Below are 144,179 nucleotides of genomic sequence, written 5' to 3'. Positions count from 1 at the left end.
GCCTCAAAACTTATCGTGACCCAATAGAAAATACAATTGCACCGCTGATGCCAATAGGCTTTTTGTAACACTTCAGTTTGCAGGATCGGACATCCAATAGAACCAAGCATTCCACTGAATTCATTTTGAATAAACAGCTGCTTTTTCCTTTGTATTTACTTCTTGATGAGAGACTGTCTTGATAAAGATATTAACTGACGATAAGTATAATTCTAATACTTGTCGTCAGTTAATACTTATCTTCCAGTTAAAGATGTTAACTGACGCTAAGTATTAGAATTATACCTATTTTTGTTCTTTTTCATGGTAAGAAGAATTTGGTTTGTCTTTTATTTAAACAGTATACACAATGCAGTCCAATGTAATCTATTTTTACTATTTATTTTAAATTTTGATATGTTTATGTTTAATAAGTTGGCTTTTCTTGTGCCTACTTTTCCTTTAACAGTATACTTTTCATTTACCTCTTATTCGTGATTAGAACCATACTCTGCCACGTAAGGAATAATTCATCAGACAGCTCATTTTTATTAGTGTGAGAAGTGTATTGCGCTAATTAATAATTATAAATAAAAAAATCAGCTAACGCCTTTTTATTCCCTTATAGGGAGTAGGCGAGGCCGTTTTAGCCATGTCTAACTTTTGGAGACTGAGTGGCCAGTTCAATCTCCACTAGTAGACAATCAGAGATAGCTGGCCAAAGGCTATTACTAATCAATCAGCGCAGTGAAGAAGGCGGCTAGCAAGTACCGCCATCTCGTGGTCCCTAACCCTAACACAATATTTTTCATGTCTGAAAGTGTGGGTTCGACGCCCGATTTTCTCGAGTTTACGGGACGAAAAACCCGAGTTTCCAGGAGAAAAAACCCGCTTGCCCGTGCCAGAGATCAACTAACTCGGGAACCAGTCGAAAAAAGGCTTAGGAAAATTTCCACTTGTCAGTGACTAGATTTGAACCACCAGGTCTTCCTTCATGCAGTCAATCACCATAGAGTGCAAACGCCACTTCTACTGTGCTACACCGGCTCTTTAATCGTGAGGATGCTTCATCTTTCGAAATATACATACATTCTATAAGAACAGTGTATACGTGTTTGGATAAAATATCAAAATTATGGTAAAAATGAAAAAATAAAAATAAATAAACATGAAAAAATATTGTTTATTATCAATAAAATTATACAGTTTAGTATAATTCAAAATTACCTAAAAATAAAATCCATTCCTTTAATTGTAATTAAAGGAATGGATTTACAATTTTTGGACATTACGATCAAATCCTTTAATTGTAATGTCTAAATATTTAAAGAGACCGAGTAAACACGATGCATATAAACAAAAGTGGAACTGCACGACGGACAGTGCAGCATTACGCTAATAGCCCGCATCTCACTATGACGTCCATATGCTTGCGCGCGTAGTAATATGACACTGTGGTAAACACAGTGCTGCTAGCTTCCTTTGACCTCCTAAGTGCTACAAGATGGATTTTTATTATTATTTTTTTGTAAAATAAGAGAATTGTACAGGATTGTTGATGATAAAATTAAATATTACAAGCAAATATAAATAAATTAATAAATATATTTATATATTTATATATAGAGCCTGTGTAACTCAGTAGAAGTGGCGTTTGTACTCTACAGCGCTTGACCGCACGAAGAAAGGGTTTGGTGGTTCAAATCTAGTCGCCGCCTAGAGGAAATTTTTCTAAGCCTTTTTTCGACCGGTTCCCGAGTTAGTGGATCTCTGGCACGGGCAAGCGGGTTTTTCCTCCCGGAAACTCGGGTTTTTCGTCCCGTAAACTCAAGAAAATCGACCGCAGAACAGACATTAAATATATTGTGTTAGGGTTAGGGACCACGAGATGGCGGAACATTTGAGCCATCTCTCTTCACTGTGTACCGCTTAATTAGTGATAGCCTTGGGCCATCTATCTCCGATTGGTACCAGTGGAGATTGAACTGCCCACTCAGTCTCCAAAAGTTAGATAGGGCTAAATGGCCTCGCCTACTCCCGTATACGGGAATAAAAAGGCGTTAGCTGATTTAAAAAAAAAAAAATCGAGAAAAACTAGGGGTGCTGCAGTTCCGCAGTGCCTATGCACGAGTCTTCCCTGCTTATACAACAACATTAAACTCACACCGGAGGAAATATATAAGAAAGCTGCACAGAAAGTCAGAATTCGTTCAAAAATAAGCCAAAATCCTTGTATAACGCAAAACTTAATCCTAGATATATATACACAGAAAGTACATTCTATGGAAACAATTAAAGCGATATCTAAATAACGCAGCTTTAAAAACCGAATATAGGATAGCAAAGAATCACCTTACAACGCAAATAAGAAATGCAAAAAGAAACTACTATAGAGATAAATTAACCTCTGCACAAAACAGCATGAAACAAACCTGGCATCTGATCAACGAGATGCTAGATTGTGCTCCCAATACCACCGCTTCTGAAACCATAAAACACAGCTTCATGAAAGAAAATATCTATCCAACAACTAGCAAATGACTTTAACCAATAGTTTGTAGACTCCTTCCAAGAACTACACAGAAATATTTCTCCAATCACAAAATATGACCCTCCACTTGGACCACAATCAAAACATACATTATGATTCCTAACCATAAAAGAAGCAGAACTTCTCTCTGCAATACATCCCATCAAACCAAACAAAGGCCCAGGAATTGATGGTATAAGACCTAAAGATATCATACAACACGCAACTAGATTAGGCCCTATTCTACTAAAATTAATAAATAAAATATTTAAAACAGGACAGACACCAATTATGTTAAAGACTGCCATAATCACACCCATATACAAACATAGATCAAGAAATTTAATCCGTAATTAGAATCAATAGCAACGCTACCAATTATCAATCGAATTATGGAGCGGATCGTACTAAAGAAACTCACTGCATATACAGAGAAGTTTCATATCTTCCCCAAAACACAATACGGTGTTCAGAAAAATAGGGAACAACATCTCTCTTGTAAGACTTTACTGACGTAAATAATACCACCTTAGATAAAAACAAATTTGCCATGGTAGTCTTTATCGATTTGACTAAAGCATTTGACACACTCACACATAAGACTTATTAGAAAAGCTGAGACATGGTGGAATAGATACCTCTGCACATCAAAATAGAAAACATATCACACGTGTCGGGTCAAACCGAAGTAGAGAGTTACCAGTAACCTGTGGAGTGCCACAGGGAGCTGTTCTCTTCCCAATTCTAATCAACATTTATACGCACGATATTAATCACCTACCTCTCAAAGGCAAGATCTTCCATTACGCAGACGATACAGCTATGATATCCATCCATAATAAAGCAAGCATAGTTCAAACAGATATGCAACATGACATACATCTACTCATAGACTGGCTCACCAAAAATTCCATACACCTAAACTCTGACAAGACAAAATTAATCATTTTCAGAAATCCACTGACTCAACCAGTTGAAAAAAAATATATCACCATCCAACATCCACTCCCCAACATAAAAAAAAACACATACACAGAACAGTAAAACACTACCATCACTCAAGTTGAAACAATACGATACCTTGGAATTTACTTCGATGCAGAAATGAACTGGAATAGCGACATAAACCGTCTACAAAACAAACTCTGAATAATAACTGGCAAACTCTACAGGTTAAAAGACATAGTTCCCACGCGCTAAAAACACTAATATACAAAGCGCCATGCCAAAATATACTAAGATACGCTATAACAACAAACGCTTTATGTGCAGCCTACAAACTGAATAGATTGATCTCGTTACAGTACAAAATGATAAAACTGATCTTTTGGGAACAAAGAGAAAATAACGACTTTATATTCACTGGAATGTCAGAACACAAAATACTAACAGCAAAACACTCATGTCACTATGCAGCTTATCAAAATAATGCTAAAACATTATTTTGATGCCAATTACAGGACAGTTAGAAATACATACCGTATTAGAAGACCTCAGAGAACTAATTATATCACATATAAATGCGATAATCACTACGGAAAGACCACTTGAAGCTTCTACATCACAGAAATGCTAAATAAATTATCTTTTGAATACAGGAACCTTACATTTTTTTAAAAATGTAAGTTAAAAATGTAATTTAAAATTTTTTAAAATTTTTTCATGTAGTACTGTCATATCCTGTGCACCCCTTGAGGGTACATGGCAGGAATTTGATGATGAGGAGGAGGAGGAGGAACCTTACAAACTACAATAGCCTGAAAAGAGCCCTAAGGACATGCTATGAACAAGAAATACGCACCTACACACCTAACAAACTTAATGAAAACACAATATATTAGTTCAGGCTTTCCAGTTCAGACATTCCAAATTAACGTGTGCGTGCGTACGTGCGTCCCTGCGTGTGCGTGCGAATGAATTTCTCAACCTACGGGCTGTAGTGAATATCAAACCTATCAAACATCAGCCTACTTCCCAACACAGCAAACAAACCAATAAATAATAACTAACCGGTGTCATCTTCAGATAAGCTTACTAAAAAAGCTTCGAGGATGCAAGCTGGGAAATTACATCTCAACCGAGATCGACAAAAAGGAAGAAAAATCCATATATTACATTTAAGTGCAGTAGTTGCAGCGCTTAAATACATTAAATCAAAAATTGTAAATATATTAACTCATTGTAAATGTATAAATGCTGTACAAATGCAAATGTTATTCAACTGCAACTATAAAATACCAACTACAGTAACTATTATTAATACATTATACAGAAAAAAAAGGAAAATTTGTATGAATTTCTTTGTAAAAAAAAATAAAATAAAAATTGAACTATATGTGTTGTAAATATGTAATCACAATACGTAATCATAATTTTAATAATAAAAAAAGGATTGAATTTAAAAATATTATTATTATTATTATTATTATTATTATTATTATTATTATTATTATTATTATTATTATTATTATTATTATTATTAGAGTAAGGTATACGCGTGCAGATTAACTCCAATGATGTGATGCTGTCTCTTTTTATGGATCCGGTTTTTATTGGAAATCATTTAACTATATACATTGGTTGAAATACACAATAAATACTCTTATACTCTTGTAGTGGAAAACCTTGAATCCAGAAGCTGACACCAAACCACTCATTCGGTGAAATAAGAACAAGCGGCAAACCACCAGATTAGTCTGTTAGTTTTGTGCTCGAGCAGCAAGTCTGCGCCTTTCTGCATTTCGAAAGACAGATATCAACCTGTATCGATTTTCTTTATAGCATCACCAGGCTAATTCTTCTGTTTTCTTTTTTTTTTCTGCAAAGCATTTATTGAAAGAAGAAGAGTACATCAAAGAGAGTAACAGAATGGCAATAACTTACCAGGTTAAGCTTCTACAATACCACATACAACTCAGTGTCTTTTACTCTCACCTTAATGTTTTATTTCCTCTCTAATCCTATCAAACAGCCTTGAGATTCTAATATGATTTCTTGTTTCCGTACAGGATGCAAACTGCCTAGTGATGTTGTCGTACAAAAAGCAGACCCATCAGGTTCTATTTTTATTTATTTTTTAATCCAAACTGAAACTTCTTTCAATTTTCGAAGTACTTTCCGAACAACGAGCTTCAATCACACTTCCTTTTCCCTTTCCATTTAGAAAAGTGGATTGACAGAAATTATGTCATTTTACTACTACTACTACTAATAATAATAATAATAATAATAATGATGATAATAATAATAATAATCCTTGGTACGTGTGCTTTTAAGGCTGCTCAGATTGGCTTTCGTGATCTTGATTTTAGTACAAGATGGTTACTTTTATGCCAATATATATTTGTGTACAAATTGCTTGTGGAATAATAAAACCTGAGTTTCCGCCAGAGAAAACCCTTTCATCTTTCATCTCCGTATGAGGTCGGGGCTAACTCACCGTCGATTAAAAAAGCCCTGACAAAGTATTCGTGTTTTAGACAGGATTCGAATCAAGGCCTTTCCAATCAGAGGGCTTCGTCGAAACCAGTTGAACTACCGACGCTCTCAGTTTGATAATATTATATCTGCAGGCAATCACAGACAAGTGTTTTCCGCTTATATTTTAATAATAATCACCCCCCCCCCCGCCAAACACACACACACACCGGAAAGGTTGTGCCACACCAGCGTCATGTATGGGTAAGTGGTAAACAAGAAAGGATGAACCTGTTAATATGTTTTTTACAACTAAATATTGCAGTTCTTATGAGAACGCTAATAACTACTAACGGCAATGGATTCTTCAGGTACAGCACGAATAAAAATTAACATTTCTGGAGGCAGTAATATCACTGGATTCATGTGCTATGGAGTAATAAATATCTTCATTTTGATAGATTTTTTGAAGTTCATCAACACTGACAGCTAGCAATTCATGCTGTCCATCAGCTACAGGCAAAGTGCAAGAAGTAGTTGCCTGTACTAAATTAGTCTTATTTCGATTCGGATATGCTAGAACTTCTACAAGACACTTCTTAAGGATTTATCCATCGCTGTATAACTTACAGCGATGGGGTCAACCATAAAGTATATATGCTGCTTTTATAGGTTGCTTCAGGAATATGATTACTTTGTCCACAGAGAATAATTTAAAAATACTTCCTGCATTTTTATTTATTTATTTCGCTTTCAGTCACTTTCAGAAGGTGCAGGTGTCGCTTCTATTCTTTCCAATAATGGATATTTGTAGCCTGTGAGTCTAAAGTGTAATGTTGGTTTGTAACGCAGCTCTTCGCTTTTACAACCACAGCATCACAAGGTAAACACATCACTTTGTCTTCCACAGAAATTACGTAATGAAATAACTCCATTTTTTCCTTAATAAGTTTGGATTTTTCTGTGTTTGACTTTTTGACAGCCAGTACACAACTTAAATAAAGATTTGTACAAATAATTTTAAAGTTTAACTTAAAAAAATTTAATTAATTATTAACTTACTTAGCTCAAATAATAATGTCTCCCTGTGCAGGCTTAAAACACTTTTAAATCCCATTTAAATTGCCAGTTAAGTAATTGAGTATCCGCTCTAAGCCATGCACATCGCTAATAATAATAATAATTGAGAGAAAACACAAATTTGATCCGTTCAGATCGATTTAAGATAAATGAAGTTTATGAGAAAAACTACAAAGTATACCCTATTTGATCACAAAAGAAACGAAAATATTATGAAAGAATTAAACCAAGAACCAGTAATAGAAAAAAATAAAAAATATAAACATAAATGGATGGAACACGTACAAAGAATGAAAACAGAAAGATTACCAAAACAAGCCTTAAAGTACAAGCCATTAGGAAAAAGAAAACCAGGACGTCCTCTTAAACGATTCAACGATGACTTCTAAGGCCTGTTCCGGCCTTAGAAGTCATCGTTGAATCGTTTAAGAGGACGTCCTGGTTTTCTTTTTCCTAATGGCTTGTACTTTAAGGCTTGTTTTGGTAATCTTCCTTGATACGCATGATGATGATGATGATGATGAGATCGATTTAACTATGCTAAATGTAATAGTATCTGCGAAGAAAGAAGGAAAGAAAAAAAGATGTTTTTTTCGGTGTTTTTTTAGCCTTCCAAATCAGGTAGCCTATATCCTTTTCAATACCTCTGTCGAATAATGGGGGTAGACTGATAATATTCAGCTTAAGGCTCTGAGACGAGTGTATTTATAACTGTTGAGAGTATTTCTGAAACGAAACATCGACTAACTGTAGAATCGGATGAAAAAATACCCACAAAAGTTCATCTAATCGATGAGTGCAAGCGAACTTACAATAGTCTTGCAACAGTCTTCTGCAAATGATCTGTTTAAGAATGAAAATTACCCCGAGCTACGCGACACTATTTTGTCATCACAGGCTTTTTTAAGTAATATGATAATTGAAGGTTAATTATCACATTACTCTTGTTATCCATAATCTTCTAAACAGCTACGAATCAGCTTGTTATGATTATGAGACATTTTACATTAGTTGGCTTGTAGTGAGCAAGCGATGCACAATATGCAGCCTCACGCTGTCAAATCGAACTCTCCTCCCCCTTCCAGCGGCGTGGCCTGTTTCAAGAAAAGGGATTCTGGCGAACTCAGCGAGTATTCTTATTCTCGATACAAATGGATCCTTTCCTAGTTGCAGGAAATGCCAACTACACCCACTCCGCATAGGTCGTAACGATCTTCTTCGCCCGGCGAAATACTATCACCTAGCCTCAATTAACGAATTCCATGTTTGGTTTCCAGAACAGAAGCATCGGTTTCTGCTCTCCTCATTCTTCTCCGTGTATTGTGAGTCTGTGTAGACAGACATTTACCTTTAACCGCTCATGTCACATCAATAACCTCTTCGGCGTCCAAAAAAAAAAACAAAAAAAAACATATTATACTGACATCGGAGGTCGCGGTATCTCTCAGATAAAATTTACTATCAAACATCACAAACCTTTACATAAGATGTGTTAAACCAAACTGACAGCAAAAAAAATGCGGAATATCACTCGTAACATATGAAAGCACAGTTACGCATGACCTCCAAGCTATGCACTGAATTGTGTAAGAATATTTATATTAAACATTTTGCATGTATCTGTCAGATCAGCTGCGAGCTCCGCAAGGTTAAATGCGCGTTAATCAAAACTCTTGCCGCGTATATCAAGGGATTGCCGCAATTAATTTCTCAGCGTTAATCAAATCCAGCGTTAAGCAAAACCGCGTTAAGCAAGGGTTACCTGTATATAATTTCTTGGTGTCTTTGATGTATAGTAGAACCGAGGTAAAAAACTTTCAACATTTTCCTCTCATCGAGCGATTTTTATTAATAATATCTAGCACATTTTGGCTACTTGTATATGAGATATACATGACTTCAACCTTGGTATCTCTCCCCGGCTGGCTCCCATGAGACCTGAATAAAGGGCGAAATCGACCTGGGGTAGTAATCCCCCCCCCCATTATGCATAGTGTTCTGAAGTGTCTGCTTTGCATTATGGGATACATACTAAGGCAAGTGATGTGAAGTCATTAGGCTCTATATAACAAGTAGCTCAAACCTGAATATATTTCATGCGCAAAACATTGTTTGGCTTCGTTGGGAAAAGGATTAAAACCAAGTATATAATTTATTGCTATCTTTAATATATAATAGAACTAAGGTAAACACTTGCAGCTTGTGATCAATATTATTATTATTATTATTTTTTTTTTAATTATTGAAGTTGATTATTTCCCATCTTAGACACCAGATGGCAGCAACATTCAGTGATTTACAAAAATGGAACAAACAAAATCAAATAGTTACGACCCCTCCTCACCCCAAAAAATAATAACGAAAAATAAAATAAAAAATAAAGTAAAACAAGACGATTTTATAGTAATTACAATGTTGATTATAATAGTGTGTATTATGAATTAAAAATAATGAAAACCCGAGAGAGAGAGAGAGAGAGAGAGAGTAGTAGTAGTAGTCTTCTTCTTCTTCTTATTATTATTATTTAAATATAAGGCACCAGATGGCATGAATAGTCCCTAAAGGTGTCGCACGGAACATAAGCAAATGAAAATTATTGTCAGTATCCATATAGTACTTATTTTGTACAATATACTTATTTAATAATTAATTAAAAAAACAGCATATTTTCTAATCCAATTAAAGATAAAAAGTGTATTTTCTTATATAATTCATATGAGAATATGATGAAGAAAATTGTTCATTATTATATTCGGTAGATTTTTTAAAAATAAGTCTTAGTGCACGTACAAGTATATCTCGAAGTTTTCATTCGTAAATCCCTTCTGCGAGTAACCGAAAAGCACACAAAGAACAGCCAGCCAGGCAGGATAGGACTAACATAACACAAATCTTCACGGCCTTGGCTACATCAGCGTTATGTTAAAAGAGTGCAATTCTCTTCAGCATTGATAATTCCTTATTAACAATGGGGGACTAATGAAATTAGAGAGAAATTAAACTGATGCATTAATAAATCCTAATGAGATGCTATACCAATGGCAGTTATACATTTTAAGTGAGATGTTCCTGACACGATTTATTTTCACAACAACCATTTATGTTTATTGTTTTACCGATACTGACTGAAATTACCCTCACGGATACTAGGAACATTTTCAATATGGTTTACGACGGCTTATCTTTCTCTTTCAGGGATACAACGAGTTTTCTTTTGTGGATATATATATATATATATATATATATATATATATAATAAAATTATAAAAACAGAAAAAAATATTACATTTACTGTGTAGTTCTCTGCTTAAACAAGAAAACATTTTCAATATTTTTGTTTGTGTATATGTTACCAAAATGTTACCAACATTTTCAATATTTTTGTTTGTGTATTTGTGTATACGTTACCAAGTGCGCACGCGCGCTTGGTAACGTCCAGCACTAAACTGGCAAAATAAAAATAAAAGAAAAAAAGGAAGGTCGAATTCTGGGACACTGAATACAGAAACTTTTAAACTTTTTCTAGGCCTTTCTTCAGCCGGTCTCAACTTAGCGTGGACAGGTACGGTTTCCCTACGGGAACTTGTGTTTTTAAACGCACTCAGTATACCGTCGACAGGGTGTAGCATAGAGGCAGCCTGCCTCACGGTGCGGCTTAATAAAGGTGCTCGTTCAGCCATATTGCGGTAGGCGCCGTCGCTAAGCTGACAATTCCTGTTAGCGTAGCAAGTGCGGAAAGAAGTTTTTCCAAGCTTAAACTGATTAAAAATTATTTGCAAACATCGATTTCCGAAGAAAGATTGGTTGGTCTAACAATTATATAGATAGAGGCGGACATAGCGTATAATTTAAATTTAGAAGAGCTTATAAACATTTTTATTGCGCGATATCACCATAGAGCAAACATTCAATTAATATTATGTAATTGTTTTGTATTAATATTTCTCTTTATATAAGCAAAATAGCAATTGGAGATTTTCTTATATTTTTGTCTTATAATCCATCAGGGGTGATATTTAATTGTTTGCCTCAAGGCGCGATCTAATCTGGCGACGGCCCTGAGCGCGCTACGTATGTTCCCACGATTTCACAAAATATTATAGTCAGAAATACAAACTGAAGGTAGAGACCGACTGTCGACTGATTTCTTAAAATGTTAGGACTAAAGCGTGCCAAATAGTCCCTTTCCACTTAAAAGGAGTCCAAATTAAACAAAATAATAACTGAAGCGACATACACAGGCGTTGAACTTTACCTAATGTTGTTGTCATTCTGGTGAGAGAGAGCGCAGAAGGGCAAAAATTACGCCCAACAACTTTTGCATGGGATTAGAAGCACCATTAATGGCAGTTGTCAATGGCTGAGGGAGAAGAGTTCCACTAGGAATCTTGATTTTACTAAGAGAAGAGGTTACCTGTAAAATTTAATTGGAAAGAAAAATAGTTAAGAAGAGAGCTAGTGTTATAAGAGTAAACAGAATTGTTGGTTATTCTGGTTGATAGCCGAGCAATTTTCTTTACGTCATTATTGCTTAAATCAGAGAGCTCAGCATTTTAGCCGTTTGAGTTTACTGAAGCTTCTCCCACAAGTGAATGTAGTAACTGGCATGGAACGTGAAATCCATAAAGTTACTCCACTGTCTGGAATCGACTTGCTTTTTTTTGCAATAGGGTTGAGTCGATATTAGAAAGCAATAAAAATTGCGATAAAAATTCAAAATCTGTGGAAATATCCTTTATCTTTTCTATTTCCATTAAATTATCATTTGAGTAAATCAATCGAGAAAATCTACATATTTCTATTTTGGTGTCTTCTTTGTCTGAAGCAAGCGCTCCACTCGCCACGTCCTCTGTCTGGTTCTAGGTTTGGGGATTATCCATCCCATCTGATAAATGCTGTGGGAATGATGCTAAATTGATGCTAAATTGCATTTATTTCAGTGTACAGTACATAAATAAATGAACTATTCTCTCAAAAGAGAAGAGACTGGTGTAATTTCAGTTTTATGACTCTTACAATTTTAGTAAGAATATTTCCTGCTCTAGAGAATTCGTCTTTGTCAACGTTTGATAGTAAGCAAAATCTTATTTAGCGGAATCATATTCAGTGTTCCTTTGTCAATTGTTCTAAAGAAACTGGAATTCCTTTCGAAGAGAGTCATGAAGATCATTCTTTAGAAGACACTTTTTTCATATTTAAAAAACATGATTTGGGTATAAATTTAATTTTATTTCCTCTTTCGTGCAGTTGAGGATAACTTGTTGAATCAGTTATTCGAAAAAAACCATTCATCACATTTTTTGTGCATTTTTTTTTCTGAAAAAATAGTCATTTCTAGGATTTAATGGTTTACTTGATTACTGCGTTTTGCAAATACTTCACGAGACAAACTAGATGCTTGTTTCTGCATGTTCTCATCATTTATAAAGGCATAATATACATATTACGCTAACACTATTCCATTTCTTCAAGCTTTTTTTTAAGGAAAGAAAATTTGATGAGTATTTTAGGGGTCAAGATAGTGGCAATATGACTGAATGCTGCAATGGAAGATGCCACGAGACTATTTCTTTCAAGACAGAAATATTTGATGCGTGCTTTTTTTGATCCGTAATTTTTTTATGTTTTAGTAACTTTTTGATCACGACACTGAGTGAAATTCAACTTATTTTGACGTTTAAAATTAAATTCTGCTCAATCTCAAAATCGTTTTTACACATTTGCAGGTCAATTTTTGTAAAAAAAAAATCTCTGAATATTTTAAGAAATTCTGCAAGTCTCGTGATGGCATCTTTTAAACTGAACCTGATATCAGAAAATGGATGTTCTTTTTTTGGCGTAAAATTGTCACAATCACAGAATTTCGTTCTTTATACGATTCTCTCCTGCAGATATTTTCGGTAGAAAGCATAAATAGAAAGCCAGATTTGTACCATGCTTCATACAGAATTCGTGTTTTGTTGGACTGTCAGACCAAATTCCTAAATATTGTCTTAAAGACGATCTTAATTTGAGCTAGCTATTTAAATCTGTCTCTATATCTCTTAGTATTTCTGAAATACAACTTTCAAGCGTTTACGAAAACAACATGAACTAATGATGCTCATTTGTGGTTCGATGGTTATTTTACCAGCACTCAATTGTAGGCTAAGTACTTATTGAATATGCGGTGCATCACGCCACATCTTTTATGCCTTCTGGAATTCAACGAATTTTCAGTTCAGTCGTGATACAATAAGTGTTACCACAGTTCATTAAACTCCTTTTAGCTTCCGTATAGTAGACACTCAAAATAATAATTGTTATTAGCTTCACGTCTGGAGAGAAGATTTGTTTTTCACAATTATGTATCCACGGAGGCAAGAATAATTTCAAATCTTCCCTAAACAATTAGAAGCAGGTTATATATTATGATTCAAAATTCCTAGTATTCAGTTGGTATTCTCAGCTGGCGAAAAGCTACTCAGTTAATAAGAGTAATGTGTAATTGACCTCATTTATTCAAATAAAGCAGTCATTTGAACATGGACTGGTTTGCTTTAGATTATCGCAAAGAAGCTAAGGCTAAGAGTTTGAATGATATTTATTAATTTGGTATTCTTCTGGCCAGTTTGCTTGTTTTGCACGATAAAAAACCCGAGTTTCGGGAGGGGAGAACTTGCAGTTTGGAAACCATTAATTTCAGATCGAAATATGAAAACGAACTACAGTGACCTTAGCAATGATGTAATCAAACTGAAAAAAATACTGTGATCAGATGAGAGTCATGTTATTTTACACTGACAGCAGATCTACAGAGTAGAGATGATTACTTCAAGGAATGGATTATTCATGTCTCATCTGCACTCTCTATGTTAAAGAATATTTATTGTATTTCTCGAACTTTGATGGCCTTTCATGATGATCGAGCAACATTTATCATTCAGTAATTTCAGAAATTTAATGAGTAGTTAAATCGCAACCTTTCTTGGACGCTCCAGTCTTCAAAATCTCAGTTCAGTTTTAAGAATCTAGAGTATGCTTCATATATCGTATTACGCTTCGTTGTGTATTGTCCACATCACAAAAAAAAAAAAAAAAACCCTAGTAGGGTTGCCAAAATTGATTTTTAACGCATTTTTAGTTGAAAAATAAATTTCTATGTAGGATAAAAGGAACACTACCTATTAACCATGCATGTATTCCTTGATTAAAATTAAATAATAGTATTTGCTTTAATAATAAATTTACTCATAATGTTAAATTGTGTTATATTGCAAAATTTTAGAAATTCGGTTTAAATTATGCTTGATAAAATTATATGTTTTATTTTTATTCACGTTTTATCTTCATACAAACAAATCATAAACGTTTTTACGAGAAATAACTTCACGGCTCGATGTTTTTGTATACTCAGCGAGCAACAAAATTTATCACAAGCATCCTCGGAATATGAGTTTCCTTAAGTTGCTTACTTCATGTATAAACTTTTATTTGCTTAAGCTATGAAAAATTATGAATGAAAACAAACAAACAAAAAAGACATTTTCCTTGGCAAGTTCATTATAATATAATACTCAACCTAGAAAAACTTTCCACAATTATTTCGTAAATTCTAGTTCTAAATGCATTTTAATAAAATTTATGAAACAATTATAAAAAATATATTTATATACTTTTTATTTGTTTATTTTTAAATTTATTAAAAAGACTTCAGTTTTCTGCACACATTTTCTCCTTATTAGTCAGCTCTGACAACCCTCATTGATTCACAAGTGCTCCGAACTTTCAGACACTCACAACCGATGATTCGAATAAATCGTTGAAAACACATGAAGGTTCTCAAGATAAGAGAATGCCAAAATTTGGCCAGCAAGCTATGTACTGTATATCATATACTTAAAATTTTATTTAACTTTTCCCCTTTAAATTAAAGTAATATGATGATAAACTATGAGAAGTGAGTGGGTAATGTATGAAAAAATGCATTCTGCTTAAAATTGCCCAAACTTTCATATGATTATCAGTCTTCTCACTAGATGGCAGCACCAATAGTTCATATAGTCAAGAGAGTAAGTACTTGATCTTTAACATTTCATTTCATTTCAACATTTTATAACAAAACACTAATTGATACTTGGAAAAAAAAACACTGATGTTATTAGACTAAGATCTCTAAATTAATTCACTGCTGATAATGCCAGCTTGGTTGGCCGAGTGGTCAGCGTATCCACTCTCCAGCCAAAAGGCTGCGGGTTCAAATCGCAGGCATGGATGTTTGTAACCTTTGCAACGAGCTGCCCAGTATTGTACTACGTACTAGGATCACGTGCATTTGCTAACGCTAGTGTCGCCGATACTTTATAGTTTACTATATTCGGCAAGAAACTCTCTGATTCCAATCTTTGAGTTTCTTATTCGGTTTTAAAACTATGTGGGATTTAATATCCCCTTATTTTAAGTAATGGATGTTTGTGATTGTGAAAATACTAGTGATGATGGGCGGTAGATGGCGCTGGTGTAGATGCTGGTAGTTGGTGGATTGAGCAGTGGAAACAGAGTTGTAGAGTGCCCTCCCTCGATGAGTCATTGGACTCCCTGGGAGTGTTACATAATAACAATAATACATTATTATTAATTCTGTTTTGCCAAATGTTTTTTTTTTTTTTTTAAGGAAACATGAACGTGATAATGGAAAATCTTCAACCTGGTGTAAGAACACAGAAATCACAGACCGATATTGCACTGGTATTTGGAACGTGTGTGGACAAAAAAAAAAAAAAAAAAAAAAAACCTCTTTTAATTTTCCCGTTTGGTTTATTAGCATATTCGCCCTCCGATTAAACTGTTACAGGTTCGAACCCTTCATTGGTAATGAATGTTGAAGTGGACCACCGCCCCTTACTGGAGATCTGAAGTAGCTTGAAAAATTCCATGTTTGATCTCATCTCCAGTGCTAGATTTCTGGATTATGTCATATATAGTAACATAATCCGGATTTAAGCCTGTATGAATATATGCATACAGGTTACAACCTACTGTCCCAAAGAAGCTCTTTCATTATTTATTTCATTTCAGTAACCAAGTTCAAAAGTTCCATTGACAAAGAGTTATGGTCATGTCAGAAAAGCAAAGTGAATGACCAAGTTTTGTCGTAATTACAGTACTGCAGCCCTATATATAAGTTTATAAAATTTACAATATAGAATAAATCGAGAATCTGCACACCTTTTCCCGGAGTGATCTACTTACAGTTCATTTTTACTACTTTGAATCTACAATAAAAATTGTTTTCACATACCACTTAAAATTAAAGAACAAATAATAAATAGAATGATGGTGCCCTCTATTTTCAGACAATTCGATTAAAAAAGCACTCTTGTAGTTGGAATAAAAATTAGTATTAAAATTATTTTTTATATTTTATTTTTTGAGTCCTATTTCCTATACCCTCAGCCTTGCTACCCCACCAGAGTCTATGAATTTTATAGAATCAAAATATACTTGTAGTTAATGATATTATTTTTTATTACTGTAGTTAATTATATTTTTCTAAATGAATTATTATTATTATTTGCTCAAGGGAAGAAAGATGAGTCATGAAGTGTATCAATTTCCTGGAGGATTTATCGTCCCACGGAAATAATATAACCTGTACGAAATGCAGTAGAATTCTACACTTAAAATGTGCCGGCTTTTCAGAAACAACCTGTCAACGTAAATCCAATGCAACACGCGAGGAATGGAAATGCTTACTCTGCAGGAAGAATAAAGAAACTCACCTAAGGCAGCCACCTACGACGCAGCCGGTTATACTGGACGCAAAATCAGATGACGAACTGAACAGACAAAAAAAAAAAAAAAAAAAAAAAACGCAGGTGAGTCCTATAATTTCAACTCTATAAATATACTAATAGAAAAAGGGAAAAGGTCTAGAGACTATAAAAGACAGCTTAGTAGATCTTGTGCAAGAACTCTTTGACAAACAGAAAGAATAAATAGCAAAAAAATCTAGCGATATGAAGATTTGGTCAAAGATAATAATTTAGCATATAATATGAACGTTTAAATCAGCAACAACATAAAGATCTTGTCATAAACGGTCTTTCTGAAACTACACCTACAGAAAACGTCAGAGACGTAGTTTTAAAATTAGGCCATGCAGTTGATATCCCCTACATTTTAACGACATTCAGACCGTAAATCGTATTCCTAGGAAGAGCAAAAAACAAGGCTTGCCACGACCTGCACTAGTCATAGTTCGTCTTATAAACAAGTCCACAAGAGACAATCTCATAAAAGCCAACAGACAGAAAAAACCAGTTGCCAAGGACTTGAACGCATCGCAAGACAATACATCAATCTTCCTATCCGAATATTTAACACCATTCAACCAGAATCTGTTGTACCAAGCAAGAAAAGCAAAAACAGAAAAGATTACCAATTTTTATCGATCAGAGATGCCAAGATATTCTTGAGAAAGTCACAAACTTAAAAGCTCAGAAGACATAGAAAGGCTGCCAGAGTGAAAACAAAACAAAGTCTCCTAATTAGTTCAAAAAGAAGACCACTATAAAAATGAATGTGAACCATCAAGACAGATGCAATAACACCAGAATATATATCAGAAATATCACCAGAATAATAATAATAATATATATATATATAGATTTTGCGTCCGGTATAATCAGCTGAGTCGTAGGTGGCTGCCTTGGGTGCGTTTCTTTGTTCTTTCTGCAGAGTAGGCATTTCCAAACATCAGCCTACTTTCCACAGCAATCAAATCAATATATACAGGGTGTTCGGGATAAATTTGACATATTTATAATTAATTATATTTTTCCGTAAGTTACATGTATTAACACACACTTCTCTTCATTTAAAAGTTTGGACCCTTCTTCATTCATATACAAGATGTCAGAAAGGATGGATAGCTGGAACCCACCTGAATCATGGAAGAGAATAACTTGTATCATGATGATTCGTGCCCGCCATCAAAATAAGGATATTACGACTGCTGCCCAATGCTCCCTGAATACAGTAAAAACAATCAGGCATGAACTAGAGACTTGCAATGGTGACTACGAGGATGTAGCAAGAAGAAAGATCCCTAGCAGACGATCTGATTGCGTTCGTACAGCAGAATTCCTCGCAAATCTGCAGGAACAGGTGTTGAAGAACCCTGGCATTGGAATTCGGGCTTTGTTCGTGGAGTTGCTAACTGTAGTCAAGCCCTGGATAACAAGGGTAGCCAATGGTAGGCCGTATGTATGGCAGCAGGATTCGGCCCCTTGCCACACCTCTGGGAAAAGTCAAAAATGGTTGTCTGAAAATTTCTACGACTTCACCAGTCCAAATGTTTGGCCTCCAAACTCCCCAGACCTTAACCCCATGGATTATTTTGTATGGGGCGCAGTTGAAAAAGACACCAATCGCACTTCCAGTAATACAAAAGCCCAGTTAATGGATAAAATTAAAACAGTTTTTGCGGCCCTTCCCAGGGAGACTGTAGCATCAGCTTGTTCGAGGTTCCGAAGCAGAATTGAAGCTGTGATCGATGCTAATGGTGGTTATTTTGAGTAAATCTTGTTGATAGTATTGTAATTAACTCTGCCTGTAATGTTTTTTTGTCAATTCATTAAATTTAATAGATACAAAGAAGATTTTCTTTTTCCTTACGAAACTGTCAAATTTATCCCGAACACCCTGTATATATATTTTTATTTATTTATTTTTATATATATATATATATATATATATATATATATAAATCATTATAAACTAAACTAACCGATAAAGGTTAGGTTAGTAGCCTAACCTAACCTCTATCGGTTAGTTTAGGTTAGGTTAGTTTAATTTAGGTTAGGTTAGTTTATAATGAAAAATGTAAGGAAAGTACTTCTTTTACACTCAGTGAAATCAGAAATCATTATTAACTAACCTAACCTACTTATATATAAAACCAATAAACATTACTTAAATATAAAGAGCGAGTTTCCCCGTATTGTACTACGTACTAGGACTACTTGCATTAGCTCACGCTAGTAATCGCCGATATTTTTATAGTTTACTATATTCGGCATGAAACTCTCTGATTCCAATCTCTGAGTTTCTTATTCGGTTTTAAAACAATGTGGGAGTTAATATCCCCTTAATTTAAATAAAACCAATAAACATGTTTTATTACATTTACCGGACTTCTCTAGAAATTATTCACTTTAACGGGTAATTATTAATAATAACCGGCTTTATCACTTTATCACTTTATCACCGGTTATATATATATATATATATATATATATATATATATATATATATATATATATATATATATAACCGGGGTCATCCTCAGATAAACTTATTAGAAAGCTTCGAGGATGCAACCCGAGACATTGCATCTCAACCGAGATCAACAGAGAAAAAAAATTATTTATTATATTGAAGTGCTGTAGTTACAGCGCTTAAATACATTAAAAGCAAAATTTGTATATATACAGGGTGTTCGGGATAAATTTGACAATTTCGTAAGGAAAAAGAAAATCTTCTTTGTATCTATTAAATTTAATGAATTGACAAAAAAACATTACAGGCAGAGTTAATTACAATACTATCAACAAGATTTACTCAAAATAACCACCATTAGCATCGATCACAGCTTCAATTCTGCTTCGGAACCTCGAACAAGCTGATGCTACAGTCTCCCTGGGAAGGGCCGCAAAAACTGTTTTAATTTTATCCATTAACTGGGCTTTTGTATTACTGGAAGTGCGATTGGTGTCTTTTTCAACTGCGCCCCATACAAAATAATCCATGGGGTTAAGGTCTGGGGAGTTTGGAGGCCAAACATTTGGACTGGTGAAGTCGTAGAAATTTTCAGACAACCATTTTTGACTTTTCCCAGAGGTGTGGCAAGGGGCCGAATCCTGCTGCCATACATACAGCCTACCATTGGCTACCCTTGTTATCCAGGGCTTGACTACAGTTAGCAACTCCACGAACAAAGCCCGAATTCCAATGCCAGGGTTCTTCAACACCTGTTCCTGCAGATTTGCGAGGAATTCTGCTGTACGAACGCAATCAGATCGTCTGCTAGGGATCTTTCTTCTTGCTACATCCTCGTAGTCACCATTGCAAGTCTCTAGTTCATGCCTGATTGTTTTTACTGTATTCAGGGAGCATTGGGCAGCAGTCGTAATATCCTTATTTTGATGGCGGACACGAATCATCATGATACAAGTTATTCTCTTCCATGATTCAGGTGGGTTCCAGCTATCCATCCTTTCTGACATCTTGTATATGAATGAAGAAGTGTCCAAACTTTTAAATGAAGAGAAGTGTGTGTTAATACATGTAACTTACGGAAAAATATAATTAATTATAAATATGTCAAATTTATCCCGAACACCCTGTATATATATATATATATATATATATATATATATATATATATATATATATATACTGTTGAAAATATTATTATTATTTAATTAATTCTTTGATGTAAAGGTTTCTTAGAATAATAATAATATAATAATAAAATATATAGGAATTAAAGTGTAAAAAAATTATAAAATTATATTAAAAGAAAAAAATGTAAAATATAACTTATTGTTATATTATAAATGCTGTTAAAAATGTAATCTTATTCAATTGCAAACTATAAATTACCATCTATAGTAACTATTATTAACAAATTATATAAAAAAAATGAAAATTTGTATGAAATTCATTGTTAAAAAAAACCTAGAACAACATGTTTTGTAAATGCAGTCATAATTTTAATAATAAAAATCATTGAATTTAATAACAATACTATTATTATTATATGTATGTAATTTTTAGAATTTTAAATTTTGTAACTTAATTTTTTAATGTAATTATTATATGTATGCAAGACATAATAAAGTGTTTAAAATTATTATTATTATTATTATTATTATTTAAAATCTCTACAACCCCAATAGCCTTCCAGGTATGATATTTACAATGTGGAACATGGTGATGACTTATTTTTCATGCCACGCCCTGATGTTTCGCGCCTTGAATCTCAGGCCGGCGTGCAATTGTTTGTTGTGGTGTTATTACACGATGTTACATGAGTATAAGTAAAAAATTACTTCAAATCATAAATATATCATGTTTGGTATTGATTTGCGTAGAACTACAAATGCTGTCTTCTAATTAAGTAGGTAAGGCAAAATATTGAAGCTATCTCTCAGATAGCTTTTGAATGTGCAAAAAATTGATTTTATTATGATGAGAGAAATACATTGTACTATATTTTTTTTTATTATTTTTTTCAGTGGGTACATATAGTAGTACCCACTGATATTTTTTTTATTTTTATTTTTTTTATTTAACTTGTTAAAATAAACATTACACGATAGGCAACAATGACTATTTACATATTATAAGTATATATTTACAGAGAAAGAAAAACATTTTCCTTTCAGGTGTACAATAGAAATATAAATGAATATTCAAAATTAACAGTTCAGTTTCAGTCTGAGTTATCATTCAGATGAAGCACATTGTCGTCGTCAATCCAGAAGAGGGTACCAGTTGGATTCCACTCCTCTAGGAATTTCGCGACAGTTCTTGTTTCTTTGAAGTGCTCAAGTTCCAATAGAAGCCTGCTTTTTAGTTTCCGACGGAGGATGTGCATGAGGGTTTGTGCAGTTTCAGTGATGGATGGGTGCTGGTTACTTCTTGTCTGTTTTAGGTAAAAGCTGTAGATGACGGCCTTAGCGCAGATGAAGATGAAATTGCATGTTCTGTGTCTGTTTTCTTCTGTGTGGACTAAATTCCAGTAGTCTTCTTGGCTGTGTGTGTAGTTACAGGTGCTAGAGGTGGTATTCAGGGCATAGGTGATTATCACTTTGTTTGCAGGGCAGGTCAGATATGTGTGTTCCAAGGTGCCTGAAACGTCACAGAATGGACACAGATCCGTTTCTCTTAGCTTAAATTTGTAGAGCTTTGAAGGAGTTGGCAAGATGTTATGCCATAGTCTCCACTGTATTTCGGAATCTGGTTTGGCACATTTTGATTTATATGGAAGATCCCACTGAAAACTGTGTGGTATATGCAGCCTTGTAGATGAGAGTGTTAAGGCTGAATATAAGAATCGTGAGGATGGGGACACTGACATGAGGAAGTGGTATATTTTCTTGTAGTTGGAGGGATGAATTGGAAGTGAGGCTTCAGATTGTACAAGATGAAATATTGGCCCCGAGCAGTTTCTAGAAGGAATACGGATTTCCTGAGGTGTAGCGATATCTGGATAGGCTTTTATAATGGAGGCTTGCAACTGTTGATATTGCTTTTCAGTTTTTGGGTTATTCATTGGTAGGCTTGTGAATGCTTTCCACTTTAGGGTGTGGGTTAGGAGGTCTCCTATGACTCTTATTCCTGCCCAGTTCCATGTAGGGAAAAGAAAAGGCTGGCCAGTTGTGAGACTTGTGATGTTTTTGTTTGAAAATAGTGGTTCTGTAAGTACAGCTGACTCTGTTGATCCTGTGAGTGTGTGATGGAGTCCTGTGTTTTTCCATCGCTGTAGAGCATCTTTGTAAAAAGGAAGTAGTTTAGGAGGAGATGGTGCAGGACTGGCTATTCGGAGGATTGTGGAAAGTGTAAGTCCTCTGGTGGATGCTTTCGTGATGTAATCGAAGGTGGTTACATAAGTGTGATTGCATTGAAGTGTCTTTAGGAGGAGGATTATCCTGAAGGATCGAATCTTGTTTTCAAAGGAAATCAGGCCTTGACCTCCCTTGCTGAGTGGCTTGCAGAGTTGAGGGTATGTTGTCCAGTGAGTTTTGTTCCAGAGGAAACGTTTGATTTCCTTTTGAATGTGGTAGAGAAATTCTTCAGGAGGTGTGAGTACTTTGAGGGTATGCCATAAGACACTCGCAGCCATCTGGTTAACTATTAGTACTCTTCCTCTAAGTGAAGACATGGAACGAACGCTGTTCCATTTACCTAGCACCTGTTTAAAACGATTGTGCAGCTGTGTCCAGTTCAGTGTGTTATATATTTTGGTGTTGCCAAGGTGCACACCTAAGTATCTTTGTCCTTCGCTTGACCAGGTACATTCGATCGGAGAATCATTTCTAGACTTCCATCTGCCTGACCACAAGCCCGTGGTTTTGGCAGAATTTAATTTGGCCCCTGAGGCTTGTGCATATAGTCTGTGTGCTTCCTCGGTTACTGTCATTTCTTCTTCATTTCGTACTATTACAGTGACGTCATCGGCATATGCTGATAAGGTAATTTTTTGATGTGGTTCTATTATTCTGGTTCGTTTGGAGATGATGGTGTCGTGTATTCTTTTTAAGAAGGGTTCTATGGCCAGTGTGTATAATTGACCAGAGAGGGGACATCCTTGCTTGATCCCTCGAGAGTATGACAAAGTGCGAGTGAGCCTATTGTTGATTTTTAAACAGAAGTGTGCATCTCTGTAAAGCAATTGCACTGTTTCAATGATGAGAGGACCATAGCCAAATGCCTTTAGAACTTCATAAAGGTATTCGTGCTCTATCCTGTCCAAAGCCTTCTCCTGATCAAGGCTGACGAGTGCAAGGTCTTCATGTTGGCTGTTTGCGATGTGGATGAGGTCTCTTATTAAATGGAGGTTATCATGTATTGATCTTCCTGGGACAGAGTACGTTTGATGTTGGCCAATAACTTCAGGCAGTGTTGGCTTTATTCGGTTTGCCATAACTTTGGAAATTATTTTGCAATCGGTATTAATTAGGGAGATTGGACGCCAGTTTCGGATATCCGTGTGGTCTCCCTTCTTTGGTATCAATCGTGCTACTGAGGTCGTGACGGATTGTGGGAGGCCATTGATGTAGGCTTCTTGCAGTGTTTCGAGGAGAAGTGGTCCGAGTTGATTCCAGAAGACTTGGAAAAACTCTGACGTGAGACCATCAAGGCCAGGAGATTTGTTCTTTGGCAAGGATGTGCATGCGGTTTTCAGTTCATGTAGCGTGATTTTCTTTTCTAAGTGGTTCCGATCTGTTACAGAGATTTTTTTGTTTCTTTCAGTATTTCGTGAATGGCATGATGGGATGTTCCTGCAGTGCTGTATGCATTCTTGTAGTATTGTAGGATTTCAGAGGTGATTTTTCTTGGATCTTCTGTGATGCTGTCATCTTGAAGTCTGATAGCAGAGATGGAATTTGCTGCCTGGCATTTTTTTTTCCCACTGATAGAAGTACCCACTGATAGATAGATAGATAGATAGATAGAGAGAGAGAGAGAGAGAGAGAAAGAGAGAGAGAGATTTAATTCTGTAAAGAAAGTTAGCTTATCAAATCGTGTCTAACTGTTGTGCCATTTTCTTCTGGCTGAGCAAAAATATTGCGCCATCAGAGGCTGCATTTCATAAATCTTAAATGATAACAGGTAGCTCCAGTGCCAGCTCGAATATGTGGCGCCCCCTAGGCCAGTTTTATCAACGCATTGTAAGACAAGAAAGGCATCATAAAATTCTTTATTGTTAAAAGCAATTTATAGTTATTGCCAAAAAGTGCGTATAGAGCATTTTGGGGGTTACTGCTTGTACCACCAACACTTCGACTATTACTATTACTATTACTTCGACTAATAATATTACTTTTTTCACGATGTTGGCGCCCCCAAAGCCATTGTTCCCCTAGGCGGGTGCCTCTTGTGCCTAAGCCTAGAGCCGGTCCTGGGTAGCTGTGTTCGTTCTCTTTTTATTATTTCGGTTGGAAACGAGATCTAAAATTGTTTCAATTAATACTACTTAATTAAGTATGATAACACTCCGAAAAATAATCTTCTAAAAATGTCAACATACAAAAATAAGCGTAATTTCATATATTTGCTGGTTATACATTCCACTTCAGAAATAGAATCCAAGATTGTAAGAAACATTTTTCAGATTAAGCTACTCATTTTGCAAAAAATTACATAGGCAATGAATATTGGAAAATGCAGGACTCTTAAGAATCGTGTCGTCACCAGTAGATGGCGACACCATTCTTAGATGTTCTATGCTGATCAAACGACACTGCTTTAGGCTACTTCAGTCAAGATCTTGTATTCCGAAGTATACATATGATCCACTGTCCACAGCAATGCCCATGATTTTAAGGTGAAATGTTAACTGCAGCTGTAGTAATACTAATAATACGAATTAATGGTGGCAGTCACTTGTTTACATGTAGAATTTTCGGCTATGTTTCAGTCATTTTCAATACAATACAGGAAGAAAACCACCAGAGAGAGAGAGAGAGAGAGAGAGAGAGAGAGGGGGGGAAACAACAGTTAAACTGAAAGCCCCTGATAGTATATGCGCTATAGACTGCAGGAGAACAACTCCATCTGCATTAATAGATATTAACAAATAAATTAAAAAGATAAAATTGTGAATAAAATAGTTTTAAATTTAAACAATTAATTAATTACAATTTGTGAAATGCATGAATGGTGAGTATTAGTCAATATAACTTCCTCAAGCTGGGTGCAGCTCAGACCAAAAACGCACTCGCATGAAAATCTCAGAACAGTACTTGAAGCGTTTTACCAAGAATAAAACTGATTTTTGCGTCGATTTATTACTATGGATGAGACTTGGATTCACCAGAATCCAAACAGCAGTCAAAACAGTGGACAGAAACCAGTTGTTCAGCGCCAAAGAAGACCAGGTTAATGACATCTGTATTTTGGGATTCTAAAGGCATTTTGTTTATTAATTACCTTGAAAAGGTTAAAACAATAACCGGGGAATATTATTCCGATCTTTTAACCAGAACAGAGGAAAGAATTCGTGAGAAAATTCCCGGTTTGCAGAAGAAAAATATCATCTTTCATCAGGACAATGCACCTGCCCACAAAGATGTTTTGGATGAGACAATTAAGGGATCTGCACTATGAATTGTTGGAATATCCACCCCTATTCCCCAGGTTTGTCTCCCTCTGACTTCTATCTCTTCCCAAAACTAAAACTCTTCCTCGCTGGTCAGCGTTTTTCTTCGAATCGAAGGGGTATTTTGCAGATCTTACTGAGAGCCACTACAGGGACGGGATAATGGCGCTGAAGCATCAGTAGAATAAATGTATTAGTCTTAAGGGAGATTATGTTGAAAAATAAAAATCAGTTTGAAATTATAAATTCGTTTTTTCATTGTTAGGCCGAGAACCTTTCAGACCGCCCTCGTATTAAGCGTATAAAATGACGTGTATCTACTATAAAACTATTAGTAATCTAATTAAACAATAAAGCCACCGTAGCTCAGTCGGCATACACGCAACCCTTCGGTCGGAAAGACCTGGGTTCGATTCCCGTGCAAGACGTGAAGAACCTTTATCTGGTCTCTTTCGACTAAAGATGAGTTAACCAATCTCATATGAAGATAGGGAATTTTTCACCTGGATACTAGAGTGTTTCGTCCCCAGAAGAAGCAAACTTCACCAGTAAACACACGCATCTTCAGTCATAAAAATTGTCCTCTCCCCTCTTCCAACGCCAGACTCTGCCACAAGCCGGTTGGAGTTTTCCACAGTCGTATAATCATAGCGGACCCTGCACCAAGCGGGATAAAAACGCTATAAAAGAGACAGTAATGTAATTATATGGTTACAAAATAAATAACGGAAAAAACTCACGTAGAAAGATTATTTATTAGTATAATTTTCACCTGTGTGTCACGGGCATCTTCAGTACATTAAACTCAAAATTAAACACTAACTGACAATTCCAAAAAGCGCCACCTAAGTAGCTGGTGTAAGATAACTAAAAAGGTCAATAACTTTCCTAAAAAAAAATAAAATAAATAAAATAAAATAAAAATTAATACAATAAAAAGTTAGGAAAGATTAGCTGATTTGTAAAGTACTATCTCCCATAAAGGGGATAGACGTAAGCCGTCGGATCTGTTTAAGTTAGGAGAATGAAGTAGAGTTTCACATGTTTCTTTATAAAGGCGTTCCATGAGAAACTGACTTTTGTGAAGAACTCTTGTCTTTCTCCAATGAACTCTGTGTCTAGTGAAGATGGCATGTTCAGAAAGTCCAGACTTTTCAGGTTTAAAGTATTCAATATCTTCCCGTTTGTCCGAAATAAGATAATCCACAAGAGCACGGAATCTGGTAGACACCTGGATGATTAAGATGTGGAAGCTTGTCCTTAGGAGAAGTGAGAAAGGTGGAGATTTTTCTAAACGGTCGAAAAGCAACAAAAATATTCAGTGGTTTTAAAACTTTTGCTATACGTTCACTGATGCCTTGTACATAAGGGATAGTAATGCGCGTTATTTCCTCTGTGTTTGAAGAGGAAGACATATTAAAACTACTCAAAGTTCTTTTAATGAAGCAATTCTTATAACCATTAGATAGAAAGGAAGAAGTTATATATTGTAGTTGTTTCTGTAAAAGATCGTCTGTAGAACAAAAGGAGTGGGCCCGATGAACCAGTGTTTTAATAGTTCCTGCCTTTTGACTGGGATGGTGATGAGATTCCGCATGGATATAATGGCCTGTATGAGTCTTCTTTCTATAAACTGAGAAATGTAGGTTACCATCTGGTTGGCGAAGAATTAGAAGATCTAAAAAGGACAACTGCTTATTTGATTCTACTTCTAGAGTAAACTTGATCCTAGGATGAAATGCTTTTAACTTAGTGAGAAATTGTTGAAGTTCATCAGAAGAGCCATTCTAATTCTTCGCCAACCAGATATTAACCTACATTTCTCAATTTATAGAAAGAAGACTCATACTCATAAGAAGACTCATATATCCATGCGGAATCTCATCACAATCCCAGTCAAAAGGCAGGAACTATTAAAACACTGGTTCATCGGGCCCACTCCTTTTGTTCTACAGACGATCTTTTACAGAAAGAACTACAATATATAACTTCTTCCTTTCTATCTAATGGTTATAAGAATTGCTTCATTAAAAGAACTTTGGGTAGTTTACAGAAGAAATAACGCGCATTACTATCCCTTATGTACAAGGCATCAATGAACGTATAGCAAAAGTTTTAAAACCACTGAATATTTTTGTTGCTTTTCGACCGTTTAGAAAAATCTCCACCTTTCTCACTTCTCCTAAGGACAAGCTTCCACATCTTAATCATCCAAGTGTCTACCAGATTCCGTGCTCTTGTGGATTATCTTATTTCGGACAAACGGGAAGATATTGAATACTTTAAACCTGAAAAGCCTGGACTTTCTGAACATGCCGTCTTCACTAGACACAGAGTTCATTGGAGAAAGACAAGAGTTCTTCACAAAAGTCAGTTTCTCATGGAACGCCTTTATAAAGAAACATGTGAAACTCTACTTCATTCTCCTAACTTAAACAGATCCGACGGCTTACGTCTATCCCCTTTATGGGAGTAGTACTTTACAAATCAGCTAATCTTTCCTAACTTTTTATTGTATTAATTTTTATTTTATTTTATTTTTTTTATTTTTATTTATTTTTTTTTAGGAAAGTTATTGACCTTTTTAGTTATCTTACACCAGCTACTTAGGTGGCGCTTTTTGGAATTGTCAGTTAGAGTGTTTAATTTTGAGCTTAATGTACTGAAGATGCCTGTGACACACAGGCGAAAATTATACTATTAAATAATCTTTCTACGTGAGTTTTTTCCGTTATTTATTTTGTATCGATATGTCTACTCACGGTTTACCTCTTTTAAAACTTATGTAATTATATGCTTTACCGGCAACTAAAACATCTTCATAAAAGCCAAACATTGGCTTTGAAAGATGTGAACAAAATGATAAATATACTGCTAAAATTATTGTGCTTACTATACTCGTATGTATGTTCGGACACTAACAATTTACAATTAATTCCAAAGATGGACATATCTGATATTAGAGTTCGCCTGATGGTATCGATTGTAAATTGTTAAAGTGTCTGGACAATTATTGGTAGAATATATATAATTTTCATACAAGTACATATATATCCATATATATACTTGTATGAAATCAAGTTATGTATATATGTTATGTATAAGTTATGTTATGTATATATGTTATGTATAAGTTATGTTATGTATATATTCTATATACATAACATATATATACATATAGTATATTTACTATTATATATTTTTATATTATAAATATATTATATATATTTACTATTATTATTATGGATTACAATTGACCGCGCGGTTAGCCTAGTGGCTTTGCGCTTCGCAACCATATGCTTGGGGAGGGAGTGTCCCAGGTTCGATTCCCGTTGTAGACGTGAGGAATTTGAGGATCTTCCTCAGGCATAGCCAAGTTAGCCGGTCTTGGGCGCGGTCAGTAGGGTTTTTCCCGCCAGTTTATCTGGCGTTTTTTCATCCCGCAAACAGGCAAACCATCCCAGGAACATACACCTCTACAGTCAAAAATATATCCCCTCCCCCAGGGGCAGACCAGGCAGCGGGTCGGTTGGGAGTAGTACTAACAAGAAGTCGCATCTAAAGTAACACGCGGACCCTGCATGGGAAGCGGGAATAACGCGTAGTAGTTTATGGTTATGGATTACAATTATATATTACTCTTATATATTTTTATATTATAAATATTTTATATATATTTGCTATTATTATGTATTACTATTATATATTACTATATACATATACGTTACATGTATAATATAATTACGAGTATAGCAAGCACAATAATCTTAGCAGTATATTTATCATTTTGTTCACATCTTTCGAAGCCAATGTTTGGCTTCTCTCTGGACAATCGCCGCTCTAATTCGTCGGTGTTCGATGGGATTGAGGTCAGGACCCTGCGCAGGCCAGGGAAATCTTTTAACACCCATCTCTTCATACCATTCCATAACAGCTGCAGCTTTGTGGCATGGGACATTGTAGTCTAGAGAGAAACACGAGTCCGTTCCATAAAAATTACGCATTGTAGGTAGCACCAGATTATCCAGAATATCAAAGTACTGAGCTGCCTTCATGGAATCACGTACAACGACCAATGGTCCCACTCCAAACTAGCCGAATGCACCCTACACCATTACTCCTCCACCACCTAACTTTACTGTGGGTAGGTAACACGCGTTCACTAGGCTGCCTCCACACCCTGCCATCAGACAGGAAACAGATGAACCCTGATTCATCGCTGCAGAGTACCGTTTTCCATTGGTCAGTTGTCCAGTTCACATGCTTTCTGCACCAGGCCAGACGAACCGTCTTGTGTTGTTGTGATGTTCGACTTGTGTGCCGCTGCTCTTCCGTGGAAAACCAGTAAATGGAGTAAATGGAGTTATTTTCGTACAGTGCTCACCATGGTGTTACTGGCAGTCTGGAACTCATCACGGATGGTGTGTGCCGATTGTAGCCGGTTTTTACGTACCGCCCGTTTTAACACCTTCCTGTCTCTGTCAGTCATTTTCGGCGGCAGCCCTGGGTGTTTTCCTGCACTAGTGATGCCAGAACATCTCCATTTGTTGATCTCATTGTTAACTGTTGATTTTTGGATGCTCCGGTTGAGCGGCAATGGTACGTATGGACATGCCACAATGTTACAGACCACGATCACACCTCTCTCGAAGTCACTGAGTTCACGTCGTGTTGCTAAACCACCTGTATTCATCTGATACGATGAAATACTGCTTTCTACTATCTGCAAACTGGTTTTTATGTTAATAACAAACCTAGAATGTTCCATAACTTCAAATAACAGGTGTGTCCTGTCAATTATTGGTAGATAGTGTATATATACATATACGCCTCAATATTTACAGTTTTTTTTTTATTGGAAGAAATTTTTTTCTCTCTCCATCACTCTTGATATAGGAGGTTTCAGCAATGTCCGAAAACCTGATGTTAAAGTGTTTAAATTCACATATAATAAGTCTATCTTAATGGAATCCAAAGATTCCATAAAACCCTTACAGTCCTTGACGATAAGATAATGCATTATATCAAACACAATAAGCGTTTGTTATAATGCATACATTAATTATTACGATTTTCCAAGGTTGAAAATCATTTAGCATTCTCTATTTGCTTCGTTTAGATGAGAGATGAAATTCATCATCCAGTGCCAGTTATTGGAGGCTTGGAGTGGTTTGAAAAAGTTCCACGTTTGGTCGCCAAGAGCTAGGTTTTTGGATTATGTAAAAACATAAAATAAAATAATTAAAAAATAGCCCTTACCACCCACTGACGGAACTAATGTACTTTGTTACGACCTTTCGTGAGTGAAAGTCACATAAAAAAGAATTAGCTTTGCTCAACGGAGAAGTCCTAGGTTCTCAGTAACTCAGTTTTAACACTATATAATCTAAAATAAAATGTTAAGCAGCAGAATATTCTGTTGAAGGTATATTAATACTGAATAGCAGTGTTGCAACACTAAAGTGTAGTGTCTTCTCGTTAAGGGAAAACGAATCATATGCTGCATCCATTTATGACGTTACAAGAACAGAATTTTAAGACATTCAGCCAACCAAGCAGAAAGAGTGCAACGCTCCTTTTAAAAATATATACTACATACTTTAAGATATTTATTAAGAGTTATTCAAAGCCTCATAAAACTCATTATATGGCGTCACCTTTTAATCTTACAATAGTCGAGTGATGTCTGTGAGTTTATTCATTGTGTGATGCTTTATTACGAAATGGAGCGGCTATAAAATTCACAGCCAGTATCATTTAAAGTTAAATTAACATATTGTTTTATTTTAGATCCCACTGACAACGTGTCAGTAACCTAAAAAAAGCAGCATCTCTTTTATTATTATTACAAAGGCTTCATATTTGCATAATACAAAGATTTCAGAGACCGATTTCTATTTTGAAAGAAATGTGAGACGTGAAATTTGCATTTTGTCTTCAGTAGCACCTTCTTTGTCACGCAACACTCCCATCATCGTTGTACTGAAAGTCCAGGCAATGTCGTTTCACCCTTCATACATTCCCATTATTCTCGAGACTTATACCTCTGTTCACACTCCCTTCCTTTCGTTGTATTCTTCAAGTGACATTTCTGGGTATCGCAAGCTGTTCCAATATTTACTCTCTAGTATTTTCTCGTTAACGGAACAAAAGTCTCAGAATTTTATGGGAGTAATAACGCATTTTATGAGATATAATGTTCGAAAGATGGGTGGATTTGGGCATACTGGAAATTAAACTTTTCCTTTATGGCCACATTGAAAGAACTATCTCGGTATGAAGAGAGGATCGCTGTAATGCGTCACAACTAAGTGTCTGAAAATGTTTTTGATGAAAATGAAAATATTCCAACTTCTCTGATTAATCATCTACAAATTAAAAACAAAATCACGAAAGCATTCACTTGTCCCCAGTTGTTCGAATTCTAAAAATATTCACTTCAGTAGCCTCTTATGCGAAGCATTGACCTCTCGATCTGTCTAAGATTTCAGATGTTTTTGTGTAGTACTTTGCATACCAACCAGTCTGCCTATAGCCAGTCACACCCCAGGCGTCATTTCAAGTAAAAAGAAAGATTAATTAACTACTGTATACGAATACGAATCACCAATCTAAGTTCTCAAGTTCTTTAATTAAAATACCTTCTCAATACTGGGTGGGCACCCGCAAGAAGGTCGACCGAGCTGGTCATGCCGGCTGCAGAAAGGAGTTGTGCATTAATTTCTTCCCCTCATAACCTTACAAAAACAATTACAACTTCTCCCCAAGCGACCAACCCACTTTCTGTAATAATTGTGTACTCATTCATATAGAAATCTTTTTATTGCACGCCAAAGAGTTACCTGCCCCTGACACACCTTTTACAGATTAAATTATTCAGAACAACACTGTCTGAATTTACATGCTTGCGAGTTGTAGAAAGTGGCACTAAAGATACAACCATTTTTAGCGATATGTCGATTTAGCTCACTTAAGGCAGGAAAATATGTTAACAGCTTTCTCATCAGATTCCTGATATGTACCATCAAGAAGCGGTGTGCAAGGTACTGTAATAGTACTACATGAAAACTTTACATTATCACTAACTGTTTATCAATTATTTAATTGCAGGTTAGTCTTTTATCTGTAAGGATCCTGATATAAAACTGTTAGCTCTTATATTTAGATATTTTCTAAAGTACATCCAACTGCATCGAATCCATCGAGAGCTTTTTCTCCTTCTGAATTTTTTCCCTACCATACTGGCATCAAACACCTGTTTTGCTAATCTTTCCTATCCCATGCCCTTTTAAATGACTTACCATCTGACATTACATATACTTACGCATTCCTGAATGCTAACAACGCCAAGTTCCATCCTAATATCTTCATTTTTAATATGAATCTGCCATTGATAATATAATTTCACTTATTGATAATATCTTTCCTCTAATTTTTCTCAGAACTCTCATATCTGCGATCTTCAGTCTTTGATGAAGTATTTTATTTTCCCCACTCTCAGATCCATAAATTAAAGTTGGTTTGAAAACTTCTACATTACTACTTTGGCCAATTTCGCTCTTATTCCATATACGTTTATTGACTCCCTCCCTACTATACTAGATTTACTTATTTTATTGCCTGATTCCATATTTAATTTGATACCTTCGTTAAAAATTGTGCCTAAACAGAAAAATGTTTTCGTTGTTCTAAAGGTTCTTCATTCAGGAAGATGTAGCTGATGCCTTCGATGTCCTTGTCTTTCATCGTCTTTTCATTACTGATTTTCATGAAATATCAGTTTCAGCAATTATTCAACTTAGTCAAGGAATCCTGCAGAATTGCACTGATTATGTTAAGTTTGCATTATCTGCATAGAGCTCGTATTAACATTTCCAATTTTGATATCGGGTTTAATGCCACTTTTCTTTATTATGTGATTCGTATAAATAATGAATTGTTCTATCACTGCTTGTTTCATTTAACAGTTTAAATGTAATTACTCCAGACATCAAGAAATCTTTATCATCAGTTTTCATGTCAGCTTTATCATCTCTAATTCCTTTAACATTCTTTCCCCATTTCTAAGCGTTTTCAATAGCCTTCAGAACACTTAGCCATCAACCTTTATTTATTTTCTTTGTTATCAAAGTCTTCCAAAGAGTTTTGCCTATCTTTTTAACATATTGCCATTTCCTTACATTATTTTCTCTGGATCATCGGTTAGAGTATGCTGACCCACTCACTTGTTTTTCCATGTCCTCCTCTTTAAATTCTAGAATCCACTATTTAGTTCTGATTTTCTCATCCTTGCAGACTTCACTACATGCCTCCCTTGCTGAATCAATCAATGTTCTCATCAGAGTTTGCCACTGAATCTCCAAGGTTTAGTTCTTGTTTTCCACCTTCAGTTTACAGCTAAACTCTTAGATCTGCTCGACTTTGATGCTTTTTAAAATGTTTGTGCATATTTCTATTTCCAATATGTAGTTCATTTTTATCCTGCTCAAAAATAAATGGTAATCACTTTGTATTTAAGTATCTTGCATATTGTTGTATCCTGAACCAGCATGAAGATATTGCTACGAACAATAACATAGTTTCAATGCATCTTCTTATTTCCTTGTCAGTGAGAGTTCAATGAGATCCTTCTTAAACAGAAATCCAGAAGGTGTTTACCATTATTTTTCGTTTTGCTCTTTTCTGCGAAATTTCCCAAAACATATCTACAGTAGCAAACAATTAATCCAAACACTCACATTTTAAAGAAAACGAAAATAAGTACAAAAATTAAACTCTAATAATTTACTCGTATATGTGCTCTCCTGTTCCTAATAGATCAATTAATTCGCTTAGGCATGTAGAACACATTTTTCTTATTTCAGCATCTCAAAATCATACTTTTATAATGGATTGTGCTAAGTTATCCTTTGTATCACAATTTAATTTTCCAAGTCTCTTTTTCACTATGGCCCACAAATTGGATTAATGTCAGGAGAGTTAACTAGCCAAGGAAGCAATTAGATGTGATTTTTGAGGAACTCTCTCACTTTTTTTAAAGTGTGGCAGGAGTGAGAGCCTGTTGGAAGATAAGTTCTTTGTCTTTCTGGATCTGTGGGACCACTCTTTTCTCCTATATTTTTATCTATTGGTCACTTTTCATCATACCATCAACAGGCACAAGTAATCCAGGACCGTCATGTGATAATCAACCCCAGAACATCTTTTTATCAGGGTGTTTAGGAGTTTGTTAAAGGTGGGCGGGAGAAGTCTTCTCAGTCTTTTTTTCTCATTTGCGAACATAGGGGACTCTCTCTCCTTGGACAAAGAAATGGCTCTCATCTGAGAATATGACCTTCTTCCACTTCTCAATAGTCTTCTGTGAAACCTTTGCCCACTGGGGCCTCATTTTCTGCATAACCTTTGGTCTGTGGGCGGTCTTCCCTGCTTCCAACAATCTGCGATAGATTGTCATGTCAAAAACATTAATCCCAGTAGCTGCCAAATCTCTACTTAAGTCTATAGCAGACAATCGTGGACTCATTTTGCTTTTCCTAACTAGCAAGTGTAGTTTTCTTTTTTCGCCCATGTACCTTTTCTGTCAGGAGAAAAGATTCCTGTATCCCTTAACCTCTTTAAAATCACATTAATTACTAGTACTCAAACCAAACCACATTCACTAGCAATGTTTTTGAGTCATGGATGTGTGCTGAGAAAGAGTACATACATATTTTTGAACGCTTTCTGGGAGATGTATCCATTTTATAAAAGCTACACAAAATGAATAAAACATTACGAATGTCAAATTGTTTACACTATTAATAAACATCGTAGAGACAGTTAAAATACTTAGCACTCAACCAAAATAGTGAGCTAAAACCGAACTGAAACAAAAACCAAAAACTTCACAAAAATTCGGCTTGTTCGGAATAATTTGTTCTCTGTTGTATATAATATCTGGTATTCAATAATGTCTACGTGGTTTTTCTCTAATTCTTCTGTCACTTCCACTTTTTGACATTAAAAATTATGTATTAAAATTTTTAAAATAACTAAAATTTCATCTCTTGTCGTGAGCTAAAACATGGAGTATTCTGAAAAGTACAGTATAACACATTATTTATTAATGATATTGTGTTGCTGACAGCAGAATCATACGTTGACAATTGTGCCGCCTGGTATACGCAAGCATGATCTATGGTTCTCATGGAAAAAAACACGGAACACAAAACCATAATTTGTTCCTTCAGAAATAAGTGTTCCTTCTACTTCCTTAAATGCGGGTATGCTAAATATAGGGACAATTTAGTTATTTTTTTTTCTTAAAATTCAGTTTTTTTCTTTCTTTTCTGAGGTTTTCATGGCATCAACGGCTTTGCGACTTTTGAAATGACTTATTCGTGGAATATTGAACAAAATGATGTGCCCTGTGATTAGAAAGACCAGGATTCGAATCCAGTCCAGTACGCGAGGAACTTTTAAATCGATTGTTTATTCTTTCTCATACAAAAGTGGTAGGAGTTGTTCACCAGGAAAACTTACAAAGCGCCTAATGAAGAACATGAATTGATTGGATTTTTTTGAATATGAATCCAACCATAAAATGGTTGCGAACCGCAGACTAAGTTAATAATCCGGAAACGCTGATTTAGAAAGAAAACATGGAAAATTTTCAAGCCACTTCATGTATGCAGTAAGCAGGGTAGCGGTGTTACACTAAGTAATGAAATTCATCTATCATCTGACATTTCCAATTATTCAGTATCACAATGGGACTCTATGATTTATTAAATAAAATATATGCTGTTCCTCTGCGAACAAGGAATTGGCATCTTTTTACCTCATCTCCTAAACTACCTCGAGTTATAATTCTTCTAAGGAAAGGACCGCAACGTTTTAAAATTAACTTTCCTGTTTTCCATCAAACAGAATCGTAGAAAACAACGGATCCCTTATTGTTTTCTTTTCAGGTGATTCGATATAAATGTTCTTCAGAATCAGTGAGGGGGCTGTACCATTTGCAAGGCCGCTTACAGATATTTGAGGTTGACTATGGAGGCCAGTCCCAAATTATTTTTTGAAATAGTCTGTAAAGTACCCGACATTACTTGGCTAGTAACACACTAGAACCATAAGTTTTTTAGAACTTATTCTGTAGAAACTTGATCAAGTTGTTCAGCGGTATGTTGACAGATAAGCTGACTACGTTGAAGCTTGCCCTGAATTCTTACTCTTCTGTTTGAATACGTTAACTACAATACAAAGTGTTCTGAATTTTTAATGAAAGAATATAAAAACATTTTCTTTCTAGAACTTTTATTAACTTGACCAAATTCTTGGACAGCTTATTACTGTAGAAATAGAAACCTTCGACGAGTGAAAGTAAAAATGAGTTTTCTTTTCGTATTTTAAGGATTCTACGTTGAAGAGACCGAAGTTATAATCTGAGTCTACATTGAATTCGTTTGTTATTTCTAGGAGAATACTAGTATTTTTAGAGTTCTTTGGTGGAGATTCCAATCCGATCGAAATAGGCGGAAGAATTTCTTGAATATTACAAACATATAATGTTCAACACTTCTTACTGAATAACTTTAATAACTGCGAAAAGTATCGTTATATTCCACTTAGCATGAGGAGGGGAAACATAGTAACTTATAGTTTTAAAAGCCAAACAGTCAGACTTCATCTTTCGGATCGTGTTAGACTTTTCGGAAATGATTTTGTCTTATTTAATAAGGATAAACCCGTATAAGAGCAGACCGAAAGCGTACAAGTTAATCTTCCTAAGCTGATTAGCTGCTTGTTTTAATGTTAGTCGAATGGCGTACTAGAGACTTTTACAATGGATATTGTTTCAGCTATTCTTTAAAATATAAAACTGGCTTTAAAAAAATTCAAATTATCACAGATCCATAATCATTCCGAATCAGTTTCATGATAATATGAAGGATTTTTTTTCACTCGAAAATACCTTAAAATACGAAAATTATGACCTCTATTCTGAATGCCGGTTGTTCAAATTTAAATGTTTCTTTTAAAAATTCAAATAGTCATAGTATGTAACTGTTCAATATCAGATACGTGTTTGCATGTACTTCAAAATGCTCCTCGAATATCTAAATTTTTTTTAGAGAATAAAATCTTTAAATGTTTTAACGATGGATGACCAGTTAACAGGTTGCAGAAGCATAATGAGACAGAGAATTGTTTAAAAGGTCAAAGAGACATTTTTAACCAAGAAATTGAGAAAGAAAATCGTAAGAAGTGAAAATACTGTTCTTTTGAAACTCGGCTGATACGTACGAAGTTCCCAAGCACCAGTGGTTCTCTAAAATAAACATAAAAAAAAAAAAAACTTGAAAGGAATTTGCACAATATTCCATGCAACACTGAGTTCGGTGCGATTCGTGAACAGCAAGAACTTTCAATGGTACAGCGAAACGAAGCGGAGATGTTTAAGCGAACTTAAGGGTTAGCATTTCCCTCTCTGTGTACAATGGGACTGCAGGAAATGCTCAAGTCAATACTGAAAAGGTCTCTGGACACTTGCCACACAGCCTTTCATGTGAAAAGTCGCCATGGTATTTTCTCTGCACGTGTACTCCGTTGCTAAGAGACGTAATGTTATGGCAAGGTCGGTGTTGCTTTGCGGAGTTCTCGAGAATCAATAGTCTACGGCGCTGGTGACCAGCACGGTGCGGCTCGAGATGTGATGGGACAGAGCGAAGCCGAAAGGACAAAACGAACCGCGATGGGTCAGTAAACCATCCACGGACTGCAGGAGATACCACAGGGGTGTTAGTGATTGTGTTTCGAAGACCATCGCGAAAGACCCACCGACGAGATGGATGTGGCAGAGGAGAGAAACGTATCTTCGGCTTCCTCGACGCTGACCTGTCCATCTTGTCGTATCACTATTATTCCGTCCAGGACTCGGACCATGTGCCCATTTTGTGGAAGTTTCTACAACCATGCCGCCAACAATGACATCTCCTTGAGAAGAAATACCACCGATGAACCGGTTCGCCTTCCGCAGATTGTAAGTATCCTGTTCCGCCATCTTGTTTCATAAACACCTGTTGACCTGTTTGACGGATAATGCGTGCAAAGTGTCCCATAAAAGCGACTAGTTGCTTCCCAATTAGGGAAATGCCATAAGTAGCAAATGTTGCATGGAAGGAGGTTCTAATGTGCTTTAAAAATATTTATTTCTCACTGCGGTTTCATAAAACTCGTTAGATTAGGTTTTCTCAACTCTCTATATAAATGCGTACAGGGATAATAATCCTCCCAGCTTCTTTTTCCAATACTGGCAGAAGATTAGTCTTAAATAGTTCTTCTTCTTCTCTCTCTTTTGACTTCTATTCCTGGTAAAGTATTACAGCAGTATCTCTCTCTCTCTCTCTCTCTCTCTCTCTCTCATTCATGACGTGTCACAAGCTTATGTATATATAGAAAGAGAACAGAAATAATCTGCTTGAGAGGCTACGAGAGTGCTAATGTCTAATAATTATTATCAGCACGTGATTCCAAATAAAAAACTGAAATATAAATATCAGAATTTCACAAATATACTATCGTATGGACCTGGCTTTTAATGGGAAAGAAAATTTAACAGAAAAAAATAAGCCCATAGGGAATTTTACATAGTAAAATAGATAATTCATACAATAATTGTCGAAATATTCAACGATGCAATATTTGGCGAACAAATAAATAGATATTCCTCTTTGTATATTTAGATTACAGTCTTAAATTCATTATTTTTTCTTTTTTCATTTTTTTTTTTTTAATTGGGATGTTTTATACAGTAGTTTAGTTACGAAGGAGTAAAATGAGAATGAAAATTTTTATTTCTAATCAGGAAAAAGGACAAATATTAATTTTATGAATCAGTTTTCATCGATCTAACTCCACCACTATAATGAAAAAATAAAATAAAATACCTCCCCCCCCCACAAAATCTTATGCTTTTTTTTTCTTACTTCAATTATATGATTGTATATGCACTAATATGTTTATTTAAATTTCAAAATTTGAAAATATTTTCAACCTAGTTACCGGATTGGTTGGTTGAGTGGTAAATGTATCCGCTCTCTAACTAACATAATGTGGGTTCGAATCCCGATGTGGGAACATATCTTTTTTTGTAGATGGTTTTGTTTGTTGGACGAATTTCATCGGCCAATGTGAGACCACCACTCTCTTTACCGGAGGCCTAAAGTAGCTTGAAAAAATTCCAGGTTAGGACTATAGGGCAGGAAACTGCTGAATTGTCTAACCCGTTAACTCACCCATGGTGCTAATACAGATGTATTGTAGACCACCAGACTTGTGGATGGGATTCACATGAAACAACTTAATATTATATAGCCGAAATAGCCGAAAACTTGTAGAATTAGTCTAGGTGACAATTTATGAACTCTGCTTTTCACAGTGCAAAAAGTTTGCCTTTGTTAAAGTGTTTTATCCAAATTAGTTAAACATATATTTCCGTGACATTCGGCATAAAAGGGACTAGTTGCTTCCATAAAATTCCGCACGAAATTTGATTCCGCAGTGATGACATTCTGAAGCCTTCCAAAACAGTTTGTTACTTTTTGAATGAACAAAATGTTTTGAAATATTTCATATATACATAAATATACGTTCTTAAAAGTTTTATATTTAAAATAAACACATTATTCCACTGGGACATCGATATTTCTTTCATGTAATTATATATATATTTTATCATTTCATCTTATCTTCCTCCTAACGTGTTAGATTCAATGGTCTGTCACGACAAAGTACATTGGCCTCGTATAAACCTAATTATGATAGGGATGAATCCTATCTGCATAGCCTGTCAGCTGGCACGAGTTTCCCGATACATTTGCCTGTTTTGTGGAGGTAAAAATTGGAGATCTCATTTTCTGTAGGGGAAAATCCTGCGTACAACGAATGAAGTGTTCTAACAGAATTGGCCTGTTAATGCTCTTTTCGTATTGTTGAATTGAAATATGATTCAAAATAGAAAAAAAATATTTTCCCCTATACTGAAATAACAATTACTATAACTATTAAGTATATCCTTGAAGGAAGGTTCTCAAAGAGTAGGCATGGCTATCTACTGGTACACACACGTCTTAAGAATTACTTAAAGCGAAACATTTCGATTAAGGCTTGAATAAGTCAATTTTTGAAGGGAAAAAAAACCTGAATCCAAATTATTTTGGGATTACTTAGCTAAATGATTTATGTATGCATTTATTTGATTGATTTTTATTTAAAAAATCAAATTAGAAACGAATGATTTGAAAATAGATTGCATAGATTTCTGTATATTTTGAGGGGACGAATATCACAAAACCTGAAAGATCCTGCCTTGGAGAATTGCATGAATGAAGGAAGATAATTTTTAAATTATTCTAGTAAATGGAATGAGGTCAAAAAAGACGTGTAACTAGGAAAAAGAGAAAGAAGTTCCATAAGCATCAACAGCAGAACTCAGTTTTGATTAGCAACTCAAATATCATGTTATGCATATCAATATGACCATGTGACCACAGTCGTGAATATTAAGTATACGACTCACTCTAATTTCTTGCTTTCAGTTCCGACTAGTCAGTCATCTCTGGCCACTAATGGTTTTCTTCAAGTCACTCTGGATTCTTATTCCCAAACCTAAAATTCGCAGAACACATTTGATAATAGTGCTACATGTAAGTTACAAAGAAAGTAGAAGCTGGTTAAATTGTCATACAAGAAAATAAATAGTCAAATATTCAAGACTATTTATAAGTATTTATAAGTAGATCGCATTAGCTCTTCTAAAACAGGTTAACAGAACCTGTGGTAAGGAGATTCGCCACCGTCACAGCGACCTCTACAGGTCACATCATTCAATCGATTTCAAAATTAACTGCTTCTCATATTGCTTATGGCCCATCCGAAAAATTCTGCCCAGTCAAACCAAGAGTATTGTAAGAGTTGACTGTAAGGGGGTGGGAGAATCGCTTCCTGTGCAGACACCTTTACAGACAGCGTTTAATCGATTTCTACATCAGTTCTATATCAGTTCAATCAGAATAAAATGCGAACTTCTTAAATTTTTGGACTTAAAATCCTATGAAATGTCTTGAATTTTTTTAAATAACAATTTTTATAGTTATTTCACTGCGTATTTTTTATTAGTTGGTGAAATTTAAAGTAGTTTATTTCGTAAGATCTAGGAAAAACGTCTCTGATATGAGAAAAAATATATAGATAGATATTGAAAATTAATACAAATAGGAAAAAAAATCCTTAGCCCACGGTACAAATGCACTATAAGATAATACAAATAAACCTCTCGTGAGTGGAAGCCACATAAAAATTTCTGTTTTTTTTTATTTATTTATTAATATGTGAATATGAGTTATTTAGTCTGAAACGGATGCTGCACAATTTCTTTCTGCTAGAAATTCGTGTCTCTTCTACCTGCAGAAATATCCGAGTTTTTCATCTAGTAAATCAGGCACAACTAGCCACTGAACACGTTCTCCTGTCGAACCACATATTGTATCATTTCCCTTATGACGTTAAATGATGTAGCCATTCTGTTATATATAGTTATGCAAACTCGTTTTACACGAAAATTATCAGTAAATCCATGCCGATTTATTTTTCTCAATGCAATATAACTTCGATATAATGATCTTAAAGAACCTGCGTTATAACAGGAAATTTACATTTTATACTGAAAGTCAATACATAAATATTGTATTTACTACACACTGGAATTTTTTTGGCTGGTAATGTTCATTTATTTATGGGAATCATTAAAAATTTATTACGATATTCAAATTTATGTCTTAAAATGTGCTTAAATATTATAATATTCAGTATTAACAGAGATTACGTAGAACACTGTGTTTCATTTATTACTTTAGAAATAATGATTAGTAAAGTTAACAATGTCGAGGAAAAACTCTTTTTCTTTTTTTTGAAATTGGCAATAGTTAGGTCATATTCTTATTAACATTTAAAAAATTCGCGATATACTACTGGCAGTTAAAATACAGCATTAAAATACCGTTTTTTATTCAACTGCTTAAAGCGATCAAGCCATCCATTATTCTCGAATGGAAATTTATTTCCTAGAGTAGAGAATTTTCGAGATTTCAGCAACAAAGCGCCATCCCTTCGCATTACACTACTGAAATTTAAGATGCGTATTTTCTTTTGTTCGAATAAAAAAGAAAACGCACTTACAGTAACTATAAATTACTACGAGGCAAAGAATGGAAAAGCCATTTTTTTACTTGCTTTCTATCAAATTGCAGGAAAATAATAACAAGATTATTGATATAGAGCGTGTAGTTTTTTTTAATCAGTTAAGGACAGAAAAACTCCTGAAAAATTTACGGGCTTTTACTTCACTTGTAGTTTGGCTAAAAGTATGCACAATTTTTCTACAATCAGATATTCTATGGAAATAAGATATTGAAACGCTATTATTTAAACCCTTTGATTACGATAAAGAGGATGATTATTAAAGCTCACTACGTAAATTTCACGTCATTATAAAATTTGTGCTTTCCTTCTCTCTCTCTCTCTCTCTGCATTTTAGTTGGAATTACGACCGAAGCAACTAAAATTATGAGGTTGTTAATTGACCTTAGCTTCTCTGCCATTCTAGCAGAGAAGCCCAAGGTCAGAATTGATACTATATCCGAAGGTGTTTTAATAAACTTATTCTGTATTATTTGCAACTTCATGAATAGAGTATTAATCTTACTGCAAATCACTATGTCATCCACTGTATGTACTCTTGCGTGCCCGATTCTTTTTTGTCGGAATACGAAACGTTGATCATGAAGGTGTCACAGTCATCGGTCATCAACTTTTAAGTTTCCGTCAATTTTTATGGCTTGTATTGAGGCATGGAAGGCTGTCTTATCCTAAAACTATTTCCAAGAATTCGTCGGTTTCTTTAAAACGCATAAATCACGTGTAAAGGGTTGTAATCTAGACTGACAAACGTGGGATGTCTTTTTCATAACTCCTTCACATGCAGCTAGTAGTCCCCTAATATTTACGATTTTATGCAATTGAATCTGCAACTGCAGCAAAACTACAAAACAATATATCGATAGTACAATAAAACATAAAGCGAGGTCTGATAATCGGGCATTATTTACATAACTTTATTAAATATTCCCATAACATGGAAAAATCAACCGGAAACCTTTTAGACTGGCAATCTTATAGCAGTCATACATAGATGCAGTTATAGAACCTTCAACAACAGAAGTGTAGATAGACAGTGAAAAAACCACAGAAGTGTAGATAGACAGTAAAAAAAAACAAAAAAACAGTGTCATTTCCATTATTTGAACCTGTACATACATATATGTGTAGTTGTATACGTCTGTGACCAAAGCTATTTTGAGAGATAACACATTTCTCAAAATAGTTAGCGCCAAATGTCCTTTACAGTTATCAGAGAAAAATCAGTCGGAAAAGGTCAGAAAGTAACATCCAATCCCTCTCTTTACCAGCTCTGTTAGCAACCATAGGTGCGTAGTTTATTACAAGTAGTCTGGCTAAGTATAGTTGGTTACCAAATATAAACAAACATAATTTTTGAAATCCTAAGCAGTTGTTAGCATTATATTTCTCTGGAGAAAAAGGTGAAACAGCAGTGTTTTAAAAAAAGGGATATAATGTTATGGCACTCACGTATCTCATTACCTACTTTTTTACTTGACTTCTCCCGTGTGTGGCGATGTGAAGATATTTTCCACCACTACGGACCCCATAATAGTGTTATTAGCAATCTGGAGTTATGCATGGTAGACCGCGCAATAGAGGACAAAGAAAGTACAGGCAGGACGGTGGGATATCTTACTGCATAAATATCACCAAAATTTCACGGCCATCGCACAGAAAGGTGACACACACTGGTTTCGGTAGATTTGAGTAGACAGGTGAACTATCTGAAACAGAAGTAGATCGATCTATTATTAAAAAGTATTGTACGCCATTGCGTGTATGGTAAAATTTGTTATACTCACAAAAGTTTTTAACTTATCAATAGTATTCTCAAGGGTATAACTTACACAGATTTTTGAAAATATTAGATAATGGAAAAACAAGAGGAGAATTTGAATAGCGGTGTTCGAAAGATAACAGAAAACGAGAACGGGCCATACAATAAAAAACAACGGAAATATATGGTCGTTTCATCTATCCTTTCACTATCTATATACGTGTTATTAATTGGTCATTTGCATGGATGGACTAAAATAAGTTGACGACCTACAGAATTTCGAACATGCTGCATACTATCATGTGACTTACAAAACCATAAAAAAACGAACAATACCCATTAAATATGCACAAATTGAGTGTTTGTCGAAGCGTTAGCGACAGACCCTTCGGATGGAAATATATAGATTCAAATCTCATTTAGCAAGAGAAAAACATTTATAAGAAGGACTGTCGTAATCCACTAAAAAACTAAGGCAATGCCTAGGAGAGGCAAGTTTCGAAGATGGTAAAAAAAATCCAGCAAAAATTGTATCTTAACCATAAAAATATCGTTTTTTAATTTTACATATTTTCTTGCATTGGGTCCCTAGAGAAGGGACCAATATACCATACTGGTCCCATTTATAAAGAGTTTACAACTGAAGGTGAGTCAGTCGATCTCACAAGGAGTTGAAAGAATTGTTGATAGGCAAACTACTCTAAGAATAAACCGTTGTTAGCATAGAAGCAATGATATGCGGATAGGTTTATCCATCCAAATTAAGTTTATAAATCGTGAAAGCCCGCCGGGTCTATGCGCAAAGGTAGATCGAGTTTTTTTAAGGATCTTTCAATTAAAAACATTGAAACAGTCACCTTAATTACAAGCGAACTATTCATATGCGTTGTTCGATGCAATTTAGGAAAGTTGATCTTCCCTGCATTCAGTTAATTTTGTTAATGTCCGTTTGAAACACGCCATTGGAAATAAAGGTCTGAGATTGAATAAAAAAAAAATTAATCATTGAAAAGTACTTATAAGAATATTCTTAAAATTTCTCATTCGGTTTCTATTTCAGTAACCGAATGAGAAATGGAATGTTTTGCTTAAATGCTCATTTATGAGTAATACCTAATCGGAAGATAGAGGGCAGGAGATACACACTGAACGTGCGACAGAAATAGAAGGTCAGTTCGAGAAGTTAATGAAGGGAAAGTTAAAAATAAAACGCACTTCACCAAATATTGCGAACACACAGCACTTCGTAATGAAAATTTTTGAAGGCCACCGATTAGATATTCTGATCACGTGATCTTTATTACTGTAGAAGTGAGCACAGTGTTGCTTCTCACATTGTGGAAACCAAAACTAATTAGTTTCGAAGTGATTATCTTTTTACTAATCGAAGGTATGAATTAACAAAAATTAATACAAAATACATTAGCACTTAATAGCTCTCTATTAAGTGATAATGTATTTTTATAGCAATTTGGGTTTAATTATTAAGATTTCTCAAATCTCTTAAGGAAAATATTTTAAAGCGGTCACTGAACAGCATTCTCGTAAATAAATCGGTTACGAGTCTTCAATAGTTTATAGCCAAAACAAATATCGCATTATATTACTACAAATATTACTAGTCTCGGCATTCAAAAGTTTGGATTCTCATTAGCTCAAGGTACTACTTTGCCTTGGACAGATTATTAATTCATACAAATCGCAAACCCCTCTAGCCACAGAACGTTCTTGTATCTGGAATGCCCTAAGAGCATCCTAAAATATTTGAACAGTACTTAAAGGGAGCAGTTAAGTTGATTGATGAACCATCTCTCACCAGTTCACTCAACTCTCTTTTATACAATCAGAGTTCCCGCTGCTTACATTTCCTAAATATTTCAATGGTCGCGACTGTTCAAGAATTGGCATCGGTCATTCCTCCTACTCTCCTCTAAATATGTCAAAACTACTACGTCATCATCAATTCAAGTTCACCTCTAAACGCACAGAAGAAATATTTCTTCGTCCATTTCTGCTACATTTTCAAGCAATCTCTCTTTTATGTCTTTATTTCCTAAAATGTATAATCGCAATCCTTCAAATCCGGTGTTAACAAGCATCTTTTTTTGTCCATCCATTGTACTAATCTACTATAGGTTTAACGACCTCTCCTGAATAGGATTACCATAAAAATAAATGAAAAATCATTGTTATGACAAATTTAGTAGGCAAATCAATATAAAATGATCTCTTTTTCTTCTTCTTTCTTTTCCGACAGACTGTGGGTCCGAATCTAGGGATGTTTTGCGAATGCTTCTAGGTAGTAGATGAATTTAATCACGCAGTGTGAGACCATCACTCTGCTTATTAGATGAAGTGCCGAGTTTGAAAAAGGTAAAGTTGTATGTTTGATCTCTATAGAGAGGCTTCCAGATTATCCAATTCTTAGTCCACAGTACTAATACCTAGGTATTATTAACTAATTGTCTTTCGTGAGTGAGATTCACATTTAAAAAATATCATTCTGTAAATAATAGTTTGTAATGTTCTTCTTTCTTTTGCTTATTCTTCTATCTAATGGTAGCATGTGAAATTCTTTCCTGTCTTCAGGATCGGAAACAAGGTCAATCTTAACCATAAGGAGATAAAACTATGAAAACAAGCAGAGAGAGAAACAGAAAACATTAACAGCACTCGATATAATGAATAGGTTATATTTTAGGTGTTTGCTTAAACAAACAAATTTGTTGTCTTTAAGTGAAGACAACAAATTAAATATTGGAATGCATAACAGAATATGTCAGCCTGGCGAAGAGCCAGTTGAATAAATGCATATTGAATAAGAGGAGAAATCAGCCACAAGGCTATGGTAGCAGCAAACAAGCATGCTGGCCTGTGAGACTTCCAATGAACAGTGGTTGTCTCACATGCAAGTGATATCAATAATTTCCAGGTTCTTTAGAATTCTCTAGAGATGGGTTTCCACAGAATTTCTAGCCTCTTTACTTTAATTTGAAAGCTGATAGGTCTACTACTACTACTACTGCTACTTTTTTATGGGACTCATAAAAAAAAAGAATAATTTAAAAAAAGAGTATTCAAACTAATTTTAACACATGGATATGGGAGTTGGGTTAGAAACAAAACAGGTTGATCAAGGACTGAAGACTAGAGATATGAAAGTTATGAAAATAAGAGGTAACAAATGATATCAATATCCGAAGCATATTAAAAATCAATACATTAGGGATGGACATTATTAACATTTAAGAATGTGTAAACACAATTTAAAGCAAACAAGTGTAAACAAGTATTTGAAGCAAAAATAGCAGGAAAAAGACCAGAAGTTTACTTGCTATAGACATGTTGACTGTAGTTAGGAATGCTTAAAAAGAATGAACTGCTGGGTTCTATTTGATTGAGTTAGTCGGCAAAAGCAGCCAAGGCTAGTGTATTATGTCTGCTAACCGAGTCCATTCGCAGGCTAGCTTTCCTGCTTTGCAGTACGAAAATCAGGACTTAACAGAGGGGAGGAAAAGACTTCATACCACAGAACTGATCGGAAGGTTAGTTAGCCGGACTCATAAGTTGGAAGGGTTTTCCACTAGGAAACTTGGGTTTATCATCTCGAAAAATAGCCAAAACAGCCAGAAGAAAACGCGCAGCGAACAGCTGTAATGCGCTGGCCTCATAGCCTTAGCTACCTTTGCCATGATTCTAAACACCCACAGTCAATCCTCAGAAATGTCGAAACATTGCAGTGTCAAAATGAAAGTGATGATTGGAGATTTAAAAACAAAAAGTAAGAAAAAGCAATTCGGAAGAAAGTTATTGATGGGAACCGTCATAATCTCACAATAAAACGACGATGATCTGAAAATTAAAAATTTTTAGTAACTGTCTGGTCTTTTGTCTAATAAATATTCAGAAATAGTCTATTAGTATATTCGTCTTCTATTTCCCTCGAACATGGGAACCTTCCCTATGCTTACTACTTATACCTCTGAGAGCACAGAGGAAAAAGTATAGAATGATAAATATCCTGAGCTGAAATTTTGATATCTGTATTAAATCGACAATCAATATTTTACAATAAGTAGTTTTTGCTTCTTAACACACTTTCTGAAATGCTCTTGAATGTTGTGTAGTGTTCGAATTTCTACGAGTTCCAGTTACGTTCATAGCATTCATCTTTTATCAGTTGTCTTGTCTTGTCTTGTTTGTGGATCTGCCTGGAATGTTTTTTTATTAATGCGCTCCTTCGAATAAATTTAAATTGAAATAGTGAAAATCATTTTCATTATCTATTGCATAGGTGGTCAACAGCAGGCCCGCGGGCCGCATACAGCCCGTAACGTGATTTTGTGCGGCCCACGGCAGGATAAAACCTATATTAAATTATATGTATTATCAATTTAACCATTAGTTTCGACGGAAGATTTTCTGATTGATATACTAGTTATATTCATTATTTCTGATGACGGAAACAATTTATATATATTCTCAACACGGAATCAAAATTACTTTAAAAAGATTACTCAATTCATAAAATCTACTGCTTCTCTACGTAAGTTATAGTAGTCGGAGTGGTAGATTTCTATGCGCTCCAGAGTAACGCATCATTGAAAGTCACTTGCTCTGCTCTGGTTACAGTGATCAGTTTCAGAGACTCAGTTTCACAGTTAACAGTGCTATTGTTGCAGTTTGTGTCCCCTGGGTCAGTTACTTCAGCCTTTGTGTACTATGAGTAAGAAACGTAAGATATGTGAAGAAAACAGGTCATTTCAGGAGAAATGGGAAAATGAATTTCTGTTTATAAACAATAATGACAACAAACCACAGTGCCTAGTGTGTTTGCAAGTATTGTCTGTGCACAAGGAATATCACCTCAAAACGCCACTACGTACAGCACCATGTCGTTAAATATCAAGAATAAGTTGGACAAGTACAATTACGTAAAATTGTACGTAATTTGAAGAGAAAGGTTAGTGCTCAGAAATCTATTTTTCCTAAACCAACACAATACAAAAAAAGCTCACTCTTGGCATCGTTTGTTGTAGGCGCAGAGATAGCAAAAGCAAAAAAATCATTATGTGATGGTGAATTTGTAAACACTGTTTTCTGTGAAAATGGCATTTGGGGTAGATAAAATTGCCTGTGAGTTTGAAAGCGTCCCACTATCAAAACAAACTGTAACAAAAAGAGTCGAAGAAATAGGTTCTCACATATTAAATAAATTAAAAAGTGTTACTACAGATTCAGCTTACTTCTCATTGGCTCTGGATGAATCAACTGACATAACAGATACAGCTCAACTTCTAATTTTCATTCGAATTGTTTCGAAAACATTTATGATGCAGTTATGAAGGTCGTAAATGGTACTGGTGACATCAACAATCTCACAGCTATTGTGACAGATGGCGCCAAATCAATGCGTGGTACTCAAACCGGCTTAGGCTTTCTAAGGAAGGCTGGAATCGGTTGCCCTGTATTGCACTGCATTATACATCAGGAGGCTTTGTGTGGTAAAATTCTGGAGATAGAGGATGTTATGAAACCTGTAATGAAGTGTGTGAATCTGATTAAGGGCGGAAATCGGTCCTTGACACACCAAGTTTGTCCCTTTTCTAAAAGAAATGGAGTGTTGTGCACAGAAGTACGTTCTACAACACTAACTATTTAGTGTTGCACACAGAAGTACGTTGACTAAGCAGAGTGAACTGTTTGAAACGGTTTTTTGCTTTGAGAAAGGAAATAAAACAGTTTTTAGAGGAACACGAGAAGACAAACAAAGAACTAAACTATGTGATCCTCATTTTAACAGTTTACTCGTCTTTCTAACAAACATCTCACAACACATGAATGAACTCAACGTGAAGTTATTACATGGAAGTAACCAAACAATCTCAGATTTAGTTGGACACCTAGATGGGTTTATAAGTCGAGTGAAGGTTTTTAAATTCGCCCTAGTTAGAGGAAACTTGGTACATTTCCCTTCCTGCAGGGAGTTGATGGAGGAGAGTCATTGACTTCAAGTTTTCTGTGCCAATCTTAGACCAACTTTTGGAGCAATTCAGTAAGCGATTTTCTGACTTCAGTGACATGCGACCACAACTGACATTATTTAACAACCCAATGAAATCCGACATTTCAGAGCAGCATGACAGTATTCAATTGGAGTTGTGTGACCTTCAAAGCGACCCCTTTTTCCAGTCAAGGATGGGGATAGGCATTGACTTTTGGAAACTAGTACCAAGGGAAAAATATCCTGCATTGAGTGATTTCAGCTTGAGAATTGCATCTTTGTTTGGAAGCACATCCATATGAGAATGCACTTTCTCAACTATTAGGGCTGTTAAATCTTCACAAAGAAGCCGACTGACTGATGACCACCTTCAGGATTTGTTACGAATATCGTCATCATCGTTGAAAATCGACTTTGATGAACTTGTTGCCGCACCTGAACGCCCAAAGTGTTCTCATTAAGTTGAGTTACATGTAAAAAAAAAACAGAAATATATAATTAAATTTAATTTAATAACTTATATTTAAATCAATCAAGTATTTTATGTTGTTCTCCCAGTAGTAAAATGATTTGACAAATATAGCAATTCAAAACATATAACTATTGCCTTGAAAAAATGGAGAATTTATTTTTATTTAAGTTCTGTCTAAAAGTGTGCGGCCCGTGACGCTACCACTTATCATATATTGGCCCTCGTATAGAATGAAGTTGGCCACGCCTGATCTATCGGTTAAAGCATTTATTAATCCAATTTAATAGAAGAGGTTAAATTGGCATCTATTTTTTTTTTCATCTTGTACAAATTTTTCAGATACTCTTCTTGAATACACAACACTGCCCATCCGCACATAATAATTCCGATTTTTTTTTATTTTCTATCTGATCATTTTTAGTGGTCAATTAAAAATCATACGTTATAGAATACAATAAACAAACTATGTACTCTACAAAATCCAAAAATTACTTTAGGTTAATTTTTTATGCCTCTCCTTGAATTCCATCAGACTCCCCTGGGTTTGTATGTGTGTGTGCGTGCGTGCGTGCGTGGCGCACAAACATAAAAACGCACGCACGCACAGGTATTAGTTCTCAATAGTGGAAAATGACGACTTTCAAATAAACGGAAAACAGACCAAATAGATCCCATTTTGCCCAATACTTAGTAGAAAAGTTATAAAAATTACAGGACTATCATCTGGAGGTCAGTCGGGCAATTTTCCTAAATTAAAGTCAATAAAAACTAATTTAGAAAGTTCTGAATTTGGTACAGAGTTTAAACTATTTGGCATGGAAGTTTCACCTGAGATTTTTACAAGCGTCAAATCTTCACTATGACTGATGATGATTTAACCTTTCAGTCGTGCCCGACTCTTGGTAACTTTGAAGGTAAGTGTTCTTGCCACAAAGCATTTCTGGTGAGATTTTTACAGGGTAGTTGTCTCTCCCCACCCCTCCATTTTATCCGCGGACTTGGGACCAACGTATAACTGATGAATCAGGCCTATAGCTGGGTCCTTCACTATGATCATGGGAAATTATAATTTTTCAATTTTCAGAGCAATTAGATGTAGAAAGTTCGTCGCTGGGACGCAGTGATAAATGGCAAGTTTGGGAATATGCAGTGATAAATGGGAATATTTATCTCCTTCCCCCTTTGCTTACCTTTCTACTTGTTAAGTTAATTAAGGCAAGGAGTCAATTAGATGGTGCAGTCTCTCTGTTTCCTCTACATCAAACAGTTTGACAGTGATTTAATGATGACTTGCTTACTGCGCAGGCAAAGCGATCTCTTACAGCACAAAGAACATGAAGTTATCTGAAGAGCTCAACTTTGATCTTGATCTTATTTTAAGTCTAAAATATAATCCATTATCTCTTTCTTAAGAGTAGTGATAGCTTTATTTTTGACTGGAGTTTTTATTTGACCAATATATAACCTATATTGTCCATTCATATAACCACTCACTATAATAAAATAGTGTCATTTTAGACAGACTGATGTGACTCAGGTTACCATAAACATATTGTACTTTAGGTTTGGAAGTCATCAGTGGGAAGGTGACTTCCAAACATTCTACGTTTCATCTAACTTACGCGAAAAATAATTTTGTGAAAAGAAAGAGAAAAAAAAACGAAACTGGAGATGTGCGCTAAAATTATTTTAACTAAATAAAAAAAAAAAAAGATTGCATTGTCTCAATGATATACACCGGTGGTGTCAAATCATACTAGAAAAGTTTTCGCACAGCAATTCGTGAAACAAATTTAGGGACTTTGGTCTTTCCTACCTTTAATAATTTCTTAAAAAATGTGTTCCTGTGTTCGGTGAGTTAGTACTGAGATAGGTAGGGATGTTTCAGTCCTCTGCCTTGTTTTACGTTATTCCTGTAGTCCTATATGTCTGTGTATTGCATGGGAATTACAACTGGTGGCCATAAAATGCAATAAATTATAATATAATAAAATATGAATGAATTGAATATTATTAAATAAGGCTATTACTATTGCAAAATTCTAAAGGAATTTCAAACTCATTGTCAAGAGTACATTCAGAAAAATCTCACTTCATTCGGGAATATAAATCACTGTTTACCAAATTAATGTGATTTTTTTTTTTTGTATCGTATTAAAAGAATAAACGTACACAGTTTAGAAGTAACCGAGAATTATATTAGTACTAAGCAGATTTAGTAAACATGGTGAGTTAAACTGAACTGAATTCAACAGATTTCTCATGAAAAATTAATTTGCTATACTGAATATCTGATTTGGTTTCTGCTGCCCCACAGACGTGAAAAAAATGTGACTACAAATGACAGTAAATTTTCAGAAACTTAAAAAAAATTATTTTTTTATACTTTTTATATTATTATTACTGTATTTTCTTTATTATTATATGCCTATAGTTTAATAATCTCCTGTTACTAACGCTCCCCATCTCCACACTGTGCTGGAGGGGTTAGCGGAAGACCGCTGCGCTTTGTCTACCTGCGCTTCAGTTCGTAATCTTGCTTGGTGTTCTGCATCGCCGTTCAATTCTCCGCGGAGTCACACACGATTCTCGAAGTTTTTAAGAAACAGAGATTTTGTAACCCAATTATAAGTCCATGTTAAGTTAGATTTTTTTATATATGGCAGTCGTCAACTTTTCTTTCGTGTTCGTTGCCTCGATGCAAATAAATCAGGTAAAACTGATAGCATTTAGTTAAAAATTGAATATTTTAAAAATGATTAAGGGAAAAAAATAAGAAATGCAAGTTACTAAAATTCACTTCTACACACTATTTACACGGCGAACTTTCATGAAAAGATTAACATAGGATTTGTCCTAAAAACACACCAATCGTAACCGACTCTGAGAGTACGCGTTATTAATTCACTTTTTAATTCCTCTATTTTCGTATCCCATAAAAATGCGATTGCGAAAGGGAAAAGAATAATTTTTGTACAGCTTTATTTACTTATACACCTCTTTAATTATTAAATATTTTATATCACTGTCAGACTAATTCTTTAATTAATTATTAAAGTACCTTTTATAAAATAGCCTTTTCAATAAAAAATAATTTATTCTGAGAAAGAAAAATATTTCTTTCATTTAATTAAATATTGGCTTTCTGTACTCTCCTAAAACAATCATATTCTTTTTTATTATGAATTAAGCTTTGATTACAAAATTATAATAAACCAGAGTCATATTCGTTGTGGTATTTTTGAAATTTTTGACAATGGGTCCTTTCATTTGTCCAAAAGCTTTTTTGGGCAAATCAGTAGGTAAGAGTCTAAATGGACACTCTTCATGTGCACTATATTAAAATTTTGCACATTCCGTATTTGTACAACACTGAAGTCACAAATCTCACGGCTATAGTAGGATATTTTATTCGTGGCTACTACCGCATTTGATATACCTGAGAGATCCGTTAAAAAGCTATAAAGATATAATTTCCCTTAGTCGAATGATTCTGTAAGATTTCTTAATAGAATTCCTGATAAAAATTAAATGCTAACACTTTGGAAAAGAAAATAGATGAAACCAAAAGTGGATTTTAAGCTTTCATTTCCCTGCAGAGCTAATTACTATCATTTATCAGAAATGTATTAATGTATAGAAGAACTTCTTCCTGTTGTTCCTAATAGAGCTTTTCCCCCGACAGAAATTTGATAGATCTTCCCAGAGGAAAAAGAGAGCTCTGTAGATACGGCTTCTTTCTTTCTGTCACTCAACTTTTCAACGGAAGGAGAGAGAGAGAGAGAGAAAGAGAGAGAGAGAGAGAGAGAGAGAGAGAGAGAGAGAGAGAGAGAGAGAGAGAGGTCATAGATTTCCTTAGTACACGTGCCAATCTTGTCAGCATGATCAACGACTTTTAATCTCTGCTGAATTCAGCAATAACAGGAGATTAAAAGAGTGGCTTAAGTGCAGCACTAGCACCACTGGTGAAAAACCAACCCATGTCTTCTGGGAACGTAAAATATTGTGATTTGACGTGTTTTTTTTTTTCCACTTATACATAAAATTAAAGTTACTTATCTTTTCAGAAAAGCTATTTTTATTTATTTATTTTTGTAATTTTAAATTCTTTGTAAAATCTGAAAGAATTCTCGAATGTGATGCTTACTTCGGGAATTAGATTTTCTATTGAAGTTAGCGAACATTTGTGGATTTTATTTCTAAATCTGCTATAAACTGTTTAGCAATGACGTGCACTAAAGTAATGCTATAAAAAAACATTTTCCTTAAAATAAAGTTATGCCTTTTATTACTTTTACACGTCAAACTCTTTTCCATTGTGGCGCTATAGATTGTCCTGCTCCTTTTTTTGGACTAGAGCAATTCCGTTCCAGAGGACATGAATTGTACTTGTACAAGAGAATTTCCAATGCATAAATCATTACATGATTTGCTTACATTGCTGTACTAAGTTATTGCCATAGTACGGTAGCAGAACTAATACAACAGCCTCAGCGAATTTTGCGTTTCGCCATTATTGCATTTATGTGCGGTCTAGGACTTATACTCAAGTCAAGTATGGGTTTTGCAATTCTAAATAATGAAGATAGATGTTTGACGTCGGCGTATAATGACGTCATTGTTGAATGATCGTCGAATTTGAGATTTTGTATATATTTGTATTCTACTGCGAGTTTACGCTATTTGGAAACAAACGTATTTTATTTGATTGAGAAACGCCCTCTATGCACGATGGAAAAGTCATGTTCATCTTTAATTTTTTTTTTTTTTGGTCTTGCAAAAAATAAAATAAAATAACGGCTAGTTCAGCCTGCAGACTGCAAGCTAACCTGGTCGTTAGCCAGCAGTCTGAAAATAATAAACAATAACAAAACATTAATGGGTATTCATGGACAACATCTTATCAATGTTGATTTTAGATTTTTTAAAAATTATTTTTAGATATAATTTTTATTATATTCATCAATATTTCCGAACATACATTGAATCTAGCTTTTTTGAACACTTCGTTCATTAACAGCATTTTTTTTTTTTTTTTTACTGTGGTCAGCATTTTATGGAGGATTTAATGACACGTGTGCTAGCACAATCAAAATATCGAATTTTCAGATGCCACATATTAATGATATTTTACAGTATGGCCTTTTATTCTAGAGATATGAATAACTGCTTGGTTGATGGTGTAAATTAGGCAAATCAACTGAGAAGTGAATTATGACTGTAAACTGAGTATGTCTTCAAGTCTTCAAGTTGTTTTTTTCAGTTTACTGCAGAAAAAAACTCGAGTTCTCGGGAAGGGAACTTTCACGTTTGTATGAAATCAGCAAACTCACCATTAGTTTAAAGCCCTTAGAATGACCCTGGTCTGACTAACCAAATGAATCATTTGTTATTGACTGCAGCAGAGCTGCTGACAAATGAATTTTCTCATTCCTGAATGAGACGAAAATAATAAGCTTCGCAACAGACGTAGAATATAACAGTCCCTTAGCCTTTCGAGACGTTCAATTAGAAAACAGACAATTCCTTACATTTCGCAGTGCTTTTCAGATTGCAGAAAATATATTTTCATGCGGTCTCATCCGACGCCTGGTGTCGGAGAAGGCCGCATCAGAACAAATCTTATTAATCGACAAAGATGAGACCAGAAAACTTCATGGATGATGATAACTTATAAATAGAATTATTTAAGTTAACAGATACTTTTCTTAAAAGCTGATATAAAAGGTATTATTGTCTGGAACGAGTGTACAGTAAACCCATAATAAACATGCACACTTAAATTTTACAAGATGTCAGATCTGATAATTCTGATATTAAGGTGAGATAGCAGACTTGGTGTTCATAGATGTATACATAGGAGATAAAATCAGTTATAACAAACATAAAGGTGATATGATGTAAAAGAAAAACGAAAGTGAATTTGATTTATCGCACTACCAAAAAAATAGAGTTAACTGAACTAAGTCGCTCATCATCCCTGTATTGATGCTTGACTGCCCATGGACAAAACTACCCCTCCTTGCTGGAAACATATGTTAACGAAATCAAATGTTGAGTTTTGCTATTTCTTTTGTTAATTTGGTCCATCAGCAAAGCAGAGAGAGAGAGAGGAGTGGACCACGTGTTTGTATGTACGATTAAAATCAAATGATCTGTGTTTTATTTTTTGTGCTGCGATCACTTGTGTGTTTGTCTGTGTTGTTCCTATGGTAAAAGCGCCTCTGTAATGTAGTCGTGAGAATTCTACAACATTTACTCTTCTGTTAGAAAGACTACTAGTAAATGGTGTTATCTTTATGACTTTTCAAATGAAGGTGGGTTAGCATAGGTCTCAAATGGAAGTAGAAGAGTTTCCTCCAGGAAACGCGAGTTTTTCCATCCCGAAAAACATAAACAGACTAGAGAACACATGCAGTTAGCGTGCATAACCTTAGTTACTTCAGCCATAATTCCAACCAATCCGACTATATGGTATGTATGTGTGGATCTATTGACTATAAATAGCAATTCAAACAGGTGCCCGTTTCCTTAGAATTTTAATCTAAATGAAGGAATGATCCTTCAGTCTGTTATTAGACATGCTAATGAAAAAATCGGATACACTGCACTAGCAAATCTAGTCAGCACTCCACAACAATAAATTAGTATTGTGAGTGTTAAGAGACATGTTTACGTACTATTATTTTAATCTGAGTACAGAATCTTGTTTTTCAATTATTCCGTAGTGTGTTTTAATTTCTGCTTAATTTGTACAAAAGTAATCAATGAAAAACTCCCGAATTTTAACGTAGAAGCGCATAGATTTGTGATTTACCAACACAAGCTGATCCCAGCAGAGTATTTTTGCTGATGATGAGAAGAATTAGCTATCCAGTTCTGAAAAAGTACGAAACGGTGATTGAATTTTATCTAATATCGAAACCATAGCTTAAATCTGTCAATAGCTAAGAAGTAAATGACATATTTCACTCTATTTATGTCATGTCACAAGAAAACTTTTATACTTTGTATGGGATTTAATTATATTTTTGCTTTGATAGCAGGAAAATAAATTAATAAAAAAGATAAACATAAATGAACGAGAAAAAAATATGATCAATCATGCACTGTGCAACAAAAAAAAGCCAATTGACGTATCTCAAGTGGCATACATGCTACACTTTGAGCACCACTGCGTTGTAGAGTTCTGCTTCTATGGAACTGTGTATATAAACTAAACTATTATTTAGTTCGCTTATCTTGTAGGGTCTGAATATAGCAATGTGTGTTTGTGTAGCCAAACCACGTATGTCATTCTATAATGCAATGGTTAGTAAGATAGTTTCAAAGTTCAAGTCTGAATATTATGCGATTATTTGTGAGAAGATTTTATTTAACTGAAGTCTAGTTACATTTCTTCCATAAAAAGGTTAAGGGGAGAAGAAGATTTTTTTTTCAGTTCATTTTGTTCTACTAAAACAATCCTAATCACGCAAATTACCGATTGTACCGCAAAGTAAACCTCTCTGCGCAAAAAAAAAAGAAAAAAAAAAGTGCATGTTGTTTTCCTCAGCACTAAACATGCAACCTTAAGGCGTCGCTCACTCATAAACAAAGCATTGCTAAGTCTCGGAAAGGATTCTTTTAATGACTCCTGCAATGTTGCGCTAACTGTTGTCAATAAATCAGGCTAAAAATTTGAAAAACTTTCAAAAACAAATGACTCCTTTTCATCCCAGGTTTAGCGTTAAGGCATTACCTACATCTGTAATAGTTTTTCTTCATTTAATTTTGTTGGCTTGAATAACTTACTCGCTGCTGCACAGTAGTAGCACTAACCTTGGCTGTCTATATGAATTATCCAGACAAGGAAATGATAACGTGTCCATGACAAGATTCGTAAAAAGAAAAAAAGTTCCACAATGCCTTAGAGCGCAACATCAGTCGAATTCTGTTAAGACGATAATTTATTATTTAATAGCAGTTCTGAAATATTCATTTTAACGTCATCGAAATTCGAGGACAGATAAAGTTGGAAACGTTCCTAGAATGATACGGGAATTTTAGTTATTAGTTTTTCATGCCACTCCCCAGACCCTCAGTGCGCTTTAGTTTCACGCAGTGAAACCAAATCGATTAATGTTAAACATTTTAGTAAATGTTTTGGGCTTTATACCATGCGAAGAATTGATCCATTGTAATCCTCAAGTACTTGTCTTTCTTTATCGTGCTTGATATTCCTACCGTTTGCTGATATTTTAAAGTTAATGCTAATTCAATGTACAAATCTCGAAAATGTTTATTTTATTTTTTTTTTTTTTTCTTTCTTCGTACTGAAATCAATGCTACATACTATTACATAATATGATACTTATAATACAGCACATTTATTACCGTAGATATGTTAAAGGTGAAATAATCCAGAAACCTAAGGACCAAGTATGGAACTATTTCAGGCAATTTCAGACTCTAATTATATCTACTACCTGAATAGTAGGTGCAACCTAAGTCCGGAACTGCCACCTACTTCCTAAATCTATTATAAATCTTAAGTTAATAGATGAACATCATCTGCTACTTAAGATTTGAAAAGATTCATCTTTTCAACTGAAGGTGAGAGATGGCAGAACTGTAGTTTTTCTTCTGTGAAACAAACTAGCCAGAGAACACATAAGATTTTCATACATAGTGTGCTATGTATGAAATTACATACATAGAGTACTGACTGGTCTTAGAGTGTTAGTTACTACGACTGCATTTTTTATGCATCTCGTACAGTCAACCCTAATTATCTAGTCTTTCTTTCGCAGACATCATGGCACAAAGGAACCCACAGCCTGTTGTTTATAACACGGATGATGCCATCCACTCAACATATGTTAAAGGTGAAATAATCCAGAACCCTTTTCTGCCTGACAATAGCCTGACTTTTTTAATTATATAATTAAGATAGCGAGTAGATACATTCTGCAAACAAGGACATTATCCCTTTATTCGTTTATTTATTTATTTAAATGCGTTTTCTATGTGTTGTTAATAAATACACATTTTTTAGGATATCATTCACAATATTAACATAATTATTTGCCTGACAAAAAATTTGGATGAAATTACTTTAGAGCAGTCATGTTTATTTTCTATTTCATTTATTTTGTTGTCGCAATAAAAATGTTTCATAATTTTTCTTATTCTACTTTCTTTGGGAATGAATTTATCTGGAAAAAACTTCACTTTTCTTATTTAGAGATTTAAACAAAATAGTTCAGTGAAATTTTTTCCTACCGTTTTTAATGTCGATTCCAGAGTTTGTCGATTTTTGCATCAAGTAAATATGGCATTTCTCTTTCGAAAGGAACTTTCACTTCAATAGCAAAATCAACCGTAGAGCCAACCACACATGAGTACATAAATACTACTTAGAATCAGGAACTTGTTTTTGGAAATGCAAAGGTGTCAAAAGGAATCAAATTAATTGGTTTCATATTTTAATAAGCAAATTGCAACATGGCTTTCTGAGCCATGTTGCGATTTGAGCTGCGATCAGTAATACTGATCGCGGAATTAAAAGTTTACGTCTAAATCAGCAGACGATATTTATGTGTGATGAGTGCTTAAGAAACAGCAATTACTGTCCAATAATTGTGATGACTTTAACAGTTGAAATATGAATCCCTTTCATTTGTATATCAAAAATCCTGCTATTGACATAAGGATTAACTTTAAAATAACCTAAAAATAGTAACAGTAGTACAGTTCAATATGAAATTTTAATAGTCGGAACAAAAATCTGAAGCATTCATTTTTTGGATTTTTATTATGCTCTTATACAAAAGAATTCGCATTTAAGGGTCCCTATCTAAAAAGACGTTGACATAATGGAGAAAGTAGAGAGAAAAGTGATCAGCTTGACATATAGTATGAATGGCCATTGTTGTCAGTATATATCGTCATTAACAGTCTTTCCGATAATCACATCAGCGATAGAATAGCGAGGATTTAAATATTAAGCATTCACGTGATAAAGAGTTGATGGATTATTACAGTATTTATGCATGAATTTCGCATAGTTCTAGCCTTAACCATAGCGTTGCTGCATTGCAGGAAGAACACGTGCTGTTAGCTCGGAATCGTATTTGCAGTCAAAGAAATCTCGTTTCGAATCCACGCTAGTATCAAGTAAAACCTTTATAAGGACTTACGGCAAAAAAAATAATAAATTGGGATCAGGCCACAGAAAAGGGGAAAAAAAAGAGACAGATTTCAATAACGACAGAAACTAGTGCCGGGGATGCGACTTATAGGACAATTAGAGTTTGAGAATTACAATAAATTATTACTTGAAATATTTCATTGTCAGGTAGTAAAAACTATGTGTCATTTCTGAATAAACAGAACTTGACAAGACTGATTAAGTGATATTCTATGTACAAATAGACACGCCATAATGGAATTTATATTTACAATCAGCAGCATTGACACTGAGCGCAAGATCCATATTTATAGACCCAGTATATTTATAATATCTATTCGTATAAAAAATAAAGAAAGTAAGAAAAACGTTTTGACACGAATACTACTCTGAATTCAAAATTATGTTTTCTCAGTCAAGTGAAAAACTATACAACTAGCGCCACACTGCCTAATTTAGTGAGGATTCAGGTCCCTACAGGCATCCACTAAATCCGTCAATGTTGGAATTCGAATTAAAAGGATGTCAAAGGGTAGCAGAAACCATGGAAGAGGAAGACAAGAGTTCCATTAAAACTTTAGATAATTAAGATGAGAGGATTGCTCACAAAAGTGCTGATAAAATATTTAAACAAAAAGCATGTTTCTCTCTCTCACTCTCTCTCTCTCTCTCTCTCTCTCCTCTATATATATATACAGGGTGTTCGGGATAAATTTGACATATTTATAATTAATTATATTTTTCCGTAAGTTACATGTATTAACACACACTTCTCTTCATTTAAAAGTTTGGACCCTTCTTCATTCATATACAAGATGTCAGAAAGGATGGATAGCTGGAACCCACCTGAATCATGGAAGAGAATAACTTGTATCATGATGATTCGTGCCCGCCATCAAAATAAGGATATTACGACTGCTGCCCAATGCTCCCTGAATACAGTAAAAACAATCAGGCATGAACTAGAGACTTGCAATGGTGACTACGAGGATGTAGCAAGAAGAAAGATCCCTAGCAGACGATCTGATTGCGTTCGCACAGCAGAATTCCTCGCAAATCTGCAGGAACAGGTGTTGAAGAACCCTGGCATTGGAATTCGGGCTTTGTTCGTGGAGTTGCTTTAAAATGTTTTAAAATGTTTTCTCTTCTTCATCTTCCTCATTATTCCTTTCTTCTTCTACAACTCTTTCATTTCGGAAAATCAAGTCTTGATCAGTCAGTTCACCTTCTATATTGGTAATATTGATTTCTAAATCCCGTTTTCTTGCAATTTCAACAATTTCCTCACCAATTTGTTCTAACATACTGTGCTCATTGTACTCTTCGAGTGTCTCCTGCAGTAGTAACTTCTTCCAAATTCCTCTTCCTTGCATACATTGTTCCGATACTTCCTTCCATGAAGTTCCAATGTTCTGGATACATTGGTTAATATCGTTTTTCCAAAAATCGCGTAATGTTGTAGCATCGTTGTCCATTGCTGTTATTGCTTGAGAAAATGTAGTTTTCAGATAATATGTCTTGAATGTAGCAATCGAACCTTGATCCATAGGTTGAATCACAGCTGTTGTATTGGGCGGTAGATACATCACATTTATATTTTCATTAAAATTGCCAATGTGAAGAGGATGTCCTGGCAATTGTCAAGCAGCAATAGAATTTTAAAATGAATGTTTTTTCAAGACAGTAGGCACCTACTTCTGGAATAAAACAATTTAAGAACCAGTCTTCGAATAAAACAATTGTCATCCAAGCCTTATAAATTGCCGGTTTACTCCTGTAGTAAACCGGCAATTTATTCTTGTCAATGTTTTTCAAAACTCTAGGGTTTTGTGAACAGTAAGCAAGGTTTTTAATTTAAAACCAGCAGCATTTCCTCCAAGAAGAAGCGTAACCCTATCTTTAAATGCCTTAAAACCAGGCGCTGATGTAGCTTCTCTGTGAATGTAAATTCGTTCTGGCATTCTTTTTCAGAACAGTCCGGTTTCATCTACGTTAAAAATCTGTTCTAGCAAGTATCCTTCATCTTTTATCATATTTTTCAGATTTCTCTTGAAAATTTCGGCAGTTTCAAAATCGGAACTAGCAGCTTCTGCCGTTATTCGTATGTTACGTAAGTAAAATCGGCTTTTGAATCGATAAAACCAACTTTTACTAGCGTTAAATGTATGCTCGCCGTATTTATCTTCTTGTTGTTTCCTAAAATTGTCAAATACTGCGATGCGTATACAAAAGCAATGTGATATATGTATGTATATGCTGGCGGCAAAGTTAATAATAATTAATAAGTCGAGTCGTCGTAAGTCGAGGACTACCTGTATATATATATATATATATATATATATATATGGCGGTAACAAGTACAAATTTCAAAGCAAAAATTTCAAAAACAATATCATTCAATCAGGGATTAATGCATAAAATATCTTGATTTTAAGACTTCGTATGGTATGTCATATTGATTTCATATAGTAATGTGATGTGGAAAATGTGCTGTATTAAATCAATAAAACCTATGGTATGTTTTATTGATTTAATTCAGCAATGTGATGTGGAAAAGTATTTATATCTAAGTGGATTATCTGCAGTACTACTCCAATGATCATGTTTTTAACACTTATATTGCACTACTGAATGCTTTTCTAAGATGTGGCATATTATCAGGAGGCATATTTGGGCATTATTCTCGCATTTCTATGCACATTATGCTTATATAGTTAAATCCGTTATATTATTTATGTGCTTTCTTTCCAATTCATTAGCTGCGTTTCCGATGGGAGAGCAAAATAGAAAGCAGATTGCAATATCATTTAAGGACTTCCTAGATGGAATCTTACTTCAAGCATTTTTTCCCCTTCTGGACATCTGCTGATTTAGGAAAGCAAAATTCATAATGTTATAGACTTCCGCTGGAGGTAATAGATTTCTACTTGTGGGAACAGCATTCCAAATGGACTCTAGCCTCCGTATGAAGTGAATTTTCGATGAACTCGCAGATTTCCCTCTCATTTGTTGTAGGAACCAGAGAATCATATAAAACAAGACTGAAAACCACGCCCAGTCTCGATAAGAGTTCCATCACAATAATACTGGAAACGTAATTTAGAATCGGCATTCTTTTAATAGTAACAGATCGAATTTAGCTTTTTAAATATGGTAACCACTCAATAAATGTTTATAGTAGTGTAACGTAAAATGTTTGTCCATTCATATCAAGGCAATTTAGCCTAAATCCGAAAAAAAAAAAAAAATAGCTAACTGTCAGTTCTCATTTTCGAATTAAGACATGGATGGTTGCTAGAAAACACTGCAAAATGTTCAAGCATTTATTAGCCACTTTATAGTGTTTCATGTCAATTGGAACTCATGAGTAGGAGAGGACTTCGATACTAAAGAGCCATTAACTTTTGGCGAGTGGGCGTTGCTCCATACCTCAAGGATTAGATGTGCAGATGATCATCCCGTAACCGTGACGGACACTTCAAGGTCATTCGTTCCTTTAGTAATGTGGCGAACACAACATGAATAGTTTAATGATTAAAACCAGGCCATTTCTCCTGACAAATAGATCTTTGGAATTTAACAGATATAATTGTTTCCCACAAATCGATCTTGACATGAGGCTACTGACCATAAGCCACAATGTCCTTGAATTCTTCCAAAAAGGTAATAACGAATATGTAATATTCAGGACTCATTAAGCACAATTTCAACTTCCCATAATTTTGACTCCTTGTAAGATATCCCTGGTAATACTAAACTTGAAATCCTAATATCCTAAATGTTCTTGTCATCATTCTTATAAACTTCTGACGGTTTCATTAAATTTAATAAGTAAGATAAATCATGATTTATTTTGCTTAATGTATTTAATGTATATTTAATGTATCACAATCGAACTTGATATCAATATCAGTAAACAGTATTTGGAGTTCCAGAAATATTTGATGCCACAATAATACGTTTAATCGAGTGGTCAACCAACGCCTGGGATTTTTAAATGCTGCTATAAATAACCATTAGCTTGCATTAATCAAAATTATAAAGATGCCAATAGCACAATCACTTAACTCAATTCAATTCGAACTTTAAATAACACTACATCAAGAATTATGTATTGCTAACTAAATTCAGCAACTTGCTTTCAGCTTAGTCTGTCGCCTTCGTTACTATTTTGCTAGATGATTAGACAGGACCTTATTTATCTTACTCGTTAATATCAACAGCATACAAATTGTAACGGAACACGCAATCATGAAAAAGCAGTTAAACCCTCTTGTGTGACTGAGGCATCATTTTAAACACACGTGCAGCTGTTTGTACGGTTGCATTTTATTTTAATAACCTCGTTTTCATTTTTTCCACATTCAGCTGCCTTCGTTGGTTCCCTTCTCAACTGATGATCATTTCTCCCTAATTATTTGCTGCTCTAAATACGAAATACAACATTTAGAGACTGAATACTTTCCCGAATAATGACGTACGAGCGTATCGTACGAGTAGTATCATTGACGTATAGTTGATGTAGCTCCTGTCTTGACTGTTGGTATCAAGTAATAAGTAAAGCTTTATTCTGTGGAGCTCTCTTAAAATATATTAAAAACTATTATTGAAAGCAATCACCAATCAGTATCATTGCCTATCTTTTCTGTTTATGGCAGTAAAATCTTAGGTACTTTTCTAGGATTTATCAAAGTTGATGTAAAAGACGATGAAGTAAAATAAATCAATAGTGAATGAGCATGATGATGACACTGAATGAGAATGATACTGAACAAATGAAATAAAATGTACGATAAAAGTATGCAGTAAGGGAGAAAATCATTCTTTTATCATATATTTTATTACCTTTTTCAGTTATTACATCTTTTAAATTTGTCGTTCTTGTACTTCGGGTTTTACTCTAACTTTTTATGTCCGACCCATTTTTATATTTTTTCTCCGGTTTTTGTTCTCGTTCTTTACTTATCATCAACCACAATATATATTGATAGCAATACATGATTAAGTTTACAGAATTATGCAGCTTACTATTAACAAATTTCTTCCCAGCTGATCTGTTATTTGTTAGGCCTTCAATATTTTCATATTTTATATTTCGGTTTCCCGAAGCACTGCAAACTAAATGAACTCACCTAGATCTTAGTCCTCCTCTGGGTCCTTTCCCTCCCATTCTAATCTTTATTTCCCTCTCTTCTCTTTACGTGACCATACTACCTTAAATTATCTCTCCTCACACATTCTTGAAGGTTATCAATCTCAAATTCCTTTCATTTTATATGATTCTGCCATTAATGTCATATGTTCACTTCCTTAATTTCATCGTAATCATTAAATTTTGTTATATGCTTCCTCAATTTTTTCTGATATATATAGTGTTAAATTAGTGTTTTGGCTAATTACTCTCTTTTATTCCATATTAGCTTATTCATTTGACTCCGCACTATACAGGTTTGTTTCTTTCTTCTGTTATCTATTTCCATATTTGATTTGCTATCTTCATTAAACACTATTCCAAAATGACAGAAATAGTTTGCGTGTTATATAGGTTATCCATTGAGACAACAGTTGATATTTTCTATGTTTCTTCCAATTTTCAGAGTTTTTGGTTTTTATTGCTAATTTTCATACCAATTTTTTCAACTAGTTATTCTGTCTTAGTTAAGAATCATGAACCTTTTATACTAGATATTTAGGAATCTAACTGCTTAAAGTAAGAAGCTGGATGGATGTTAGATTTACCAGCACTACTTTACCTCTTTAATCTTTGGATGATGAATTACAATGTATTTACACACATACACACTTATTTATTTTTTTAATCGTATTTAAAAGTGAAATTTTTCAATTAATTCGTCGATGTTGCCATAGCAGCTAATATTATAACAATGCTTATGCATTCCAGAAATTCTGTGTTTTATTTTGACAAATGTGATAACATTTGCTTTAATAACGACGCCCTGTATTTATTAACTTATGCATGCATTAAAATAATCCGTAGTGCTACAATAACAAAAAAATCGCAAATTCACGCGAAGCTGTGATCAATCAAACACATATATTAATATTCAGAGCTGTATTTATTTTTATATTCCAGCAAATCTGAAGGGTGAAACTTACGTCTAGTGTAGCTGGCGGTCATTCGTTTTTTTTTTTTTTTCCTGCAAGGTACAACATATATATAATTGACGATCCAATATAATTATATTAAACATTTGAAGGACATTAAAAGGCATGCAGAGTTACATTATCAACAAGAAGAAATGCTACAGGTTATTAAGAAAATATCATCGACCATTTCGTTCTTGACTAAGTAATTTAACCATATACTTATATTTTAAAGAAGCATGAATTTGGTTGTATATTTCATGCAAACCAACTGGTTTTTGGCAAAATGGATAGCATACATACTCTTCAACCAACAGGCTCTGGGTGCGAATTTACGGTGGCATGGACATTTGTATAAGCCTTTATATGGCAGACAACTTTTGTCGGCCATGGTGAGACCATCATCGTGCTTAGTAGAGGTATGAAATGACTTGAGAAAGTTTCGTGTTTAGTCTAGAGCAGGATGATTTATTTAACTCTTTTTTTTTGTAATTATCTAATCCTTAGCCCACCTACGGTGCTAAAAAAAATTCTTATTGTGTTTATTATATATATAATAATTTTGTTTTCTCGTTATTATGACGAAAACTGTGCAATTCAGGTTTTATTATAGACCTACGGCAGGTTTCCGATAGCTTATATCCAAGTAGCTATTTGATATTCACGAAATATAAATTTAGCACAAATACTTGGATCTTTTGTGTACCGGTAGCAATTCGCAAAGAAAGAGCGTTTGCGAAACTGCTTTTATTTAAATTGTGTTGCTTCTCGCTACTGCCAAAGTGTTCCATAGTATAGTATTCTTACATCGATACAGTTGCTTGGACACGGCGTTCGCAGTAACTAACACAAGCAATCTTTAGAAGCGGTCAACGAACGGTAGCTTCGCTATTATATAACAAATAAAGGTGCATTTGCGGTAGCTGCTGCTCAAGACATAGACACATCTGTTGACCTACTTTTCCTTCCCGACCAACAAATTGCAATTTCAAAAGACATTAGAACGTAGGGAAAAAAAAAAAAAAATTCCAGAAAAACTTACTTTATCTAACTTAAATATAAAGAGCTAATAAGCTTCATTTCGGCAACAAAAACATTATTTAAATTAAGGGGATATTAAATCCCACATTGTTTTAAAACCGAATAAGAAACTCAAAGATTGGAATCAGAGAGTTTCTTGCCGAATATAGTATAGTAAACTATAAAGTATCGGCGATCACTAAGCGTCCGCTAAATGCAAGTGGCCCAGCACGTAGTGCAATACCGGAAATCTCGCAGCAAAGTCGGTAAAGTTCTGATCACTATTCTTAGGTATTTACCATAATGTAAAAACACATTTCCTAGGAAATGTATGCTGTTATTACATTATGGTGGTGAGGTCACTACCCAGACCGGTTTCAGCCTTTTTTGAGGCTTCATCAGTGAGTAGCTAGACCGAGTTAATACCAAAGTGTATAGCGAAAAGAACTTTATACTCTGCTATACGAGTTTCCGAACAGGTGGAACCATTAAGTTACTTAAATATAAAGAGCTAATAAGCTTCAAGAATATAGTATAGTAAACGTATTGCACTACGTGCTGGGCCACTTGCATTTAGCGGACGCTTAGTGATCGCCGATACTTTATAGTTTACTATACTATATTCGGCAAGAAACTCTCTGATTCCAATCTTTGAGTTTCTTATTCGGTTTTAAAACAATGTGGGATTTAATATCCCCTTAATTTAAATAATGTTTTTGTTGCCGAAATGAAGCTTATTAGCTCTTTATATTTAAGTAACTTAATGGTTGCACCTTTTCGGAAACTCGTATAGCAGAGTATAAAGTTCTTTTCGCTATACACTTTGGTATTAACTCGGTCTAGCTACTCACTGATGAAGCCTCAAAAAAGGCTGAAACCGGTCTGGGTAGTGACCTCACCACCATAATGTAATAACAGCATACATTTCCTAGGAAATGTGTTTTTACATTATGGTAAATACCTAAGAATAGTGATCAGAACTTTACCGACTTTGCTGCGAGATTTCCGGTATTGCACTACGTGCTGGGCCACTTGCATTTAGCGGACGCTTAGTGATCGCCGATACTTTATAGTTTACTATACTATATTCGGCAAGAAACTCTCTGATTCCAATCTTTGAGTTTCTTATTCGGTTTTAAAACAATGTGGATTTAATATCCCCTTAATTTAAATAATTACTTTATCTAATACTGGCTAGCAAAATCATATAAATATAAATCATCACGCATCTCTTTCTTTTTTGTTATTAAATGATTTTTTAGAAATAATTAGCGTAATAATAAATTAATACCTTTTAGCAAAGATATACAAAGAACAAAAATAATCCATCACATATTTCAATAAATAATAATAAGACTAATATAATAAGTTTAATTTAAATGCCGTGGATGGGGTGCAGGTATAGGCCATTAAGCTGAAAATTATACGCTTGACACATAATCCCTCCCTACAGTTGATACAGACTCCCTGTCCCTATGAGAGCGCATTTCAAAGTTTGGAACACGCTGCCTTAAAAGGAATACACTCATTTCCAATGACTGTCTGAAACTCCGTTCAAATGCGTGTTCTGTTTTGGGAAAGTGGTGGAAATGTAGTACCGCGAGATCTAATGGTTCAAACATTCCCACATTTTATATACATAAGTGGCCGAACGAATATTAAAATTATATTTAAACTTAACCAGTTTATTTCATTTCTACATCCATATTTCTTTAAGTGGCTCTCACCTACACACAAATAAGTTACACACGTAATATGCTGGTACCGTCAATTCGCTAAGAGATATTTTGGATTTTTTTTTTTAAAAAATTATTTATATAATTCAGAAACTCTCCTCTACAGACAAAACTGAACTTTTTCAAGTTACTTAATACCTTCAATGACGCAATAAAGATAATGGGAATGAAACTAAACTTCCACCTAAAGACATTCACAAACATCGATGCCCCTGAGGGATCCGCGCATGCTATTTATGCAGTCAACCAGACCTACATATATGAAAAGATAATAAAAAAAATTACTTCATACGGAATTATTATTACAAAGTGACTAAGGCTGTGGAGTCATCAGTAAATTATGGTAAATGGAATGTATTCTCATGAGAGGTCACCTCATTTGTAGGATGAAAAAAAAACGAATTTCCGGGTGGGACTTTTCACTCAAAGGACACGCATTTCGAATACATCACGAAACAGGAAAGAATCCGGGCAAATATTCGCCAGAGAATACCATAAGGATTTAGATTACATTTCAGCACCCGACATGTTTCAATGGTTTCTGGTCATTGCACTTGAAAATAAGGCGATTAACCAAAATAGGCTGTTCTTTATATCGCTACCACGCGTCATTTGACAGATCTATGCGAGCGCACGCACGCACGCACTCTCTCTCTCTCTCACACACACACACACACACGCACACACACGGATGTTAATTTCTTTTTTACATAATTATCTCTTTTTAGTAAGTAAGGTTAGGCTAAAATTACTGTCGTGTAGGTAGGCAGTCTTGACAGGTGTGACAAATTAAAAGCAATCAAGAAATCCTCTGGGAATGAGGTTAGTGACCAGCAAGTGAAAGCAAGGCCGTGTATATGAATAAAACGTAGCAGACTGCATATAATTTTAGTCCGAAATGCCTCTAAAAACTACATATTGTGAATGCCTGATGTTTAATTCTGAAAGATGTATATGGATGATTTGCATGAAGTGTCAGTATTATATCTCAGACACAGCGTCTCGTCACTTTTCTAGCTGCTCTACTTAACCTAAAGATTTAATATGTCATTGATTAGATGAAACAATTAGAAAGAAATGATGCAATTATAAATGCTCTGATTATGGTAGAGTATGATTAATGTGCAGATAAGGAATAGATGACAAGAAAAGCAGAGGAAAAAGAAGAGAAAGAGAGACATAAAAAAAATTAGTAAAAACCTAAAAAAGATAAATCGAGAGAAAACACGGTGGAGATTTGAAACAACAACAACAACAAAAAAAACAGCAAACATTTCAAACAAAAACAAAATCTAATTGAAAAACATAGACTCAAAGTTGAGTCGATTGCTTTGAATTATGGCCGAAGAAATTGCGACTATGGGGTCTTTGTATTATGTCACTTAATTGCGCGTTTTCCTCTGGCCGAGTTGTAAGATGAAAAAACTTCAGTTATGAAAGGAGAAAACCCTTCAACATGTAAGAGTTGCTTTCGTCTAAAGGCTTACTCGCCTTCAAAAGAAAACGCGTGAAAATGGATAGGATTCAAATCCAGATTTCACCAACCAAAGGGTATCGACTGTTGATGCTTATATACTTCTGTGCCTGTGAGAATATGCAAGGCTTCACTCCAAAATATTGTAATTCAGAATTCATTGCATATCCTATCATATTTCAGGGACGGAATCACAGAGGGTAACTCTTATTAACTGCATGTTCTCAGGCCGGTTTGTCTATTTTGCCATATGAATTTTTTGGAGGAAATCCTCGTTACCTACATATGAGAGTGGCTAACTTGCCTTTAGTTGAAATCTTATACATCATTAAATCCTTAAAGTCCTTTTCGATTTGGCCTCAGACGGGATTCGAAAAGACATGTTGCGACGTCCTCTCAACTGCGCAGTTTTCATGAAAGAAGTCGACTGATGTTCATTGAATCTTCTGATTAGTGATAGCCTTAAGAACATTAAATCATAAATAATGAATTTTGGTGAAATATAAAAAAAAAATTTAAATACGATTTTTTTTAAGAATTAAAACATGGTAAGTGTAACAACTAATTCCAGTTTCATCCCTGTTTTGGTGAAATTATTCCCTTTTTTCATCATACTTAGAATTTCTTTGTGACCATCATCATCATCATCATCACCATCACCATCCATCCCACTGCTCCAACTTCTCGAAGTTAACTATCAGACAGCACTGTTTTGGAGATGATTTCAGAACATGTTGTTTTTTTAATATTGCTCTTTGGCACTGTCAATGGCATATTTTCTGTATTATGTTGTGTGTCCTAAGGAATGTTTTTTTTTTCTGTTTTGCAAGGAAAAAAATGCTATTTATATGGCAGAATTCATTTATTTCTTCTTCATTTTCTATGCAGAAAGAAACAACTTCTAAGAACTTCCTTAACAGTACGGCATTTTCTTCAAAAGAACGATGATATAACAAAAGCAAAGTGCTTATTATATCATCGTGTTCAAAACCGACTAGTGTATTTTCACCTAGAGACCCACCTAGGAATCAATAAATGAGGTAGTGCGAATTAGAGGGGAGCCACAGTAGTCCAACTGCCCTATTAATGAGTTGGTTCCTTTCTCAAGCGTATCATGTCATCATTATGGTATTAAATACAGACCCGATAATCAATCCCGCTAGATGGCACATAAAAAGAAACAGTAACCATGACAACTAGTACAACAATGGGACAGCGCATTATCTATGACATTTGTACGTGCAGTAGTGGTTTATTAATTTCCTACACATTGACCGAACGTCTAGCATTTATTGCAACTGATGGCAAACGAACAAAAGAATTATCTGTCGATAAAAATTAGTTTTTTTTTTCTTTCTCATTACCAGGAAATGCAGCGTTTAGTACACTTGTTCTTGGCATCTCTTTGTTATGTTTTTTTTGGCGAAGGAAAATATATATCGCTTCCTGGTTTTACTATGGCCTATACCAACATCGATTCTCTTTGGCTTATCATACAAACAGCTTTTCTCTTTATTTCTGTTTCAGAACTTGTTTTTCCATTACTGAAGCAGTGAAAATATGGAAATGCTAGAGAATATGCCAATAATTTATATACTAAATTCAGTTTAATCCTTTATCCAAGTGTGAACAAACAAAGTTTGCGCCTGAAAATATCTTCAGGACTGGGTAGCACAACACCGGGCAACTCGCAGCAAAGGTGGACCAAGCTAACATCATCACTCCCATCCCAGCACCTCCCACAATGCAAAACACATCTCCTTGCGGATATGTACAATGTTATGCATCAAGGGAAGGGCCACCACCCAGACCACTTTCGACCTCTGTTGAGGTCTCCCCAGTGCGAGCCAAGCCCAGAGGCGGAGACACCAGGCAGAAGCAATGGCAGGTCATCCTTACCTATAGGAACCGCCAAACGGTGCGCCACCCTTTTATTAAATTACTTCGGATTCAGAGAAATATGCTGAACGTCTATTTTTCACTTGGTCAAACTATAATAAATTCAGTTTAATCCTTTATCCAAGTGTGAGCAAACAAAGTTTGCGCCTGAAAATATATTTAGGACTGGGGCAAGGTAGCACAACACCGGGAAACTCGTGTTTTCCTTTGTGGGAGATACTGGGATGGGAGTGATGTTAGCTTGGTCCAGCTTTGCTGCGAGTTTCCCGGTGTTGTGCTACCTTGCCCCAGTCCTAAAGATATTTTCAGGCGCAAACTTTGTTTGCTCACACTTGGATAAAGGATTAAACTGAATTTAGTTTAGTCTGACCAAGTGAAAAATAGACTTTCAACATCTTTCTCCGAATCCGGAGTAATTTAATAAAATGGTGGCGCACCGTTTGGCGGCATCTATAGATAAGGATGAACTGCCATTGCTACTGCCTGGTGTCTCCGCCTCCGGGCCTGGCTCCCACTAAGGAGACCTCAATAAAGGTCGAAACTAGTCTGGGTGTTGGCCTTCCCTTGATGCATAACATTGTACATATCCGCAAGGAGATGTGTTTTGCATTGTGGGAGGTGCTGAGATGGGAGTGATGTTAGCTTGGTCACCTTTGCTGCGAGTTTCCCGGTGTTGTGCTACCTTGCCCCAGTCCTGAAGATATTTTCAGGCGCAAACTTTGTTTGCTCACGCTTGTAAAAAGGATTAAACTGAATTTATTATAGTCTGACCAAGTGAAAAATAGACTTTCAATAATTTATACATCAATCCAAATAAAAGAAAACAAAAATATTAATCCCACTTAATTTGTTTATGTTTTCGTATTTTTTCTTCTTCTAGGATTCCAATAGGCAAATCGTACAGGTTACAGGTTTTGGTCCCCTACTAACAGAATCCTTGGGGGTTATTCACACATATATTACTGGACTATTGCTCCGACCGTCATCCCCAGATAGTGCTGTTTACGTCAGCTTACCACCGATCCAACAGAATATGGATGGCCAGTTAGTAACCCTAAGGGGCGAAAACACCAGACAACAGCCAGTTTATGCTCCAGCCAGTCAAGAACCAAGACAGTCCCTAAGTGCCACTTCAGAATCCAAACCCCTACTCGATGTAGAACAACTAGAGGATTTAGAGTCAGATATTATTCCGTATCCAACGAGGGATATGACTGTTAGACAACTTAGGTAAGAAAATCTCAGCAGACACGTTTCAGTGTATTATTTCAATGAGTTATCTATCAAACTAACGACCCTATATTATTTTCGACCATCTAATGAATGCAAGAAATTAACATAAACTGGGTTGCATATTGGCCGAAGGATTTTAATAATTGATACTAAGTAAAAAAAACCAATAAATTTCGCCAACTTAGCTGTCTGGCTTCGTCAGGGTGTATGTATAAAAGAGATACAAAACAATTTAAATTATTCGTTAAGGAATGAACCGAATACAATTGTATTTTTCACAAATACAGAAGAAGGCGTACATCAAACGCATGGAGCATGCATGATATCAACTGTTGTTATTATTATTATTATTATTATTATTATTATTATTATTATTATTATTATTACGGGCAACTCCAGGGAGTCCTTAGACTCATCGAGGGAAGCCCCAAATCATGTTCATCACAACTATTCAATATTCACACAATATCTATCAAACCTTGCCTTAAACTCATTCACTGTCACAGCACCCACTACAGACTCTGGCAAACTTATTCCACTCATTCACCACTCTAAAAGTAAAGAACCCAGCTCTAACACTCTTACTAACCACACTCTTGCCCAGCTTCCATGGATGTCCCCTACTCCTCCCACCACCAGCCCTGTTCTAAAAAATATCTTCTGAATTAATTTTATAGAAACCCTTCAGTAATTTGAATGTCTCAATCATATCTCCCCTCCTCCGCCTATCAACCAATTTCTGCAACCCACAAATCCTCAACCTGTTCTCATAAGGTTCATTCCACAGACGAGCTATAATCTTAGTCACTCGCCTCTGGATCCTCTCAACCTCCTCCCCATCAAGAAGAAACCTAGGTGACCAAATCTGGGCACAGATTTATGCAGGAACGTTCTGTAATTAGCAGCGAAATTTAACTCTAGCGTGCTTAATGATCTTATGAGGATCTTCCAAATATCAGCTAGAATTAAACCTTGATTTCTATTGAGGTTGCCTTTAGAACGGATGACTACTATAGCTTCTTTTATGTTTCGGGAGAGGAAATCTTCTTCTAAATAGGGCATGGAGCTTTTGTCCCATTCGATGGTATGGTTTGTCCTCCAGAAATGAAGGGCTAACCCAGAGTTGTCTTCTCTGTCGCTGTTTACATCTCCGACGTGTTCTCTTTTTCTTATTTTCAAACTTCTTGAGGTCTGACCAATGTAATTTAATCCACATGAACAGGGGGATGTTATAGACACCGGCGTGTTTGAAAAAGGCATAACGTTTTTCGGCGATCTTAAAAAAGTAGTGGATAGTCTTTAAAGGTTTAAACGTCACTCGTATTTCATGTGGTTTGAGGAGTGTAGCAATCCTTTTAGAAACTGTCCAAGCATAAGGAATGGCAATGATGGATTTGTAACGTGTTTCCTCAGATTGTTGTTGTGGGGGGGGGTCGCAGAAAAGTATCTTATGAACAGGGGAGGACTTAGGCATGGGCTTTATGAGCTTCAGCCCAGGGCCCCGTTCAATCAAAAGGGCCCCTTCGCCGTCAAAAAATAAAAATAAAAACAATTTAAATTACAAATTTAATAAAAAATAAATTATACAAAATTTTTTCGTACCTAGGTAACGTTAAAATCATTAATTTGCAACATTATTGGATTTGAATTAAATATCAAATATCAATGTTTAAATGACAGTAAATAGTAAATATGGCTCTGTCTTCTATCGCCTCTGTCGGTAGTCGGTAAAATCAAAATGTACTTTGTCATTTGTTAATTATGCAAACAATATAGCAACGTCGGAATGGGAGTGCAAGTCTAGCTCATCCAGCTCATCTAAAGCTTGTTAGCTTAGTGTAGCTCTCACATATATACTTTCTGCTATCACCGTTTGACATTTGAGGTTATGTATAGTACAGTATAGTTGAATATTAAATAGTTATTTGTCCGGTGAAGTGTACTGTTCAGGTGTTTCGTTTCTTCACTGGTAAGTATCGACAAAGTTTACTAAATACTAAATAAATATGCATTAAACGTTAAACAACCTAATATGGTGGTGGATTTTTATTTATTTATTTTATTTCTTTTCAGATTAACCCTTTAACGTATCAATTAAAAATCAGAAAGCGGTCGTTTATCTGCCAATTTTTTGGGCGAGTTTTGGGTGAGGGTGATTTTCTGGATCAAATTCATCATTATTAAAATAATGATGAATTTGTGCAAACGAAATAGCCGCCGTTGGCAACTTTTCTAGGCTGAAAGGAAATAGGCACAAGATTGTCTAGCGTCTATATTCGGTTGTATTTATATGTGAAACCGAAATTTAAAATCAATTTTGGTGCAATAAAAAAAAAGACGTGTCACAGACGTCTTTGTATGTTAAGGAGTTAAATAAATACCTAAAAAATGTCTGGTACAAAATATAAAAGCGGAGCTGAAAAACGAAAAATACAATTAAATAGAGAAAAAGAAAGAAGCAAATGTGCCAAAATTTCAAATTTTTTTTGTATTGGAAAATAAAAATGAAAATCTAAACGATATAGGTGCAGTAATAAGCGAAAGAGAGAATAACTTAACCGAAGAGAAACAGAAAAAACAACAAAATGTATATAACAATAACGAAGAATTACTAGGACTAAAATAACAAGCAAGAACCTCTAAAAACAATGTTGACGTTGACGGACATTCAGTATCAGATAAAAATATACAAGACCTAGACGATGACCAGCTCTCTGAAGTCTCTGTTGCTGTTTTGCAAGAAGATAGTGATAAAGAGGAAGAAGAGGCTTTAAAAAATGCAGAGTTACTTACTAAGCATGTTGACGTAGGTGTGTGGCCTACACAGCTAAATGATAATTTTATTAATCACTGTCTCTCACATGAAAATGACTTATTTCCAAAATAAAGATCCAAAAAATATATATCGTTTCTACAAGGTATTATAAAGAACAAAACAGATCATTTTCAAATAATTCTTTGAGAAAAAAATTAAAAATGGTCAATTACTGGAAAGGTCTTGGTTGTGCTATTCTACCAGTATGGGAAGTGTTTTTTTGTCTAATGTGCAAACTTTTCTCTGAAATCTCTTCTCAATACACAACCGGATTCTCTGACTGGAAACATATAGGACCATGTTTAGAAAGTCACGAAAATTCTAATGAACATAGGAAATCATTTAGTTTGGTTAACGCGTAAAGAAAATAAGTCTGTTATTGACACACAGTTGCAGGAGCAACTAATAAAAGATACGGAATATTACCACAATGTCCTAAAACGTGTTATTGCAGTTGTGAAATATTGAAGTGTAAGAGGCTTAGCATTCAGAGGTCACGAGGAAATATTTGGCTCTCCGCACAATGGTAATTTTATGGGGGCTCTGGAATTACTAGCAGAGTTCGATCCATTCATGCGCAAACATATCCAACAACGAGAACTGCGACCAAAGCCTTTCACTTCGTACTTATCAAAAACAGTTTATGAACAAATCATAGAGATTATGGGAAAACAAGTAATAAAAAGAATTAAAGCTGAAATAAATAGTGACGATGCAAAGTACTACTCAAATGTGATAGACTCGACACAAGATATGTGCGACAAATCTTTTGTCGAGTGACCAACTAGCTATTATAGTACGATATTGTTTTGAGGGAAAAGTGTATGAAAGATGTGTATATTTCATCAAAATTTGTAGTCACATTGGCCTATATTTATTCAATTCCTTACAAGAATTTCTAGCAAAAAATGGACTGCCATTGGATAATTGTAGAGGACAGTCTTTTGACAACGCGACAAATATGTCCGGCCGATACAATGGTGTGCAAGCACATCTCAAACCAAAAAATAAATACACTGATTATGTGCCGTGTGCTGCGCATTCCCTAAATCTAGTTGGAGGAGAAATGATTAAAGTTGCAACTCAAATTGTGAACTTTTTTGGAATAGTGCAACAAATATATGTTTTCTTTTCTGCATCTACCCATAAGTGGGAGCTTCTAAATCGTGAAACAAAACTAAAATTTTCGATAAAAGGTTTAAGTCAGACTAGATGGTCTTGTCACTATGATGCTGTTAGAGCTTTAAAAAATAGTTACGGTGATATCATGAACATATTAAAAACGTTTAGTGACAATATAGATGAGAAACTTGATTTTCGAAGAGAGGCACAGAAATTATATAATGATTTGGTGAAACTTGAAACTGCGATTTTAACTGTTTTTTGGGAAGAACTTTTAGAGAGATTCAATTTAGTTAACAAAAAAGTTCAGACCCCAGGCTTAGACATATGTGAAGGTGAGAAATTGATTACTTCATTAGAAGTGTTCGTGAGTAACTTACGAGAACAATCAGATCAGAAACTAAACGAATACGAGGAGACAGCCAAAAAATTAAGTACTAGTGTGGAAAAAGAATACAGTGATTTAAAAAAGAGACGTATTACTTCAAAAATCTATAGAGAAAGTTTCGCTAAATGAAGCAGAAAAATTTAAACGGGATATGCTATACGCTGGATTAGATAAGTTGATTATGGATTTAAACAGAAGATGCCATGTCTACAGGGAATTTAGCAAAAGATTCAAATTTTTAATGGATTTGCAAGACATTAATAGTGAAAATATTGACTTGGAAAGTGCATGTAATGTTATTGATTATTATTCGGATGATATAGACGAACATTTGGTCAATGAATGCATTCAGTTAAAATCCTACTTACAGACTAAGCCAGACTCATATTACTCATGCGGTGATATAATCAAGCTAATTTATGAAAAGAAACTTGTCGATGTTTTTCTGAATTGCTATACAATCTTAAACATTTTTTTGCCCTTGCCAATCACCAGCTGTGAGGCGGAGCGATCCTACTCCAGGATGTCCTATATAGAAAACAAATATAGGACGACAATGACGAATAAAAGATTAAATTATTTATCAATTATTTCCATAAACTGTGATTTAACCAAAGAATTACAATGTGATGATCAAATAAAAGAATTTGCAGCGCAAAAATGCAGAAGAGTTACTGTTTCAATGTTTCTTTAATGTATTAAAAAACTTACATCATATAACTCCTGGGATGTTTTATTTATTTTATTTTTAAGAATAAGTATTATTATTTTTTTATTAGTCTTTATTCTTGACGTGAGAATTTGTTGTTTCGTTCTTTTTTGTTTGTTACTAAAAGTAATACCTAATATATTTTATTTTTTTATTTATGTTTGATGTTTGTTATGTATACAAAACTTTTTTTTTTCATTATAACTGTATATAAAAGTTTTTTTTTTATATATAACTGTATATAAAAGATCCAAGTGCATCAAATAAAATAAAAAAGTTCTTCAATGTCTGTTGCCTTTAATTTTTTCTATTAAAAAAGGATAAAAAAAACAGTTTTTCGACAAAATGGCAAATGAGTCGCCACAACTAACCCAAACTTGGGTTAATTTTGGTTAATTGGATAGGCTTCGAAGTTAACGGTCCGCCACTGCTTATGAATCAGTTTTTTTGGATAACCATTGTCTATCAGGGTTTTTGATATATGGGATAATTTATCTTTGAGATCTTTTTCTTCTGATGTTATGCGAGTGGCCCTATTTTTGAGCATGTGTACGATGCTCAGTTTTTGAGAAATGTGGTGCGAAGATGTGAAGTGCAAATATCGACCTATGTTGGTTGGTTTGCGATAGACTGCAAGGCTGATATGTCCATCCATTTTTTTTTAATTAAGGTATCCAGGAATGACAATTGTTTGTCCTTCTCAAGTTCCAAGGTGAACTTTATTTTGTGATGGAAGGAGTTAATCTTGGATAGAAAATCAAAAAGATCTTTTTCTGTGTTTTTCAATACGACAAAGATGTCATCCATGTACCTCCACCACACTGTGGGTATAGGATCTAATTGAGACAGAATGTCATTTTCCAGTTTCTCCATAAAGAGATCTGCACAAGGGGGGGGGGAAGAGAGCTGCCCATTGCGAGGCCTGTTAATTGTTTGTAAATCGTTCCATTCCATAAGAAAAAATTATATTTTAGACAATGATGGAAAAGAGAAGCAATATCTTGAGGGAAAAGGTTGCTCAAAATGCTGATTACTTCTACTGTAACATTAGTAAATAAGGATATTACATCCAGGCTTGCAAGAATGTCTGTTTCGGAGATCGAGATGTTCTTCAATTTATCAACGTAATGTTGTGAATTCTTTATGTAGGTATCCGAATTACGGATGTGTGCTTTTAGGAGACTTGCGAGATGTTTCGATAATAAGTATGTGGGAGAATTAATTCCATCCACTATAGGGCGCAGCGGTATTCCATTTTTATGCACTTTGGGAGAGCCATATAGTCGCGGCGTTAGTGGATGTAACGACTTTAATCTTCGTTTTAGGTCTGTTGGCCAGCTGTACATATTACGTAACCTTTATCTTTTTCATATATTCTCTGCTGTTTACGACAACTGTAGAGTTACCTTTATCTGCTTCTAAGATAATAATTTCCCTATTTTTCTTCAAACTAAACATAGCTCGTTTTTCTAAAGGCGTGATATTTTGGTTTGGAGCTCTTGAAGATGAGAGAAGGATGACGGTTTTCATTCAGAGAAAATCTCCGGTGTCTATAACATCCCCTGTTCATATGGATTAAATTACATTGGCCAGACCTCAAGAAGTTTGGAAATAAGAAAAATAAAACACGCCGGAGATGTAAACAACAACAGAGAAGACAACTCTGGGTTACCCCTTCATTTCTCGAGGACTTCTCGAGGATTTGTCCCATTCGATGGTATGGTTTAAACCATCGAATGGGATAAAAGCTCCTGCCCTATTTAGAAGATTACAGCTCCCGAAACATAAAAGAAGCTATAGCAGTCATCCGTTCTACACGCAACGTCAATAGAAATCAAGGTTTAATTCTAGCTGATATTTGGAAGACCCTCATAAGATCATTAAGCACGCCAGAATTAAATTTCGCTGCTAATTACAGAACGTTCTTGCATAACAGTTGATATCATACACGCTCCATGCGTATGATGTACGCATTCTTCTGTATTTGTAAAAAATACAATTGTATTCGGTTAATTCCTTCATGAACAGTTTAAGTTGTTTTGCAAAATATATAAAATTATATATTTTGCATACATTTATATTTTAATCTATACAGTATACATGTATATACTATATCCTTTATACACCCTGACGAAGCCAGACAGCTAAGTTGGCAAAACTTGTTGGTGTTTTTTTACTTACCATCAATTACTAAAATCCTTCGGCCAATATACAACCCAGTTTATGATAATTTCTTGTATCTATTAAACTCTCCATATTTTTATTAGCATATACAGTTTGAAATTCTCTCATACTCTCAAACGTATCGCTACTGCATTTTTGCTCAAACTTTTGTTGACTTACATCTATGAAAGGAAGTGTCATTTCGATTTGTTTTTCTTGGATTCCTGAAAATTTAGTTAGTATTGGTTTAATCAAACATATAATCTCATCTGTTTGTTGGTGCATATCGCATATATCATTACTGAGGCGTTTTTGTCCTAGATTCCAGATGTCACGTGTGCTGGAGAAACAATCGATAGAAATAAACATTGGATGTGTAGTTCCGTAGACCAGCTGAAAATAGGAATCTCGCTCGTGTGTTTAAGGGTTTATCTTTTATTTGTATATAGTATTTTAAATGAAAACAAACAAAAATGAAACTTTTCGATTTATCCTCGTGCGTGAATTTTATTAAATAAAATTAAATACATTAATAACTAAATTTTATTAATTAAAATTTCCTTTTATTTTCATTAAATCACTGTTCATCTGGGGGCGGGGGAAAAGGCTCGAGTGGCTTACAATTATATATTTTACATACATTTATATTTGATATATACGGCATATATGTATATACTATATTCGTTCGCATAGTGCTTAGTGTATCCGCACTCCAACTAACTTTCTTTGTTGCTATTATTTATATTGATCTCATCCAGGTAAGGTTGGTTAGTCAATCTATAGTATATTAGTACCGTAGATAGGTAGAGGGTTGGGAAAGAAGAAATTTGTTCAGGTTTGATTTTTTGAAGACCTGTGGATTCTATTCTTCGTGAAGCAAATAAGGCTGGAAGAGACTGTTCCAAAATATAGCAGTAGAAGGAATAAAAGAGAGGGAAGTGAAGCTCGTACTGGCAGAGATTGTCGGACATTGAGAAGAATTGTTTCGAAAATCAGAGCGCTACTGTAGCATAAGCAACGGCAGAACTGAACGTTCATCTTACAAAACCTGTTTCCACAAAATCTGTCCGACGTGAGTGTCATAAATTCAACATTCACTGGAGAGCTGCAATTGCTAAACCTCTGATTAGTGAAAAGAATGCTCAGATGAGTAAACGATGGTGTCACGACCGTCAAATCTGGACATTAGAAAACTGGAAAATTGAGTTATAGTCAGTTGAGTCGACCTTCACGCTGTTTCTTACATCAGGACGAGTTTACGTTTGCACACATGGAAACCTACAATCTGGATGCATTGTTTCAGCAGTAAAGCATGCGGATGGTTTGAATAACATCTTCCCAGCACAGTCACCAGATTTGAACGTTGTCGAACCACTCTGGTCGGTTGGAGACTAGAATAAGAAACAGATTCCCATCTTCAACGTGTTTAAAATAACTTAAAGATGTTCAAGAAGAAAGGTACAAAATTCCACCAGATATTCAAACTTATCTGAGTCCATTCGAAGAAGGATTCAGGCTGTACTGAAGGCAAAACGTGGTCCAACAGCATATTAATAAAGAATATGCATGTGTAACAAGTGTTTCTATTATTTTGTCCAACTCCTAAACGGAAGAGATTCAGCGTCTAGTGGCCTATTGAAGCCACATTTTGAATTTAACTATGTATTAAAAATTTACATGACTGCGAATTTAAAGGTCGCTTTTATTTGCAATGCTAGTTAAATCTTATTTTTCTATCTTTCTGTATCCTTCTTTTTATTATGTTTTTTCAATCCTATTTTTCCTTCGAATCAAGTGATATGCTTCTATGAAAAATTCTCTTATTTATTTAGTCGATGCGTTCGATTTTTTCCTTCAACAGGAATTTTCGATTTCTGTTGGTAAGCAGTCATTATGGTGATACTGAGAAAAAATGTTTATTTAATACTCTATATTTAAAGAATGGCTTAATTTATTATGAGAATGCCAACTTGAAATAGTTATTTTTATGTAATTTTTTCTTTTCAGTACAAGAAACTGAAAAAAAAGTGTTTGTTCATTGATGTTTCTTTTATTTAAAAATAGTTTAACTTTATATATATAAACTTAAATATGGCGCCTCCTTGTCTCCTTCCTACCTTCCATATAATGAAAAATTTTATCAACCGATATCCTATAACGCCCTCTCAAAAGTTTATATACAGACTTTAATCATATCATCACTCTTTGTCCTGTTCATTTATATTTCAAACTCAGTGCCTCCAGTTCACATACTCTCCATCTTCTCTCGCATCCGCAATCTCGATATCATCTTTATAACTCTTCTTTGCAGCCTTTCCACAGCTACTTTATCCCTTTGGAATCGAGGCGATTCTATGTACAGTAGTCCAAGTGCGTCCGTATCAAGACTTTGCAAAGAGTAAAATGACTTCCATAGTTTCAACATTGCAATTACCCTCTGAGTTGTATTTGCAATTTTTGTTATATGACCTTTGAACTTCAATTTTCTATTCACCGTAACTTCAAGATCTGTGGTCTCCACACTTACTCCAAGCATAATCCCACCAATATGCTGCTGAATATCTCATCACGCCAAAGTGCATAACAATTGAATTGCATAATCATTGAACTGATAGCCATTATCCTTTATCCACACTTTCAGCCTATTCAAATCGCCTTGTAAATGCGGTATATCAGTAACATAATCTCTGATTGCCTGATTATTTTTTAATATTGCTCCCATATAAACACATACACACAAGAGATAGCAGGATTATAGCAAATAAATGCAGTGTGTGGGCTGGACTCAGGAGCAGGATAATCTATTTATATTCTTCTCAAAATGGTGGAGGCTGTAGTCCTTTGGAAATATGTCAACGGAGGAGGCAGTTTCACAGAACCGAAGTTGAAGCAGGTTCGGTGAGTATGCAGTGTGACTGTAAAGGTGTTGAGCAGCTATTCCTCGAGCTCCTGTAGATCTAGCTGAAATAGGAAGCATAATGGATTGTACGTTCTGCCGAACAACGGCCATGTAAATATCTGTAGAAGGGATATAATTCAGAAACTGATCTTCTATGAAGTGGCTGAAGAGAATCTGTAAGTTTCCTGTCAGGCCCTTCCCAATACCATTAATACATAGATTAAACAATAATGGTCCAAGGGCTGATCCCTCGGCCACACCACTGGTCACCACCTTAAATCTGTTAGATTCACCCACCCCATATACTACTTTCTGGCACCTGTTCTCCAGCCACCCCTTTTATCCAAGACTGACAGTCTGTCAGCCCATTTCTGTATACGAATTCTTACCAACTTCTCTACAAATCTTCACAATCACTCCACATATACTGATAGTTCGCTAGTTAGAACATCAATCTTTGCATCACCATTGTGCAATGGGATTATCAAACATTTTTCCATTCCTGTAGAATGTTTGCTGAACTAAGATTAAAATTATACAAATATGCCAAGGATCTAGCCAGTTCAGCTGAACATTTCTTTACCATACTTTCTGATATCCCCTCTGTTACTATTGCCAGATTTTTATCCTTGTTATGCAACAGCTCTAGAACTTCCTTCTCATGCACCTATATACCTACATTCAATATAATTGTAGCGCTGTGCACTATGTTAATAAGTGCACAGCGCTACAGGTTGATAAGAGCCTCTGTAGCTCAGTCGGTATAGACGAAGCCCTTTGGTTGGAAAGCCCTGGGTTCGATTCCGTCTATGATGAGGAACCTTTATCTGATCTCTTTCAACTAAAGGTGAGTCCGATCTCATACGGAAATAGAGGGTTTTTTCTCCCGGAAACTCGGGTTTTTTCGTCCTTCAGAACAGGCAAACCGGCTCCTCTGAACACACACGGAAAAGGAAACTACGTCTCTTTGGCCATATATGTAGAATGAAAGATCCAAAATAAAAATGCTTCTATTTGGGATAATTGAAGGAAATAACAAAAAAGGAAAACCAAACAGAGAATGGAGCGATGGCATTGTCGAATGGTGCGGAAACTCTATACACGAACCGAGTCATCTTGCACAAAATAGAATACAATGGAAGAATCATATCAAGATGGCATCAGACACCTACAGGAGTTGGACCCATTGTTGTTGATGATGATGAAAAGATATTTGAGAGGAAAACTAGGAAATAAAACTCAATCAAACAACATTTTATTCCAAGTATGCTGCTTTTAAAATATATAAAAAAATCGCAAATGAATCGAACTTTATTATCTATTACTGCATAGGGTAACACACAATCTGCACGAGGTCTTCCATTTTATATGGAACGCAAAACACTTTCTCCGAAATTAAATTGAGGTCCTCTCGAGAGATCACTTTTATAAGCCAAAAAAACCAGACATGCATTTTCTAGTTAGTCGGTTTAATGTTTTAATATACCTTATTTTTTCCCGCTGAATAGGCGGAAAAATTTGCATCAAAATCAGTGTTAATAACAAAGTCCAAAGTTTTATTTATTTCTAAAACTTAAAAATAAGTTAAATCATCGCTGATATATAAACTATTCAGACATTTTTAATACCATTCACAAAGTTTATTGGAGGTGTTCGTTGATTTAATGTGTCACGATGAATAAAGAAACGAGAGATTGCGTGAGAAACATTCAAGTAAACAATGGAACATTGATCTGGTCTAGAAATAATCAGTTTGTTCTGGACAAATTCACGAAAGTTCCATTAATATATAAATACACTAATACATTGGATATACATTAGATAGGGAAAAAAATGATTGAACTTAATTTTGTGTAAAAGATGTGAGCGAAATGTACTGTACACTTATTGAACCATAGTAATAGAACAAACAGAAAGCCTTTGTGTGAAAGCAGGCTTTACAAAGCTCGTTAGAGTAACCAATAAATATTTTTATTAAGAGTAAAAAGGTAAACTAGTTTTTATTATGTTAAAAAAACGTTTTTGTTATGAAAAAACATTTTTAGAACATTTTGTAAAATTTTGTTACAACAGAAGATAAAGGGAACCAACGTTTTCCGTTTTCTTGCCGTTTATGATCATAAATGAGCAGATGCACAAACTCAAATGATATTATTTTGTGCTAAGGAGCAGAAATACATTTTCTTTGTGAGAAAAGAGAATGTACCGAATCCATATAGCTTTTATTATGTATGCATAACGATTATTACTAAACCATTTAATTGATTTAATTAGAAAATATTGATTGAGATCTTTTCCTATAAGTCTCAAAGAAAAAGGTCTCAAATGACTGATAAGTTTTCTAATTTAATAATATCTTTGAAGCCAAATTAAAATTGTTGCACGGATTTGTTGAACTGGTTTCCTGTTTCGCAAAATAGCTCTGTAATTGTTCATCACACCATACAGCTCATTTATCACAAAAACAAGTTGATTAGCGTTCTTTAACTGCTCCAAAATGAAACTTTCCTCTAGGGCCAGTGATTTCACTGTTTCAAAATAATTTTGTGCTGTCATTGATGAGATCCGGCAAAGATGTAAATGGACTTATAGTAAATCTTTCGTACATTTAGTACTATCTTGGTAGACCATGCATTAGAAATATCTAATATTTGTGTATATCCATTTAAAAGCTTCTATACACGAAATAGCCAGGTAAATCAAATCTTAGAAATCCTACTTTCCTCTCCCTCTTATGTTTATGTAAATTCCACAAGCAAAAAATTACAAACTTATCGTACATTTAGTTCTATGGATAGACCATGGATTAGATAATCCAGTTCTCTCGCTCTAGATCATAGTATTCTTTGAATCCACTCCAGATCTCCAATAAGCAGAGGGCAATCTTACACTGAATGATGAAAATTGTCTACTGCCTGAAGACTTTTACTAACATACACTGCTCAATAAAATTCAGAAAGCAAAATGTATTTCATGAATATTTTATTTTTAGCAGCATCTCCAAAAAGCGAATATTTGACGTGATAGGCATTATGGTATGAAAATTCCAAGTATCCAATTAAATTTGCTCTATCACTAAACAGCTTTGTACACGATGCAAATTACTAATGATTATTAAAAACACGGTTGTGACCATATCACTTTGTTTCCGTTTTTTGGCTTGCATAGTAGGTTATCCACATATACAATGTCTTCAGAATGGCAAGTTATTTAGATGATTCTTTGAGATGACAAGCAACTGGACGACTTGAAGCCTGACAAGCCCACATTCAGTCCCGTCCAATCAAAAGTGATAAAAGTCAGCAATAAACTATTATCCAACTGCTTTCACTTCTGATCTCTCAAAAATACGGAGAAAGCAGTTGGATAATAGTTTATTGCTGACTTTTATCACTTTTCATTGATTAGTAACCCATACATATAATTAGTAACTAACTATATGGATTCCCAACTCTCAATCCAAACTTTCTCCAAAACGTTTGGAGAAAGCCACGTGCTCGTTCTTTACATTTATAATGTATTTGAGCAGATCTATTAAAGAGGTCTGCTCAGCAAACTACCATGGTCTGCTTTCCTTTTGCAACTGGGTGACTTCCTAGTTCGCTCACTACGTGTCATGCTAGATGATTTCCTCTTCTGAGATTTTCCCATCAGTGCAGCGTACCTCAGGTCTCTATACTTTCATCCACTAAGCACTCTATTTCTCCTGTTCATAAATGGCCTGCTCTCACTGCCTTCAAATCCTATCCATAACTATGCTGATATCAGTACATTTTACCGTTCCCTCTCATCTGACAAACTTTGTAGTGCTCGAACATTAGAAGCCTTAAATTCTGCTCTCCTCATAGTTTATAATTAAATAAATTAAAGGTCTTAAGTAATATATGTTGTTATGCACATAAGAAAAGTGAGATGGATCGGTTTATGATCAGATGACTGTAATACATTCTCTTTTCTCAATGGACTGAAGATAACATGTTGCGAATATCAACACTACTAAAACGCAATCCGGTATCATTCCAGGCAAGACAGAAAATCTCACTTCAGTACCTCTCTTATTTTGACAGTGTACAGATATCAAAACTTGATCAGATTTATCTTCTTAGATCGACCTACATTTCCATGCTTCGTGGCACAAATACATCTCAACCACAGCTTCTACAGCCGCCAAAAAACTCACTGTACATTTTTTCCGCGTAAGACACTAATTTTTACCCACACAGCTACTAACGTATAATTCCCAAATCCGCCCAAACTGTAATGCTCCCGAATGTGTTAACATTTGGGACAGTGCATCCAAAGCCTCACTGGTATTGGTTCATGCTATTAAGAAGAGGGCAATCAGATTAAATGATAATCCATTCTCTCACTGAATTATTCCAGTCCCTCATACAGATATTCAGTTTCTGCTTTATGCCCTTCTATAGGTGCTTTCATGGTTAGTGCTCTGCTAAAAATTGGCCACTATAATTCCGCCACTTTCTTCCAAAACATTATGAATATTATGACAGACGAGGAGAATGAGTTCTGTCTTACGAGAAATAAGACATGACTGCGTTTTGATAGCAATAAAGTTTACTAGGTTGCTCTCACCCACTAGAGAATGGTAAGATTTGTGACACAAAGACGCAAACGGAGCGTATTATCATTAGCAAATTATGGACAGAATTTTAAGTTAATGAGAGAAGCTCATTAATGTAGAGAAGGGGAAAAAATAACAAAAGTACAGATCCTGTATACTCTCGCATAACAGGAGAAATGAAGAGATGAAACATTTCATCATGACATCGAACAGAGAACAAACTGGCGATCCGTTTGCAAAGAGTAGAAAGCAGACCATCCATAAGATAGTCTGTAAGGAGGTCTTTTACTAGATTCGATGAAAGATTAATTGCCTTAAAATATCAAAGGACCACACGAGTTTCTACAAGCCTTTTCATGGCCTAGAGTAAGATTGGATAGGTGGGAACCATACTGGTAATCACTATTATTTGCTGAATCTCACTAGTGAAAAAAGTTACTGCTGATGATCCAATCCCCATTATTTTGGTGAGGACTGATAATTTGATGGCTGACAATTTCATACCCCCCCTTTTTTTTGGAAAGGACCGGATATAGTGTGTTGGTTATATGCTGTTGGATAGATGTTTGGAGAGTATGTCAGCTTGAACAAGCAGTTATAAAATGGCTATTAAATCTGGAGCTTAAATTTTGAGTAGTTGGACGGATATTATCAGGACCTAGAGAATTATTAGTACCCAAACTGCTAAGAATTTTTCTAGTGTCTTTCTGAAAGAAGGGCTTGCAGTGAACTTCTCATTGTATAGTATGAGTCCATTTTTACTGGTTGTCTAAACAAGATTTGTAAAAGAAGAAGAAGAAGAGACTAATACTAGAAGGGTAGTACCATATCTTCTCTCAGCTGGTCTTGTATCTTTTAACATTACAATGGTACCAAACAGGAATGCCCACCATGATTTCTAAGCCTCCTTGTTGTGGTCTGATTTCGCTCTTCTGCTCCAAACACCTGATCCAAACAGATTAATTGAATCATTTCGTATCAGAATAAAGGCCTCTATCTTTCATTCCACTCTAAACCTCTGACTAATCTTGAAGTATTGGTTCTCAAACAAGTGTGCCAAACCAGAAAAATCAACTCCAGCAGCTCGTCAAAACCTAAATTAGCACTTCGCCTACACTGTAGCCCTCCAGCATCTTTATAAAAAGAAAATAAATCAAACCTGATTCTGAAATATGGAGAACTGCTCAAGCGACAGTCGAGCATTCTGATCCCTCGTTACTGGATACAACTTCTGCCATTCTGTATTTCCATATCTGTTACATCTAGATAGTATTACAGCAGCATCAACCAAAGATAATCTGGAAATTCTGCACTCTCTGCGCTTTCAAGTCGTTCAAGCCTCCAATAAGAGGGGTGGAGGTTTCACATCGGGTGATGAAATTCATTTCCCACCTAAAGATGATCACAAAGATCCATACCCACGGCAGGATTTGAACACACAGCCTGTTGGTCAGAGAGTAAGTATGCTAAGCACTAGGTCAATAAGTCTAGCTTGTTGTTGTTTTGGAATTAAAGCCGAAGCAACTAAGGCTACGAAACCATGTATTATGTTTAATTAATTACGTGTATTTTCCGATCGATGCAGGTGTTCTAAGGAATGAAAGCTAAAGTTTCTGGGCCATCTTTATATAATACCTGCTAACTCACCTTTAGTTACTTATGAGCAGTAAGAATGTTATTATTTCTAAATGCAGTAGTTCAGTAGGTGTCACTCTTATTGCAAATTAATATAATTACATACTCGAACCGGCTTCCCTTTTCTAAATCCACTGATCAAGCTCGAAGGAATACCAATTGGCAAATCGAAAACCTGTAGATGAATTTACATCTACAGATCAGAATACTCGGCAGTCCTCATTATCGTCACCATCACCCCTTACTTAACTAACCTTCCTTACTTATAAATATACTTAGATTCAGCTCTTCTCTTGGTAGCTTAGACTTTATGCACATTTTATTTTCTGCGCAATGATTTCCTCCAAGCTGGTGTCGTGTTCTTTAACACTACAATGGTACAAATAGTAGAAATTACGTCTGTGATTTCTACGCCTCTTTCCCGAGGTAATATTACGCTGCTCCCAAAGTCAACCTCAACCTATGGAAATGTTGCAGTAAGAAATCGCGTGATTTCTCTTGATATCTCCAGGCATTTATTCATTTAATCCAATCCGGCAAAAAAGATCTCCTTACCCAGCTACCATCTGATGGCCGCTTTTTTTGCTCTTTGCAATTGGATCAACAATTTTTCCCCCCTCTGGTCGATTACTGTGTTATGATGGAATGTTTCATCTTTTCATTTTTCCCTGTCAATGTTGGTATATTTCCAGAGATCCATACTTTGTTTGCATTGTATTAATTAGCTTCTCTCACTAACCTACAATCCCATCCATAGGTTTGTCGATGAGAGTATACTCTATTCCACTTCGATATTTGATAGTATAATCCTTACCATTTTCCAGTGGGTGAGAGCAACCTAATGAACTTTAATGCTACCAAAACACAGCCCTGTCCTATTTCTCACAAGAAAGATTTAATTCTCTTTCCTTCTGTATCAGAAATTTCACGTCTAGTCAAGACTAAATTTCCCTTCTTGGACTGACTTAGGATGTATTTGTGACAAGCCTTTTATGTCACAAATACATCACGTCCACAATGCTCATAGGACAACACAATTCAAGACATTTTTCATCTGTACAACTGATATCACTGTATAATCCTAAATGCTGTCCTTCCTTACGTGTGCGGGTTGTACCAAAAAAAAAAAAAAAAAAACTTCACGTTCTTCAGAATAGGATATCTCAGATCGCGTTCTCAGAGTTGTCCTGTTCTATTTTCCATAAACAGGCCTCGATTATCCATACAGTTTTTCTTCAAACTTCTTATCCTTCCTTCTTTTCATTTATCTTCCTCTATCATTTGAAACAACCTTCCTCACACCTTTTTTCCTCAAAGATCATGGTTTTCAGCGGTTCAAGACACAATAAGAAGCCGGTATGTTGGCTGATCATATTTCATGAATCTCTATGTTTTGTGAGATAAAAACCGAAGATATAACTAAGAAAACTGCGAAAACACCAACGTCCCCCGTTTGTGAAAAGTTTTCATTTATTGTGCATTTTCATTTTTATAATACAATTTACTGGGGCTTGTGAAGGATTGTATACTTTATTTTAAAAATGAGAAATTGATGTAAGATCAATAGTAGGAACCAGTTTATTATCTGCTAATGCAAAATACGATATGTTAATGTTTTTAGAGAGGACATAGAAGAAGCTAAAGTCACAGGAGACTATAGCAAACTCCAGGAGTATTATGACGTCACATTTGGATCTCTCGCTGACATCTGTGCCACGTTCAAGGTAGGCAGTCACTGTTTTCAATGTAATGATTAATGTATTTTTCTCCATGAGCAGACAAATTGGTACCAGGAAATGCATTTCCTGTGTGTGCATGTCATTACATTTTTAATTTTTATTTTAACTGCTGGATAACCACAAACAAGGAAAAGCAATACGATTAATTCAGCGAAGATATCAGTGCATTTCACTGCTAATTTTTACACATTTTAATACTGCACTAGTTCTATTATAAAAATAGTGATCCCTGAGAATGAACGGAAGGTTCTACTTCCTTTTAACTAAAGTGTTTAATATATATATATATATATATATATATATATATATATAAAATGTTAACTTCCTAAAAGTAAAATAATCATTCAGTAGTTAGGTTAACAGTACTAGTTTTGGATATCACTTTTGAACAACCTGCATTATGTATTTTTTATTGAATCCATTTAATAAATATACTGCTTCTAAATAAAAAGAGAGCAATTTATGAAGTAAGCACCAAAATAAAATTGAACTGACACCCATTTCAAAAAGAAAATTTTTTATTCAGTTTAATGATATGGCTTTTGTTCGTTTTTTTCCCCTCCACTAATGTTAACCGGAACATGGCATTAAAAGTTCATTGATGAATATTGAAAATTTTATTTTGAAAACTATCAATCGTTCTTTAGAATTATGATTGAGTGTTTTTCGAAAATATGTTTAATGTTGGCATTAAGTTGTTCAACATTTGAAGAACTAGATAACTTGTTTGACCGAGTTACAAGTATCAGATAAGGAAAGTCTGTCGCGAAAGTTTATTAGATTTAGTAAGTGATTTATTTTTCTGATGCTTCATTTATCATGCGAGCAGATGTGCACTTGCATCACCTTTATGCTCATGATCATTGCTTATCGAATGTTATATTAAGGGAATATTTTAATGTCAATTCACACACGACAAGTTGTAAACTGTGCTTGAGCTAAAAGTTAAATTATCTAAAAATCCTACTCAGCCAGCAAACATGGAACTTTTTCAAGCCACTTGCAGGTCGCCGATAAGCAGGGTTGTGGTTTCATACTGGGCGATGAAATTCAGATATCATTTAAAGACACTCAGCCGTCAATTCCTTCCGTGGGTTCGAAATCACAGCTAGTTGGTGCGGAGATGCTATCACTTCGGCCAACAAGGCAAATATAGTAGGCAGAATTAGATGGCAAAAGCATCCAATTATATTATCATCCATCCAAATAAAGCATACCACATAGATCACTATAAATAAATAATATTTATCAGAAAATCAAAGATCAAACAATCAGTAATCTTCATATCGAATACTTAACATATACAAACATACAATCACGTTAAAATAATGGGTGCTTTCTCTGATACGACAAGAAATTCAAAACTCCCCTAATATGACAGTAAGCAGGAGAAACAATTTGCATAGAATTTAAATTATTTGAAGTGATGCGAGTCACTTCAAATCCTGCAAGTCTTCAGGATTGATTCATCTCATATGCTGAATGGATTCTGAGGTGATGCACGCAGGCATTTCAAAATATTCGTGCAGTGAACAGACGACCAAAAGAAGAAAAAAACAAGCAGAAAATCATTAACCCATTAAAAAATCGATGAATGCAATAAAAGCAATGAAATCATTAAAATCAAGGAAATGATTAACGATAATGAACATTACGAGCAGCACTGTCACTTTGTTTAGTAATAAAAAACAATAAAAAACGCATCACTTCAAATAATTTAAATTCTATGAAATTGTTTCTCCTACTTACTGTCATGTTAGGGGAGTTTTGAATTTCTTGTCGAATCAGAGAAAGCACCCATCGATCTTTTGTCCGTCATTTGGCACACCTGAAGAAACCTTGCTGTTTTTCTGGATAAACACCACCATAATGACAACACAACACGAAACATTTATTTTCAAGATGAATGATCATCTAACACATAGGTGGCCAACAGCAGGCCCGCGGCAGGATATAAAATATATTAAATTATGTGTATTATCAATTTAGCTATTAATTTCGACCGCAGATTTTCTGATTGTATACTAGTTATATTCATTATTTCTGATGAAGGAAACAATTTATATTCTCAACAATATTGTTCTCCCAGTAGTAAAATGATTTAACAAATATAGTAATTCAATACATATAATTAGTCGATATTGCCTTGAAAAAATGCAGTTTATTTTTAAGTTTTGTCTAAACGTGTGCGGCCCGTGACGCTACCACTCATCATATATTGGCCCTCGTGTAGAATATAGTTGGCCACACCTGATTTAACATATTCTGACAAGCTGCAAAACTTGAAAAAAATTTAGTCTGATACCACTTATTTGGTTCGCTTTTTTTATGCAACGTAAGCATCTCACCTGTGTTTCGACGACTTCCATATTTGTGAATTCACATTTGCGACGTTTTTTTTTTCTTTTCTTTTTTCTTTTTTTTCATTTCATATTTTTATCATTATCAAACTGTTTTCGCATCTTCTACTAGCCTACCATAACTGCACCACTGGAGAGAGAGGTTTCATGGATGCAGATCTTTTGATGCTGTCTAATGCAAAGTTAGAATGCGTTTGTTGGTTAATTAAACAGCGTTATCATAATTGAGGTAGATAACTTCAAACATTTATTATGACTGGTGGAAAGGTAACAGACGATGGTATTTGTTTTGCAGCTGTGAGTAACATTTCATGTTATATGTGTCCATAGCAACTACATCTTTAACTGCGTCCATCCCAAGGGCAGTTTGTCTGACTTGTGGGATGAAGCATCAGAACTCACAGAAGGAAAAAGTGGCTAATTCTTCTTCAGCTTAAAAACCCGTGTAGAGCTTCTTTGTATCCTAGATAAGATTCAGACCCACGGTTTTATTTTATTTAACGATCGAGCTAAGGAATCTCGGTGAACTTCCCAGATGCGAAAGGGTAATTACATGTCGAATTGTAAACAAATTCAGCAATCTAATGGAAAAAAATCGATTTACAAATCGCACAAATTATTTATTGAAACTGGTTGCTTCAGTACAAAAAATAGGAAAACAGCCTAACAGAGAAAGTGTGGAATGCTTTAGGTGGTACTGTAAGGCAATAAAATTTAGTGCAGCTCAGCGATAAACATCGGTGGCGTGACTTTTGTGTTGATAAGACGAACCGACTGGAAGAAGAAATTTCGCCATTGAACAAGATTATTTTTAGTAACGAGGCGACATTTGATATTTCCGACAACGTTAACTGACCTTTTGAAACCCACGTGCTGTTAGTTCCCAAGAATGAGTGACATAGCCCAAAAGCGAATTTGTTTTGTGCTGTCATCGAATCACATATTTATAAGCCATTCTTCTTTGCGAAGCATAACGTAAAAGCGTCATGTAATTTATCATAATTTAACAAATATCCTTGTTCCCTGGCAAGTTATTATATAATGGTTTTTCATCAAAATGGGGACTTAACTACAGTAGATGTGATGCATCTCCTAAATGAAACTTTTCCACAGCAGTGGACTGGATGGAGCGCACAACCTATGCTTACTCAGACTTCCGGATATGAGTCCGGTGGACTTCCGCTTTTCGTGAATTTGTCAAAGTCATGGCCTAGATACTACTTCTGCCACAGAATCTGAGATCGTAGAGATAGGATTCGATACGGGATTATGCCATTACTGTTTTTGTGGATTTTACCGTGCTACCAGAAGTGTGGAATTTCATTGTGGTGCTTGTCGCATTACTGTGAGAAGCCGTCCTTATCATTTATGAACATCATTAATAGTTGAAGTGCTATTGACTATTATGAACCCAATTATCCTAGAATTAGCTATCAGTTTAGAATAATACAGAGTTGGATTTGGTTGAATGGAATTATGGTTAAGGTCATGAGATCAGTTTATTCTGTCCGCCGTCTTTTTTGCGAGATGAAAACCCGAATCCTAGAAGGAAAAATTATGTCATCTAAGTACATCACCCGCTGATTCACCTTCAGATGAAAAGTTCATATAAATATTCCTTACATCCTACCCTGAATTCGAACTCAGATCTTCCCAGCCGAAGGGCGCAAATGCTCGCAATAGGGTATCAATTAATGGATACTCAGAATTATTTTTAGAATGAGATTTAAATATGTGTAGAGATCCCAATACGCTGACGATTATCCTTTGATAATCCTATGACGATTATCAAAGGGGGTCCACTTAAATATTTTAAAATGTTTAAGCGTGTATGTCATTTAAACATTTTTGTGCAACTGCGTCTCTGAATACAGCTTGTTCAGTGTGTGATATGAAAAGTGATGAAATGTTAATTTTTACGTTCTGCATGCGATTGTCTCCACACTCCCGTCCTGCAGAAGTATGTAAAATTGAATTTATCTGACATCTATGTTTTCAAATTTAGTGAACAGGGTGATAACTAACAAAATTAACTTTTCCTATTTCAGTGAGCATAATTTTGAGTCGATATCGGTTGATTTCAGCCTACATTGAAACAACACTGCAGTAATTCATCTTTTCTCAAAATCTCAAAATTCATTTTAAAGCTCTTGATTTCTTTTCTGTATTATCTTGTTTCTGACAGTCAATTCTATGAAAGTGAGTGTTCCTTGTCGTTATGTTTTACAGTTTTCGCGATGGTATTAGATAATCTAGTGGCTTTCATCAGTTGCTACGGACATCCAACAATTATATAACGAAACTTTAATTGTAAGCGAAGTTTCTAATTTTCTGGTTAACGAGAAGTCCAGTTTTTTCCCAAAAATGAACAAAGTAATAATATTAAATATAGGAATATTTTTAGTTGCAACAAATGTTATTATTTTCTATTACGAGCAATTTTAGAACTCGGATCATCTTATCTAAATATAGTTACGTCTTGCAACATGACTTCGTCGTATCTTTTTTTTTTTTTTTTTGAGTTTGTCGTATTACACTGGCAGCACACTACTGTTGACTGTGGTCATTAGTGATTTATTTCAACAATATTTGTTATTTTGAGATAAAATCAAAGTTAGGGTTTCTCAAAAACATTTTTGTATAGTGAAGTCGTTCATTATCATAGCATAGGAATTTAGAGACGATCTGATTTATGTACTATAGAAAGTTTATTTATTTTATTGATAACATGAGGCGGAATTGTTTAAAAACATTTTGCAAATGATGCTACAATTCAGATAAGAGATAAATTTTAGGGGGACCCTAAATACATTAGTCCATTAAGAGCGCAGTTATTGTTTTGTATCACTTCAAATCTTTTTGCTAATTTTTGCAACTAAAAGGAAATGTTGCATAGGGCAAACGCGCTCTCGATATACGTTACTTAACGAGGGTTGTTTAATAAACAAAAGGCAAGAAGATAAGGTGTGGATTTACGTTCATTGAACACGATTAATACTATGAGGGAGCGATTAAAATCACTGGTGTCCATATTAACTGCGTGGCTTATTAAAAATAAAAGTAGTGTTAATATAAAGTGGTAATTATTATTTTTTAGTTTTAACAAAAATTGTTCAACGAGTTTTTTTCAAAGTTTTAAATATTAAACTTCATCAAAAGGAATTCATCTATTATTTCATAAAGATGGATGGACGGAAAGATAGACTAAAAGCAATGGCGTTCTAATAGATGCATTCGATGCGAGCGAGCCACTGCTTCGACTAAAAACAAAATCGACAGATTTTAGTAACGATCCGAAATACTTATATTCAATAAAATTATTCCTTCCTGAAAATAGGAGTAACACGCGCAGACTGGCAGTGGATGGAGAAACAGAATCTAATAAGTACGATTTCGCGAAACGCATCGAAAATGAACACCATTTATTGATGACATCTTTTCAACGACAACAGAAACGGCCCGATTAATTTGTGTAACAGAAACAGAACCTACTGTTAACATGGGAGCATCGCACACCTTTTTCAGCTATCAAAAGGAAGCTGTTTTGTTATATATAGAGAGATTTAGTATAAAAATTATTTTATTTCGTTCCTTCCTAAAATTTACCCTAAAAATCCATTGCAGTTTTCTGATTATAAATCTTTAATTCATATGTTCTGATTACAAAATCCATTACACATAAATTCAATTTTACATGATGACGGAGTGCAGTGTTATTCCCCTCTAAATTATGCAAAATATGCAGTTCTGTTTATTGTAATCGCTAAAAGTCAGGGTTCCGACAGCTGCAGATAGGCCCATCCGCTTATTGATAAAGTTTTGGTTTATGAAGATTCCAAACACGAAAGGTTACTGAACCTATAATACACCTTGGATACAAATGAGCTTGAAGTGGATGAAAGATTTATTACAATTAGTTCCTCCTCAACAAAACTGTCGTGTGTGTGTGTGTGTGTGTGTGTGTGTGTGTGTGTGTGTGTGTGTGTGTGTGTGTGTGTGTGTGTGTGTGTGTGTGTGTGTGTGTGTGTGTGTGTGTGTGTGTGTGTGTGTGTTGCACTCCTTAGCGTTTTTGAGTATGTTATTTAATCGAAAAAATATCCGTACTAAAATACGTGATTAGCATGTACGATCTCTGCTTAGACATCAGAACGGAAGGGATAAGGAGAGACAAGAAAAGAAAAAAAAAAGAAAAAAAGGTAACAGAGAAACATTGAACTTAGAAAAATAAAAACTGTTTACTATCGACTAATACATTTGTTCTAGGAATTTTGGTCGGAAGGAAACTTTCCTTGCGTGTAAGGCATTCATTTCGGTTCAATGTGCTTTAATATAAAAAAGCAATTCATAGAGAACATTCGATTTTTGACCTTCTAGGCTGTTGGAACTTGAAAAGGTGGGCGTTGAGTCATCAATATTTTTTAGATGTCGGACTTCTCAGAACTACGAAAACTAACTTTCTCATTAAGACTGAATACTCGATGCTCGTTTCCTTCTCTCTCCAGCAATACTAAATCAATACAGAGAATCTGAGGAATGTAATCTATAGTCTTAACGTTCCACTGTATATCTATACTTTTACAAGTCATCAGTTTGTGGGGAGTACATTTTTACGATAAATACTTATAAAATTATACGTTTGCACATATTTATACCATAAGTTAATGTACCAAAATAGAGCCGCATTTCATTTACTAATTGTTACACAGAATACTGAAATAAAATTTTAGGCACGATTTCTTTTCGAGCGTAATGTTATGGCACTTAATATCATCCTTTACTAAGCTTAATTTGCACATTAACAGTTTAAATAAAATGGGTTTTATTTAAATTTTAAATTAGCTATATACAAGACAGTGTTCAAACCAATTTTAACTTATGGATCTAAGAGCTGGGTTCGAAGTAAAACACTTCACCAAAGACTAGAGACCGCAGATATGAGAGTCCTGAGAAAGATTAGGAGCGTGAACAGATGGTATCAATGGCAATATCATATTGAAAACGAGGATATTAGGAAAGAACTCTTGATATTGTCAGCATCCAGGAATGCATTAGCAGAGCTAATCTCAGGTGGTATGGTCACTTAAACAGAATGGGAAAGGAAAGATGAGAAAAGCAAGTGTTCTCTGCCATGTTGGCAGGAAAAAGACCCAGAAGATGACCAAGATATAGGTGGATTGATACGCTAAAAAGTGCCTTAGAAGACAGAAATATAATACCCGATAATATTGGAGTCTTGACAGGAAAAAGACGGATTTGGAGGAAAATTGTAGATAGGAAGTTAGTAATAATGTAAATTTTTCATGTAGTACTATCATATCCTATACAACCCTTGAGGGTAAATATAAGGAATTTGATGATGATGATGATAAAATGAGTGTTTTCTTTATGTAATTCAGAGATCGCAAGTGCTGCTTTTTTTTTCTTGTTACGCCTTCCTAAAAATGAGTTATTTTAACACAGACATTCTTTGCAGGTAAATCCTGAAGAAGAGGGCGCGAAAATCGATGATCCAGAACTGAAAATGGATCTGCTTCATGGGACCTATGATGCATTATCGGAACTTGTGAGTTGTCTTTTTCATGTGTATTTTTTATCAAGTTTTCATGTTTTTATTCTTGATACAAAACTCTTCCATAATAACACGTTTCTTTTTTCCCCCAGCCTTCCTATATCAGTAAAGCAGTCCTAAAATCAATGATAGGAGGTCTCCTTTCTGCCAACATCAGGTAAATTATTATTATTATTTATTATATTTATTTATTTTTTGTTTTTATCAAGAGATTTCTTTCCACTTTGAGACAGCTGTAACAAGAATAATCTGGAAATGCAAAATAGTGAATTTGGTAGATATCCACCTTTTTTTTTTCCTTCCACTGCTGTTATCCACCATGGCTGCAAGGAGAAATAAATTAAAGGGATAATCAGTTGGGAGAATCTCCCATAGAACAGTTGAATTTTGTAAGACATCATTTTTCATTTGAAAATGGTGGACTGTTCCAAAATTGGACACCTTGTTTATCAACAAATCAATAACTTTTCTTAGCATGCCTTCTTATCATACAGACCACATTATCATGATGTGGTCTGTATGATATTCATGCTACATCATCAACAACCTCCATAATTTTAACTGCGTGACTGAAATGTTACACTTATTTCAATATTATAGAAAAAGAATCTGTTTGCAACTACTAAATAACTAATAATAAACAGCCAGAGATAATGGATAACCGAAAATTTACACTTTCATTTTTTTACTCTAGATTGAAGGCTAAAGACGAAACCAGAGCTCTGTTTGCCCTTTTACAGGTAAGATTTCATGTTATAAAGAATATTTCACAATTGCATTGAATACAATATCTGCTCTTTATACAGCTAGATTAAAGTGATTTTGAAAACTGAACTCATCAGTGAACTCTTTTAAATTAATGATGATTTTACAAAGCTTTTTCAAAAGCACATCTTCTGCAGGCTTAAGATATATTTGCATGGCAAACCTCAACTGAGTTTAGATGTTAATATTTTTACAGAATCCTTTATTCAGCAACCAGTCATCGTATACAGTGTTTGCACATCTCTTACGTAGGATAGTTGGTCTAAGTAGTGGGGATCATCAGCTTCTCATTCACTGGTTTGCTAGGTAAGATCTATTTCTAATTAGCTGTGATCGTTTTCTAGCATAACTATCTAGTGGTAGCCACGTGAGATATTTTATGACGTAATTTGAAAAAGAATGTTAGGAATCTCTTAACAATGAAAATTGTCTAATTTATTATAAACACACGGATGATTACAAACATCAAACAAAATCTATGTGCATGATGATTTCAAAACTACGACACGCAACTACTTCTTTTACAATTAGTAGATCGGTTAATAATTGAACTAGTCTTTGCTAAGAAGAATATAGGAATCGCCCTCTTCCGCTTATATTATCAGTCAGTGGCTTTATTGACACATCAATTAATAGCGCATTCATGAGCATGTCCTAACAATTGCTTTCAGTTTGAAAGTCATGTACTCGAATCCCATCTAGGAAGAGAGGAACTTTATAGAATGGATTTTCAGCTAAAAGAAGAGTTAGCCGGTCTCATACGAAGTGGCAGGATTTTTTCCTTCTATAAACTAGGGTTTTTTGATTCCACAAACATAGACAAACCCGCCAGATCATACTATCCACTTTTCGAGTGCTATAACTTCTCAGAGATTGCATACATTCTGAGAAAGTATTCGTCTTCTGAACATCAAGATTCTACTCAAGACTTTTCACTGGCGGTTAAATCAATAAGTCTTGTTCAATTCCTGCAACTTGATGCTCTACTTTCTGGAACGTATGCAATGTAGTACGACAGTTTTGATTTTCGTAATTAATAAACATTCCTCTTTGACTAATATTCTTTTCATCGTCGTCTTCATCATCATCTTCTTTTTCTTATACTCTGTTTTTATGATAAAATAACACATGAAAGGTTGTAAATCTATAGTATATTAGTATCATTGGTTTATAACATGCCTAATCCTTAACCCACCCACGGTAGTAATAACGTTGGTGGGTTAAGGATTATAATTCAGAAATATTGCTCTAGAGACCAAACATTCCAGTTTTTCCCCCAAACCATCTGGGCCTTCACTTAGCAGGTCTCGCACCGGAAATGAATTTCACTTATTCCTACATACATTCGAAAACATCCATGTTAGAGCAGGATTCGAATACATCTAGTATGCGAAGAGCAAACACGTTATTCCCCCTTTATCTACGCTGTCTGGCACGTATTGCCGTATAGGTTGGAAGATTTGGACATTACTAGAGTTGTCCGATGATATCATGAATTCAGTAATGCATATAACTATCATGTCATATAATTTTTAGAACAAACACCTATTGACAAAATGACGATTAGATTATATAAAGAGATGAAGATCAACTATTTCAGGATCGGGTAATTATGTAATCTAGTCAGTTAGTAGTAAAATACTTAAAAAATGGTGAAACCGAATATGAAAGAGGAACAATAATGTGAAATTAGTTTAATGATAATATGTGCACAGAATTTTAAAGGTAGCGATCGCTCCGTGTAAATATATCGAATTGTCATTCATGCGCGCGACAAAAACATTCTACTTATTTGCATAAAATTGTACTTTCATATATGGAACGTATAAAATACCGGCATTTCACTGTAAAAACATTCTACTTGTTCATATAAAATTGTACATTCAACTTGTTGAATTTTCATTTTCATTTCATTGTATTGAATATAAATAAGATTAAGTGAATGCATCGAATATAACTCTTATTTAATTATAAAAAATGCATTTATAAATAATGCTTTGAAAGTGAAAAAAAAAAACAAATTAAATTTCAATAATTACATTAAATTTTGGAAACTTATGTAGGAAATATTTCTTAAAAAGTTTCTCTTCTTGAAAACAGCCTTGTATTTTGTTCTTTGTCTCCGTGTTGGCTTCAACGAATATCATTGGTAAATTTAAGAAAATTGTTTATCCGTGGGAAGGCCTTCATGATTCTTGGCATGCTAACAATCTGAAAATGGACCCATAGTTTACATTAAATATTCGAATTTTAAAAATTACTATTATTATTATTATACGAGCATCTCCATGGAGTCCGAAGACTCATCGCGGAACACCCAATCTACCAAAACAATCTATTATACCTCTCCTTGAACCCATTAGGAAACAAAGCACTCACAACTGATCTGGTAACCCATTCAATTGATTCACAACTCTCCAAGCAAAAATCTAGTCCTCACATCACTACTAACAACATCTTTATTCAACTTCCAGGGATGACCTCTTGTTCTGGTCTTTCTAGACCAGAACAAGGGGTCATCCCTTGTTCTGGTCTAGAAATGGTCATGAGTCCTTGACTCTCTGGAGGTCTCAGATAATAATAATAATAATAATAATAATAATCTATCCAATTAAGCAACTTAAATGTTTCTATCATATCCCCTCTTTTTATCCTATCAACCAACTTCTGCAATCCACACACCTTCAATCAAGCCTCATAGTGAACATTCCCCAGGCCACTCACCATCTTGGTCGCTCGCCTCTGAATCCTGTACCGCTTCCTCATCCATATGAAACCCAGGAGACCATACTTCAGCACAGTAGTCCAGATGTGGGCATATCAATGCCTTATAAAGACTTCCTTATCTTTATTTGTTAATGTGTTCTTCAATACCCAAGTAATCTTATGGGCTACCTTAGCAACCTTAGCAATATGTCCTCTAAACTTTAATGCTCTGTCTACCACCACCTCTAAAGCTTCGTCTATTTCATTGAGTACGGTGCCATCAATGTGATACACGACTTGTAATCTATTTATCTCAAAATACACAACTTTACATTTTTAAATGTAATGCCTATTTAAATCATCTTGCATCGAGCTCTCCCCCATTGCCTTGATTAACTATTATCTACCTAATTTAGCATCATCAGCAAACAAATGAATATTTCCTTTCAGGTTATTTCCTATACCATTTATGTACAAATTAAACAACAATGTCCCAGCACTGATATCCATCCCCATTGGTTTAATCTGCATAACAGTGTTCCATGTGGTATTCTGTCCAATGTCATTGCAACATCCTGCAAAATCATCGCGTAGCCATTTTCCTTATCCAACTCAGCTGTTACTTTATTATAAAAAGTTAGTAAATCACTAAGGCATGACCAACCTTTTGCAAAGCCATGTTGACCCTCATAGGGTATCATATTTTGATCCACTCATTCTTGAATTCTCTTTTTGACCAATTTTTTAGTATTTTTACCACCACACCTGAGATGCACCCACAACTGCAGTCTTAGAACCTTCCTTATGCAAAGGATTTGTTTTGACCTCATTTCACTCCGTACGAACTATACCAGAGCTGAGACTTAAATTAAACAGCCTTGTCAAAGGCATTACCAGTTCCCTTGCACATTCTCGCAAAATCCTACCTGATATCCCATCCCACAGTTGTATTTACACTGAGATTCTTAAATATCCAAAGAACAACCTCCAATTCATCCACCTCTGTTCCCACATCAGTGTCTGTCACATATGTTAAAGTAGTAACCTCACTAGGATGATATACCCTTGCAAAGTGGTCACTCAGTAACTCAACTATTTTATCCAGTTCTGTTTCCTCGTGATCATTGTTGCTCATTAAGGTTAATCGCCCATAGTCATTCTTCCTCTTACTTGCCATATATCGAAAGAACTCTTTGGAATTTCCTTTAACTGCTTGGCTAGATTATTCTCATAATCTGATTTTGCCTTCCTTGCCATGCTGGTCCCCTTTCTGGCCTGAGCCTTATTCTGTTCGTGAATTTTCTGGTCACCTTTCTCTTTATATACCCACCACAGTATTTTCTTCTTCTGCAGCTCGTGCTTAATGACATTACTCATCCATCTAACTCCTAACCGATTAACCCTGCTTACCCTAGGTATAAAATTTAATACTGCTTCCTCTAGATTACCCTTAACTATATCCCGTGAACTACCAACATCCTTATCCTGTAATGTGTTTATACCATGGTACAGATTTAAGATTCTTCCTAAGCTTGTCATAATCAGCTGCCTTGTAGTTCCACAAATATCCCTTCTTGATAGAATGTTCCTCATGTTTTACAATCTCCCAATTCAAGACCACATAATCATTTTCACCAACTGGAGGCAATGTGGTAATCACTTTGATTAGGCTCTTCTGATCCTATGACCAGGTCCAATACTATCCCACCCCTAGTCTCCTCCATAACATTCTGCTTAAAGTAATTATCTCTTAGCAGGTGTATAAATTCTATTTCCTTCCTACCATATGATCTTACTTCCTTCCAGTCTACATCTCCATAGTTGAAGTCCCTCATAATAATCGCTCGACCTGTACTCATTGTACTAGTTTGGTGATGCATCTTCCATATCATTTGTGGAAACTCTCTGGTCTATAGCAACAACCAACTGTCTATTTTGTTTTACTGCCCTTAATCTTACATCAGATTGCTTCAAATGAACAGTCACCTTCCTGCCTGTCTCCTATTATTTTTGGCCGCAATTCATCCGCTATTATCAGCAATACTGCTCACCTCTCCTCATCTTTTCTTTATCTTCCCATGAAAATAAATATAAGTTAATATTTGTTTGATTTTTATCCTGATAATAGATGCAATTATAATTTTTAAGCGACCTAACGTCACGTGTTCAGAAAATTGCTTGTAGGTCAGATAGCACTATGTCGGCGGCGTGAGGCATAGGTGTGCTTCCTACAAACCCATGAATTCTCTAAGAAAGAAATTCTAAATTACTCTTATTCTGATCATGAACATATCAACAAAGTTTTCGAATTCTGCACTGATTGCAAAGTGCACTAATTGTGCTGTCTGATGCTAAAAAAGATGGATTTCAAAAAATACCTATTTAGAAATGGAAAATACATTGTATGGTTACTAAACAACACGGTGAAGGTTTCCACGACTTACTACAGCACACTGAAGTGAAATCAGAATCCTATTCTGTAATGTGTTTGGACATCTTTCTGCGCTTCCAGCACACAACAGGATAACTACTCATTAACTGTTTTCATAAATCAGGACTGGTTTGTGATATTTTTGGAACCCACTCGAAACAGGTAAGCTTCACAACAAACATTAACACATTGATCAAACTTCTCACAAGGCTGTCGTTCATCGTTTCATTATACATGAGATCACTGCTAATATCCGATATAAGTCGCTCATTCTGAAAAAAGTCCGGCAGATATCAACACATTGTCGCATGTTTCTGATTTATTTTTCGTAAATCATTGATTCATAAATTTAATTTTTGAATAATTATGCCTAAGAATGAAAAAAGAGGAAAGTAGGCATATCGATTTTTTAACAAAAATGCAGTTTAATTTTTTAAATTAATTATTTATTTTTGTTGAGTCAAAAAGGAAAACCAAGCGTGGTCATTTTGTGGCCGACTTGGAGTGTTCGGAAGCTTTTTTTTTTTTTTTTTTTTTGGAGTTCTACAACTTTGTGAATAAAAGCCGCGTTACGAGATGAAGCATTTTCCTAGGAAAATATCGAATATTTTTAGATCACATACATCTCACCTTAACATATTTAAACTATTAAACCAGAGGTAGCAAACTGGTTGCCCGCGGGCCGGATACGGCCCCCGAGGCTTCGTATCCGACCCGCGAACTTAATTCTTTTCTAAAAATCAATCTTTCTAATATCCTGCGGGTATTAAAACAGAAAAAAATTCAAACTTCCAAATGTTTTATGATAGCTTTAAACAAAAGTAAAACTTATTGCTACAATTCTTTGTACTGTTTCTATCATCAAATGTTGGCAATACTGAATGGAAGTTACTTGTCACGCAGCCATTTTAAGATACGTGGTACAATGTCAATAAGTTACAGGTTGCCATTGTAATATGATAGTGTGTTAATAAAAAGTTACCTCAATAACATATTTTTTTGCCCATAACAATGTGTGAATTTAAAGTTAAAAAAATAAAAATAGATCAAGAAGGCAGAACATTTCAAGAAAAATGGGAGAAGGCATATTTCTTTGTGGTAGTAAAAAATATTCCAACATATTTGATATGTAGACAAAGTGTCGCCGTGGTGAAAGGATATAACCTAAGACGCCATTATGAAACAAACCATAAGAACTGTGATAAATATACAGAAAAGATGCGTGATGACAAACTTAAGATTTAAAAAATGAACTGAAGTTTCAACAGAGGATATTTTCGAATGTTATCACAACAAGTGATGCTGCTGTTAAATGTAGTTACGTCATAAGTGAAAGAATTGCTCGGCTTCGAAATCTTTTACTTATGGGGAATTTATTTACAAATTGTATTTTAAGTGCAGTTGAAATCATATATCCGGAAAAAAAGCAAGCATTTCAAAGTATAAGCCTATCAGGAAATACAGTTGCGGAGAGTGTTGAAGATATAGCAGAGAACTTCCAAGATATATTGCGTGAAAAAATAACGAGTTTTGTAGCGTTTTCCATTGCAGTTAACTAATGTACAGACATTATTAATCCTTCCCAGTTAGGACGATATGAATGTGACTGATGAACTATTGGATAGTAGTGCCTATGTCAGGAACAACGACAGGAAATGACTTATATTTGTGTATTGAGAAAAATCTTGAAAATGCTCATACGGTCTAAATTGACTGGTCAAAAATTGTAAGTGTGACTACAAATGGGGCTCCTGCTATGGTTGGTGTTAACGCTCGGACTTGTTACAAAACTTCAAATGAAAAAGGAATGTTGTGCAAGGACAAACTTAAATCGTTTCATTGCATAATACACCAGGAGTCACTTCGTGCTAAAAAACTAAAGATGGAACACATCATGAGTGTAGTAATTAAAACAGTAAACTGGATACGCTCTCACGCCTTGAATCATCGACAATTCAATGCTTTTGTTGGATGAATTGGATTCACAATACATCAGTTTGCTATATTATACGGAGGTTAGGTGGCTTAGTCGTGGCGTCGTTTTAAAAAGAATTTTTGAACTCTTAAAAGAAACTGACATGTTTACTTCATCCAAAGGAAAATTGATTCCTCAGAGCTCACCGATGAAGATTGGTGCAAAGACTTGGCCTTTTTAGTTGACATAACAAGCCACTTAAACACTTTGAATACTGCTCTGCAAGGACATGAACTCAGTGGCGCACCCAGGGAGGGGGACAAGGGGCCCTGCCCCCCCCCCCCAAAAAAAAAAGAAAACGTTATACACTAGAAAATTTTCCAAAATACTTTTCCTAATTAAAATTCATTTTTTATTTATGTTGTGTCATGTCTTCTATTTCTATACTACTTATGAATTAGGGGTCACATAAGGTGAGAGAACCCTATAGCAGTGTTTCTCAACCTATGGTCCACAGGCTTAAATTAACCAAATAAATCTATATATTTTAATTATCCAAACAAAACAAATTAAAATTGAATAAGTAAGTAAACATTATTAAAATAAAATGAATACTTAAAAAAAATAGCGGCAGAATGACGAGAAATAAAAGAGGGATGAAGTGAAAAACAATATGGTTTTATTGCTTCCACCTTCCCTTGCTGTTTTGTCAGATTTGAAGTGAACGTGTGTTGTCCACATGACCACGTTTCAACCAATTGCTTGCTGTTTATTGATCTTTATTGTTGAAGGTTTTCCTCTTTCAACCAGTGCTCAATATATCTCCAGAAGTGCTAAGTAATACTCAGACAAAATGTGTTGTGAGTTAACTCCAGTATTTATATGTTTTTCGGAAATCGCGCGAAAAGCAAGTTGACAATTAATAAATTACAAAAATAAAGATAAAAATCTTTATTTTTGTAAGTCAAAATTATGTATTTAAATAATTTTCTTAAAGTATGAATAAAATGTAATTGAACTTGTATTTTCTAAACTTGTTATATTTTTAAATTTTAAAAATAAAAATGGTTACAAATTTAAAAGGTGATGTAACTGTTTACGTAAGTTCTTTAAAGGCCCGACAACAAAAGCGCCTTTGTTAGAGCCTTTTTTTTTAGTTTATGTTTTGGTTCACAGAATAATATTGAATACGGCCCTCGTCAGATATACATCTAATTGACTAGCCCTTTGCTGCGTTTGAGTTTGAGACCCCTGTATTAAACATTAAAAATAATTTAAAATAGTTTAAAATTCCTAATGTTCATAGGCTGAAAACAAATCGAATCCTGTTATTGATTTCGGGATATGGTAGCGCGAATATTATTACGATTCTGTGGAGTTTACAAAAATAGAAAATATATCTATCGGAAGATTTAAAGATAAATGTTAATATATACTTCAAAAATTCAGTTTGAGAGTAAAAATAATATTTCAGGGAATATGAAGCTTTCAAAATATAAAACTGGAACTGTATATTCAACATTTACATTTGTTATTGAACGTCATTGATTTCTGGTTGTCTATTTAACCTTAGCTGCAATATCAGTGAAGATTAAGGTACTTATTAATCCTCTGTTTTACAGGGCTGATCAAGACAGATTACGCCAGCTGGTTAAGCGGATTTTGCAATTTGTCACTATACGTGAGTTCCCTCCTGCTAATGGCCACAAACTGCCTTCCATCAGCAAAAGTCGTTGGTGGATACCATGTGCCACTAGGATTCTGGCTCTTATCAGTAAGCATGCATGATATTTCGGCTACACATGTCAATTATTGTACGTGTAGGTCCCTCTTCCCTCCATAAATAAAGTAGTGCTTAATAAATCGAGAACGTTGCTCATATTTTATTCTTTCTTTCTTTGTTTTATTTCAAAGACGTTGTGAGCAATTTTCTGTAGTCGTGTGATAAGACTTAGCACTGAATATATGACTGCTTTTTTCTTTCAGATACAGCTAATAACCGAAGTACGCCGAATCTCATTCCTTACACTGAGTTTTACAACAGTGCCCTGGATCATATAAACTTAATGGCAGAGTATTATCGCTGGCAGAATCCCTCCAAACACCACAAGTAAGTTGCACATCATTCGTGGTAGCGTTTCTCATATCTGACCATCTTTGAATAGCACGAAAAGGACCTTTAAAGAGACTCCTCCATCCATTATTAAAATACTATACCATTTACTAAATTGTCTTTGACATTTCAATATACTAAAAGAAATGCGTTATCACGTAATTAATAATTTCGCCATTTCCTAACTCTACAGTAATTAGCAGCAATGAAAACTTATTGGCGAAAGTGCTGAAGTCACGAAAACAAGGGAATGTAATGCCGTATTTAAAGCGAGGCATCCATCTCTTCTGCCATTAATGTTAGTTTGCGTGTTTCCATAATGGACGGCGCATTCTGTATAAGTAAACTGTAAACGCGAAGTGGGTCTTGTGTATGCCTAGACAAAACATTGTGCCAAGAGGCGCCACTATGTCGGAGAAGATCGGTGTGGCGTTTTTCAGTAGCCACAGCTGGCCAACAGGGAGCAACACTTCGGTATCAAAATATCGTATTACATAAATAATATAGCAGAAATAGATTATGAACAATCCGGAAATCGTTGCTGTTTTTTTGTTTACTATTTTTATCATCTCTAAATAGCATTTTTGCAGATCGATTATGCAGTTGTATACATACTTAACTGCCGTGTTTTGAAAAGTGATATACTGCTAATTAGGGAAGGAGAATGGCAATGTTTCTGATGAAACGAATAGTTTCTGACATCACTTTAAGCCGTTTTCTAATCAGTTGGCTTTAAATGGAAAAAAAAAAAAGAAGTTTCGTCTGTACAAAAGTATGCCTTGTTAAAGGAAAGCTAAACATTCATGAATCAATGAAAGCTCGTTAAGCTCTGACGAGCTTTCATTGATTCATAATATGAAAAGCTACTATTCCCGAATCACTTACGAGTGAGTTGTAATTAAATGTCATTACACTCAGTTATTACAGTCTACTTTTCGGACAGGCTATGCAAATAAAGAAATCTTCAATAAAAAATTCTAAAAACAGATTTAAGGTGCAGAAGATCCTTATTAAAATAAAAACTCCACTTCATCTTTAGTCTAGATGCCGCTATGGAACAGGAGAAACCGATCACCTAATCAAGGTGAAATGGTTTAGCAGTCCTGACCTTTCTTAAATTCCAACTACGAAGATGTCATGATGCGATGATGTTAATGCAGGACTGGGTATTTTTGGAAAGATCGTCGTCACTAAAACGGATACTTTAACATGTTCTGTTAGCGGATCATAGCTATCACTCCAAATGATCTGTTGTCATTTCTCGTTCACGCTGTATATCTATCAGGAAAGTATGGATTGTCGACCTGTATTGTTGTATGAAGTAGATTTTAAATGCATAATAGTACCACACTTTCCTTGTAGGAGTATCCAACTGTGTAAACATCTCCAGAACACATGAAGAGAATGAGTCAAAGAACAGTCTATACTTTCAAGATACAGAATATCTTGTGACTCGGTTTCGTCATGTATTCTTGACTGGACAAATAAAGCTTCAGTAGTTGGGATTCTAAGTACATAGTAGGTGACAAAATCCAGAAATCCAAATACGCAAACCCTGGAGTTTTCTGAATTGGACACACAAGCAAAAAATATAATGTACTGTTGAAATTCGTCTGAGAATCCTATCTAAAAAATAATATGTTACTTTAAATAACTGAGTTTATTTATTTTTATTTATTTAGATTCTCTTCTAATTTTTGTTGAAGCGGTCTACAAGCACCTAATCACAGATCTCATTGTACTGATTTGTCTATTGCTTCGACAACATTATTAACATTGCACTATTGTCACATGAATTTTTGTATTTTAAAATTCCCTGAAAGCTATATTTATGACAACATAAATATAGCTTTTTTTTCGAATTACTAAATTATTTACTTCCAACAGATTCTCTTACTGCCAGTATCCCTTCATTCTGAGCATTGTAGCCAAAAAAATGGTTCTGCAGAGAGATTCAGAACAACAAATGATTCTCAATGCAAGAGTAAGTATGAAATAAATCCATTCTTATCACTGATTCATTATTTCATCAATTTATTGATGAGTAATATAATTTTTGCTTCTTTCTATTTTACCAAATCGCAATCACTAACAACATTCAGACATACGAGAGTCAGAATATTCTTCATTTTAATTATTTAATGATATCAACTCACAACACCCTAATATTTATTATTATATAAATAATAATAGGAGAACCTATAGCACACTGATTCCATGTTTAAGCAAATGTTAAGGGGAGAAAGAATTTAGGCTAAAGATTGCAGGCTCTTATCATAATAATTTAAACTGTGTGTGTGTGTGTGTGCGCGTGCATTGATGCGCGTGGAGAATTCCTTGTGCCTGAATGTATCTATCATCCAAACTATAAAGTTTAGTGGCAAGGAATAATAGTTTATTCACTTATCTGGTGGATTTCGACTGTAGCTGCATTGCCTGGTATGATGAACATCAACTTCTGAATAATGCAATATTTCCTACATTCTGGGTTTTATGTAACATACCCATGCTATTTTTAACCGACAATGTATCAAGTCATACTGCGGATACTGTAGAAACATGGTTTGAGGAAACTGATGTTAAAAAACACGATTGTCCTGCTCAGAGTCCAGATTTGATCCCATAATAACACCTTTGGGACGAAGTGGAAAGTCTGCGTAGTCCAGAATATATACCAGCAACTGGTGGAGAGTATGCATGAAACGGTGAAAACTGTGACTATTCCAAAGAGTACGCACACTATTGAGATGTTTGCAAATTAAGTTTCTCTGAAATATTGTGTTTTCTCAATATTAATTTTGATATAGCTTCGTATAGTGCGTATGAATGCCAAAAACTTAAATCCAGTTCAAAATGTCTGCAACATATTACATTCATTTAACATTATAATCATAAGTACCCAAAACTGTTAGTTACCGCATAAGGTGATCATTCATTTATTCATAGGGCAATATTAAAGAACTCTTAAGAAGAGTAAGTAGGAAAATTTTTATGACACAGCTGTTTCCATATTTCGAAGGATTAGTGGCATGGTTGTGGAGTTTGAAACTATTTTAATTGGTTAAATTTCCGCATACGTTTTTCACATACTGGTTTTCTGTTGAACTCATGAATAGATATCATACATGTATAACATAAAATTCAAAGCATTTTCATGTTCAAATTTCTATAACTGTTGCTATGATTAATGTGGAAGTTTCTGAACAGAAAATTACGTAGAAACTGGAATGCAAATAAATGATTTAATGGCTAAAATTAATTATTTACAAGTCGATTCGCTAGCTTCAAGCAACATTATCAGAGGACAGGAAACGAAATGACCTCGAGAACAAGGACAGTCGAGTGGACGAAGGGAGACAGTAGTGCTCTTCTCTTCATGGCGATTCTTGTTATTAATACTGATGGGCAGATATGGCGGTGAGCCAAAATCTATGCAAGATCATACCATCTGTTCTATAATAGTTACCTTGGTTATGGAAATTGCGCCACTTCCGGGAGCAGGCTCTCCAATTTAAACTGGGATTTGTAAAATAGCCTGGCTTTTTTCCATCTGATGAAGTGGTCTTTCTGCAGGGCATATTGTGCCAGTACGCGTTTTGGTTGTCCGTTCTAGATGTATTTTTTGTGTTCTTTTTTCCTGACCAAGGTAGTCAGGAAAAAAAATTCCATCCTGTCTGTTCGTAATACTAAGTTCCATACTAGCACATGATGCTGTAGACACCTATGAAAGAAAGAGGATCCCTAGCGTTCTTTGATTTTTCTCAGGAATATTATTTCGTAATCCAGCAGTCGATGTTCTTCATGATGGCATGCTTTATTTATCGCGGGAATCTTACTATGTGACCATATTCAGTCCATATATTCAGAGGGAATACTTAAATATCAAAATAAGTAACAAGCTTGTCCTTTAATACATTCAAACTTGATCATCAATTCGGACAGTGCATTCAAACATCTTACTAACACTGATATCATAATTTTAGTTTACACAATTTAAAAATATATCCTCTCGTCTTATTGACACCTGCAAGAAAAATATGCCATCGTGATGCTTCCCTTTCGAAAGTTCGTACATTTGAATGATAGTATCCTTAAACACTGGCAGCTGAAATTCTGCGTATTGTCCACAGTCCTTAGCATAATGTTTATAAGAGATAATCCATTATGAATTTTTTTTCTATATATATATATATATATATATTGGACCAAAGTGCACGAGTCTACATTTGGACACATTGCAGCTACAATCCCTACAGCGTTACCGTCTCATTCTAAATTTTAATAAATCTTCCAATGATTGTAATATTTAGAAACAACTGCTTATTATCCAAAAGTATCATCAATGGCATATCCAGGACTTATTTTGTCCATATAGCTCAGAAAGTTATTTAAGGAAAGTAATTTTTTACACGATTTTCCTCTATAGTATTAATCTTAGAACAGGAAAATGTTCAAATGAGATATTATCTATCTATCGCATATTTGTAATGCATTGCTTTGTGCAATAAAGTAAACAAAAAACGCAAAACATTCTGCGAACAGAATTTTTTGCGTTCGTCTTATTTCAGACATCTGTAGGTACGATACGAAAAATTACTAGAGTATATTATCCAATCCTATGTTTCAGAGTAAAAATCAAGAAAGAAATTTAGAGAGTAACTCTTGTATTTATTTAATCTTATTTGTAGATTCTTCTGGAGCTAAACTTTATTTTCCTTATAGAGAAGCCTTCTGAACAGAGCTCTCCATCAACAGAGTCCTGATATCGATGTGTTCTTCTTAAATCTGAATGTTCGCAGATCTCATCTAGTGTCCGACTCCCTTAATGAGGTAGGTAATATTTCCATTGCATAACCTTTATTTAGAAGATTTTTATTTCAGATATATCAATTAAAAAAAAAAGAAAGTAAATTCATATGTATTTATATATCAATTTTTTAGACAGATACCTAATAGCATCTCTGATCACTATTAGCGTTTCAAAACAACTACGCGCTGATAAATTGACTCCACCAGTTTCCCGAAATTTCCACTCATATCCTACTTTATCTTAATATAATGAATTCCAACTGTTCCATCAGGTTTGTTAATGGCGAATTGCTGAAATGAACATCTCATTCCACTACATCCCAAAGATGCTTAATGTTATTGAGATCTAGGAATTAAGGGGGAGGGGCTATGTATCACTTTGTACAAGGTGAAGTCACTTTCGTACGGTTCCTGTAACAATTCATGTACTCGTCCTTTCCGACATATGCCGATGGAAGTGCCCAATTAGATGAGCGTTCGGCTCACCATGAATGGATGTCGGCAAAAGAAATTCAGGTAGGCTGCTCATTCAGCCATGCTAGTATTAAGAGGCCGATGAAGCAGCAGAAAGCTATCTCAGATAATTACTTCATCGTTATCAAATTGCGTTGTTATAAGCAAGCATAATGGGGACTGGTTTCATGATGTTGTATTCCTGTCTGTATAGAAAATAAGAACTGGAATTCATTACTCTGTGTGTGCATCGATCAGATATTTTGACTACTTAGCCTAGCCATAAATACTGTTACAACTTGAACAGTGCACAAACTTTAATTTATCAGGAAATCATTTACAACTTTCAGCACATACAAGCCACATGTATAACGTGCATATAGCAGCACTCAATGTTCGAAATGTCCCCCTTTTGCCTTCACGAACGCCCGAGATCTGTGAGGCCACATATCGATGGCGGCATGCACAACATCCAACGGAAACGCTGCCAGTGCTTGCTCCAAATCCACCTTCAGATTGCGATGCTGGGGTGACGTTTCTGGCAGGCTACTCTCTCTAAAGCTCCGACCACAATTTGAAGTCCAACGAATAAAGAACCTTTATCAGGGCTTTTCAACTGGAGGTGAGAGTGGGTCTCATACGAAGGTAGCAGGGTTTTCCCTACCGGAAACCAAACCGACCAGCAGAACACACACAATTTACAGATAAAAGAATACTTAGTGGCATAAGGCAAACTACCTTATCCTTGAATTATGGTTACGAAATCCAAGGATACTTGGAAGGTCATGGGCACTTAAGTACCTGTTAGCGCCACTGATGATGATGACGATATCACTAATATTTTGGTCATTGAGGATAAAAGATACCGTTCGAAATTTGTATTGGTGAAATGTAGATCAACATGCTAGTAAAGAAAGAAAATAGCTGAGCATTTCTGGTATTCTTACTGAATTTTTGATTTCCTTGGAAACTGAATGTTTCCACCAGGGAAAAAACAGCAGAAGCACACTAAATTTATGTGTGGGAGGGAAGTTATTATTTCTGATATTGTCGTGTACAGTAATTAGTAAATCAATAGTTACAACTTATAAAAACTGATATTTCTTATAATTTCCATTAGATTGCAAGGAAGCAATCAGATCTGAAGAAGAAACTAAAAGTAACCTTTGTGGGAGAGCCAGGATTAGACATGGGAGGCCTTACAAAAGAATGGTTTTTACTTCTTATCAAACAGATTTTTGATCCGGATTACGGTAAGTTAAGTTAATGTAAGCTGCTTAAGTAATAGGGACTATTATTTCTAAATGACTAAATAAGATGTAGACTGTCCTGTTGATAGATTTATCTTAAGCTCTAAAACAACATAACATGATACAATGGCAACAAATACGATCAAGATAAAACATGTTTCACATACGCTTATTATATCATTTCAAGGGCTGTTCATTTCATTCATTTACGATTTCCACTGTTGAAGATGTACGTACTCAGCATAGGAGTTTTTGAAGAGTAATTTTTATATAACATTTATTTATTTTATTAATAACTGTTTGCTCATATCTCAGACACCAACAGAAATGCCTAGATAAAAAGTCAAATACAAATTAAAAAAACTATTGCTTTTTACCGAGCAAGTCGAGCGTCATAGTTTTACTTTTTTTTAATGTTATTCTCATACACGCAAAGTTAACTTTTATGTATTTACTGCATCGTGAGTAAGTTAAGGATTAAATAATTCTGGAATTCCGCTTCTGGGGACCAAATATAAAAATTTTTTTAAACCAGTTTCAGACCTGCAGTACGCAAGATGGCGATCTCATACAGTTCTGTGAAAATCGTCTACCACCTAAAGATTATTCACAAACATCTGGTGAATGTATCTGCCAGTGTGGGTGGGTTTTCTGTAAACAGAGAAAACCAAAGATCCATCAAGCTGGCGGGTGATTAAAGTGTCTAGGAAGGGGAGGGTGTTGTTTTCCTCTTTTTCTAAGGTGAACTGGACTCTGGGATGTTGGTTGTTTAAGTGTGTTAGGAAGCTGTACGGGCGCTAGAGGAAGAGCTTTCTAATACACTCGGCCTTGATCTATGGTCTATACTTAATGACATCTCATGCACATCGGCAAGAAAGGAATTCGAAAAAATACGTAGTCGGCACGTGAAAAAATACGAAAACCTGACAAAGACTTCTACTTCTGTACCCCAGCCACCACTTAACACAGTAGTCAACCTCTCGTCGGCAGTTTTAAAGCCTGAAGCACTCACCGCACTTTCACGTGGTCATAATTTCGCCCTAGCTCCTAAAAGGATACCTGCTGAAGAAATCATGATCCAAATAGAGCGTGGGATTCGCAACCTGCCTAACCATATCGCCAACAACGTGAGTCTGGATGTAGTCGGTGTTCTCACTAAAGCCAAATCTCCAAAATCCAGCTTATCCAAAAACGAATATACAGCCCTACAAGAATTGAAAAACAACAAAAAAATAGTAATCACCAAAGCTGATAAGGGAAGCGCCACTGTGGTGCTCAATCAAAAAGACTACAAAGGTAAGCTAAATTCTTTAGTACGAGACCGTACTACTTACCTCTCCATTGAATATAATCCGACCAGCTCTCAGATTAGAACTATCCACAGACTCCTTAAGAAAGTCACTTCTTGGCCTGTGGAAGTCACCAACAAACTTAAACCTTATAACTCTAGACCCCCCCCCGATTATATGGACTCCCAAAAATACATAAACAAAATGTGCCATTGCTTCCCATAGTGGATGGCATTGATTCCCCCACATATAAATTAGCCAAACATTTAGCCAAAATGCTCACACACTACACTGGCAACACACCATCACACATAAAAAACTCGACCCACTTTAAAGCCAGTATAGAAAACCTCACACTCCAACACACTGACATAATGGTCATTTTTGACGTCTCCTCCCTATTCACTAATGTCCCACTCAAAGAAACCCTTGAGCTCATCCAAGCCAAGTTTCCTCCTGATATCTCAGCCCTATTTCAGTTCACAATGAACTCAGGCTATTTCGTTTGGCAAGGAAAGTTCTACAAACAGATAGAGGGGACAGCCATGGGTTCACCACTTTCCGAACCCTTGGCCAATTTCTTTATGGAGACATTTGAAGAGAAAGCCTTAAACTCTGCCCCACAAAAACCCACTATTTGGTTTCGTTATGTGGATGATGTGTTTGCTATTTGGCCACATGGCTCAGACACACTCCACTCCTTCCTAACACACTTAAACAACCAACATCCCAGAGTCCAGTTCACCTTAGAAAAAGAGGAAAACAACACCATCCCCTTCCTAGACACTTTAATCACCCGCCAGCTTGATGGATCTTTGGTTTTCTCTGTGTACAGAAAACCCACCCACACTGGCAGATACATTCACCAGCAATTCCCCCCCCCCCTCACAACAATATGGGGTGATAAAAACACTATATAACAGGGCAAAATTAATCTGCTCAGATGACAAGGCCCTGACTATTGAACTAAACCACATCCTCAACACTTTCTTAGCCAATGGCTATAACTCCAAAAAATACTAAAACCTGTAAACCACAACCCCCCTCCCCCCCTCCACAATAAAGATTACACCAAGTCTATCACCATCCCCTACATCCAGGGCACCTCTGAAAAAATAACCAATATCCTCAAAAAATATGACCTTACTTCCTGTTACAGACCATATAAAAAGTTGGCATCCCTTATCCGCTCTACCAAAGACCAACCACTTTCTCTAGACCTACCTGGTGTATACCAGGTCCCTTGCAGCTGCAAATTGTCCTACTTCGGTCAAACAGGCAGAACAACTAATATCAGGATCTCAGAACACAAAGACTACATCCGGTTTCACCAGTACAGCCGCTCTGGGCTGGCAGACCATGCCTTAGATACCCACCATAAAATTCGTTGGAAGAAAACAAAAATAATCCATCGCAGCAAGTTTAAATACGAAAGATTATTCAAAGAATCTTCAGCAGCTCTAAAAAACGTTCCTAACCTCAACAAATTTGGGTGCATGAAACTGCCCCAAATTTGGGAGACTTTCATTATGAGAACTTCAGCCCAACTGCCAAGACTACCAAATTAGCTCGCAAGAGGGCACCATTAGGACTTTAGGAACAATATTAGTTTCTTGCTTTCTTCCTCATTTGCTTTGTGTTAGTTCCTGAGTGCACATACCATATCTTTATGTTCCCGAAGATGGCAATGTGACATTGCCGAAATATAGAAGTTATTCATTAAAGTTACCTTTAATTAATATACTTTATATGCGTTGTTAATTCCGTAAACTAATTACCAGAAGCCATTGTGTTATGTCTGATAAGTGCATGTATTCTAGCCAATTTGTCTCTTTACATTATGAAAAACATTTTTTAAAAGCATTTATAAACAATTACTCGTGTCATAGAAGGAATTTAAACCTTAAAGATACTATGAAAGAATTTAAATATTCCCTTATAAATTGTGTTATTATTGCTTCTTGTAGGTATGTTTGTCTATCACAACAAGTCTAGATGTTATTGGTTTAGCACGTGCCAGTCAGGAAATCTTCGAGAATATAATTTGATTGGAGTTGTATCCTTTTTTCTCCCTTGACTTCTTTCCAGTTGTGGATCGAAGGTTGAAACTTAGGAGTAATTGACAGCGTAGTCTACTAACTATGAACTGCATGGTTTGAGAAACTTTTAGGAGATTTCATTATTATAATATAATAACCGAATATGAGCCTTAACTTTTTATAGCTTATGGGACTAGCAGTATACAATTCCATCATTCTGGATCTTCATTTCCCGACTGCATGTTATAAGAAGCTTCTTAGTCCGCCGGTAGTTCCACAAAACCTTCAGAATGCATCAGTTGGCGTTTGCAAATTCAACATGGACGATTTTGCCGAAGTGATGCCGGTATGTTTCCAATATTTTTTTGATAAATAAATTTATACTTTAACAAATGTGAATATAATCCAAAATAACGACAAAAATTCTGCATTTCTCAGTAATATTCGTGAATAATATTCACGAATATACTCAGTAATATTCGATATACACATATATCGAATAGTCTGCAGTAATGCAATAACATATATAAGAGCTCTATGTTCAAAATCGGTGGGGATGTGGGAGGAAATAGTTTTAAAATGTCTTTGTTTATGGCTATTTTAACACACAATTTTGTATCGTTTTTCCTAATTTTTCTAATTAAAAAAAGTTAAATCAAAATAGAGATACACAAGAATAGCGACAGAGAAATAAAATGAACAGGGACTTTTGCGCTTTGCGAAACACATCTAATAAATGATAATACTATCTAAACTAGAAATAATGAAATGGGAGGCTAAGTTTTGTCTTCCCATTTGACTATGGGAAATTTCCTTTTGGGATCTTAAATTTCTGAACATGGGGATAGGTTCAGAACCAAATCCTGTGCAATGCAAGGTAACTGCTTGTATTGTACAGAATTTGGTTTATATAATAAGAACTGTTTGTCATAATGGTTTTTCGTTCTTTATTTATTTCCTTTTCTATCAATAAAAGATAGCAAACAGAAAAAAAAACACGTCAATTAGAAAACATTGCTAATAATTTTTCCCTTTTTAAAATGTTATCAAATCTTACTTTAAAATAATACATTTTATTTAATTTTAATTGTCGCTTTTTAGTTTATAAAATTAGAAAATTCATAGAAACATTCTTCAAATTATGTTTTCTAAAATTAGAATGAGACATCAAATTGCATATATTTTTTGGTAGAATAATGTTTTTAGATATATTATCAAGAATGTGGAAAAATTAAGTCAGAAAAACGATTTAATCTTTTTTTTTCGGACTTAATTTTATACACGTTTTATAAACCATAAACCAGACAATCTTATTTAGGAATAGTAAGAGTGAAAAATGTGTTTTTCTTTTATTTTTCTTTTGTTTGTTAAAAAACAAATTGAACTAAGGACCCGAAAAATATTGGATAGTTTTACTAGTATCTCAATAAGTTCCTTATAATTTTGAAAAGAAATGCACGGTTCATTTACAATAAACTGACTGACTTCTGATTCCCATTTCAATTATAAATATCAATAGAACAGAAATAGCAAACAGAAACAACTTCAGTCAATGTTACAGAAGTCGACTTATAATTGTGTTATTAAGATAAGACGTTATGATTTAGATTAATAACATAATCTCTTTATTTACAGGACGTGGCAGTTGGGCTTCGCGAACTTCTAGCTTATGAAGGGAATGTCGAAGAAGACTTCTGTATGAATTTACAAGTAAGTTTCAAATTCGCAGTATAATTTATTATTTGATATTTTCTGACCTGCATCGAATTCTTTCCGGCATCTATCAGTGAATTGGCTTTAAGCCAGAGCAAGGACTCCAAGGAATTCTTAACGCTTTCATCTGGAACAGCACGCACATCATTATAACCCATAAAAAAAGAAAGAACAAAGAACTATTTTTTGAATCACTTCAATATTATCAAATCAAACAACACGTACAAATATCTATCAACTATCATTATAAACGATAATATAAAAAAATGAAAGAAAAGTGCACTGCGTAAATGAAATACACCGAATTTTCAGAATACTTCTATTACAAGAAGAACGAAAGTATTGACAGATATCCTAAAATAACATTTGAACAATAAATGCTAGTGTGGATTTGTAAATTTGATTAAACCCATCAAAGTAGTTCAAAGGATTTTACAGGAACCTCAGAATATTCAAACCTTACTTACAAATTAATCCGAATACTCACATTTTAAAGAAAAAATTTAATTTCGCAAGAGAATAAGTACAAAAATTAAAATCCGACTTTACTTAATAATTTATGTGTTCTTCTTTTTCTAATAAGTTCATTAATTCGTTTAGGTTTGGAATCTACTAACGCAGAACACATTTTTCTTATTTCTACATCTCGAAACGATACTTTTATATTGGATTGTATTAAGTTACCCTTTGTATCACAATTTAATTTTCCAATTCTCTTTTTCCCTATGGCCCATGAATTTTCTATTAGGTTGATGTCAAGAGAGATACCTGGCCACTGAAGCAATCGGATGTTGTGATTTTTGAGGAATTCTTTCACTTTTTTTTTTTTTTTTTTGCAGTGTGGCATGGATCGAGATCCTATTGGAAGATGAGACTTTTTTTGTCTTTCTTGATCTGTAGGACCACTCTTTTCTCCAATATTTTTATGTATTGGTCACTTTTCATCATACCATCAACAGGCACAAGTAATTTAGGCCCGTTATGTGATAATCAACCCCGGAACATCTTTTTGGCTGGGTGTTTAGGAGCTCGTTGAAGGTGGGCGGGAGGAGTCTTCTCAGCCGACGATTTGCGAACATAGGGACTCGCTCTCGCTCTCCTTGGACAAAGAAATGGCTCTCATCTGAGAATATGACATTTTTCCACTTCTAAACAGTCCAATCTTTGTACACTTTTGCTCACTAGAGCTTCCTTTTTTGCATAGCCTTCGTCAATAGTTGTTTCTTTTTGGGTCTGTGGGCAGTCCTCCCTGCTTCTAACAATTTTCGACAGACTGTCATGTCAGAAACATCAATCCCACTAGCTTCCAGGTCTCTATTTAAGTCTACAGCAGACAATCTTGGATTAATTTTGCTTTTCCTAACTAAAAAATAACCTTCAGTAAGTGTCGTTTTCCTTTTCTGTCAGGAGAAAAGATACCTGTCTCCCTAAATCTCTTTAAATTCGCATTACCAGTACCTAAACCCACACTCACTGGCAATTTGTCTTTGAGTCATGGATGCGTGCTGAAACTACACAAAATGAATAAAACGAATGTCAACTTGTTTTACACTATTAAAAACACACGGCACTATTAATAAAAATCGCATAGAGAGTTAAAACACGCAGCACTCAACAAAAATAGTGAGCTAAAACCAAAACCGAAAATAGTAAATCTAAACCCAAACCAAAATTATTGTGAACTGAAACAAAAAACCAAAAACTTGACGAAAATTCGGCTTGTTCAGGTTAATTTGTTCACTGCTGTAGTTGTTTGTAAGGTTTCACTTAGAAGCCCGATTCTTTCTAAAACCATTCAATTTTTATGCACTTCTTACTTTACAGTTCTCTATTTTAAATATCTTGCTTCTAGTGAGTGCAAAGCTCTTTTAATTTCATCCCGAAACCTTGAAGTTGGAATATTATTGGGTAGATGTTCGCAATATATCAATCCTATAACAAGTCACTGAGCGTTATGGGGAGAAAAGTATCTGAAGCTTTCGGTCATCATGTAGAAAAAGAAATATTAAAGTGTTCTGCCTTCGAAAATAAAAGTATTCAAGTAATAAATTTATATGTTTTGATAATAAAGTATTAAAATGCTACTGTAATTAAGTCATGTATTCCTTTCCTTCTCTTTCCGTGGTTTTATCTTTATTGAAGTAGTTCCTTTACATTGTAGGAGAGCGTCCTTGATGAAATATTAATGAACTGTTGCCATTTTTATACAGCATTATGCAAGGCAGTAGTATGACATTGCATTACAAACGGACGGAGCTAATAAAGTAATTTTGTGGCGCCATCTACCGATAAGATTAGTAATAATCCGGTTCATAACCTTGATATTTCAACGAAGAATCTACCTATTATAACTCTTCTCACGAATTCTTAAATTCTTACAAATTAAAGCATGAAATGCTCTCAGCCTTCCATGCTTGACCACTTTCAGAAAGGCGGATATTGAAGAAAACAATTTTTAAGCTTCAATTTCTTGTTTGATAGAACATACATTTTTTTTTTGCTCAATGTCTACACATATGATGTCTAGATCTACCAATAGTACGGTGCCTTAGCGATCTGCACAAGATTTTCTTTACAGAAAAGAAGGGGAAAAATACCGACAGCACAGCAATCATTTTATACAGACATACTTTTACATTACATCTAAACAACTATATTAGAACCAAACAGAATAATATTTATCATCATGCCAGAATCAAATTTTTAATATATATTATCAAGGGATGTGTAGGATAGTATTACATTATCGTTAGATTCCTACCAACACTTTTCTTCCAAATTAATATGCTATTTGTTGAAAGTTTTTTCCACTATATATATATATATAGTTTAATCCTTTATCCAAGTTAAGCAAACAAAGTTTGCTCCTGAAGTATCTTCAGGACTAAAACAACTCGTGGCAAAGGTGGAGTAAGTTCTCATCACTTTCCTTAGTATCCCATAATGCAAAGCACATCTCTTTGCGGACATGTATAATGCTATGCATTATGGGAAGGGTCACCACCCAGACCGGTTTCTCCGTTTAAGTGCGTTGTTACCTCTCCAAAAACTCGTGAGATCCACTCGGATCACCCAACAACGAGCGACCCGCAGAATCAAAAACTCAGCGTTGTTTCCCTCGGTAATAGGCTCATCCCACCACCAAGCAGAGCTGCTCATTTGCCATCTGAGGGGTAACAGCAACAGTCGTGCCTCAGTTAACTTCATGAGCTACAGCATTGCCATTCATTACCCCCACAAACACACCCAGGACATGGGTGACAGCAACAGCCGAGCCTCAGTTAAAACTTCATGGGCTACAGCATTGCCATTCATCACCTAAGCTTCCAACCGGTTTCGACCTTTATTGAGGTTTCATCAGTGAGCCAGACCCAGAGGTGAACCAAGGTTGAAGCAATGCAGAACTAATATTTCCATATGCCAGTTGCCAAAAGGTGTCATACCTTATTATTAAATTATTCTGTATTAGAGAAAGATGTTGGAAGTTTTTCCACTTGGTTAGACTATAAATTATATATTTAGTTTAATCCTTTATGATACTAAGGAAAGTGATGAGAACTTACTCCACCTTTGCCACGAGTTTCCCCAGTCCAGAAGATACTTCAGGCGCAAACTTTGTTTGCTTACACTTGGATAAAGGATTAAACTAAATATATAATTTATAATATGCTATTTGTGAGGCCTCTAATATTGTCAGATCTTATATTTCAATTGTCTAAAGCACCACATCAGTTAATCTAAATCTTGGTCTTCGACTGGGTCCCTTCCAGCCATCCTGGAACTGAAAAAATCGTTTTGCTAATTTTTTATTTTCCATTCTGTTTAAGTGACTACATCATCCCAGATTAGCTGTGCTGACACATTTCAGAGTGCTAGTGATCAGGTTCCTTTCTGAGATCTTCATCTTTAATAATATTTTGTCATTGATCTTATCTATTCAACTTCTTTAATTTTTTTTTTATAAGTCTCATATCTTTCTAGTTTTTGATCAGCTATTTGTTTCTAACCCAATTCCCAGTCCCATAAGCTAAAATCGGTTTAAACACGCTTTCCTTCAGTTCTAAATTCCGATTGCTGCTGACTCACACTTAAACTATAAGATATACTACTGTGCATAATGTCCCATTTATATAATACAATTGTAGCGTTTTGAATAATTTTCTCTTACTATCTTATAATATGCCTTTTCCATATTTACAAAACCCAAACACAGCTCCTGTTATATTCCCATGGTTTCTAAACACTTTGTTTTAAAGTAAAAATCTTTTTCTGAAAATGCTTCTTTGACCAGAGTCCAGTTTGGTCTTTCTAATGATTATTTTCTGAAATTTTTCTTAGCTTATGAGTTTATGGAAGCATAAACTTATAACAGGACAATTTATCTAGAATTAGACCTAACTATACTGCATAATCCAGTCGGAAGTCACCGTGAAACATTTGATATCTACATATTTGAGCATCTTTCACATTTCAGGTGAAAGATGCTCAAACTACTCTTTAGCTACTTTTACTCATAACATACATTACATTTTCCTTTTATTATCTGAAGGTACACCTGTTGATTTACTCGCTAAGAGCCTTGGAAATTATTTCTTCTTATGTATGACTACCAGCTTAACTTCTTGAGACCACTATAAAATTCTCATTTTCATGTCCTTACAAGCAACTTCACCACATGCCTGCCTATCTTAATCAATCAACGTTTTCTTTAGATTGTGCCATTGTCTCCCAGGTTTGGTTCTCGTCTTTTATTTTTTTACTCTAATATTTGTATATTTGAGTGCACAGTTCACCTCTGAAAGCTACTCAAATGTGATCCTTTTTTAAAACTTTCATATACATTTTTCTTTTGAATCTGACATTAATTTTTCTCCTGCTTAAAACTGAATAGCAATCACTTCCTATTTCACCTCCCTTCCGCGCTGTATACTATTATACCTTAAACCAGCGTGCAGATATCACTATCAACGATAATAATTTCAATAAAATTTTTTGTGTTCTCTCCATATCGATTTAGCACATCTTTATAATAGGAACACGGTGTAATGACTAATCCAGGTCTTGATCACAAATAAGCTTTGCTTTTTCTCCAGATTCCCCCAAAACATTTATTTACACATGCCCGGTATTCATTTCCTATTCGGCTACTTAGATCTCCAATTAAAACTAACTTTTCTTTACGGTAAGCTGCCTTCTCCAATGATCTGAAAATTTTCTCCATTTTTTTTCTTTAGTAGAACTTTTTGTGGGATCATATCATATTTCACAAATAATGTTCAGCACCCAATTTTCTATTTCAAAATTTGCCAGATTATTCTACACGAAGCTGCTTGCAATACAAGAACTGGAGGCAATTTCATGTAGAAAAACGTAAGTTTCTATTCGTATTTAGTATTGAACACTATAGCTATTTCTTCTTTGATAGTTCCAATTCTTTTTCGTTGACACTTATTTACGTTGATGGCAGCTATCTTTAATTCTGATGAGGGTTGCATTTGTCCCAGTAACTGATTTTTTCCTGTTCGCCCTTTTTGTCGAACACAGCGGAACCCATATTTAACAGGGCGATGCCCCAGCTTGGTTAAAGTTCATGTTGTACCATCAGCAGTTTCATTACTTGGAATTTTGCTGTAATAGCTGATACGGCTGGTGTCTCTCATATAGTTTTTATATATTTTTTTTTCAATATCTTTTTTTTTCATTACGCGCAAACCCATGAAAATCATCATGTTTCATTCCTTTGAAATAAATTTGTATAATCATCATTGATTTTACTGTATCAATATCAAATCAATTCTGCTGCATAATAAATTCGCTAGGAGAAAAACTCTTCCTACTGAAGCAATGCAACAATGGAATTAAGAAATGTCAAAATGAATTCAGAAATAGTCTTTACCTTCTGAAAAGGAATCTTTCTATTTATCACAAATGTCTTTTCAGATACTAGATAAGTATTAGATATATTCATTGAATAAATTACCTAGGGCTATTGTGCTAATAATATAGACAACGAATTTATAGTTATTAAGCTAGTGGAGACGTTCCTCTACTCTACAGTTCTATTTAGTGCCGCCAAAAACGTAGAAGTAAATTAATCGAAAGGATGAGCTCATTCAGGTGCACCTCTTGGAAATAAGTTAACGGACATCCCCATGGACAAGATGCATCGCGCCATGTAACGAGTCACGTTTGTAGCCGGTATGAATTGAAAGAATATGATGTTCCCATGTCAGCGCAACTGTGTCTGGGTGAAATGGGTGCGAGAAGGAAATTAACGGAGTTTGAAAGGGGTGTAATAGGATACCTTGTTGCAGGCCTATCTGTTTGGCAAATTGTTGACAAATTGAGCAATCCCAGGTTAACAATCTGATAGCATACCATACTGAGATGGAAGCGCAGGGGGGGGTCAACTGCAAGTGCCACCCGCAGTGCTATCCACCACACTTACCGAACGTGACCGTAGGGTGCTACGAAGGATAATATGTAAAAACAGCCATCCCTCGACCGACACATTCAATGCAGAGTTATGGGCATTGACTGGAACAAGAATCTGCACAAAAACATTCAGAACCGAGGCTCACAACATGGGTTTCCATGATAGGACTGCAATATGCAACATTACCTAAACCAACATGCGGCGGCGTCTTGTGCAAAGAGCGTATACAGCTGAACGCGGAAGCTTGGAAAGCGTTATGGAGTGACGAATCGCGCTACACCCTCTACCCGGCAGACAGACAGGTGTGGGTGAGGCGGATGTTCGGTAAACTCCTATACCAGAGAGCGTAATCCCAACTATGAAATTCGGAGGTGGCTGTGTGATGGCATGGTCCTGTTTTTCCTGCTTTAGCCTCGGACCTCTGTTTGTGGTACCACGAACATTGAACTTCGAGAGGTATCTGAACATTCTCTTTCAGCAAGACAATGCAGCGTGTCATAAGGCTGCTGCTGTAACGCAGTTACTGCGTGGTTCGTGGACATGAGAATCACCACACTTGACTGGCCCCGCAGAACCCTAACTCAACCCTATTGTACATCTGCTGGATGAACAGGAGCGTTGGGTGAGGTCAAGGGAAGTCTCTTCCCCCCCCCCCCCGCACACACACAACAGTACAGTCCAGGACCTCATTACATGCTTACAGGAAGAATAGTGCAAAATTTCCATTGATCGCTATCGTACGCTTCTGGAAAGTATGCTCCCTAGGTTTGTTGCAGTCATCGCAGCGAAAGGCGGTCCTACATCTTATTAAGCTAGTGGTGACGTTCCTCTACTCTACAGTTCTATTTAGTTCCGCCAAGAACGTAGAATTAAATTAAGTTGAATTGAGGAATAAGCCCATGGCTGCTTGTTCCTCACACTATGGTGTCCGTTGACTTTTTTCCCAAGCAGTGTACGTTTTCATTAGTGTATGATAAAATTCATCTCTGCATAATTGTGAATATTACAACCTATCATTAATCAAATTATGCAATAACTCTTTAACAGTGGCAAGTAAATCTTTTCTGCCAATAAAGATTTCATTCTCAGCGCTTGCTTCAAATGCCGATGAATTGCTGTCTTTTAATTCTCTGAACTATAGATAAAACAGTTTAAGTTGTGCGTATGAAATTAAACAAAACGGAGAATTTGCCACTGTTGAAGAGTTATTGGGTATTTGTTTTATGAATGTAACATGAAAACATTTCATCTTTGAAATCGAATATTGAAAAATGGACTATTGATGTCTCGAAAACAGGGATGCTGGGACAATTTTCTTGAAAACGGGACTAATGGGCAATCTATTTATTCTACAGATTCAAACAGGCAAATCGCCCAGGTAACACACAATTTACAGGCAAAAAGACTACTTGTGGGCGGTAGATGGCGTTGGAAATAGATGATGAATAGAGGCGTTGTGTAGATGGAGGACTGAATAGTATAGTCGGTGGGTTGTTTGAATTGGTGTGTCCTCTGGCGATGAGTCCTCGGACTCTTTGGAACTGTCATTTAATAATAATATTATGATTATTATTATTATTAATTGGTGGTAATTAGTAGTAATAAATTATAACTATCCTTCACAGATAATACTAGAAAAACAAACGTTACAAATATTTGAAATACATAAAACGAAAGAATTTTTTATTACGTAATATATTTTATTTTAAACTCCTTTCCCTTTTCTTTCTACAGATTCACATCGTTAAAAATCCTCCTGTCCCAAAGAACGTTACGCTTATGGATAAGTCCATACTAACTGGATAATAAATTATGGATACATTTAAACAGAGGTATTACACTACTTAAGCTCCATAAATTCAAGTACAAAACAACAACAATCCGTTCACTAACACCTTTTATTTTCCTATGGGAATTAGACGAGGACGTTCAGTCTCCGATCTCAGTCCCCAATATAATTATTATAGACTGAGAGGACAGTTAAATCGCCACCGACAGCCAATCAGAGATAGCTAGTCCAAAACTAATTATACACAGCATCCGGTAAAGAGAGGCCGCCTACAAGTGTTGCCATCTCGTGATCCCTAATCCTAACATTGTATTTATTGTCTGAAATAGTGGATTCTACGGTCGATTTTCTTGAGTTTACGGAAGGAAATCGCCAAGGATCGAGTAACTTGAGAACCGATCGAGGAAAGGCTTAGAAAAAGTTCCGCTAATCAGCGACTGGAATGGAACTTAGAACGCTCTTTCTTCAGGCAGTATAACACTGTGGATGCACAAAAAAAAAAAAAAAAAAAAAATTATGGACATAATATAACATAAACATAATAATTAATTTTATTATGCTTCTCTGCTCGAGTTTATATATACGTTAGTGGAAACATGCTTAAGTGTACCTATTTTTTGTAAGTGTTCAAAATGATGAAAGAATGAAAGTGAGGCTAAAGCACTTTATAAGGTATTTACTAAATAACACTAATCGTGACTAATATATAATAAATTACTGGAATTCCAATATTTCTGTTTAGTAACGGTAATTTTTTTCTTGATTTCATAGGTATCGGTAGAGGAGTTTGGTGAAATAAAAACTCACATCCTAAAGACAGACGGAGAGAACCTTCCCGTAACTAACGCCAATAGAGCAGGTAATATGCGAGTTAAGCTGGTACTTTAACTGAAATATTAGGACAGCAAATGTTCTACCTATGATATTATATGAGGGTTGACAAAAAATACCTGGACGGGATTTTGTAACTAAGCCTATTCAAATGATAACTGTGTAGAATATTTGCCACTTTTCCAATCTATTAGAGAGATGCAGTTCATAAACAGACTCACTAATGATCTTCCGGGTTTTCTGAAGTAGGAGAATATGCGGAATATGAGCCTGAATATCCTATAATTGTTAGTAAAGCATAGCATTCTGCAGTTCACCACAAGCCCTTACTCAACTGATTATTTTCGTGCCCTGTACCCAGGATGAAAACCGCCATGACAGAGAAACGATTTGAAGAATTCGAGGATATATCCTCGAATCTACCATGTATCTGTCTGTCTGTCTGTATCTACCATGTCATATTCGCCTGAATATGATATGGTATGGTAGATACAGACAGTTCCCAAAGAGGCCTGGCAGTGATACTTTGAACAATGGGAGGATAACTGTATACGAGCAAAAGGATACTGGTTGAAAGTAGATGATGACTCAAAAAAAAAAAATTGTATGAGTTCTAATTTCCCCAAAATAATCCTGTCCCGATAATTGGATCAGCCCTTGTACATTCATAACTTTAAAAACTGCAGATTAGTATTTCTTTAATAGGGTGACATCTCTTTTCTCTTTCAGAATATGTCCAGCTATACATGGAGCTAATACTAAACAAAGCCATTTATCAGCCCTTCAAAGCCTTTTATTTGGGATTCCACAGCGTATGTGCCTCTAACGCCCTCATTGTAAGTGTCTGATAATAAAAATTACTGATTAGGAATAGTATCTGGCAGTTGAAATCAGAGCGTACAATTGAACTTGAATGCCTTCATTACGTATGACCTTTAAAAGGTTAGGAATATGGTGAATCAGCAGGGTGAATCCCTGCTGATTCACCTTTTAACAGAACCAGAGCTCGACAAATACGTTCGTCCACAGCTGGCGATTAGCTGCAGACAGGACAAAATAGAATTTTTTTTTTTTATTTAAGTTATAAATAACTTTCTGAATAAAATCTTTTTAACTATAAGAAAATACAGAAGAATGTGCGTAATATAAAGGACCATTCTAGTAACAAAAAAAAAAATGTAACAAATTACATTTTCCAAAAAAAATAATACTCTTTTTACCATTCTTCCCATTCTTATTATTTATTGGTTTCTTCTTCTTGGAATGGTTCTCACACAAAGGAAATGTTCTCCAAACAACTATACATCATCATCATAATTACTTTACGGAACTCTATTGACTTACTGGGACATATTAAATAAATTGATTAGAGGGGGGGGGGACTTGGCGAGTACATTTTTTCTTTCGTGGTGAGTAGTATTTTGTATAATTTATAATTTATCGAGGCAGTATATACAGGGTGTTCGGGATAAATTTGACAGTTTCGTAAGGAAAAAGAAAATCTTCTTTGTATCTATTAAATTTAATGAATTGACAAAAAAACATTACAGGCAGAGTTAATTACAATACTATCAACAAGATTTACTCAAAATAACCACCATTAGCATCGATCACAGCTTCAATTCTGCTTCGGAACCTCGAACAAGCTGATGCTACAGTCTCCCTGGGAAGGGCCGCAAAAACTGTTTTAATTTTATCCATTAACTGGGCTTTTGTATTACTGGAAGTGCGATTGGTGTCTTTTTCAACTGCGCCCCATACAAAATAATCCATGGGGTTAAGGTCTGGGGAGTTTGGAGGCCAAACATTTGGACTGGTGAAGTCGTAGAAATTTTCAGACAACCATTTTTGACTTTTCCCAGAGGTGTGGCAAGTGGCCGAATCCTGCTGCCATACATACGGCCTACCATTGGCTACCCTTGTTATCCAGGGCTTGACTACAGTTAGCAACTCCACGAACAAAGCCCGAATTCCAATGCCAGGGTTCTTCAACACCTGTTCCTGCAGATTTGCGAGGAATTCTGCTGTACGAACGCAATCAGATCGTCTGCTAGGGATCTTTCTTCTTGCTACATCCTCGTAGTCACCATTGCAAGTCTCTAGTTCATGCCTGATTGTTTTTACTGTATTCAGGGAGCATTGGGCAGCATTCGTAATATCCTTATTTTGATGGCGGGCACGAATCATCATGATACAAGTTATTCTCTTCCATGATTCAGGTGGGTTCCAGCTATCCATCCTTTCTGACATCTTGTATATGAATGAAGAAGGGTCCAAACTTTTAAATGAAGAGAAGTGTGTGTTAATACATGTAACTTAGGGAAAAATATAATTAATTATAAATATGTCAAATTTATCCCGAACACCCTGTATATATCAACCTATGGCCTGTACGATAGAGTACAAAATGGGGGGGGGGAACACTCGGAGCACCTAATGGATGTGATGGCCATCGTTTAAAAATTGGTTTGTCTGAAAATGCAAATAAGTAATCAAAATGTACACACCTTAAGCATTAAAATGGCAATAAAAATCACAAAGTGGATAATTTAGAACAATCTCTGAATACTTTCAAAACCCTCCGAAATTTGGAATTTTTGTGAATACATCCAATAAAAATCGCTTCCATAATTAATACGATGCCAGGAAGAGTCTAAAAAAATTATTTTCTTCCATCTAAAAAGGACGAGGTAACTAAATAGCTTGCTTTCATCAAAATCAAACACGAAGCCGCTACCCCCCCCCCCCACACACACACCCTCTGATGATTTCACTTGGAATGACCCGTTCAGAGAATTCTTGGAATATTTGCGGATAGTTTTTTTTCGCTTGATTCAATGTGTATTACACTTGGCAAGAAATTATATTCTTGTTTTAATCCTATATTCAAGGGTAAGCTTAAGCGTGAAGTAACTTCACGACTAGTCTACTTGTACATAGAGGCTATTGACTTAACATCAATTGTCTCAGTATTATTCCATAATGCAAAAACGTTATGGGATAGCACTATCCTTACCGGTTTCGATCTTTATTGAGGTCTCATCAGCGGAAGCAAGACCCAAGGAGATACCAAGGCTAAATCAATGTAGAAGCCATATAATTTCCCTATACAAGTAGAAAAAAGGTGTGCCACCTTATTATCAATTACTCTGAATGAGAGATAGGTGTGGGTGGATTACTGCGTATTTATTTATTTATTTATTTTTGCATGGTTACAATGTATAATTAACGTTGTAACCAATATGTGACTTCTGCATTGATTTAACTTTGGTTCGTCTTGGGTCTAGCTTCAGGTGATGAGACCCCAGTGAAATTCGAAACAGGTCTGGGCAGTGCTTCCCATAATGTTTTTGCTTTATGGGCCATTAAGACAATTGATACGAAATCAACAACCTCTACATATAATACATATACGTGGACTAGTCGTGAAATTACTTCGTTTACGCTTTGTCTCCAGTTTAGCATTACATCTTGTCAATTATAATATATAAATTATCGATGTATTTTTAAGATGCATTTATAAATATTAATTATTATTATTATTATTGTTATTATTATTATTATTATTATTATTATAACGTGTCTCCATGGAGTCAGAAGATTCATCGTAGGAGACCCTATATTGACTCACTAACCATTATTCATACAATAACTATCATACTTCTCCTTAAACTCATTTACAATCGAAGCACTCAAGATTTTTGTGTATATTTTCCCTTCAACCTTATGGTTGGTGGGGGTAGCAATATGCTACTATACCAGGGAGATTATTATTAAGCAAGGTGGTTTCTCGTTTCGCCGTGTGTATTTACGGGACCGGTTTGCCTGTTTTGAGGGATGAAAAACACGAGAAAACCCTCCACCTCCGTATGAGACAGGTTACCTCACCTTTAATCGAAAAGACCTGATAAAGGTTTCTCACGTCATGGACTGGAATCGAACTCAGGTCTTTCCGACCAAGGCTTCATTTTCACCAACTGAGCTACAGAGGCTCCATTCAAGATTTATGGACATAAATTTTGCTTCAGACGACAATTTCAAAAAGAAAGTGAATTTTAGACTAGGAAGAACGACTTCAAAAAGATGGAGTTTTTTTTTTTTTCTTCTTCTTATTTATTTATTTATTTAGAGAGAGAGAATAATACTTTCCTGTCCTGTTCTTTCATGATCACATTTCACGTTACTGCTGCCATCTAGTGAAGGATTTTGGATATATTCCATACTAACGTTATGTTTGGTGTTTTAAATAATTGATAATATGGTAATCACAAATAAAATTAACCTTGATCATATTCTGCTCATCAGGACTCTGCGATCCTAGATGATCCTCTAACTTATGTAATTAAAATGTTTTAATGGAACTCCCTAAAATAAAACTATGGTAGCCAGCAAAGTTTGGTCGATTGGTAGAGCCTCTGCTACTAATGGCTCACGAAAAAAGTTAAGCAATTTTGAGCGCAGTTAGTAGTTGGAAGGAGAGAAATCGTTCGATGCTGTTTGCACACTCTCTCGATGAGTCTTTGGACTCCCTGGAGGTGTCATAATATTAATAATAATAATAATAACTTAACCACACGACTCTGTTAGACGCCTCCATAGTGCAATTGGAAGAACTACAGGCTTATGCTCATCTATTGGACAAGACCTCGGTCGAGTCTCGCCATTATCCGAGCAATCCTCATAATAACTTTTTCAAATGACGGCGAGCTAGCCGGTTTCATGTAGAGATAGCAGGGTTTTTTCCTTCCGGAAAGTCGGGTTTCCTCTGCAAAAACATACAAACCAGCAATTAACACACAAAAATAATACTACATAGTTTGAAGTACAAGTAGAATGGTGTAACGTAAACGGTAGGATTGCGTAGTGTAGTGAATAATAATAATTATTTTATTTTATTAGTATATTATTTTATAATTAATTAATTGATCATCGCGAGTTAACATATACGAGGTCATTAATTAAATTCTTGGTCTCGTACTAGAGAATTATGGAACATTTAAACTAAACATATCTAAAAACTACCGTTTCACATATGCAATATGACAGAATTTCTATTTTTTTAGCATTATTATTTTTTTTTCATTTGTGAAATTAGATAATAAACACAATGAAAGCAGAAAAGATTGCAAGAATCTACATGAATTACAAGAATCCGACGAACTTTATTCTTCAAGTTAATTTTAAGTGAAAAAAAAAACTTTCTTACACGGAATGTGTGTGTCATACTGCCAAATATGGCACAGCCAAATAACTCCAATTTCTAAGAAATACCTTTCTGCACTACTACTATGAGAAAACTCCTAGGAGTTTTCTCATAGGAAAAAACTCCTAGGAATCGTGTTGTGTTTTCTAGGACTTCCTAGAAAACACAACACGATTCACTTCCAATGACGAAGAAATAAAATGTTTATTACGCTTCACCATATCAGCTCTATTTCGCAAAAATCTCAAAATTTTATGGAATGAACCGGAACTGTTACACCGTGTTATGATCAAACCGAAAGAAAAGTGTGTCTTTGGATCTCATTGGATCCTTCTTAGTTATAGCTAGCCAAACACGTAAGCGTGAACACGGACAACGTGTAAAATGAACGCATGTCCAGGAATAATTTAAAATAATCAAAATCCTTCCGTAATTCTACACTAGTTGCCACCTTACCGTTTATTGTTTTTGCTTTTCTTACACCTGAAGAAGTCGTATGTAAGTAAGTCGACACGTTGTGTCTTTTAACATAATATAATATAACATAACATAATATAACATAACATAACATAACATAACATAACATAACATAATATAATATAATATAACATAATATAATATAATATAACATAATGTTTAATATCGAAATATTTTTGTTTAAAACTACGTTAATTGTTTTTTTAAATAGGATATTTTCTGAATTTTAATGATCTAAAACTATTTATATTATACCTACTTTACTATTTAAAAGTAAAAAATAAAAAAAGAATGAACCTCCTTTTAAGAAATTATTTTTTTAAAGAACTTTGATTTCTATTATGTTTCCTTTATAATTATCATTTATAAGTATAAATGTATAATTTATATTAAAATTTAAAATTCAAGTATTAAAATTCAAACAGAAGCCAAACAATATGATAACATTCAAACCGTATGAGAAAATAATTTTGGATAATCAATCGGATAAAGTAGGAGTTTACTGTAAACAGATTTATCATTATCAACTCTTTCACACAGTTGGATCAGCCAGTTTTATTGATGTGTGATACCAGGCATAACATTAATCCGGCTTAATGAAGATCTGAATTTGCTTGAAAAAGTTCCATGTTTCGACGCTAGAGAAGGGTTATCATTAGCCAGCTCACGGTATTAATACCGATGTACTATAAACTAACAGACTTATGTACGGATTCACATAAGCAAACAAACGGGAAAAAAATTTCTACTGTTACCTACAAAAAATATAAAAGTTAAAATATTATAATCTGAAATACTCATGAGTTCGAATTCTCTAGCAAATAGAATTTCGTCCTTAAATTATAACATTACAATTTAATTATAAAATTATTAGGGGATATAAAGTTTCGAAAGAAATGCTGTGAATTTTAAAACTTTAAGAAAGTGATAAAGCAAAAATGATCGATTTCATTTCTTTTCCAATATACTGTAATATTAGGTTTTTCTTTAAATGTCTTCTCTGATCGGAAAGTAGACTTCAGTTTGAATCAATCTCATCAATGAGACGAGGAGAGTTTTCTGAGCATTTTCAACCAAAGCTAGTTAGTTCGTCTCACACGAAGATGGAACAATTTTTTCTCTTGGAACTTCACGATTTTCCTCCACTCCAAAACTGATAAACTGAGTACTGAATAAACGCAACTGGCAGACACAACTACACTCGTCTCAAGACCTCTTTAATTAGTCTCCGTCTTGTGATCGAGACTGATTAAAAAAAATTTTTTTTTTCTCTTGAGAGCTGTAGCATGAGATTTAGTTCCTTTTTTTGAGCGTTTGAATATCCATCTATTCTTAATGTTTTATCATTTCTTTTGGAAAGTTGCAAAAAATTCTAGAGCTGATGTTTCTTGTTTATTTAACATTTTGTTTCTTTTCACTTTTCATATTTAAATATGAAATGAGTGTCTGTTTCCAAAACTGACTTTTTTTGTTTCTTCTTCCTCCCCAAGATGCTTCGGCCCGAAGAAGTAGAAATGTTAGTGTGCGGATGTCCAACATTAGACATGGAAGAATTACGAAAGGTCACTATTTATGATGGTTTTCATGAAGATGAACCTATCATTAAGTAAGTTGCTTGATTCATGTTACAACAGAAATTTTTAAATTTCTGTTGAAAATTTTCCCTTTGGGTTCACCATTTGTAAAATGGCGATGCATAATTCTGTTACTGATTTCATTTCCCTAACTATTTTTTTATATTGCAGGCATTCCAGTTTCTGGCTGAGTATTCACTGTACTTTACTATTTGTTAATTTAATTTTTAGAGAATTCTGGGAGATACTCAAGTCTTACAGTTCTGACCTACAGAAACAGTTTCTCAGATTTGCAACGGGAAGTGATCGTGTTCCAGTGGGAGGAATGGGAGAAATGACCTTTAAGATTTCTGCCCTTAACCACAATACTGAAATGTAAGTATCTCAGGAGCGCGAATGATATGGAACTCTTGAACCACAAATGCAGTTATTTTATCTCTCTTTCTTTTTAAGAACTCCATTAAAATATGAAAAAGAAGTATGCTAGTTCCAACTCGTTAAGCAAGGAATTAGTTTTAAATAACGTTCAGTATAATGCAACAAAATTATTTGAGGAATGATGCAATAATTCTTTTTTTAATCACAATACAAGTGCAGTCCACACTGTTGTGAGTTTTTAAAGTATGATATTTTATTACAGTTCTTCAATTTAGTGTATATAGTGGATATGACTAGAGGGCAATTATTTGCGGGTCTTAAGATTAGAACAACCTATGAGCATTTCTTTGGAGAAGGAATGCTTGAGAAGAGTCGGTCTGTATCATACACGGACGCCTGGATAGAGTAAAAAACTGACCTTTAAATCTTCATAAACTTCATTTCTCATTGAATAAGTAATGATGTTTTGTTACAAAAAATTTTTCAGTATTTTTTAAGTAGACCATAACTATCATACTTTTTTAGAAATCGGATAATTAGACTTTCTTTTCCGCAGACGACATAACTACTTAAAATGGGACATCGAATGCTCATATAATGTTTCTAAGAAATAATTCGGAAATTCGTTTAATTTTACAACGAGTTACTGTAGGCTAAGGGTAACTCAGAAACCCTATTACAGATCATGGAACGCTTTCAAACCACTTCTGTTCTCCAATAAGTAGGCTGGTGGTCTCACATGGCCGACACAAATCGTTTACTGCCTTTTTAAGGACTTCCCAAACACCCATATCACAGTACGAATTCGAAGGCGGTCTATTGGTTGGAGAGCACAGACGCTGCCATCCATTAACCAAATAGGCCAACATTTTTCACTATAAGTTGTAGTACGTATTATGTTATTTTTCCAACACTAATTACAATTTAAGAGAAGAGAATTTGTTTTGTAAGTTATTAAAACTTACCAAAAACGATTTGAGATGAGTGAGTGGACCTGAAGTAATCGTGATATAACATATATTTTTTAAATAAATTTCGAGAGATTGCTATAACTCTTGCCAAATTCCATCTGTATGATACGAGTTTTCAGTGCAAGAAAATACGGATATACTGATGAAATACTGATAAAGATTTTTTTAAAATCTTTTTTCGAAAAAGAAAAAAAAATTTCTTTAGCGTCGCAGACATCAAAACTACAAGCAATGTAGATTAGATATCAAACAATAGCTTCTTTGATATTGTTTCTGATAACGCTAACTTTATTGAAATCATGAAAGTGATTAAGTCACTTTGCTATGAGTTGCTATATAGTACATAGTAGATCAGATATTTTCAAAAAAAATATCCGATCTGCTATGTATGAATACATATTTGGTCTTTCGTTAATGATTTTACAGCTCATTAATGAAGGCAATTCAATACTATGATGTTACATTTTGGCCACTGTTAATATCTCATATAATATTTGGTGAAATCATGGTGAAATCCTCCAAAACAAATTTTCTTTCTGAATAATAATAAAGGTCACTTGTACGACAAAAGTACTTCCTTACTTGTATGAATAAACATCTAAATTGTTCCAGACAAAAAAAAGAACATTTATAACTAGGCCGCCAAACTACAAAAAAAAAAAAAAAAAAAAATGCTGTGTCAGATGATGAAAAGCAAGTTAACAAGCATCAGTTGAGAAGGAACCTTAGTAAAAAAGTTGATAGCATTATTCAAAGAGATCTCTTTTTATTAAAATAGCAAAATATCAATCATGATTCATGTGCAACACAGGATTTATGTATGAGTGGAGAGTCAAATTATTAAGAGCCAGCATTTCTTTAGGTTATAAATTTTCTAGCAGTTTCTGTTAGCAAATTCATGATGACCCAGGAAATGACCTACGTAGATATTTAGATTTATCGCAGAGACAGCTAAATCCACGTTTATGGGATTCTGCGAGGGTGAAGGGTCCAGATTTTTCGGGAAATAAAACCGAGATCAGCTACAATACTTGACATTAGTCACCTGTCATTCCTCAAGTATCTCAGAAGCGCAGTTGCGAAGTCAAAGGAAAATTTATCCTCTTTGGAAAGACATAGATTAGAATCCCATCTAGAATGCTTAAAAAAATTATATAAAAGAACTTTTCGCCTGAAGGTGAGTTATTCGGTCTTATAAAGAGTTAACTGATTTTGACAAACATAATATACTGGTCCCAGATTCTTAGTCACTTCAGCAGTAATTACATCCAGAGTAATCAATTTATACTTTTTTCCAAGCCTATGAAGTACGGGTAGCAGCTGCCTGCTCGACATTCACATAGTCTAAATGCAAACCATGGAACCAACTTTTCTTCTTTTATTCCATCTACTCTGCACTCTGGGGTACCATAGGTACTTAACGTCCTCAAGGACTACAACCTCGAACTGTTTAAAAGAACAGCATTAGGTTCTCTCTCTTTCTTTCTCTCTCTCTCAATCCTTTCTTATATATTACTGACATACGTCCTATGGCCTCTCGCGTGTAGGCTGTTCTCTTTCGCAAGAAAGAGAATGGTACATTCGAATACACTTATAGCATCAAGCAGTTCTCTTTTTAGAAGGGAGTTCATGAAATATCAAACGAGAATATGAATAAACAGATTCGCATCTAGAAAGTGCTTGTATTTCCACAAATTTATTCAACTTGTGAGAGACAATAAAATTCTAAATAAAATTCTAAAATAAAATTAACACTTGATAACAAATTTAACTCAATGCTTAGAAGACGTGAGTGACCACCTGAGGTCAAAATAAGCGATGTGCTTTATAGTAGTAACTGCTGAACAGAATCTTAAAATATTTCAAATTTTTATCTGGTTCATTTTTTAATGTTTGTATTTTTTGTCCATTGCAGGCTTCCCATTTCTCACACGTGTTTTAACCAGCTAGTCCTTCCCAGATATAAAACCAGAGACGTACTAAGAGAAAAGCTAACAATCGCCATTTCCAATGCCGAGGGATTTGGACTGGAATGAAACCAAATTATTTCTCATGTCGTGGGCACGCTGGGTAGGTTGATGATGATCGTAAAAATTTAAGGCTGTTTGTTAGGGGCTTTTATTTGCTTCTTGCATTTAAAATGACTCTCAATCAGCTGCTTAAAAGAGGATCTCGCTCCCTGTCCTATGTAGTTCGTCAGAACTCGTGAAAGGATCCAGAGAAGCAGCACCCGTTGTGAAACAATAGATCTTGAATTGTGCCTACCTTAAAACTCTTTTTCTCTATTGCTGTGATAAAGAAGAGAACGAAGCCAATTCGTCCCTCTCCAACAAAGATGTGCCTGTGCCGACAACTGCCTGTTTCGCATAGGATATATATATATATATATATATATATACATATCCTTGCTGGTGAACAAATGAGAACAACTTTGAGAAGACACGTTTTTTTTGTTTTTGCTTTTATAAAATCTCTTAAACAGATGTAATTTTACCTTTTCACATGTGAAGTATTTTCACAATTAGATTCGGGGTCTGAATCAACACTCAACGGGGTACTCAATATGAGAAACGCCTTCTATTCAAACCCTTTATCCTATAATAAGTGTCCTTAGAATATCCAATAAGGTGGCTGAGTGATTCAGTTTTAATGAAATTAGTGAGGGAGCAGTTGTAAGAAAAAATCAATCAATATTAAACGTATTAAACAACGTTCCAAATGTTTACTAGGAAACTACAATATATGCAGTTCTTAGCATTAGTCTTATAAACTGTATGTTCACCTTATAACAAATTCTTGGACATTTATGAATGTTAGGAATGCACCGAGTACATACGGTTAAAATGAAAGAAAGAAAAGTGTACTCCATTACACAGGACTTTCAAACGCTTTCTTTACGCTGTTACATAAGAATATGTAGCCCTTATGTAAAAGAGAAGCTCAAAATCACTGCTATGACTAAAATTATATCGGGAAGATGAATTTTAATGAGGATCTTTCATACTAATATAATAAACAAGAAATGAAAAGACGTGTCCTTTCGATATTTCATTAGGGTCGATCTTTCGCCTTTAAAGGTGATTGTTCTGCTAAATATTAAAGTAAAAATAATAGCAATAAAGTTACCAGATTTTTTTTGCTTAAATAAAAATGACTCACATATATTAAATATTATTTTCACCATTTTGTAGTCATTTAGTAGGTCTCCCTTTTTCTCCGAGTGATTTTGTGTAACAATCAAAAACCGAAAATGACTGTAGAGTAGGAATAGCGCATATGTAAAAGACATTATACTGAACAATCTGAATAACATATGTAAATATCATAAAATGTATCGTGATATACTCTAGTTTCAGCCCTATAGCAATATCCATGTTCAGAGCGTTTAAAACCGGAAAGTAAAAATAACACGTTAATTAAACTGTTCTACATTGTAACTGGAAATAACTGAAAAAATAAGAAAAATTAAAGAGATAAAAACCCTAACAAAAAGATAAAAACTGTTATCCTTAATGTTCCATTGAGGATAACAGTTTCTTAAAACTGCGACGAATGGAGACAATCATTACTTAATATTAAGGCAAAGTGTATGAATTACGATTAATAGATTTCTATAGTCTTTCGAATTGAAATTATCTGAATTTATATGCGAATGCTAATCAAATGCATTCTTTAAGAATAAACAAGAACAGTGTATTTACAATAAAATTTTTGAATGATATTTGATAGTTTGAAATGCTATCGCAGCTTTCTTAATACAATGCAATTTCTCGTTTTATATATATATATATATATATATATATATATATATGTATATACACACACCCCATCTGTCCAAAAAGAAACCGAACTTTTAGAAAATAGAAGAAACTAGTGGCGCCACCTGTTGTATCTTTTTGTTGTTGTCGAAAGAGGCAACCTTCATTAATGTTGTGTCAACTGTTTATGACATTTGTTTCATTAGAAACCGAGTTAATGTGCCAAGAGTGACAGTGTGTTTTGATGAATGGTCGGAAAATGATTCCAAATGCACAGTTAATTCCAAAATCAACTGTGCACAACATTTTG

General features: G+C 34.9%; 1 protein-coding gene across 1 annotated transcript; it reads left to right on the top strand.

Moving 5' to 3' along the window:
• The first annotated feature begins 38,703 nt into the window (after positions 1-38,703).
• LOC150106830 (putative E3 ubiquitin-protein ligase HECTD2) lies at positions 38,704-142,147 on the top strand. Its single transcript, XM_090393487.1, has 22 exons — positions 38,704-38,898; positions 74,636-74,985; positions 78,662-79,401; positions 87,757-87,778; positions 92,923-93,025; positions 100,874-100,963; positions 101,062-101,126; positions 101,664-101,709; positions 101,931-102,040; positions 110,409-110,560; positions 110,773-110,896; positions 112,787-112,883; positions 115,622-115,729; positions 117,282-117,414; positions 120,668-120,756; positions 120,924-121,085; positions 122,375-122,449; positions 131,449-131,536; positions 132,238-132,344; positions 138,679-138,794; positions 138,994-139,137; positions 142,027-142,147. The coding sequence occupies exons 1-22, from the start codon at positions 38,704-38,706 to the stop codon at positions 142,145-142,147; spliced, it is 3,237 nt and encodes a 1,078-aa protein (XP_090249613.1).
• Positions 142,148-144,179: the final 2,032 nt, after the last annotated feature.

The sequence above is a fragment of the Typopeltis vanoorti genome, chromosome 5 (assembly GCF_054136105.1).
Source record: "Typopeltis vanoorti isolate ZY-2024b chromosome 5, IOZ_Tvanoo_1.0, whole genome shotgun sequence".
Taxonomy (NCBI): Eukaryota; Metazoa; Arthropoda; class Arachnida; order Uropygi; family Thelyphonidae; genus Typopeltis; species Typopeltis vanoorti.
Note: the sequence above shows the minus strand (reverse complement) of the source record. Positions and strands in the feature narration are given on the sequence as shown.

What these genes read in the sequence shown, in the direction of transcription:
- LOC150106830 (XM_090393487.1), top strand. Translation starts at nt 38,704, where the DNA reads ATGGATGTGGCAGAGGAGAGAAACGTATCTTCGGCTTCCTCGACGCTG. An exon ending in ATGACTGTTAGACAACTTAG is followed by an intron (nt 74,986 to 78,661) that starts GTAAGAAAATCT and finishes CAAAATTTGTAG; the next exon opens with TCACATTGGCCTATATTTAT. An exon ending in GATTTTTGATCCGGATTACG is followed by an intron (nt 117,415 to 120,667) that starts GTAAGTTAAGTT and finishes TGCTTCTTGTAG; the next exon opens with GTATGTTTGTCTATCACAAC.